Here is a 141,201-nt window from a genome sequence, read left to right as displayed (position 1 = left end):
TGTACTTTTGCCCTAGCCTAGGCCCAACAAGGGCAAATATCTCCAAAATATGGGGACCACACAGGGGATCATGAGTCAAATGTTGAAACAGACCTGAGAAACCTCTCACCAAACAGCCTCACATGGGACCAGGGCTATCCTCATCCCTGCTGCCTTTTGGTGCAGAAGCCTTAAAGATCTTCCTCTGCTCCCAAAGCCGAGGAAGCTCTACCTTGCCTACAACAGCCAGCAAGATCTCACCACGGATCATGCAGTTAGGAAGCCAGACTGAGCAGTGATAACATTTATTTGCCTGCAAAAGATACAGCCCTTTTTTAAGCCTATCCCAGCATATTCTGCAGGAAGGAGACCTCCATGAGGGTGCATGGAGCAACCACCTAACAAGACTTGCAGCAGCCCAGCAATAGGCAAACAAGCATTGTTACCAGAAGGTGGCTCTCCACACAGATCATGACCGTCCCAGGATCCAAACATCCTGTACATGTATTTCATAAGAGAGTGTTTCCATAATGCAGCTCAACACACCCAAATGCAGGCTGCCACCAAAATGGTAGGTTAGCATCAACTCTTCCTGCCCAGTGACCTAATCCTGCCGCTTCTCTTGAGCGAGATGAATCAGTTCAGCAGGCTGACCCACAGAAACCAATTTACCTCGATCACCCTCAGGCTTAGTCTTCCACTGGATCAACCAGATGAACCAGCTAACACTGTGGCAACACTCAACAGATGCAGGATGAGACAGCAAGGGGACAACTGGACTTTCCATTAGACCAGCGTAGCTGTAATTCAAAAACACTCCTTCAGTAAGCTTGGTAAAGGATCAAACATAACAGTTACCCACTTCTGTCATCAGGAGCCTTTTATCAGTGTGACAGGTTTCATCCTGCTTAACCTTCAGTTTATCCAGCTCCTAGAACAGTACAGCAAGATATTTCTGAGAGTATTTGCAAGCATAAAGGCAGGGACAGGGCCGTGGCCATAAGTAGTTACTGCAAACGCCATCCCATGCTTAGAGGCTTTTTCGTGTGCTGTGTGGGTGCATTTTTCCCCCCATGATTTATTAATGCCTTGCTTCAGTGAGAGTTTGCGGAGGGCTGAATCACTGAGGTGTGAATGAAGAACAGCATGAATGATGTGAGTCAGAGACTTTCCCTCAGAACCAACTTTATTATGCCTTTTTTTTTTTTTTTTTAACAAGGGCAACCAAAGAAGTGTTTTCAAGAGGCACATAAGATGACTCACAAGAAGGTAGGGATCATCTTGCCTTGGCTTTCCCAGTTGAAAAGAGCTATACTGGCTGGACAGGGAGTGGGTTTTCAGGCCTTCTCTTCAGCCTTTCCCAAAGAAGAGTTTTCACAAAGATACCATCCATTCTGCAAACAGCCCTCCTTCGCTGGACGAGTCCGGCTTCAACTGCTTTGCCTTGATCAGGCTGCGGTATCAACTCTCCCCTCCTCAGTGCTTCAGTCTGAGCCTCTTGCAAACTTCCTCAGCACATCCATCTTGGAGCAACAAGCTTGGCTGCACATCTCAGACTGTCAGGATTTTCCATCCCTGCAGTACCAGTCACTTGCCCCATTCTCTGCTTTGCCATGCTGAATTAGCCACTACAATGGGAAAAAAAAACAAACAAACAGGCAGGCAGGCAGATATCAAGAGCAACGTCTCAACTGAAAGCATGCTGGGACAGAGGCTTGTGCCCACCCAATCTCCCTGGGGGATCTAGAAATGGTGGGACAGTAGAAAGTTAAGTTACTGCTTCCTCTCCTCTTCCATGTGGAAATAAAGTTCAAAAAGTTCTCACATGCATGGGGACTAGAGCAGGAATAGCAATAGTAAACAAGAGCCTTGCAAACTCTCATCTCCTCAATGCAAATGAGGAGCAGACAGCTGAGCAGGAGCAAGTACTGTCCTCAAACACAGGGCAGAGTGTCTTCCCACAGCCTAGCAGTGTCGGTAGTGACTCCTTGTGCCTCTCCAAGTCTCCCTGCACCAGCTAGAGCACTGGTGTTAGGAAAGGTCAGAACTTCAGGCAGGGGAACAAGATTCAAGGACTGGGTTCACTGCCATCCCTTCTACATTTCCTAAGGTGCTGCTGGCCCCTGGTGGCAGGCAGGCTGGCTAGGCCATGCCATTACCCCACAGCTCTCCTGTCTGGCCTGCAGAAAGGGCTGCTTCTCTTCAGTGACAGTGTCTGGAAAGAGAGCGCCAGGGCTCCAAGCTAGGCACTGCGGGAGAGCACAAGTGGGTGACCATGCTGGCCAAGGGGACAGCTCAGTAGTCAGGGGCACTGCCACCAAGAGGGGCAACTTGCACAACCAACAAGGGCTGCTGAGCAAGCACCCAGAGGGCAAAGTTCCAGGAGGGAGAAAAGATAGCAGCTGGAAGAGGGCAGGGACCTAGCTGCGTACACACCTCATTCACAGAGGATTAAAACTATATTTTAAAAACACTATTTGTGTCAGAGTCTGAAACAGCCTAAAGATCTCTGCTCCCTCCCCCACATGGCACAACACAGATGATAAAAGAATGCATACCTGTCATCCCTGGAGTCCTCTTCCTGCCCAGCTTGACTACTGTCTGCACCTTCATAGCTGTTTCCAGTGACAGCCCAAGCAGATCCCGAGATCTCAGATCTCTAGTACATCCCTGTCCTGTTCACCATCTTCCAGGCAGTTCAGAACCGCCGTCTTCCTTGTGTTCCCATCACATAGCTGCGTGCAGCCTCCATGCAGGCTGCCCAGAAGAGCGAGGGGGAGGAAGGTTCAGTCCAGCTCTTTATAGACCACACGCTGTTTTCCACCCTGCACCCTCACTAGCCTCAGCCCAGCTTTAACCAGGCCAGCCCCCAGGCCCGCTGGTCCCGAGCGGCCACCTGCTAGGCACTTGTTCAGACACCAAGACCCAGCACGTTCCCAGCAGGGCTGACACAGAGCTGTTGCACAGCTGCCTGAGACTCCATTGGAAACACAGAGCCTGAGTGAGCATCATGAGCCACACACACTACAGGGCAGCATGGCCCTCCAGCTGGGAAGCTTGTGGGATGCAACTCGTAGGCCACATCCATGAGGAGCACTGTTGTTAGAAGATCCTTCTGCAGACCAGTAAGGGCCAGTCAGTCCAAAGAGCCTTAGGGAGACATGCCTTGTACAAACGAAGCTAATACAAATAAAGAAACACTGCAGCATACAAAGAGTCCTGGAGAGGTCAGTGCTTCACCACCACCTCTCAGCTTCCACCTTGCACAGGGGAGAGAGAAGCACAAGACAGGCTGGATCTCAGACCTTGTCCAGGAATAACAGCTACTGTCATCTGCTCCCAACAGAGAATAATGGCCCCTCTCCCCCCAAAAAAGCACACACATAGGCACCCCTTCCTTGAGTGGTGGCTGCAAAACATTCCTCCTCCCCTGTGGCGCCACTGCCACCTCTCTGCCTTGAGTAAGTAACACTTACTTGCCATGCTGCCTCACTCGGCTACTGGGGGCTCCCACCTACCTGCAGGGAAGAAAACAGGAGAGTCACTGAGAGCTCAGATTTCAGCCCAGCAGTCCCTGAAGCCCAAGCCCTCCAACACCCAGGGTCAGATCCATGCAGAAAGCAGGGTGCTATCTGGTGGACCCATGACTGGTCTCAATTAAGCACTCCTTTTTGAGAGCCAAGACTCAGTCAGCCTCCCCATCCAACACAGGGCTGGAGAGCCCAAAGCTGCCCAGGGTACCCTCAGCTCTCAGGGAACTGCCCACATCATGGTTCTCTGAAAGATACAGCAATTTCCCATCTCCCAGCAGGAAGCTGTGTGGACATGGTCCACCCATGCTGAATTTCAAGGGCCCACAGCAGGAGGAGGACAGAAGTATCCCAAGAAACCCCTCAGTAAGGGACATGTTTGTAACATGAGTACCCACGCAAAGCACAGGAGAGTGGTGTGGAAGACAAGAGACTCAACGTGTTTTACAATTACTGGCTTTTGTGGTTCATGTTCCAAACTGCTTCCAAAAATCCAATGTCCTCAGATTAACAACTAGATCATTGCCTGGCCAGAAGACACCTACTCCTCACTCTCTACCTGCAGCCCTACTAGGATGGTAAGGCAGAAGGAAAAAACATTAAGCCTAACCTTGCAACTTATCAAGCCCTTTGCTTTTGAGTCCACAGAAATCAAGGATGCTCAGAGTCAGCTTCTCTAAGAGAAAGACTTCAACATAATCAGCATGGGACAAAGAGCAAGAGGGAGAGACTTCCCTTCACTTGCTTCAGACACCCTGAAAACGGTCAGCATGACATCTCCACTCAACAAAGAGATGCACATGAAGAGCAATTAGGGATGCTCTGGTGAGTGTAGAAAGTGCATCTGGCACCATATTCTTCCTCTGCCTGGCCTGCCAGCTGTCATCAGCTGCTTGGGGCAGGTCTCTGCCATACTTGTACAGCACCTAGCCCAGTGAGGGCCAGGTCCCTGCCCAAGAAGCCCAGATTGCTGAGAAACATCCCAACTAGAAAGGGAAGAACTGAGATCAGGGAGAAGCTGAGTATCTCATTAGAAGATCCAGCATGTGTGTCAGAAGCTGCTGGGAACAGTCTGCTACTCTTCCCTCCCAAAAGAGATCGATGGATACAGGTAAAGCATTCATCTTGTTTTAGATCAGCTTCACAGTCATACCAATTCTCACTTCTGCAACTCCTACCCACAATCTGCAATAAACATGGCTGTACAGTTTCCTCCACTGCTATAAAGCATACAACACATTACCTAGCAGGAGAGGAAAGGATACATACCTCTTCTAAAAGCCATTTGGCCAAGCTAAGAGCAGCAGCAGCAATGCAGGAGCTGCCTGCACACCCCGGAAGGCAGTTTTCCTGCTGGAACTGCATCTTTTGCACTTCAAAAACAAAACTAAACTAAGACCCACAGGAGTGAAAATGTATTTCTGCAAAAGCAGATTATATCCTTCTCTGCTCATAGAAGGAATTTTTTTACGCATCTTCCATGGTGTCTTTCTATCATGCTCTAACACTGAACTAAATGGACTTCCTCTCCGCTCCCACATACTACCCACAGATCAGACTGGCCAAACTCAGCTTCCATCACCTTCAAAGGGGCACCTGTGACAAAAATCACAACTCCGTCAAGAAACGCAGGTGACATGACCAAAATCCTACAGGATTTTATACTGAATGAAGGAGCAAAGGCAGTTTGTAACAGCAGGAATTAAAAGACATCCTGACCTAAGATCTAGGATTTTGGATATTCAGTCTTGACCGAAAAGCACTTTAATTAGCTCAGATGAAGTGAGGTCAGTGACAGAGGCCATTCACTGGGTCAGCAACGTTAGAAACAAAATTCTTAAAAGGCAAGAATCCAGACACACAGAAGGGTTGAAGCATCGCCACCAACACGTGCAGTATCCGTCCTCACCAACAGCCCACTTCTGAGTAAAACTAGCATTTCTCCCTGCCAAAACAAGGTTTCATGTGGCTTCTGAGGTTCCTGCACCAGGAGTGGCAAGAGGCCAAGCAAGCCTGGAGCTGTGTGGCAAGCTTCCAGAGCCAGAAACCAGACTCTTTAAAACAGTTTGTGAAACTCAGATTGCAAAACTCAGGCTGGAATTCAAGCAGAAACAGAGAAAATCAGCAGAACAGAATTATACAAATCAGATCTGCCATCTCCTATACCTCGCAGTCCAAACTAAAAGGCTGTTCGCTTTTCCTTCCATGAGGAATTGTGTACTGATCTTGCTTCTCTGAAGTCATTTTTATGGATCCCTGAGAACAGTTTCATGGGCCTCCAGGATCTGTGCATCTCAGGTTGACAATCACTCCCTCGCAGGCTGTGTCATCTATAAGCAGAGACTACCTGACCTGCTTTTTCTGTGATAGTTTTTATTAAGAAAGCCAAGTCCACAAGATAAAATACACTGTATGGAAAACTCGCCATAGTTTCCTTAACACAAAAACTTTGTACCACAGGTTATTACAGGCAAGAAGCACCACATTCCCCCTCCCCCCAATTTGACAGGCAGCAGTACTGAGTCACAGAAATAACGCTGGACATTCCAGACCAGATTTGTCAGTGCCCCAGGCTCCCCAACTCATGTGGTACACCAGGCAACATGTTTCAGGTGTAAGAGCATAGCGATGATCAGTCTGGGAAGATTTTTTCTTTAACTTTATTCCAAAGAGGAGTGCGGATGCACAGCATATCAGAGCTCAGAGATTGTTTATTCCAGTGTAACAATAAACCAGGTTTGCACAAACCTAAAAGCATGACAAATGCCAACTTCTGTGCGTGTGTGAGAAACGAGGACATCCCAGATATTCATTTCTATTTTCACATGCAAATTCCTAACCACCTTCACCAGCTCCAGCCCCTCAGGTGAACAGGAAAGCTGGACCACCGCACACTCTGACAACACACGAGTAACATCCATTCTGCCTCCGCTCAACCAAACACGCTGAAAGAAGCATGAAGCTGGAGGCTGACCTCAGCAGATGCCCACCCAACCCAGGTCCTCCTCCCCCCGCCAGTTTCCCGACACGCGAGCGGCATTTGCCTCCTCTATAAATACCCCATCGATAGGAGGTTGCTAGGGTAACCGTGAGGAGGCGCGAGGGACACAGCGATGAGAGCGAGGATGCTGCAGCCACACATTTGTGTCTCCCTCGGGCTCCCCCCATCTCCGCCTCCGCTCTCGTCACTGTTACCAAAGGAAGAAATCGTGCTGGTAAAACATGGTGCGTGCGCAGCGCCAGCCCCCAGCAGACTTTGAGTAGGCACGGGGGGAAGAAGGAGGTAGACTAGGAAGCAGCATCTCCTTGCCAGGTTTGGGGGCACTGGTATAGGGGGAGGAGAGGTCAAGAGTGGACCACGGCACCCTGTAAATGCCAGTGACACACCACAGCATGCAGGGAGGCTGCCAGATATCTTGGCATCACACAGTCACGGCTGCCGACAGCCCAGCAAGATTATAACAATATTTGGGGTTTCCCGTGCCAAGATCCACACTGAGGAGAAGAGGCTGCACTGGTTCCACTTGCCAGAGACAGTGGGGTCCCTGTAGGGTGGCAGGAAGCTTCAACCTCTCAGAAGAACCCTCAGTGCCAATCCCTTGTGGCCTGCCCTCATGCTGCCCCCCAGCCAGCCTCCACCCTGACACATAGGGCCCCCAAGGCAGCCCCCGTCCTCTCCTCCCTCCCCAACGCTTCCTTCCTCTGCTCCTCTCCATGTCAACCTCCTCTCCGCAACATCCCCAACATTGTCCCTGCCTAGCCTCAGTGCCCAAGCCCAAGCCCAAGCCCTTTCCTTCATCCCCAGTTTCTTGTGTCATCCCATATTAGGGTCTCCCACTTATCTTCCCTGCAACTGCTTACCAGTCCAAATACGCTCCTAATACATTCCTCCTACTTCCAAATGAACCTCATCTTCATATCCTCTCCCCATATCCATGGTTCTTCTCTTCCCCAAGTGCCAACAACTCCTTCCTATTCCAGCTCCATGTCTCTTGATTCTCATCTACAAACCAACGCTCTCTTCTCTCCCTAGCCACATCACCTTTCCTCCTCTCCCTACAGCTTTTGCCCCATCACCCCATAAGTCTTTCCACACCTGTATCTTACAGCTCTTGCCCTAAACACCTCATAACCCTTCACATCACCTCAACAGTTCTTAAACCTCCATCGCCTCATAACCTGCCCCTCACCTACAGCTCCTGCCACATCCCCATAACCCCACCATCACTCCATCCAGCAAGCCCTGCCCCATCACACCATGGCCCTTTCTGTAACACCAGATCTCCCACTCTCATCATTCCATAATCATCCCTGTCATCCCACCTCAAAACTCCTAACTCCCTCATCCTATAACCCCCACAATGCCATAATTCCTGCCCCCTTCATCCCATAATCCTTCACCCCACCCCACAGTTTCTGCTCCCGGCAGCTCTTCCTACCACCTCACCTCGGAGATCCTGCTGTCATCACCCTCCTTGTCACTCCAGGCTACAGCTCCTATCCTGGGCACCCCATAGCCTTCCTCTTCACCCCACAGCCCCCTGTCACCCCACAGCTCCTGACCCCTCACCCCACAGCCCCCTGCTGCCCCACAGCTCCTAACCTCTCACCCCACAGCCCACCACCCCACAGCTCCTGACCCCCCATCTCTCTGCCACCCCACAGCTCCTGACCCCTCACCCCTCTGCCACCCCACAGCTCCTGGCCCCTCACCCCTCTGCCCCCCTGCCCCCCCACAGCTCCTAGCCCCTCACTCCACAGCCCCCTGCCACCCCACAGCTCCCTGCCGCCCTACAACTCCTGACCTCTCACCCCACAGCCCACCACCCCACAGCTCCTGACCCCCCATCTCTCTGCCACCCCACAGCTCCTGACCCCTCACCCCTCTGCCACCCCACAACTCCTGGCCCCTCACCCCTCTGCCCCCCTGCCCCCCCCACAGCTCCTAGCCCCTCACTCCACAGCCCCCTGCCACCCCACAGCTCCCTGCCGCCCTACAACTCCTGACCTCTCACCCCACAGCCCACCACCCCACAGCTCCTGGCCCCTCGCCCCACAGCCCCCCGCCGCCCCTCAGCCCAGGCCCGTACCTCATGGCGGCTCCGCCGGCCCCTCGCCGCGCCGCGCCGCGCCCGCCGCCGCTGCGGCTCCCGCCCGCCGTCGGCGCAGGGCAGGCGAGGCGGGACCGCGCTGCCGTCTCTCCCCGCCCAAGCGCCGCCTCTCGGCCAATCGAGCCGCTCGCCGCCGGCGCGCACCGCCCGCTCATCCCGCCTGCCCAATGGGAGCGCGAAGCGGCAGCGGGCGGGCCCACCACGCCCACCCCCCAATCCAGGAGAGAGTAGCCGGGCTTGCACCCAATGGGAGCGCGCCGTGGCGGGGCGGGGTCTCGCCGCGAGCGGTGTCGGGAGTCGCAGTTCCGGCCCCTCCCACCTGCCCCGGCGGCGGGGCGCTGCGCGGGGCGGCGGCGCCCGGGGCGGGCGCGGCCCGCGGCGGGCGCTGCTCTGCTCAGCCTCGCGCCGCCGCCGTCCCGCCGAGCCCCGCGCCCCTGCCCGCTGCCGGCAGCCTGGCGTCGCGTCCCCGCCCGCGCCGCCCGCAGGGCCGCCCGCCCCTCCTCAGCCCGGGCGAGGGGGCTCCCGCCTGCCCCGCCGCGGGGAGCGTCTGCGCCGCCCGCGCCCCGCACAGCCGCCCTCACGCCGGGTGGGCCGCGCTGGCTGCCCGCCGCGGCCCGCCTGCCTCGCGGGAGCGCGCGGCCTCCTCGGCCTTGGCTTCCTCCTCCTCTTCTTCCTCCTCTTCTTCCTCCTCCTCCTCGCTGTCCGAGTCGTCATAGAGGCTGAGGGTGGCCTGCACGGGGAAGTTCTCAAGCAGCTTCTCCCCAACACTGTACAGATAGTCGAAGGACTTGGACTTGGGCCAGAGGAGCCTGCGTGGGGAGAGCCCGCCTGAGAACCCCTGCCCGCGGGGGAGCCCTGGCCCAGGCGCCAGGCACGGCCGGGGGCACGGCGCAGAGCTGTGCTGGCTGCTGCCGTGGCGGCACTGGGCAGCAGACGACCTACTTGACCGGGTGGTGGAAGAGTGCCAGCGCTTTGTCCTCCATCGCGACTGCAGGTCCACCGTCCCCTGTCACACCATGGGGCCGAGCCTGCGGAGACACAGCCTGTGGTGGGCACCTGCCCCAGAGTCCCGCTGCCCCCTCCTCTTGGCAGGGCATGCAGAGACCAGCTTGGGTCAGGACCAGGGGGCTTCAGGAGGATGGGCGGCAGCAGGGTTGGGGACCTTTCCCAGCCACCAGGATGGCTGCCCCAGGCCACACAGCCTCTGTGCAGTGTCCTTGGAGGCTCAGCCTCTGCTGGACCTGCTGTTCCCCCCACCTGTGTTGCATAGCTGGTGGTCCCTGCAACCCCCCCCCAGGGTGCTGGCATCCAGACCTCACCAGTGGGCTTCGTGCCAGGGTAATCTCCCCGGCGCGCTCCAAAGCTCCTGCCCAGACGCCTGCTAACCCCCTGAGGAATGCCCGCCGGCCAGGGAGCGGGCAGCCCCTTCCAGCCCCCACCGGGCCCTCCGCGTTCGCCGCGCCGCCCTGGGGAGCCCCGGCCCTGGGGCACGTGGGGCCGCAGGCTGCTCTGCCAAGGACTCCTCCGCTCACTGGCCCCTTCTCTGGCAGCTCCTGGTGGAGCCCCACCACCCTCCCCAAAGCCAGCGGGCTCAGGTTGACCCCGGCTTGGGGCCAGAGGGATGTTAGTATGTAGAGATCCTCCGGAGCCCCGGGGCACTTGCAATGGGTGAAGGCATCTGGGGCTAGAGGGTGGTTTTCAGGAGCATAAGACTCACGGTGTTCGTCTGCTGGCCGGACGGCTCCTCGACCCGGGGCAGCCACGGTCTCCAGAGAGGCAGGGATCTAGGGGGGAGCAGGCTCAGCGCCGTGGCAGCCCTGGCCTGCCCCCCGCAGCCTCCCCGCGCCCGTGGCCACGAGGGCTCCCGCGCGCCCTGGCCGCAGCGCCCGCGGTACCTGCCCCCTCGCTGGAGCCGCCGGGCCGGGGCGGCCGCGGGCAGCCGGGGCCAGGCGGGTGGCGAGCGGCGGGCAGCAGCTTCCATGGTGGCAGGCAGAGGCAGCAGCAATGTCCCCTCCGAGGTGAGGCCGCAGGCCCAGTGCGAGGACCTTTATAGCCCTGCCCAGACTGGTGACTCACCAGTTCTTCAGGGCTGGGGGTGCAGGGGGCAGCGGTCCCCCAGGTGTGAAATTTGTCCCAGTTGTGTAAACAGAGGGTCGGGGGAGGCTGGGAGCGGGGTGCTGTGATCTCTGGTGGAAAAGCAAAACACAGAAGGGAAAAGTTAGACACCATTTGTGAGAAAATCCCCAGGGGGGTCAGGGGGAACCAGGGGAGGGCAGAGGCGATTAATGAGGATGATTAAGTGCTCTTAGCAGCCATTTGCATAAGACAGGGGGGTGTGGGGAGGGATGGGGCACGCAGGGGCAGAACGATGGGCACAGTGCGATGGGCATGCAATGGTGGCAAGCGCAGTGCAACTGGGAGGTGGCTGCAGGGATGTACAAGAGAGAAGAGGGAGGGAAGACAGACCTGCAGGAGATAGATCCCAGCTGTAAAGCAGGGCAATAGCCATGCTCAGAGGTTCACCAACCCTGTTGGGCTCACCCCAAGGAGATGCCAGGCACTGCCAGAGCAGCAGGAGGGCAAGGGCTTATCCTCTCTCTGGGGCCAGGAGCAGGGCTAGCCCCAGTGCCAGCCACATGAGGGTGTAGGGTGGCCGTTAGAGATGCAGAACAGGACAGAAGAAGCAAGCAAAGCCCTGGGGACCGGGCTCTCCCCTGTGGCTCCCTGCTCTGGGTGCTTGCAGCTGTGTCAGAGGTTGCTCCAGGAACAGCCTCCTGGGACCAGCCTGCCTCCTCTCTGGCAGGAGAGGCTTCAGCCTCCGCAGCTCAGGGCAGTGCTGGGGCACAGCAGTTCCAGTTTGGGGCTGCAGCAAAGGAACAGTGGGATTTTCTCTGCTGAATCATGCAAAAACCCCACCAGAGGTGGCTTGGCCATTACCCCCATTACGGAGTGTCACCTTGCCTGAGGCTGCAGGAGCTGGAGCCTCCAGGCACATTGCATCCTCCTGTGCTGGATCCAGACCGGCGTCGCCCCAGACAGTCCCACGCGCTGCTGAGCCATGGCACGGCACGCGCTCGCCGCCCTGCAGCCTGCCGTATCGTTCCCTCTTTGATCCTTTGCTGGGTTCACCAGTGCCAACGTGTCTGCGCAGCCCTTCACGCCCCGTGGCAGGCCAGCAGCCCCGCCAGCCCACGGGGGTGGGGGCAGCAGGCACGCCAGGTGCTCAGCGCCAGCACAGTCCGTCCCTGCCTTGGAGCATGGTGGAGCTCACCCGTGGGTGTCCCTAAATGTCCTGCACCCCGCTGCTGGCTCAGACAGCTCGGGAAGTGCGCAGTGTGCCTGCCCTTGCCCTGGCGAGCAGAGCCATGCTCTGCCCCCCCCCCCCCCCCCCGGCGTCTCCTGGCGGGGGGAGGGGGCCCGCATGGGGGCTCTCCCACTACGGGCTTTTTTCACCCCAAAATGTCCCTGCCCAAACTTTGCAAGGCAGCGTTCACACTGCAGTCAAGAGGTGAGGGTTTCCGCCTGGGACTGCGGCGGCAGAGAGCGGGCGCGCAGCGAGCCCTGCTCGCGGCTGGCGCGGCAGGGGGGACCCCCGCCGAGGCGGTGCAGAAAGGGCTCCCCGTTATTTTTTGAGGCAGGGACGGGAAAATTCGCCACAGCCAGGCCCTGAGCGGCGGGCCGAGACCCCGGCTGCGGGCACCTCTCCGCTCTCGCCCCCATGAACGGCTGCGACAGGGAGAGAAAATAGCAAATGGTCCCTGCCGAAGCCGTCAGCGCCCCAGCGCCCCTGTCCAAATGCAGGCCGGGCCGGCCTGGCTCCGAGCGCAATTTGTTGGCGGGGGCCCTGCCTGCCCCTCTCCATCTGCGGCAGCCGCGGCGCTGGAGGGGGCCCGGCGCGAGCCCGACCCTCATTACCGTCCCCATTTGCTCCTCATTTGGGCCGAGAGTCTTACAACAACAAACCCCGCGGCGGACGGGGGCGAGCGGGGCCGGGAGGCGGGCGCCGGAGCCCGGGCACGGGGAGGGGGCTCGACCGCGGCGCTTCCCCGCCGCGCGCCGGCAGCCCCCCCCCTCCAGCCCCCGGAGCCGGGCTGCGCCGCCAGGCGGGGGGGGGCCCCAGCGCCGGGGCTGCGGGGCGCCGAGCGGAGGCGGTGCGCCCCGTCCGGTCCCCGGCGCCACCCGCCGAGCCGGGGCGAAGGGCGCCGGGCGCCGCGGGCCGCGGCATGCCCGCTTCGCCCGCCGCGGGGAGGAACGCGGCTTCGCCCCCGCAGCCTGCAGCGCGCTCCCGCCCTCGGCTCGGCTCTGCCGCGCTCCACCCCGTCTTGTCTGCCCGGCTTTGCCCCCAGCCTCTGCCCCGGCCACGCGAGCGCACACCTACCCGGGTAACTAACGCGAAACAAGGCGTCGCGGCTCCCCGATCCTTCCCGACCCCGAAAGGGTTTCATTCAGCTCCGCGATAAGCCTCTGATCCAGGCTAAGATTTGTGCATGGATTTTGCAAAGCTGCAGCCAACAGTTTGCAGCCGTTTATCCCCGCGGGCTGGGCCCCCTCGCCACCGGCGCTGCCCCGCAGCCCCCTCGCCCCGGTCCCGGACGGCCCCCGCGCCCCTTGGCCGCCCCCAGCCCCGCTCCGCGTCGCCAGCCGCCGCCGTAAGTACAGCAAAGCCCGGGCGCTCCCCGCGCGTGCGCCCCGAGGAGCGTGCGAGGTTCGCACCCCGCTGGAAGCACCCGCGGGACGGGGCAGAAGGGACCGGGCCGCGGACAGAGTTTGGGGAAGGAGCCGGGGAGCGGGGCGGCACGCGCGCGAGGCGCCGCAGCAGGGCAGGGGGACGGGGCGCGCGGTGCCCGCTCGCCGGGCGCCTTCCCAGGCCGCGGCGCCAGCAGCCGGGCTGTGGCCGCGTGAACACGGTCCGCTTCGCACGACACCCCAGGATGGGAAATTCTGCAAGAAGGTGAAGGGAAAAGCGAACCCCTGCGCTCGGCAGCGCGTGTGCGCCGAGGGCGGCCGCCCGCGCCCGGGCACGGGCCGCAAGCGAGGGGGCAGCAGGGCCCGAGGGCGCTGGGGCGAGCCGCGGCGGGGCGGCCGCCAGCCGTGCCCCCCAGCCGTGCCCCCTGCCCCGGCGTCGCCCCGCGGGCCGGCCCCCGCGCGCCCGGCCCTGACGTAACGCTGCCCCCCGCGGACCTTCGGGCTTTCCCGGGGACGCAGCCGTCGCTGTCACGTGCCATCCCTCCCAGTGCCGTCCCTCCCGGTGCCGTCCCCAGCGGCGCAGGCAGGGTCACGGCCGCGTTTCTGCCTCGGGCCGGCGCTCCCCGTTGCACGGGCCCAGCCGGACGCCTGCAGCTTGTGGGGGAGGCTGGACGGCGACACACCGCCCCAGGCGAGCCCCGTGCAGAGACGGGCACGGGGGGCAGTGCGCCTCCTCCAGCTCTGCAGGGAAGCTTTGGGGCTGCTGCCCAAAATCACCTGCAGCAGGTCCCGCGCGAGCAATGCACAGCAGTAACCGGCTTTCTTGCCGGAGGGCGTAGCGGAAAACGCAAGGTTAGCTGCAGTCTCAAAAGCTGATGCATTGACAGCGGCAGAGGAGCATTTCCATGAACCGCAGCGCTACAACACACGGGTGCCGCTGACAGCCGGCCGCCAGCCCCGCGGGCAGTGGTGCCCCGCGGGTCCCCACCTGCCAGGACAGCCGGCTGCCTGGGAGAGGCAGCGGGCCCCTCCACGCGCGGCGGCCGCCGGCGCGTCGCTAGCGGGGCCTGCTCGCCCCCTTCCCGCACCCGGCAGCGGCCCAGCACCGAGGAGGGCTTTGGCGGTCTGGCGCCCTTCCCGGGCAGCGCTGCTCTGCCTCTGAAGCTCAGCCGGGAAGATAGCAGAGGTGAAAGGGCGCTTGGCGTTTCTCCAGAGCTTCGGGTCAATCGTTAATCGGGGAGGGATTGCTTTTCACTCTTCCAGGTAACCTCTCCTCCCCCCTGCTCCCACCCACACGCCGCTGCCTGCACAAAACCGGCGTCCCCGGGAGCGAGGTGGAGAGGAGCCACCAGCCGGGCCATGGGGAGGTAGGCACACGCGGGAGAGCTGCCAGCAAGCTGGGTGAGAGGCAGCGGCACAGCGAGCCCCAGGGAGGTAACGTGCACGCGCCAACATGGTCTCCGTGGGGCTCCAGCTGGTGGGCTACACCGTGGCCTTCCTGGGCTACATCGGCACGCTGATAACCACGCTGCTGCCCAGCTGGAAGATCAGCTCCTACATCGGGTCCAGCATCGTGACAGCCGTGGGCTTCACCAAGGGGCTATGGATGGAGTGTGCCACATACAGCACGGGCATCACCCAGTGCGACATCTACAGCTCCCTGCTCAACCTACCCACCGATGTCCAGGCAGCCCAGGCCCTGATGGTGAGCTCCAGCGCCGTCTCCTCCCTCGCCTGCCTCATCGCCATCATGGGCATGAGGTGCACCATCTTCATGCAGGGCTCGCCGGCCAAGGACAGGGTGGCAGTGATGGGTGGTGTGGTCTTTGTGCTTGGAGGGCTGCTCTGCTTCATCCCTGTGGTCTGGAACATCCACGTGGTGCTGCAGGATTTCTACAACCCACTACTCCCTGACAGCACCAAGTATGAGATCGGTGAGGCGCTCTACCTGGGCATCATTTCTTCCCTGTTCTCCCTCATCGGTGGCTTCATCCTCTGTGCCTCCTGCCCTCCCCGGGACTCACCAGACACCTACCACGGCACCTACCAGCCGCGGCTGCTGGTGGGCAAGAGCCCCCGGCCCTCCATGAGCCAGACGCAGAAGACCAAGAGCGAGTTCGGCTCCTACAAACTGACGGGATACGTGTAGAGGGTCCCCAGAGCTGCCCCGATGGCAAGGTGGGAACCTGGCCACCACCTGCCCAGCTTTGCGAAACTTCTGGGCTGGTGCAAAGGGCGGTCGGTAAGAGGAGAGTCTGCAGCACCGTCTCTCGTGCTCAGCTCTCTCACTCGCACACGTGTGCTCAGGGGGTTTCAGTCTGCTCTCCCCGCCGCTCCCCAAGAGCCTTGCTACTGTTTTAGAGATCCCAGCTGGTTACCTAAGTTGGTGAAAGACCCCAGATTCGACTGCTGTTACCTGCTTGGCGTGGCGCTGTCGGCTTGCGGGGAGCGCCGCTCACGAGCCTTGGCGGGTGGAAGAGCGGCGACGCCGCGGCCGCGCCGCGGGCAGACCCCAGCCGCGCGGGCACGGCAGCCCCAGCAAGTGTGCCGGCCCCCGGGCGCCTCCGCGGGGTGCCCCGAGGGTTCGCCTGCCGGGCCACCGCACGTGCCGCACCGCGGGGCCGAGCGGAGGCGTCGCGGGGGCCGCCGGGCGTCCGCGGGGGCCGCCGCGGGTCGGAGCCGCCATCGCAGGGTCGAGTGCTGATTTCAAACCAGCATTGCAATAAATCCGCCTTTCTAGCTGGGCTGCGTTTGAGCTTTCCTCCAGCACCGTGGGCCCGGGAGCCTCCCCACGTGGCCGGGGAGCCCGGTGGGGGATGTTGCAGAGGGACGGGGTGACCGTGTGCCCGCGGACCGGCTGACGCCACCATGGCCACCGCCGCCGCTCCGCCACGGCACGGAGACGGGAAGGGAGCGGACCGGGGCGGCCGGCAGCGGCGCCGGTTGGATTTTGGCCCTGCCTACGCACTGGGCGGGCGAAGCGGGGGGCAGCGAGGCGGTCCTGCCCACGGGGTACGTGGCCATGGTCCGGGGCCGCCTGCCCCCCGCAGCACTTCTCACCCGGGGTCCTGGAGACACGCAGCAGCAGGACTCACGGCGAGGGTCAGGTGGGGCTGTCAGGGCCGCGCAGGGAGCCCCTTGCTTTGCCCCGTCCCCCTCTCCTTGCCCGGGCACGCGCTGGCGGGGGCGGTCCCTGCCCCGCTTGTGCTGGGAGGCTGCCGAGCGTGGCTCTCCTGGGTGCTGGCGGCAGCGTGACGGTCCCCTCGTGCCTGCTCGCTCCCAAAGCACCTGCAAGGATCAGGTGAGCTCAGCATCACCCCACTCCCAGACTTGCCCTGGGAGGCTTCATCCTCGCCAAACCCATCATCTCCCCCCATCCCACGCTCGAATCCGCTGGCCATGTGCAGGTGCCGCAAGGCACGTGGCAGGGGACCTGTCGCCCCCAGGTCTCTGTGCTGCACATCGAGGCACCACACCGGGGTGCCCAGGCCTCCCCCGAGGGGCTGCGTGGAAAGGCAGGACACCACTGCCCCTACTCGCTTTTACTGGAAACATCACAAAATGAGAGAGAGAGAAAAAGAAAGAAAAAAGAAACATGATCAAGGGGGCAGCGGTAGCTAGGGGTCCTGGTTGCAAAGGGCTCCTGGCCATGGGGTAATGGGACACGGGACCAACGCAACCATCTCCCCTCACCCCATCGCAGCCCTGGGCCACCGCAGCGAGTGCGGTGGGAGGACGCCGCGGGCAGCGCCCGCCGCGCGCCCCATCCCGGCCAGGCGGCCAGCACCGGAGGGGGCCGGCGGCGGAGGCGGCAAGGACCCCTCTTCCCCCGGCCCCGGGAGCAGTCGGCCCTCGGCCGCCCACCGGTCCCTCGTAAAGCAATTTAGATTAGGTGCAGGGAAGGAGGGCATCGGGTTCCCCGCTCAGGCGTCACTGTTTCCATCGTTAACCTTGCACGAGTGAAATCACGTTCGCCCGCTGCGCTAACGCTCCTGATAATCGCGTGAGTCACGCTTCCCCCCGCTTTGCTGCGGGAGAGGCCGCCCCGCGGCAAGGGAGACGCTCCCGGCAGGCGAAGACCCGCCACCGAGCCCGCGCGGCGAAGCGCGAGAGCCCGGCCCGGGGCGCGAGGAGCCGGGGCACGGCCGCGGCCCGGGAGGCCGCTCGAGTCCTCCGGCCGCGAATGCTTTGCTTCTTGGCAGAGGACGCAGAGAGGAGGCTTGAAAACATTTGGCAACAGCAGCACTGCCTCCGCGCGCCAGGAATGCCGGCCCGGCCCGGCCCGGCCCGGCCCGCGCGTCCTGCCCGGCGGGCGCGGAGCTCCCGGCCGGGGCGTCGCGGCCGCGGCCGCCAGTAATGCTTTGATTCAAGCACCAGAGAGAAAAATCCCCGTTTTAAAGAGCTGGCACGTATCGCCCGCGGGGGCGAGAGGCTGCGGCGGGGTGAGGGCGGGGGTCAGCGGAGCAGTGAGCTCCCCGAGGAGCAGCGCGCGGGGCGGCGGGCGCGGGGCCCGGGCGGCGCGGGCGCCTTGCGGGGGGCTCGGGGCCTCGCTCCGCCTTCGAGCCGAGCCCTTGGCAAGGGCGGACGTGCCCGACCTTGGCAGGCGCCACGGGGCTGGGGAGGCTGCGCCTGCACCGCTCTTGCAAAACCGTGAAACCGGAGCTGGGGTGAAGGCAGGGAGGAAAGCCCCCGGCAGCGGCGGGTGCTGCGGCGACCTGGGTGCCGCCGGCACTTCTTGCTTGAAGGCAGGCTGCGGGCCAGGGAAAGGCACCGAGTGCACGAAGGCAGGTTGTCCCCGCCTCTCGCCATCGCCCTGTTTCCTGTTACTGAGATAAACCGGGTCCTTGAGGACAGGTTGGAGGTGGCCCAGCCCCGGGCTGGATCAGGCCGAAAGCCCAGGTTGACCCAAGAGCCTCTTCCCTCTCGCCGGGCTCCAGCGCCCCGCTGCAGGTTGAACATCAGAGCCCGGTGCCAGGGTGGACGTACGGGGCCTGGCCGGAGCGATGGAGCCAGGCCCACCAGGCGGTACCAGCTGTGGTCCCGTGCTGCAGGGACACCCCATCACCCGCCACGCTCCTCGCTGGCATCGCAAGGCGGGCTGGCAGCTCTCGGCCCCGCACTTTCCCAGGGCCAGCTGGGCGCTCAGCAAACGGGTGCCCGGCCCTTTCTCGGCAGGAGAGCCGTGGTGGAGGGGGGCCCCGGAGCGGGACGTGAGGGATGCAGTGGGAAGCGGAGCGGAGCCACCACCTTGCAGGGCAGCATCCTTGGAGCCAGGGAGTCTTGACCCTGCTCAGGAGGGCTGGGGCCTCCTTCCAATGACTAATTCCCTATCGTGGGGAGCGAGTCCTTCCCTGTGCACCTCCTTGTGCCAAATGGTGTCGCAGATGAAAAGAGGGGGCAATAAAATATTAACATGCCCTTATCTTCAAAAGCAATAGAGGAACTATAAACTTGCCCAGCACGCAGAAACCTGCAGCCGCACCTGGGCCAGGGGCTGCGACCTCACTGAACGTTGGTGAGAGCCTTGTTTCTGTCACGTCACCCTGCTGGCACCTATGCCCCAGGCTAAAACAGGTGAGAGCCTTGTTTCAGTCACGTCACCCTGCTGGCACCTATGCCCCAGGCTAAAACATCGTATGCTGGTCTCCAAGCCTTTCGCAGCCAGGCCCATCCCCTACTGCTGCCCCCAGACCTCCCCAGCTCCTTGCCACCTCCCCTGTCCGAACTGTGGTAGCTTCCTGCTCCCCTGCCCTGCCTCAGGCAAGGGGGCACACAACACCCATCTCTCCCCCGGGAACATCCCACGGGAGAGGGCAGAAGCTTGTCCCCATCCCCAGCCAGAGCTTGCGCCTCCCAGCAAACCACACCAGCTCGCAGAGCTCAGCTCTTTCAGCACCGCAGAGCTCAGCCTCCCTTCTCCGTCCGGGACCAGCAGGGACGGCTGAGAGCGCTCTCGGAGGAGCAGCAGGTGAGCTGCTGCCAGGCACTGTCTCTGCCCACAGTCCTCAGGGCAGCCTGGGGGAGGTACTTGGACGTGCAAGGCAGGAGGGGAAAGAAAATTCAGGCCAAGTTCCTCGTGGACCAAGGCACTTAGAAACAGCCTCCGCATTCCTCCACCCTCTGCCTTTCTCCCAGCCACGGCCCACGGCAAGCTCCCAGCTCCCTCCCTCGCGGCACTTGGGAGCTTCCCAGCCCCTTGGCGAACCAGGGCTGCCCTTGCAGAGGGCAAGTAAGAAGGCAGCATCAGAAGGAGCTACTTGAGTACCTTGGGGGTAAGGGCCTGTCCCCTTCCCTGGACACAAACCAAAGCCAAAGATACAACCTCACATCCTCCTCTCTAGCTGCTCTGAAACACCGTTGGCTTGTCAATAACTAGCGCCAGCTGGAGAGGCTGGGGAAGGACAACTTCCTCCTACCCCAGAGGGCTTCTAAAGCAGCTGTTTTGGGAGCAGAGGACACTCAGCAGGTCACATCACAGACAGGCAGCTCTCAAAACTCTTCAAATTGTAACTTCCAGGCTGCAGTAGGCAATAGTCCAAGTCATGTCCTGTGCTGGTGGGAAACTGAGTTGTATTCTCAACCCTAACCATGCCCCAAACCCCAGTCTAACAGCAGCACTGGGGGCCAGAAAACAGGAGCCACATGGTTTCATCTCAGGGTGTCTGTGTATGCTGCTCGGCTGGGAATTACATTTATCTTCCAAAACTTTCACGCCTTTGCAAAAAAACTGGGGACAATTTGTCTCAAGTCACACAGCTGGGACACTGAGGCAAGACTGTCAGTGACCAACCGTTCTGGTTTTAATGGGAGACTTTGCAAAGAAGGTGAGGTAGTGAGAAAACAGCAAAAGGGTCCAGGGGTTGGGATCTGAAAAGAAATCACTGTCCTCTCCTACAAGTGGAAGGAGGCGAGGAGCCGTGGGAGGACGCTGAGACAGGCTGGGGGACCTGGCAGATCAGGAATACAAAGGCAAAAGACCGTGCTGCCAAGACCACGGTAACCACAGTCACTGTGCAACCAGAGCATCGTGGAGCTGGGGAAAGCAAGTTGTGGGTATGAAGACTTTTAAGAAGCAAACAAGAACAGCAGCAGCAAAATTCACCTAGTATCAGCAAAATTGACCTGGTATTAGGGAGCGCTGGGAATCCCACAGGACATCACACTGAATTACCAGTCCTCTGTCCCCTGTCAGGTATGAGAAGAAACAGCCACAGCACCTTCATCCAAGGGACCACTCGGAGCAGGGCTGCAGGAAAGAAAAAGCAGCAGCAGCTCAAGAACACAGAAAACAAGGAAGAGGAAGATCTTTAGAGAAAAATATGAGGGAAATTAACTGCACAGCACAGCAGGGAAAATGGGCCTTTGGGTACAACAGAGGAGACTGCCAGAAAGTGCCTTCCCAGCTGGGCTGGGACAACAGCTCAGAAAGCTATCAGGAGAATTATGAAAACTATTTATCTTCAAAACCCACATGCTGTACCTGTGAGGAAGACAGGGAGGTTTGATCTTCAAGGCATTACATTAACTTCACAATCATATTTTCCTGTAGTATGAGTCTAATCTACACTAGAGAAGTTTCAGGTTAGCAATCTTGGCAAGCCTAGCACACATGCACTCTACAGCAGCAAGAGCAGGCTTTATCAGTAAAGCCAACACCAGTTCAGCAAGTAAAATAAGCTATATCAGCAAGAAACACTTCTATAGCAGTGTAAAATAAGCTATGCCATGGATTTTAGAAATATTCATAAAAGCAGACCATTCATTTCTAGTGAAAAATCTGTCCTGGAGAAGCAGGAAGAGGTGAGAGAATTGAGAATTAATTGCACCGCACCCTCAACAACTCCACCATCGACCTCTGGTTAAGCAGCAGTGCACCACAAGAAAGAGGTTAAGACCAGAGGATCCTAAAGACCAATCCATAAACAAAGTGAACCACAACCACATTAAACAGTTCACAGAGTCACTTCAAGCAATCCTGTTTACCTTCTCTTTCATCTCCATCCTCAGGGTAGATGGGGACACTTCAGAGCTACAGTCTAGGAGCACTAATATTTTGGGAACTGCTAACCTAAATTCACATCACAAAATATTTAGGCCCAAGATACAGCAAGGCCTCTCAGAAGACTTTGCCGTTGCATATCTAGAAACTGTCAGTCGATTTCTTGGAGCCTGTTTTGTTGAGCCAAATCTTTATAGAGACTGGAATACCCAGAGATGGCGCTACCTGGTGCCCCCACGCAGACCATGAGAGGAGCCCACAGAGGTGCTAGCATGGCTGGGTTTAGGAAGCAGCTTTGTTGCTCCATCTCTTTTCCCAAGTCCAAATCCCTCCCAGCAGGACTCATTGACGGGACCTGAGGACAGACATTAGGGTTTTGGCGGGGGGGGGGGGAGTGTCTGATGAAGGTTTTCTCACACAAAGGAATTCATCATTCCTTGAGGCAAATACCATTTTTCCACAAAAATTCATAGTATTGCAGACAGCATGATTGCACTGAATTTGCTTCTTCGGAAAAATCTATCTCTAGGTATCTCAGATCACCGGAGCAAAGTCCCAGTACTCATCATACCTGGTAGATGGCTCCTAAGATGGCTTTGACAGGTGTATTTTCCTCATCCAAACTTTTAGTCCTTTTTTTTTTCCTGGGGAGAGGGGAACAAGAAAGTATCTCAGCACTGGGGCCAAAAGCAGCTCCACACTTCAGTCAATTTTCCAAGCCGTACAAAAGCCCAGGGAGTTTGCAGGCATTACAGACCACATCAGACCTTTGCCATTGCTGGTGACCCTGATGCTCCCATGTGCTTTGAGCTATTCTGCAATTTTACAGGCCAGACAATGGTGCTCTTGGCCTTTGGATTTTCCCCCGGCCCTGGTGGAGGCCAGGCTCTAAATCTCGCAGAGCCCGAGTAGGAGACAGGTCAATTAAACTCTACTCAGTCCTATCTAAGATTGTAGGCTTCCTCACTGACATTCTTTGCTCCCCAACGAGTCTCATGTCAACAGGGTTTCCAGATGGCAATCCAGCAAGTCCATAGCTGCTGGCCTGTCCCATCTTCATGCAGTCAGAGGAGACACAGCAGGTAAGAGGTAGCAGTTGGAAAAAAAAAAAGGTTCCTTGTTCTTGAGGCAAGGAGAGTGAGCCCATCAGGACCGGAGGTGTTCCTCAATGAAGGGGAGGACCTCAGTGCCCCAAAGCAAAGCAAAAGAAGCAGCAAGTGACTCACAGCACAAAGTTCCTTATCTCAGTGCTAGGGGACAAGGCAAAGAACTACTGCTATTAACACAAATAAAGTCTCCCCAGGCAGAGCTGTCTACACGAGATCTTTGAGGGGCCACACAGTTAATGCCCAGGGCCTGGTCAGACTGAAGGATCTTGCTGTGAACTGTGGGCTGCTTCCTAAAACTGGAATATCCCATCTCCTAGGTGTGCTACAGCAGCTAGCATCACATATGTCCCAGGTGCTGATTCTGGCTCACATATTTTAAATTTACAACAAAAATAGGTCAGTGTGACTGCACAGACAAATCCAGCTAGTTCTCCCAAATTCAGTACTGCTACTCATTGAGGGAATACACATGGCCCACATGCTAAAGGCAGCTCAGTCTTGCAGAAAGACAAATTTATCCTCTGCTGTCCCTGAGCACAGCTACCTTCCCAGCAGAGGGCTGAGCTCCCACCTTTTCCTATGGGAACTCTCTGTAAAGTGGGAGGAGGTTGCTCACAAAACACCGTATTAAAACCTCCAGCTCACCTGTGGGATGGAAAACCCCATGCTGCTTGCGCTGTTCTCCTGGCTGAATTAGGCTCTCCCCCAGCTCCTTGCACTGCCTGTCTGTGCAGAGGCTGCAACGGGACACTTGCCTGCTTTGTGTACAACACTGAGGACTAAAGAGTTTAAACAGGTTTAAACACACACGTGCACACACCCCCAGGCCAGGTCTCCCGAGCCAGGGCTGCCTGCTGCAGCCCCAAGCCTTTACGAGAGGCACCGTGGTACTGACTGCGGAGAGGCCGAGATCTCCGGGAAGAAAAAGCTTTGACAAAGGGGGTTATCTTTGAGATCCTTTTCTGACTTCCTCACCTGTAGTAAGTATTTATCTTTGATATACAACTTAATCTGCCCAAACTACTATGGCACCAGCCTGCCTTGGCACAGGCACTAGTGAGTGAGCTTTGCAAGGCGTAGCTTATCTAAGGAAAATAAATAAATGTACTGTTTGCCAAGCTACATTCATTCAGGAAATGCTCCATCACACAACTGTTTCTGTTTTCTTTACACTGCCATTTCTTAAGCCGATTTACTTTTCTCAATGACCCTGTATTAGTGCAGAGAGTGGATATTTTTCCATGTTGGTAATGCAAGACACAGAGGTGAGTATGAAATCTGCCAACTGCTCGCAAGCTGTTAAACACTTCTAAAGGCTCCCAGATCCTCCCCTATCAATGCCTGCATCGAAGCTGCACTTTGCTCGCCACCTCCTCACTCAGCGCAGCTCATTCCTATCACTTACACTTGCACAGTTGTTTGCTGTACATCAGGCAAATGTGTCATCCTTTTCCCAGGGTGCGGGAATAAAAAAGGAGGAGCTTCGAGCTGCACAGCCCCTGCAGATGGTCCCCACTGCAGCAGCCGGGGTGCTGGTGAGGGTATGCCCTAGGGACGCTGCCGAGACAGACCAGATTCCTGCCAGCTCCACTGCTATCAGGTTTAGAAGTGCTGCTTGCTGCATTTTGGCTTCTGTGCCTTAAGAGGATCATAAATCCCCCCAATTACCTCTGGTTCCTCTTCTCCAGCAAGCCCCCTACCTGCCACCAAAGACCCCAGAGAAATGGTGATGTTCTGAAGGGTCCTGTGCAGAGGCAGATGTGCTGCTGCCCATGAGCACTCTCCTGTGTCTCCACCCAGGAAAACTGCAAATATCCAGCAGGGCTGTGACACAAACACCTTTGCAGACAGGAACCAAAGAGGAACAACTCCTTGGACACAAAGTCTAGTCCAAAAGAAATTAGTTACCTGGATGATACAGAGAAGCTGACAGAGGTCTCTGAGACCATGACAGTCAGCCTGGCAAAGTATCAGAAGAGCAGTTTTTAGTTTCCATTTATAAAACAAAGCACAGGCTGCCAAGATCAGTTACCAACACTATTTAACTTTAACAACCTTTGCTAATTTTTTTAGCAATGACTCAAGAGTGTCAGGGCTGTGATGAAAAACATGCAGAGTGTGAAAAAATGAGGAACATTGGAGGTGTCTGGAAATAATCTTTCAAAAAATAAGGTCAAGAAGTATTAGGGATAAACTTCAGACCTCAGAGCTATAATGGGACGGAATAAACAAGATGCAAAGAGCAGCAACAGTTGAGGTAACTAGTTTAACTTACATGTGCTGAGAAGAGCATTGAGATCAAGCCTGAAGGAGGTGTGCATATTTCCTGCTTTAGCAACAGCTTTAGAGAAGAAAATAACATTCTGCCTCTTCCTTTACCAAAGGTAGATGATTCAAAGGAGGACTAGCATATGGGATAAAAATCCTCAGCACAGTCAGAATGGTGACAGCTCCCCACAATAACTAGCTAGTTTCTACCTTGGAAACTGTATTTCATGCAACTGTAAAATGAGTGTAGAAGTGTCCCAACCATTGTGAAAAGGAACTTTGACTAATCAGCATTTTCCTGATGAAGATTCAATCTCCTCAACAGCTCTATTGAAAATTAAATGCCATGAGGGCACAGTATAAACAGCCCCACAGTGTGAGGACCAGCTGGTGAGCTGTCAAGAGAAAAGAATTAAAAAAAAAAAAAAAAAAAAAAAAGCACGAATGGAGATAGGAAATGTTATCTTCAAACCATGAAGGGAGATAAGGGAGCTAACTTTCAAACTCAAATATTACCATGTGGTATTTTCCTGAAAAAACAGCAAACAGCAGTCTGAAAACAGAGGCCACAGAAGCAGCTGAGAAGGAAAACATGAATTGAAAACAGAATAGGACTCAACTAGAGAAAGGGGAGAATGGAAGTCTCAACTGGTAGACAGAGGCAGCATCTACAGAATGCAAAAAAAGCCACTGTTGTCGCTCAGCTCCTCTAAGAAAGCTCATTTAATTTAAAAAGCTTCCAAGCTGGAAATAAGTAAAGGCTTAAATGATATTGAGGATATATAATACTCACTTGTCCTGGTTCTTTAACTTCTTCCCATGAACCATGCCAGAGGCAGGACATGGAGCTACAGCCCCCTTGGTCTGAGTGTGGCCATCCCAAGTCATATCTGGCTACTCTTGAGACCCTCATCTGTACCCAAACACCCCACTTTCCTCTACGTTCCCCTTCCCGAAAGGGCAGCCGTGCTGCTGGCTGTAAAGAAGCTAAGAAAATAAGCCTAACAGGAAAGTTGAATGGGAGAAGCTCCCACACAGGACAGCACCTGCTTAGCCATGTTAGCCAGCTAGCTCTGCTGTCGTCACTGTATCACTAACGGTTCCCATAGCTACTCGGGAAGACAAAATTAGCTCAAAGAACCTTCTATCGCTCCATTATTTAACAAACACACAAAGATGCACTTAGGAGAAAAATGCAGGCAGGGACCCAGTTTAGCTGCTGCCTGGGCTAATCAGACCTGTAACTGAAGATGGCCACCTGGAGAGCCAGGGTCCAGCTTCTGAGCCCCACCACCATGCTGCTGTAACAGGAAGAGAGCCAGCCAGCCATGTTAGTCACAAGAGAACTCCTGCCCAGTGGTGCAGTGTGTCCAGCCTGTGCTCCCAAGAGTTACTACTCATACCAGGTACTGGGCAGCAACTGCCAGGTTTCCCTGCCTCTCCGCTACTCAATCCAGAGTGCTGAGGAGCAGAGAGGAGGTCAGCAGTGCCTGCTTGCCAGGCAGGACACAGGCCAGCTGCGCAGAGTCGTGCCTGCACTGCAGTCCCCACTCCTCCCATCACCACTGGGTTTCCATCGCCTGGGGGAAGTGAAGTGCCATGCCAGTCCTGCAGACTGAGGCAGGGCAAGGGAAAACCCTTGCCCCACCAGAATGATGGCCTAGAGCACACGTAAAGAAACCAAGGTTTATTAACGATACTGTACAAAAGGCACAGCGGCAGGAGAGAACAGACTACTCCAACATGCGGTTTGTCTCCAGTACAGTCTGCAAGATCTCATCCACCTGATCTGACTCAAAGTTAATCTCCTGAAGCTCCAAGTGGGGGAGGACCAACGAGAGAAGCCAGCTCACATTCATACGCAGGTTCTTAAGTTTCTCCATAACGCTGTGGGAAAGAGGAGAAAAGTGGAGTCAGTGGCATAAGTCCAGATTCGATACTGCCTGTCACATACTCAACTGCTGTCCTCTTTCCTACCAGGAGTACTATGTACTCCAGGGGGTTCCTTGCTCCACTCCACTCTTACTTCCACTACAGATCTGACACTGTGCCAAGTGATTCAGCAACAACATGTCACAGTGTAGGACAGAGCAGAATACACAGAGCACCTTTTCACATGGCATTTTTGAAGCCTGATCAATTATTTGGATTCATCTGTTGATTCCACCCTCTCAAAACAGCAGGATCTTCAGTTATAATCCAGTCATCAGGGTAGCAGTGTCCTATGGAAATGGCAGCCCACAATTACTCCTGCCCACTCCCTCACTTTAGGGTCAACAGGTACAGCCAACCCAAGTTCTGACCTCTTTATATCTGCTCTCTCTGGGCCCCTGCAGGAAACTTGTGCCTCCCTGAGCACCTCTAAGTGCATCTCTGTCTCCTTGAGTCTCTGCATCAGCTCAGCCTTCTCTTCTGTGGATCTCTCCAGCTTCGCTTTCAGCTCCTGCACCTCAGCTTGGCGGTAACCCATATGTTTCTTGCTCCAGTATAAGCCTTCAGTCTCCTGAGCTCTGAGTACTGCCAGTTCCTGCTGGCTTTTCAAGAATTCTGTTTTCAGGTAGCACTTCTCATGCTCTATTTCCTCCACCTGAAATAGGAGAGGAAGGTACATGCATAGGAATGACACCAATCAGCAAAATGAAAAGAGCTTTGCCAGGCCTGAAGGAGAAATGAAGAGTCAGCAAATAAAGGAAGAAGCCTACTACCTTCTTCACAGGAACATCTCTCCTGCTCAACCCACTTTGACCAGCCCTCTCCAGCACTGTCCTAACCCAGTGGGATGCACAGCCACAAATTAGTTACCTTGCACCGGAGGAAATCTCGCTCTGCTGAAATATTCTTCAGTTCCACAGAGATATTCTCCATTGCTCTTCTCATGTCCTCCTGCTCAGTTATATCCTCCTTCTCCCCTGTGTTCAAAACCTGCAATTCTCTTCCTCCTTTGTCTCCAGTCATAAGGCATGGGGCCTTCTCTGCCTTTGGTCTATCAAGTCTCTCCTTCCACCCAAAAGGAAAGAGTTGAATGGGAGCTTCACCACCTGCAGCAGCCTTCGAAACACCCACAACTGCCACAAAGGGTCTCCTGTCCATGTCCTTTGTGTTCACACAAATGCCCAAGTCTGCAGCCTGTCTTTCTGCTATTAAGTTTGGCATTTGATCTTCCAGCTCTTCTCGGATCATGGCAGTATCTTTCTGATTTCCTGCTGAGCTACTGGGTGATGCTGGAGTCTCTGCTCTGCGGCAGCATCCATCCCAGTGCAATGCACTGTTAGCATGACTGGTGCTGCTGAGGGTGCCTGGCAGCCCTTTGAACAGATAGGTGTGCAAGCTGCCACCTACATTTGTCTCCCGTTTTATGCACCCAAGGTCTTCTCTGTCTTGGTAAGGTACTGCAAAATTCTTCTGAAGAGGGAAAGGAGGAAGGCTGGGACAAGTCAGATCTGGAAGTGAAACTTCCATCTGTTCCTCAGGCTTTTCCAGTAGCTCTTCTTTTATGGTCAAGTTGGGCTTGCTATAAAAGGAGAGAGAGAAAGGGGGTGAGCAGGCAAGAGTGCTCCCAATCCACAGCACAGCTGACCTCAATCACCAGACAATTTCTGTTCACTACCTGGTGGGGGAGAGACCAACCAGCAATCTCCTAGGACCACAGGGATGACAGTGGGACCACAGCCCACTGTGTGTGTGTGTGGGGGGGGGGGACAGCCTCATGCCAAGGCTGCCATCATAGTGGAGAGAAGAAAGTCTGACAGTATTGGCACTGACAGAGAAAGGACACTGGTTGAGTTGAAACTGGGAGTACTTAAAAATACCAGCTTGTCAAGGGTTTTTGTTTCCCCCTTTATCCCACCCTGCTCCACTTCCTTGTCCAGATGTGAAAAGGTGAAGGAGCATTTGAGTCCCACAAACCCCTCCCAGACAGAAGGGATGGAGAAAAGGACCAAAGACAGATCCACTGGCTTTGGTCAGTGCTCCTTCCACAAAACTGCATCTCACCAAGCCTTTCCACATAGGCCTTGGTATAGACAAAAACAAGGGGACAGAGGATAATAAAGGTGCAGAGCAGGAGCCCACAACCTGCCACCTACCCTGCTGTCACGGAGGTGTTTGGTTCCCAAGGTTCTGTTCCAGCCTGGCTTGCAGTGATCTTTTTGAGAGGAGGGGCAGAGGCAGCAGTCCCATCAGCAACCTTTTCCTCAGGCTCCAGCTTCACAGCGCAGGTGAAACTGCTGGTACGAGCAGGCCAGGGCACTGATGCAGGGGACGACACCTGGGGAAGAAACATTTAAAAAAGGTAAGACAACAGCCCACATTATACCAGCTGCACCATGGGAAACCAAGCCTTAGCCAAGAGGAAAGAGGCACGAGAAGACAGCTGAACCCCTTTTGAGCAGGTTCCGTCAGCCAGGTATTAAATCAAGATGCCCTAACCAATAACCATCCTTGGGAGGCAACCAGTAGAGATCAGTTCCCAGTTTCTCAGATTGTGCCCTCTAGCACCTGTTTTACCAGCAGGGACTGGCCTCAGTCTCAGCAGCCACAGTCCAGGGAGCTCAGTCACTTGCAAGCCCCACACAGTCTTCCTTGCGATTAACCAGCTCACATCATATGTTCACTGATGCTGTCCCTAGAACAAACAGTGCTCCCTTCACACCCCACTATCTTATATCACAGGTGGCACAGTTCTTGTTTCAGGCTGCAAGTGTGTCTCCTTGATTTGGGGGATGGTGCTTTAGTTCCTCCGTGCTTCGACGAGGCACTTGTTGTGCAGCGAGAGCTTTCATGCTTGTTATAGATAAAAATGCAACAGACAAACCAACTCTCTTTCTACATACATGCACCTGTGATAACATGAGATGACCAAGTCATGGAGGAAAAAATGAGCAATGAAGAGGAGAGAAGAGGCATTGATGCTACTACATCACAGAAGAGATGACAAACATGAGTAAGGACAGAGTTACTCCCAGAGAGTCTCCAAGGCAGAAGCCAGAGCAGATTCTCTGTGACAGCTATCAAACCCTCATTTACTTACGTGCACTGTAATAGGCAGGTATATTAAAGATGGCTTACAAGAGAAAAAAGGTGTGTGTGGAGGGGTAAGAAACCCCCTGTCCTTACCAGGTTTCAACGCACTGAGAAAAAGATTAGTCTAGCATGCAACATGAAGGTATCTTTGGGAAGAGAGCATGCAGAGAGACTAGGCTGGGGCTGGAGGGCCATGGGAAGACATCTGAACACCATGGTGAGTGTTGGGAGGGAACTGTCCCTAATGGACGGCCAACCTGATCACATGCTGCAGTGTCCATAGCTGCCCGGAGAACCCATCCTGGGCAGCCGTGTCCGAAAGAGAGCTCTCCTGAAAATTCAAAACATCAGAGTCTTTATGCAACTGGTTAACCTGAAAAAGGGGAAGGAGGCCACACAGAATCAGCCCTGCAAGCCCAAAAGAGGAAACAGGGAGCTCGCCACATCCTCTTCCAACCAGGTGAGACAGTAAGTAACTCACTAGGACCAGGCAGGACAGGGTCAGGATGGGCACAGGGGCTGGGACTGCCCCGATCCTCAAGCTGTGAATAAGAATTGTAGTCTCACATTATATGATGCTTCATCATCATTACATGTTGGCTTCTCTCTCATCAGGAGGAAAGGAGAACAACAGTGAGGCAAGGATGAGAACCATGCTGGCTCACGCAGCTGTCTCCCATCTGTCTCACCTGCTGTTCCATGCTCTCCCCTGATGATGATGATGATGACCTCCTCCTCTTCCTCTCTGCACTCAGCTCCCTAGACCATGGAAGGGAAAAATGGAGGAAGTGTGCTGTCATACTGAGAGGCAAGATGTTCTCTCTGCCATGAGATGGAGCCTGGGATGCAGGAGAAAAGCAGCAGATATCTTCTGTACCAGCAGTGACCATGCAAGAGATGCCACTGCTGGGCAAGGAGACACCCGACTTCCCTCTTGCCTCCTAGCTCCAGGTAGCTGAGCAGCAAGGTGGAACTGGACATCCTCACCCCTTCCTGCATTTCTGGTTGTAGCTGGGGCTCTTCTCCTCATCGCTGGCTTCCTGCTCCTCAGGTGCTGAGCAGTTTCTGCAACAAGAGCAGTCCACCACACCTCAATATGTAAAAGAACAGTTTGGCTCCCCCTCCCACCAAGAATCTCCATGGTTTGGGCATCTGTCCAATGTCTCTACTCTTTTAGGATTTCAAAAAAGGTAAGGCCATAGAAATATCTGAAGAGTCGAACAGTGCATTTAAGGGCAGAGCAAGAAAAAGAGCCACTCGACTCTCAAAATAACACAGATAGAAAGTAATGAAGTACAAACCATAAGACCAAGAGTTCAGCACAGAAAGCAGGAACCCACACATTTGACATAAACCATTTGTATTTCAAGGATGTGAGATGGCAGTGAGAAAAATCACCCAGGACTCTATCTGTGAGTCCCTACCTGTATTTGGGAAGAGGATGAAGACAGCAAGACCAGTTTTCTGGTAACGATGTGGGATCAACCTGGTCAGGGAGTTTCCTCCACTTCAGACACTCCTCACACTGCACCCATGTCTGATCTGGTCTTTCTCTGCAAAAACCAACATACAGTTTAAGTATCTCAAGCATGGAGCAAATGCTAGGAAAGGCTGGTCAGTGCAAGTGCTGCCGCCCGACCCCAAGTCAGTCCCAGCCCATTTGGCACAGCATGGAGGGCAGTCTGAGGCACTGATGCCTGTCTGCTCTCCCAGGAGCACCCTGCCCATTGTGTGACATCCTTCCCACTGGCCACAGGGCCAAACTCCTCAGGTTCAAACCCTGGCTCCCAAAATGACCCTCCTGGTTGCACATCCCCACCCCTCCTTGGCCAAGGGAAACCCCCAGGCTGTTAGGGTTGACAAAGATCAGAGCTAGCTCTCACGCTATTATACAGGCTGCATCCACACTTCCCAAATTCATCTGGGCGACCTTCGCCTTCCAGTAGGCATTGAGTTTCTGCCCTAGCACAGTGACTGTCCGTCTGGAAGTGAAAACACAGCAAGAAACCAGTGTCCCAAACAGCACAAGAGGCAGCATGAAGAACAGCCAGGGCAAATGCAAACCTCTCCCTGGAAAGCTCAACTCAGACTTGCAATTGTAGGTTTTAGATTGGCACCTAAGCAGCCCCAGTGCAGCACCCAGCCCACACCAGCAGAAAACATGCCAATATCATCATAAAGCATTCAGACTTTCTCCTCCGCTCTCCAAGGGCGGCTCTGTTGCCTCAAACACTCCCTCACCTCACCTCACCTGGAGTGGCACTGCTTGGACATTCAGTGTTGTATACACCTCCCTTCCAAACCAGGGCAAATGCAAGGCCTCATGGGGGACCTGAGGGCCAGGCAGCACATGGGAAGCCACTCATCTTGGCCACAAATGCACGTGTAGCACGAAAACATGCCAGACTGCATCAAAAGGCCATGCAGACCCAGATCAAACCTTCACGGCTAACGAGGTCTGACTAGCCCTACCTCAATTAGTTCTGTAGACTCAGGCTCACCTCACGCTTCAGAAAGGGGCTATCATCTCCTTGGGTATTCTGTTACTGAACACTTATTATGGCACTAGGTCAAACCAATGAGAGCCAGGGGAGCAGAGATCTCTCAGCTGCGGCTCTGCATTCAGGGAGATCCTGGCCACCCTTAACACCAAAAGCACAACCCAGCCCTGGCAAGGCTCTTGCTGTGACTCAGTCTGAGGCAGAGCACAGGTAACTGGTGGCAGGACATTGGAGTTCTTCCCTTCATCAGTCCAGGGGCATTCCCTTGTTCATGCTTTTACTTATCAGCAAATTCCTGGGGTTGGGCTGAGAAAGACCCCTGCCAATCAGCAGCACAACCCTCCTAATATCTCAAAAAGATACAGATAACCATTGAACTCCAATGTTAGCAAAGTGCCAGGGGGAAGAAGCAGAGATGTCCACAAACATTGCACCTTACAGTCCTCACTTGTTGCTGAGGAAAAGGCCCTGCAAACTCGGTCACTAAAGCTCTGCGTTATTTACTCTAATTAAAGAACAGTTCTCTAGCAGCACAGCAAAAATAAATCACTTTGGTCTACTCTGTCCCAGTCTCACTTAATCCTGCCCAAGGTTTCAGTTTGCCAGAAGTCCCTTTCCCAAGCGCAGTCTCCCTTGATGTGTGGAACACAGCAGTCTGGGAACCAGGGGCTGGTGCCCACAGAGAGAGAGCGCTGCTTGCTTCTGCTGCGCTTCTTAGCTGGAGGTTCCCTGAGAGTATCTGACCTTCCCCGCTGGCTTTGAGGGACTGATCCCAGCTTGGGCAGCTCTGCTGAAGTGAACGCAGATGCAGACATCACTGTATTCTGGAGGGGTTTCCTTAGGGCTGGATTCTTGTGGGGGAACATGCCTGGATGCCAGGGCTAGATGAACACACAGATTGCGTCCACGCTTCAGCTCAGGGCTCTATGTATGCACCAGTCTTCCCAGGCATGCAATTCTCCTTGCTCTCTAAGGGCATCAGAGGCAGAAAAATAATGGCCTGGTCTGGAGCTACTTCAAAATAAACAGACCTAAGAACATGTGTAGCACCTCAGATAGAAGGCTGTAACACAGCAAAACCCTCCCCAAGCAGCAGCCTGGGGCACAGACCTCTCTTACCGGTATTCCTTGCTCTCTTCAAAGTCCTGTTTGTTCTGTGCTGGTTTCAAGAAGTTGCATTCAATTACCCCAATGACACCCATGCCTTCTCCCTGCATTGGGGGCCAGCAGCGAAGGGAAAGAGCTGTTTTAGCCAGTTCTGCTCACAACAGGAAAAAGAAAGCAGCCCTCTGGGGAGTGCTGACACCCTCCTTGCCCTCCAGTACAGATGCTGCAGGCAAACCCACGGCTCGTACCTTGCACACCAACGTATGAGCTGCATTTGGCTGGCAGCATTTGCAAGCCCTGCTGATAAAAATCCCTGCAAAGGCATCTGTGGTATGTACTGAAGCCTCTTCTTCCAGAACACAGAGCCTTGGCTGGCTTAAGTAACAGGCCAAAATTATCTGGGGCTGAAGGTGTGCCACAGCTCTGAGATACTCCCGCAAGATATCGGCTGGAAGCAACTGCTTCAGAGCCAGCTTCCCATCAAAGCCGAGGTCTTCCTGCCAGAGCAGATCCACCTGGATCACCCTGGGGAGAGGCTGGCTGCCTGTCCTCTCACAGCTCCTCTGACAACAGCAGCATTACAAACCAGCTGGACACCTCTAGTTCCTAGAAGCCGGATAGGCACCCACTGTGGAGATGCACACGTTGACTGGATCCTCGGGACATAGCCTCAGAAACACCAGGTCTCCAGGCTCAACTCTCATCACTGTGCAATAGGGAAGCAAAGACCTACAAAAAGGTTGCTTTCTGCAAAGCCCCATTCTCCCCTCTCCCAAGTAAAAGGGGAGATTGACCAGTCCAACCACTCACCTTCCTTTGGCAGCCGACTTTCTCATAGGACTTGATGAGACGGTTGTTGTGGTACATCATGATCCCATAGTGGCTTTTGTTCTTGCAGGTGAATCCAAAGGTGATCTTCACTCTTCTGTTCTGTGCGAAAACTAGTCAAGGGAGCAATAAACAAGGAGCTCTGGGAGAGGGAGGGGTGGGGGGATGCAGAGCCCAATATCTAGGGGGGGGCTGCAGCACCGAGCGGCCCCTGTTGCCCTCCTCATCAGAGGAACAGCGTGCAGCCTTGGCCCACTTCAAATGACAACCTCCTCCCTGTCAATAGTCACAGATAACGGCAAGCACAACCAACTGGAGGTGAGCTGGACACAGCCGTACTGAGCACCCAGCCTGCTACTGCCAAGTCAAAACATGTGTAGGTTAGAGCTCCCATAAAGGCTCTGATCCTCATTTATATTACACTGATAACAGAAGAGTCAAGATTTGGCCAAAGAAACAGCCTCAAAGCTATCACAAACAAGATAACTAATGACTAAGTTTTACACTTGTAATTAAAAGATACAATAGCTAATATTTACAAAACCAAAACATACACACACAGTCAAGACTGAAGAAACCTTAACAACTAGTAATAACACCAAGGTCCAGCACAGAATAAAGAGCTCACTTTCAGCACACTCCAGTTTCACAAATTCAGTTCTGGACAGACTGTTATTAAATAGGGAACTGTGGTTTTAGGATTAAAATATTTAATTAATCACTTATTGTTTAAAGATATTTTTAATGTGCTTATGTCTTAAAATCAGAGCTTGTGCATTCGCAATATTCATAGACATTGCATGCCTTCCTCTACATGCCATGTATATAACACATGTTATCCTCCAGATCTCAAGGAGCTACTATTTCAAGCATATTCACTATAAAAAGTCAAGGTATCTTTGACAGAAAATGGAAATCCACTGCCACTAGAGTTTTGTAATCACCAGTCTGCTGCACTTCTGGAAATCATCTCAAAAACAGTGTCTCAGCAGTTACCCTGAAGAGGGCAACTAGCATGCAAAATCTTAACTATTGTTAAGTTACAAAAGTGGGAGAGGACTTCCGTTTTCATTCTCCAATTTCTGATTGAGTAAATAGGGATGGAATTTAAGCAAACAACATTTTTTTTACATTGGATTCAGACACTGATATAAGCACAAAAACTTGGGACAGAAAATTACTTTTAAGTAGGTGAGAGGAGGGGGAAAAAGATGTTCAGATATAGTTCCAAAGAGCTTAAGCGAAGTTCTTTCTAGAAGCCATTTGAACCGATTTGATAGCCATACTGCTCTCTGCACTTGGCTTTGACCTGGAGACACTCCTCTCCAAAAGGATGTGCCAACAGGTAAGCCAGGTAATCTTATTCTCAAACATCCAGTAGGAGAGAAAGAAAAAATAAACATCAACATGCTCTAAGAACTCAAATTAGCAACTTTAGTCAGTCAGGAAAAATAAGCAAGTAACTGTTTAGGAATGGGACAGAAAGGCAGAATGGCTTTTCTGGTCTCTGTTCTCATTTTTGGTAAGTGTTTTTTTCCACTGAATTGAAATAACATTCACATTTAAAATACATTTCAGAAAGTATTTTCCTCAGCAAAACTGACAAGTCAGCAAAAGCCTCGTGTCCCTCCCTACCCCACCCTCCCTGGACACAGTACATCCACCTCAGTGTACGGGCGAGAACTGGCTCAAATTCAGCATGAGACATGGCCCACCCCTGCTCCAGCAGGAGCAGCCTTGAGGGATCTTTTCTACCTTCACATCAAGACTTGGCCTCTCGAAGTTGACCAGAAGACAGGAAGGAGAAGATAACTCAGCCTGTCTATTCATTTAAAATCCTGTATTTCTCTGTGCATCAAGAGCAGGCCTAAACCTAGCCACAGAGCTGATTTGGACCTTACAGAGTGCTGAGGCCGCTCTGGAAGCAAAGCGCTGAGAGGCTGGCAGAAAGGATACAGCAAATGTGGGCTTGTATACATCATATTCGGTGTGGGCCAAGCTCTTGGAGATCAACTGAGTGTTCACCTTCTTCTGTCGCAGGATGATCTGCATGCGAGGCTTCAGGTACAAGATACTGCAATACGCCTGTGAGAAAGGACAGCACAACAGAACAGGAGAGAGAAATTCCAGACATAGGGAAGATATCAGACACTCAAATCTGTCCCATATAGTCATTTTCAGGCAAACCCAAGATCTGCTTTGGATTCCACATCTTTCATCCCCTGCAAGGCATCAGAAGAGGGTGGCCCACCATAATGTGACACTGGAGGAACAGGTCACCCATACTGCCTGCCCGGGAAGCACAGAGCAGCCTAGGGAAGGGCTGCCTGGCTGCCTTTCAGCCCTCGATAACTCACCCGTAACGAGTACTGTGTCTCTGGGACTGGAAACTCTTGGACCATCTCCTGACAGGGCAGAACCCTTCTGCTAGGAACCTCCACGCCCTCTGCAAGGAAGTCTGCTAATCGAATATCATACTCATCTGTATCAAAGTCCAGCTCTGGCTTCCCATCTTTATTTCTGAAAAAGACCAGACACAAAAATAAAGACAGCCTCTCCCATTCATCCCACACCAGGGTCCAAAGCAGAACCAGCTTTAACACAATCATAAAAAGTCTTGCATCTGGAAGGACAACAACTTAGCAGGACTCCACTATAGGGAAATCAATGACTAAAATAGTCCCTTTGCTCTTAACCCTGGTGTCAGGAGACACAGCTTCCTTGATAAGTCTACTCTTCTGTATCAAGGTGCCAGGGAACAGCAGACAGAGTCTTTCACACAGCCCACATCTTTTTAGTAAATCATTTAATTACAGGGGATTCTATGCACAACACCAAAGCAGTAGAACATTTCACAGTTGTCTTGACAGACAGAAACATGGAAATTTTCCCTTGCATGGGGGGGTGGGAGGGGAAGGAAGTAAAAGGATAATTAGTTTGCTTAAAAAAAGAGAATGAGTTTGTAACATAGCAAGATCGATCTCTCTCAATTCCCAGGGCAGTATCTCAAGCATTCAGTCACACAGAGGAAGGGGAGGAAATGCCTGCATTCGTTCCTCCAGCACTTCCCAGGGAGGACTCAGCACACGCTGAAGGTGGCAGCATTACCCCTGGCCATACCATGAAGGCTCCTGCAAAGCAAGCAGTGCTCTGGTGGCTCCAGCCACAGAAGAGGAAAGAAGGAAAATGAGCCACACTCAACACAATGCCGAACCCCCCATCAGCGAAATCCCCTTGGCTCACGGCTACTCTCCACACACACTTTACAATAGAAGACGTCTCCTGATGGCCCAAAGCAACCAGGTCCTTGTGCAAACTCAGTGCCCACAACGCTAGTGCTGCCAGGAAAACCTCACATGCCGAAACACCTCAGCCCCCTTCCCACAAGCAGGCTTGCACTGCAGAGCTCAGGCAGTGAGCAGCAACGGCAAGCAGCCCAGTCCCAACCCGGTCTCCTTCGGAAAGCGGGGTAACGGCTTCACATAAGAAGCGGCTGCGCTGGATGAGAGTGGGCTTCAACCCCCACCCAGAACAGGAACTGTGCTGAACCTGCCTGTGCTACAACTCTCCTCGCCTCAGTCGGGGCACAGCTGCCTGCCTGGCCGCCCCTCCACTCCATACCTGCGGATGTTCCAGATGAGGATGCGCGTGCCCTTCTTGCCTGGGATAGCATCAAACTGTGCCAGCAGCTCCTCCCTGGTGTTGAAGAGGGTATGCTGCAGGATGGCCTCCAGGCTGGGCACAGAGTCTTCAGTAACAATTATTTTCTCTAGAAGCCAGTGAGTCAAGGAGAACAGGGTTGCCCAGTCTCCCCGCAAAAAAGGGCATAAAAAACTCCAACTACAAGGACCCAGTCCCAGGCATGACTCCCCGGAGAAGTGTGACCCACTACGGTCCATCCGGGGATAGCCTCAAGGAAAGACTGAACCAGGACAGGCAAAAAACAGTCTGTTTCGCAGAAAAATACTCCATGTACTAAGCTACATGGGATAAGTGAATGCAAAGCTGTAACATCGCGCCAGTTGATAACAAAAGGGGCTGTGTGAGCAGCATTGTGGAGATGCACACCCTCGGCTCCCTTGGCCTGACAGCAATACAGCCTGCGTGCATTCTAGCACACCAAGGCAACAGCTCAGGGCCACTCCTGGTGCAGAAAAGCAGCACAGAGTAGAGCTGCTGGGTGAGGAGGCGTACGTGGGCTTGCACAGGGGAAAAGGAACGGAAACACGTAGCACACAAGTCAGTGACACAACTGCAAAAGCTTTTCAGGAGCCAGACTGGCCTTGATGAGCAGCAGATACACCCACCAGAGGTACAAGTGACAGCAGCATTCTGAAAGCAGGGCCTGCTGCAGAGGTGCTCCAGGTGCAGCACCAATCACAGTTATTCCTACCCTCTCCGAGCACTGTGTGCGGGGGCCTAGGAGCAGGCGCAGACAGCTGTACCCTCAGCGCCCGTGGCGGGGCCCCCCAGGGCCCTACAGAGGGGGCAATCAGCTCAGCTGCTTGGCTGCAGAAGGATACTGTTTTGCTGGTTGAATGGCACCAGGGGGACAATCACTGCCTCTGCATGGACACGTTCCAGGTAGGTCTGGGAAAGCAGTCCCACGCTGAGGGCCCCGCCGTTCTTGGTGAAGACGATGGCATCCTTCCCCAGGCGCATGGAGCCAGACTTGAAGCCATTTCCATACACTCCAATGCATGGGTGGTTTCTCTTCACACCGTTGTCCATGAAACCAAAGCTGAAAGTAGGTGAAGCAGAAAGAGACTGGAAATAGGGAGAGCCTGCTGCGCTCCAAACCCAGGGTCCACATTCCTGCCCGAAGCACTTGGCAAGGGGAGCTCAACTGCTGTTTGATAGGCCGAGAAGCAAAGACTCAGGGTAGAAACAGGTTCCTCTGCTGCAATACCACCCACAGCATTGTAGCATATGTAAAGAAGTTAAATCTCCTACCTGGCAGTCTTACACTCCTTCCACCATGCACCGAAAACCACACCAAGGGTGGAGAAGTGCTGTCCACAGTATCCAAACCCTAACTAACACAAGGCACCTGTACAATGTTTTTACATGATCAGACAAGAAAATCAAGAGGCAGAAGAGCAAGCCAACCTGCAACTCTGCACACCCAGGCCGCCAGCTGGCTCGGGAGACCTCGCGTGCCTCTTCTCTCTAACCCAGCACCAAACTTCTTCTCTGGTCTCCTCCCCATATACCTGCACCAATGCAGGGACAGCCTGCTCCATCGCTGCACCCTAAGGCAGGAAGTGGCAACAGGGGCAAAAACGAGCATTGTTTTGTGGTTTTGCTACGCTTCACCCTAACCTGTTCTGAATTAGCCCCAGAGTAGCTTAGAATGCATTGAGTCCCTCCCCATAGTGTCTCCATCACCCTCTTCTTGCCCTCTCGCTCCACCAGAGGGGAAGGCTTTTGCAGTGCTACCACTGCAGCATTGCACCGGGGCTTCCCTGAGGTCGCGGTCTGTCTCTCTCCCACTTCAATCCACAAATGCGCCAGGGCCAGTGGGAGAACAAGTGCAAAGCCCAAGGCACCTCCTTCCTCCATCACAGCACAGGCAGCAAGGGGCCAGGCCTTCTGGTTTTCTCTTCCTGAACCACTCTCGTTTTTCTGAAGAGTTGTGGTTTTCCACTTGCTGCAATTAAAGACATCATAGTTTCTCTACTTTGCTCCTCCTCCTTTTCACTGCTATTTCAATCCCAGCCTGCAAATGCTGCTGTTTGCAACACTCAGCTAAAAAATGAGCAACTCATGAAGCAAAACCGAAGCCTGGACATTTTGCAGCAGCAGAAGTTCTGGGAGAGGAACAGCTGGGATCAAAGCAAGGAGCAGCCCCACTCAGGAGCCATCCCTGCCAACAGACACTGCTGGCAGGAACAGCAGCGCTGGCAGTAGCAAGAAGGGAGACCTCAAGGATGGGCTGCAAGCAGTCTAGCAGCTGCAAGCAACAGAGGGGTCTCTTAAAAGCAGGAAACAGCTTTCTGCTCTGTTCCATGCCTTCCCGAAAAAGTTATCAGTCACCTGACAGTGTTTCCTCACTGTAAGTGGCCCCTAACATCCTGAAATTTGTCATCAAATAATGCCACACTTCAAATCTCTACCATAAGCCTGTTTCATTCTCTCAGCACTACTAGAAAAGCCCTCCTTTCGTCACAGAGGAAGGTTAATGCAATATAAACACGGCCTCTAAAGCCACAACTCACTTCAGCATCCACAAGGGAAGGCAGGCAAGAGAGGAAACTCCTCTCTAACATGAGTCTGCAAAGGACTCTTGGTTTGACTTCAGGCACATACGTCCACTTTTAAACAGATCTTATCTGCACCCCTGACTGAAAGCACCTCTTCTGCTCACTACACGGTTTGCACAAAATGGCTCCAAATGGCTTACAGCAGGGTGTTTAACAAATAGAAAGCTGGCTACAAGTCCCTAGACTACCCATTACATGCTGGGGCAGACCACACAAGTGTAAGGTTAATTCTCTTAAACCTTTGCACGCTAGGAGAATGAGGAAGGAATAAGTAGAGAGAGATGTATGCATTAACACTGGATGCCTATGATCTAGGGGCCAAAAGCATCAACGCTTGCAGGCAGGCATGCAGCCCATACCTGAGCATGCGATGCAGTTTGTGAGGGGTCATTCCTGCCCCATTATCCGTAAAAGTTAAACACAGGTGGCCCTTGAGCTCCACAACGTCAATGCAGAGAAGCTTCGCTGTGACACCGGGCTCTGAAGCGTTGTCTGTAGGAGGAAAAAAACCAGGCAGTTAGAAATACATGACAATGACTCCCCAGCCCCTTCACCCCCAGCTCAATTCTGGGGAGCATAAGCAGCTTCTCCAAACTTGTTCTCCTCCAAACGCAAGGGTGCAGCTAGAAAAAGTACCACCGCACGTGCTGAGCCCACTGGTGACAAGAAAAGCCGTGCTGGTGGCTGGAGCAGTGCGCCAGGCCGCGCAGAGCCCCGCCGCGACGCCCCACCACACTGCCGCGACGCCCTGCCACGACACCCGGCCGTGCTGCCGTGACGCCCCGCCATGACGCCCTGCCACGCTGCTGCGACACCCGGCCGTGCTGCCGCGATGCCCCGCCACGATGCCGCGACACGACGCCCTGCCGTGCTGCCGCGACACCCTGCCACGACACCCGGCCACGCTGCCGCGATGCCCCAGCCACGCTGCTGCGACACGACGCCCTGCCGTGCTGCCGCGACACCCTGCCACGACACGCGGCCGTGCTGCCGCGACGCCCCGGCCACGCGGCCGTGCTGCCACGACGCCACGCCGCGCTGCCGCGACACCCCGCCACGATGCCGCGACACCCCGCCACGCTGCCGCGATGCCCCACCACGACGCCCCGCCACGCTGCCGCGACGCCCCCGGCCACGCGGGCCCGAGCGCTGCCTGCGCGTTAGAGGGGCTGCCCGGCCGGTCCCTCGGAGGCAAACGCCGAACGCGAGCCCCCGCCCGCGGGCGCCGCGCTTACCCAGCAGCTCGGCCACGGCGCTGAAGGGCCGCGTGTGGCTGGCGCTGTTGCTCTGCAGGTAGCAGGGGCTCATCTGCAGGGACAGAGACGGCGGCGGTCAGCGCGGCGCGACGGCGGTCTGCGCGGCCCGGCGCGGCGCGGCCCGGCCCGCACTTACGGTGCCGAGGCAGACGCCCTGCTCGGTGCCGGGCCGGTGGGACATAGCGGCGCCCTCCGCTGCCCGCCGCCTGCCACAAGATGGCAGCCCCCGCGCGGCGGCGGGGCCGCCGCCGTACGGCACGATGGCGGCTCCCACGCGGCCGCTCGGCCTCACGCAAGGCGGCTTCAAGCGCTAACGCCCCTCCTTGCGGCGCGACATGGCGGCGCCCGGCGCCGTACAACATGGCGGCGCCCCGCCGCGGCCTCCGCGGGAGGCGCCCTTTTGGCGGCCCTGCTCGCCCTCCAACGCTCCCCTCCCGCCCGCGCCCCCCAGGCGGGGGTGAAGTGTGTGTGGGGGGGGTCCATCGTACCACCCTTCCTCCTTCTCCAAATCCATCACTGACCCTCGTGGGCAATCCCCAGCTTCCCGCCCTGTTTGCGAGGGGCCCCTGAGGTACCGGGCGACAAGGGCCCGGCCAAGCTCCCAGCCGGAGCCGGGAGGCACGGCCGCGGCCTCTCCGCAGGCCGCGAGCTCCCCGAAAACCGGACGCTGGTGCTCGAGGCCGGTGCTCTCCCTCCGGAGGAGGCAGGGTGGCTTTCTGGGGGGAAGGAGAGGAAGGAGCCCTTGGGACCTACCTGCGGCACGCCCTCCTGCACGGCCATGGCGGAAGGCTGTGCCGCAGGCTCGCGCTGCGGACACAGGGCGGCAGAACGCTCCCCACGGAGACGCACAATGGCTCCGCGGTGACGCCGGCTCCTCCGGACACAGCAGCCCCCAGCCCCTGTCCCAAACGGTCTCCAGGCATTTTGCATGCCACGTGTCCCTCAGGCCTCCCAGCTTTGAAAGGACAAAGTGTACCAGTACCAGGGCAAAGACGGTTTGCTCAGTGCCTGTGAGGGCTGGGCAAAGCCAAAGCCTTTCTTCTATTTTGATTTTTCAGTTTGCCCCAAACCTGAAAGCTTTCCTCCCCAGTAGATCAAGTCTGTACGCAGTGCAGCCCTGGCCAGCATCCAGGTCCATATCTGTGCTTTTTGTAATCTGTGCATTTACAAGAAGGACAACTGCAAAAAGAGTCAAGCAGATTGGAAGGGGATACGGTGTCAGGGAGAAACAGGGCTTTTCTTGGGAATGGTCACCTCTTCTCTGCATGGCTATATTTAAGACTGCAGAGGAAATCTGCAACTCAGTTCTGTTGGGAAAGCCTTGGTTCCCTCAATCAGCATCAACAAGAACTTGAACGCAGCTCTCCCGGAAATGGCAGAAAAATGTGGGAAGCATATGACATCAGCTTGCCCTGTTCACAAAGAGAGGTAGAACAGGTTATCAGATCAACCATGGCCTCTGCTGCAGTGGTTCCTTGTGAGAGCCACCATCCTCCAAGCTACAGGGCTTTTAAGAGATCAAAATTGACAAATCAAGAAAAGGGGCAGCATTTCTCCCTTCTCTCAAAGCACTGTATCTGCTGTCAGAGACTAAACAGCAGCCTCACCAATCACTGCAACAGTAGGGAACTCCAGCTCCCAACACAGAGGCCAGGAACTGAACTCTACTGACACAATCCTGCATCATGAACGTGTAGCGCACTTGGCTCTAGAAGAACTTGCACCGGACAAAGGCGAATAAACACATACTAAGAAAATACCATTTAAGTGCATTTATTCATACAGTTTCCTCTCTCCTCCTTTCCCACAAAGGGCTGAGAAGGCAGATACAGAAGTGTAGACCAGGAGGAAAAAGCCTGTATATGCTAACAGTGCAAAGACAACGCTGGAACTGTACACAGATGGGCACACACAGCCCAGATTTCACACAACACTTAAAGATCCTCAGGTGCCCTCAAACCAGAGGCAAGCCATGCTCTACACTGGCAGAGGCCATATTCACCTCACTGTGAGCTTCCCCTCTGCCTCAGGCTAGGAAGGAGCTCTCTTCTCCCACATCACTCAAAGAGCCTTGTCCCCCACTCTCTCCCTTCCCTATTTGCAGATTTATAGACCTATGTGTTAGCTTCCAACAGTCCTTTACTGAACCAGTTCTGAGTTCCCAAGCCAAGGAGTTCCCATGGCCCATGCAAATCCACAAGGTCCCCAGATTATCCATCCTCTACTTGTCAGGGGGGCTCTCTCCAGTACAGAGGGAGGGGGTGTCAGGCTCTGACAAGTGCCCCTTGCTTTTTCCAAATTCGATAACCAGTGGCTTCCCCTGCAGTTTGTACCCATTCACCAGCTGCATTGCATTCTGTGCTGACTGAGTATCTGCAACAAGAAAGCAAAATGGGCTCAGATTACATACAGGTCACGAGCCTCAACACAAACCTAGCAAGTTTTGGCACGGACACACATGATGTTGGCGTATACATTCCTGGCTCACGGACCCTTGATCATCATCTTGATCGAGCACAGGGATGCGACTGCACAGCCAGAGTGACAGTGAATACAACCCATAACAGATTGCATCTCCTGTGTCTTGACGGGCCTCTCAGTCCAGGGGAAAGATTGCAGGCATGATGCAAAGGCAATGGACTGAATTCACCTCTTGCTCCATGGAATATTGGCCATAGAGCATTGGAGCAGTGCCCTGTGGAGCAGAGGTGGCACCTTCACGTGTCAGAGAAGACCTGTAAGGCACGAAGAAACAACTCACCGGGGAAGGTAATGAAAGCCTGACCCCTCATCCGACCACTCAGCAGGCGAAACTGGACTGGTGGGCTGTTCTCCTTCTGGAACCGAGCAAACAAGGACACTAGGTCCTTCATTGTCACTCGAGGGCCCAAGTTCTTCAAATACAGCACCTATTCCCAAGAGAGAGGGTCAGCTGGCCTGCACCATGCAAACGGATTGATTCTCAACTTAGTCCCAACCTATGCACCTCACACTGATGAATTAGTTCAACCCCTCTGTCACCCCAGAGTCTGTCCTTCCCCTCGACACTGACAGTGGAGTTAGAAAGACAGAGGCGGGTGCAGAGAGAGGCAACACTGGACTTGAGGCATCATTGTGCTGTCTCTGTGCAAGTTGCTGACAGCACCAGTTACTTATAAAGCGTCACAAGCTCCAGGTACCAGTTAAACACAGTTTGAACAAAGCCACGGCTGGTCTCATATCTAGAGATTCCCTAGAGCCAGGAAGGACTGAAGTCTGAAGTGCAGCTATTTGCCAGACAAGGTGACTTCCTGCTGTGGTCAAAGGGCCCCTTCTCTTCCACAGCAGAGGCTGCTCCCTTTTGGCAGGGAGGATCAAGCAGGCACTCTCCAGACAACAGCCATTCAATAGCACAGAGGAAAAACTTTCGCAGAAAGGGCTTTAGGACATTTTAGCTAGGAAGATGAATACACCCTGGTTACAACTCAACATACCTTGCTGGGCTCCCCAGGATGGTAGGAGGCAAACCTGGGGATACTCCGGAGCTCTTCCTCTGAGAGCCGGTTCTTACAGATCTCTTCTTCCAGGACAAACTCCACAGGCTCTTTTATAGTCACAGGCCTTGGTGGGGACTGCTGGGGCTTTGCTGCAGGAAGGCTGGTACTTGTTTCCTGCTCTGCCTGCTCTCCCTGCTCTGGGAGCAATGTTTCCTCGAACACAGGCCCCTTTGGGGCCACAGAAGGGGGCAAGCATGGATCATTCTTTGTAGGCTGGAGCTCCTCAGGCAACTGCTTGCTCAGTAGCTCTTGATAAACAGTCTCCAGGTGAACCATGGGGTCCTTTTCATTTGCTATCCTCTTCTGAGTGTCATCTAACCCACCATGGAGAAACATCATAAAGTTACTACCACCAACAACCTGGAAAATGAAGACTTCAGGAGGAAACTGACAGGACCCCAAAACAAGAGAAGCCCCTTTCTAGGCAAACCTCCAGACACCTGCCATCTAGGACTTCCAGATTACTTAAAACAGGAAGAACAATTCCAACAGCCAGCAAGTATCAGTATACTAACTCAGGACAGACCTGCAGAGAGGAGCAGCTCCACTAGTGCTTTGTAGAGAGCTCATTTTTCTGCAGATGATCTCATTAGCTTATCTGCAACCACATTTCAGCACAGTCTAGTAATTCCTTCCTCCTGTTCCTGCATGACCAGGATATACCATGCTGATTTAACTTGGTATTTTGCTTCCAGGAACATCATCAAATTAAACTAATGGATATAAAGAAGGTCAATATCAGGGATGTACCAATGACATTCCTTTACTGCATTTAATAGAAGCGAGGACAGAAATGAAACGGGCTTCTACCAGCCTCAACTTTGCTGCCTCTTGATTTTCCTAATTGCAGCAACACTGCTGTAACACCATAAGGGGGAGCAGGGACCAGAGGATGCTGGAGTCAGCTGTATGTTAAAGCTGGAACAGCATTAACCCAAATCAAAGCAGTGTTCTTCCTCAACTTATTATCTATTTAACCCTGTCTTACACACAAAACCAGACAGGAGCTTCACTTTTGCATGTTCTCCAGCTAAAGCAAAGAGAGCAGTTTGCAACATTTCTGGGCAATGCTAGATTCTCTATTCAAAAAGTCACATTAAACCTCAGGCTAGGGGAGAGCACTGCTGGGGTGAGAGGTAGTATTATCCCATGGACAGTGCTGTCATCTGGGAATCAGCAATTAGGCTCTATTTCCACCTCTTGCTACTGATTTACTGAGGGGCCTTTAACAAGACACTTCTATTTGCTCTATGCCTTTGCTTCCCTCCCACTGCGAGACTTCTGTTAAGTTACGGAAGAACAGTATCTAGTCCTTCACAGCCCCCTTGTTTCACTCAGTGCAGCTCTGTCCTCAGTGAGAACCTCCAGGCTCTACAACACCAAAACATCAGCTGTTATTTCAGGTACTGCACTGGGCTGTGCAGTACTCACAGCACATCAATAAGATGCACAGCACAGCTCTCCAACCATAGGGATGGCTATATTAAAGTGGAAAGGAGTGTCTGAAGGGTTTATTTGCTCACACAAGAGAGGAAAAAAATCTCCTCCCACACAGTGCTAAAACAGAATGATGTCAACAGGGGCAGAAGTGCAGACAGAAATGTGTTGGACTCCCACACACCTCAGTTCTCCCATCTGGAGCAAAGGCAGGAACAGCCTCAGGCCCAGATACCTTGGTGGTAGAGCGCCCGGAGGAAGGAATGACGGTCTGTTCCCTGAAAGAGTGCATTTTCAATCTCCATCTCCCGCCGGCTCAGCTGCTTGCTGCCAGCAAACCTCTGGGGTAGAGAGAGTATGCGCTGACGCTCTTCCATCTTCTCCTGGATGGCATGGAGTCGGTCCTGCGTGGCCTCAGGGGCCGCTCCCAGTCCTGAGCCCTGGAAGACATGCACAGCTCTGCTCAGATGCAGCACATGCCTCTCTTCAGAGGCTTGGCTCACAGTCAAACTTCACATCCTCCAACTCTGGAGTGGGTACAGCCAGGAAGCATCCGAAGGGCATTTTTATTTTTCCCCATCAATCTTTTTCAGAATTCAGAGAACCCATTGTTGTCTGGGGCTGTAGGTGGATTTTATTTTCTCAAATTCCATTCTTTCATAATTACTGTGGCAGATCCCTCTGCCTCAGGCAAGAAATCAGGCTTTCTCCTGCCCCAGATCACAGTCTAACAGACATTTTCCCAAGGGTGTCTCTCCCTTCCCTCCTGACTGCATTGGCCTATATCTGCCCTGCTTTTATTCACCATTTCACAGCTTCCCTGGAGCACAAAAGGCTGTTTATATGGAAAAGCAATTCTAGGAAACCATTTGTAGCACCCTTGTTTTCAAAAGAGCTACAATTCAACAGCTGAAAATAAGAAAAGCCTGCACTGATGGCTTGCTGAGAGCTCCACAGGCAATCCAGAGTCCTCTTTGTCTCAGCTGATTCCTCTTTGATAGAATTTGTCACTTGGGGCCCTCCACATACAAAGTTGCACATCTCTGCTAGGCTGGAGCTTTTCTCTAAATATTATTCTACTTCCATGAGCTGCAGAAAATATATCCTAATGTCACTGACTCTTTCTATCAGAATAGTGTTTGCCATTGTATTTTTTTATCTCTAAATTTCCCTAGACTGATTTTGTACCAAATCTAACAGATTGTGCTGTTGGCATTAATTTTCACCTTAAAGCAACACCACCCCCTTTCCTTAACCCAACCTGAATACAGGCTACACCAGAGCTGGGTTTGCATTCAAACACTGAGGTGATGACTTCAGTTGGAGAGACAAACCCATGATTACCACTGACTTACTGCTTCCTTCCACACAAAGCTACTGCTCAGCAAGAGGAGGTAGAGTTGGAGGGAAGCCAAGAGTCAGCTCAAGTCCTGTTCGAGCCTTCTGCTTTACCATATTGAGAGAAGGACACTCCAGAGCACTTAACACAAACTGACTACAACAGCCCTTAGTCTCTGAAAAGTGAAAGAAATGGGTAAAGGAAGGGAAAGGAAGAAGCTGCTTCCCTGGCCTGCTTTAGCACTGCTTTGCTGCAAACTACGCTCTTAAATGAGTATGTCACTCCAGTAACATACTTGGTCAAACAGCTCTGCACTGCTACCTATTGTTCCCTGACAAATCTGCAAGCCTTTGAGGAGCACATGCAAAATCTTCCTTACAAACAGCTATCCTAAGCCCGCCATGTAATCCAGGGAAAGGAGGTTTTGGTGCTTTGAAATGTTTCCTCCTTCCCCTCCTCCAGATTTTAATATCTTATTTCAGTGATATAAAAAGGCAAAATGATTTGCTAAAAATCATCAAGATGCTCCGTAACAGAGGCAGGAATACAAGCAGGTCTTGCTGTGCTCCCAAGGACCACCTTTCTGGCTGGTGGCACAGACTCTTTAACCAAAGAAAACAGGCTAAAAGAAATGTCTGACTCTAATGGTCTGAAGGCAAGAGATCACATGGAGTGGCTACCCTTACTCAAGGGATTATACAAGGCTTGAATTTTCCACAAAGGTGCCACAGGCTATGAGGCTGAAGAGACTCGTATGCATACAGGGGCCTCTCACCTTCTCTGTTGAAGCCCGGTTCTTCCAGAGCAGGATCTCCGAGTCCGAGAGCCCCAGTTCCCGGAGAGATGCAGTTTCTTTGTCGCTCTCCTGCAGGGCCTGGAACTGTGACAAGGTCAAAGCCCCCGCGGCCTCTTCCCCAAAAGGCTTGTAAAAAGCTGCAGGGGCAAAGCATCTCCGCTTTGATTTACACCTGTAACCCAAAGCAACAGAACAGTAGAAACTCCTTCATACTGAGAAACAGTGGGGAGTGGGAAGGAGTTGGCTTCTCCCACTGACCCTTTGTCCTGCCCCATCTAGGCAGAGACTGGGTTTCTGAAACACAGCCCAACCACGCTCCCCAGATCCCTGCATAAGCCCTTACCTCAGCCTGCTTTTCTCCCAGGCAAGAGGCCTACTAAGTCAAAATAAATTGCTGCTGGCATTTGTCCCAGAAGATCAAGCGTGCTTATCTCCTACTGGAAACATCCAGGTAATAGATACTACAAAGGAAGGAGGATTTGTGCAGCTGTTTTTGCTTACGTGGCTCACTGCACAAAACACAGCTTTCTAGTTAGGATACCCTAGCACCCTAGGCTCTGCTGGCCAGATCAGGACTTACTGTTCAATAGAGACACTGGTATCAAGCTGGTGGTGAAGGAGGCTCTTCAGCTGCCTCTCTCCTTCTGTCTCCAAGTCTTCCAGGAGGAGGTCATCGCTGGACAGGCTGGTGTTGACTCTGGGGAAACACAAAAGCAACACAGTGGTGGTCAGTAAGGCAACAGGAAAAGAACACTCTCAACCCACTACCATTAGAGTCTCTCCACCTCCTTGACACTTTCTGGGGGGATTTAAAGAGGACAAGAAACCAGAACCAGATTGACCCAAAAAACTCCCACTAATGTTAACTAAAAAGCAAGCAGATTTACAGCTATTTTTAAGAACATTAGAAATACCTCAGAGAGTATTTTTATTATTGTTGTTTAACTACACATACAATCTTGTCATTTTTATTCATGCAGGGTTGTTTTCTGTTATCTAAATAAGCATTGCCTAGTTTCAAGTAACTCTACCCCCCCCCCAAAAAAAAAAAGAAAATAAATAAATCTACGTAAGAGAAGAAAGAAACCGGGAATTTTAGCAGCATCCGCTCCTAGGCTAAGCCTGCCCTTCCTGGGCAGGCCCAGCTCCACGCACAGACGCCGCCTCCCGCTCGCCGCCCAGGACGAAACAAGCGCTGGCAGGAGCGTCTCCGCGTCTCACCGCCGGGCCGGGGGGAGCCGCTGCTTGCCCTCCCGGCGACCACCCTCCCCCGCACGGCGCGGAGCCGCGCCGTCGGCCTCAGAGCGGCAGGCGAAACCGCAGCCCCTCCGGGTGGCTGTTACGAGCCGCCGGCCCGGGCCAAGCAGCTGCGCTACCGCGGAGGCCTCGCAGCCGCCCCGGCTCCCCCCGCAACGCGCGGCTCGGGGCCTCCCCGCTGACAGGATCCGGCCGTTTAACCCGAGCTGGGCGTGGAGGCCCCGCGGCGCCCGCGCGCCCACCCCACGGCAGCGCCGCCGCCCCCGCGCGCCCCTCACCTGCGCATGGCCGCGGCCCCCGCTGCGCCTCCAACTCCCAGCAGCGCCCGCGAGCGGCGCTCCGCCCGGCGGCGGGGGCGGCCGCCGCGGGGGCTGCCGGGACGCGTAGTGCGGGCGGGCGCCGCGCGACGGGCGGGCCCACTGCGCCATCCGCTCCCGCCTCAGCCCTTCGCGTCCCCTACGCGCCGAGGGGCAACGGCCGGAACACGGACGGAGCCGGTCCTCCTTTCCTCAGAGCGAGGAGAAGGGTCGCACCCCGGAGGAAGGGAGGTAAAGAACACGCAAGGAAGTTCACGCCATTAAAAACCAGCGAAGTACTGTAGTAACCAGGCCCTCTCCCCCTTTTCCAGGGGAGAAGACATAGGGCGAATCGGAGCAAGGATAAACAAATAATAGGACATTCGCATCCTTTCACAGCATTCAGAATCAAGTACTAGCACAGTTCTGCTAAAAAAGGGTTATTTTCCTGTATTAGTAAAAAGATACGGGAATGTGCATTAAAATAACATTTTAATTAAAAAATGACATTACTGTATCCTTTAAAGTCTTCAGAGACTGTTCACTGCATTCTTTCTCATACCTTGTGGAAAAAACAAGCTCCACAACCCACCACAACATATGTACCATTTTTCTACTTGCACATCTAATATTTTTCAACTCACAAATTCTGCTTACGTGCAGGTGCTTTGGAAACACTGGAAGGTACAAGCACAGAAAAGGTTTATTGACAAAAAAGCAGGAAAAAGCCCCACTTCCAGAACTGGAAGCATACGCAGTTTAAACACATTTATGCCAGCATGCAGATACTGAGCATCTGCAGTTGTCAGACTTCTACACCCCTTGGCAGGACACCTGTTCAAACCTTCTCATAAGAACCTGAATATAAGCTTAAATATTTTCAATCAGAACCTTAAATCCCTTACAGGCATGCATTTATAAAGATTAAAGGACAAAAGCACATACTTTCAGCACAAATTTTATGCAGTCGCTCAGACTGGACTCACTAAATTCCAGTATGACACTGCAAAGACTAGCCAAAAAAAAAAAAAAAAAGCAAACTTTATTGAAATAAAAAACAAAAACACAAATCCAGATCATAATTTTAAATCCAGGTCTGCAAACTGTTTTCTATGTAGATGGGACTTCAGGTTAGAATATTAACACCACTGAGTCTTTTAGTCAAATGCGATTCTAAAACTGCGCTCTTGCTCCTTGCGGCGGCTCTCACAAACCTTTGTCACCTCTTCTACCTTTCTCTGCAACAGGGCTGGGGGAAGGAAAGAAAAAAGTGACCCATTAGCCTAGAATACAACCTTGCACAGTTTAGCCTGCAGAAGGAAAACGTATTTTTGATTCTGAAATTAGTTCAGTTTTGACACTGCATAGGGAAAGTAGAAAACTCCACAAAAAACAGTTAGATCTCCAAGAAATAGAAGATTGTTCTAAGTGTTATGTGGCACTCAGGGACTAGCAAGCAGATTCAGAAGAGCCCTGGAACATGCCATGACACTGCCAAGCTGGTTTCAGGCTATTGTAATTTCAGCACACAGCTTAAGGTAACAAAGCAAACCCTTCCTCAACAGTAACTGTAGCTGGCCTTCGACTTCAGAAAAATTGCTATGTTGAAGTTCTTCCTACTGACCTCATGCTAAACTAGTTTAAAATTTTGCAAGTTACCAGTTAACTACAACCTATTAGAAGTCTGCATTCTTTCTTGCAGAACATCACCATTATAACAACCTTTTAACTGTCAATATATAAAAGTGCAATCACAACAAAAAGCTGATCACTTGCAGGCACATTATAGATCACATTACCTGCAGAGCGAGCACTGATTTGGCAATATATAGGTAAGTGGTTAACAACTTTAGTTAATGCCAAAAACTGTGTATTGCAAAGGTTATGGTAGTTAATTTAATTTCATGTAACCTTACTAGATGTTAATCAACATGTCTGCAACATTACAACAATCTGCAGCTTGGAGATATTCCAGTTTAAGTTTTATTCCATAGTATGCCAAACCCAGAACCTTCCAGTAACATATGAAATATACCTACCTACTTTTCATTTTGTCAGTTTTCAAAGATTCACCACACAAGTGATTGACATAAAATAAATCTGCTTTACTATCTCATATCTAATCCTGTTCAATTCATAACTTGGGTACAACTAAGAAAGTAACTGGTTGAGGCAAAACTTAAGGAGCCCTCATCCAAATGAACCCTTCACTGTGGCCATCTTATGAAAGGAGCAGTATCATGCATCTGTTCAGCAAAGCCATTTAATTGGTTTGGCACAAGAAAAGCTGAACAAAAATTAACAACTTGATTAAGGTGCTGAAGTTGCACAAAATTCTTAGAAGTCTGACAAATTAATAGTCAAATAGAGATGAATGCTTAGAAAAAGCTCATCTGCTTTTGTGAAACAGCCCTGGAGGTATCTCATAGGAAACAGTTTGTAACATTATGTACAGTGCAGATATATTTTAAGATCAGGTGTTAAAAATGCATCCGTCCCAGGCCTACTTGTTAAATTACAAATGGCAACAGCTATTTTGGTTACTTCAGAATCGCATGTTCTTTTGCGATGTACCATTTAAGTACATATAACAGGAATTCTTCTCCTTGATCTCCATAGATACAAGTCACATGAATCATTATTGTAAAAAGCTATGCAGTTTGAGATTTATTGCTTCTTTCTTATCTGAAGGGCTTCCTCTACCACACTGAAGCTGAACCATTTAAATACAGTTCCTAGCAAAGATAATAACTATTGACTTGCAAAAAAAAATTACTTCTAGCACAAAATGACTGGCAAAACTTCTCCCTTCCAGTAAGTTTTTAAAAGAGAGAAGTTAACCTGTAAAGATTGCCATCCTCAACTTCATTCTGTAAGTAAAGCCAGAATTCTGATGCCACAGGAAACATACCAACATCAATTTCAAGATGAAATGCATGCTTAGTATACATAAGTTAGCATAGATCTTCTAGAAAACACCAAATTCAATCCTGACATAAACCAGTATCATTAAAAATATATATATACACATATATATATATGGTGGAAGTGTGCCTACTTTCATCCAAGATAAGTTACTTTGACAGTACTGCAACCAGATGGCTGCAATTCAGCACTGTGAGAGCAGCACCACTATAGTCAACAGTGCTCCCTTGTGGCTGCTAACATCAGTTAAAAATAGAAAAACAATTTTTGAGTATCTGACAAAGGGAGAATTCCTATCAGAAAAGCAGAGGGAAGAGGGCCAGTTCACTGTTTTTAAAAATGTTGAGCTCTGGAAGCACCCAGGTATACTACTGAATCTAAGACAAGAAACAATAGTAACTACACTACCAATTTTCCACTATGAAACGCAGCTTCTGGTCTGCATTACCTTTTCAAGTTATTACTACTATAATACACTTTCACTCAATTACTGCACTTGCAGACATATGGTGTTCAGAATATTACCTGAGCTTGCCTTTCCTACAGTTTGCAGCAGATGGTTAACATTAACACCCCCCACAGCCAAAATCTAACTTTCATATTCCAAAGGGAAACACAGGAACATTTCAGAAGGTTACACATTTAACTGTATTTTGATAGAAGAAACAACAAGGTTCAAGTCCTCTGCTTTACACTGATGCATTTCAAATAGTGTTTCTTGTGAAATGTTAGTAGTGTACCAGGAATTACTTCTCAGCAGCACACCTATATAGGTCAGGAGATTTCAAGCAAGGAAGCAACAAGTATACTTTGAAGCAAGAGGGAAGAGATTCTTCAGTAATCTTCAGAATTCATTATGTTCAAGAAACATTTCCACATGAGCATGCAAACACAACATAGTTCATATTTTTAGGAATAAAAGGCTGCATGAAGACTCTCACCTGAGTTCTGGTCAATCCACTGCAATGAATCCATATGTGCATTCAAAATTTTACAGATCTGCTGAAGCTGAAGAGAAACAGAGGGTACAAGGTATTTGTTACAGTACATAAAACCCAAGAGTGGCAAAAACCAGCCTGTCCCTGCACCTTGAAACATGAAGCTGTCTGATTTCCTATATGTACAGCTTCACTAGCAGTTATTTTCCCAAAGTCTGTACAGCAGCCATGCTACATTGCAAGAAAGGAGATTTGTTTGGAGTATATCCCTGTGGCTTGGTCTGAGTCAAATTCAGACCTTAGATGCACACATTAATCATACTAGTCTCCAAATAGCAAGAATAAAACTGAATGAGAAAAAAAAAGTCTGCAATAATCTATTGAATAAAGGGATTTTTCCAGGGAAAAAGAAACATTTATCAGTTAAAAAAAAAAGGAATATAAGATCAATTTAATATGTAATAAAAATATGTAATAAAGAGCTCATAATTCAAATCTCATTTTCTTCAGCACAAATGCAAATGTACTAGTAGGAAATGTTTTGGAGGCACTTCAGAGTTTTGATCTTGCAGCCTTCTCTGCATCTTCCTTTTGGCAAGTTCTGTACAAAATGCAGTAGCTGTTGCTGGTTTTTTTTAAAAAAAAAATTTGCTATCTAGATAAGAAGTAAACAAGAAAAACAGCTGGAGTTCACACTAGAATGAGATATTCTTGAAATTAACATATATTCCAGAGTAATTTTATGACAGGCTGGCTTGTTTTGTGGTAGAATGACTTGCCAGAAGAGAACTGGCTTAAGGATACAACAAAATACTCTTCCAAGGTTGAAACCACAAGCAGGAAAGTATCCACAAATGGACAGGTGAAGGGTTAGAACTGTTAGTACCTTCTGTCTCTCTTTATCAACATGCAAATAGAGCTTGGACTTACTGGGTCACTAGTGTCTGCTGGGCCTCCTGATGTATTCAAGTGCTCAATGATGTCCTTGAGATCTTGTGCCATACGCTTTAACTGAGCATCTATGTTTTCAGCCAGTTTATATCTGCAAAATGCATAGGAACCAAGGTCAGAATATTCACTGTGCACCTCAGAAGACCTGCTGCTCCCAGTTGTAGTATCTTCAGGTAATACAAATTATCACCCATGCCTTTCAACCAAAACATGGCAGATACATGGGAACTGCACAATGACAGGCATTCTAGTACACAGATTAGATGACACCTAATGTCTTTGCTCTCGTGATAATCTATGGAGATAAATGTGCAATATTACTGAGGGCTTTCTGGAAGGTTAATGCCAGAATTAAACAAGATTCTTCAAGATTCATGCCTCTTGAACCAAACACTTCATCCTGCTAAGATTCAGTACTTTAACAGGCTTACAAGGATGCTTGAGCTGCAGAGGACTTTCTGCTCTCATCACTTCTGTAATTAATCACTTTTTAAAATAAATTATGCCAAAACTAGTAAACTTTTGGAAAAGAACTAGTTAGATCCACATTGAAAGAGCTTTTCATGCTGATTAAAGGAGCTTACAGTTGCCACTTCCCTCATTTCTAATGGGCAAAATGTAAACTGTAATGCATAAAACAGGATTACAGATGTGAAAGAGGCTTGGTTGATACTAATAGTTCAATATTTATTGTTCAGTATTGTCATGCATCCTAACTCTACTTCTGATTGAACACCACCCAGTCTGCTTATCACATGTTCACAGCAGATTTCTTACGTTCTTTCCCTTTCTTCATCTGCATGCTGCAAGTAGATAGTTCCACTCTGTTCCTTCACAGACTCCTCCAGAGGAGTCAACAAGTCTTCCAGCTCTTTCTGCTGTGACAGAATAAAATCTAGTTCCTGATCCAATCTGAAAAGAAAAGAAACGTTAGCACTGAACATAACTTAGATCAGGTTTAGATGTGGCATACATTCTAGGACTTCTACACAAAAAGATGCAAATAAAACCATCTCAAGGGCCATAGTTTACCTTTTTTGATCAAGCTTCACTTTTTCTACTTCTCTGTGCAATGAAGTAATCTAGAAACAAAATACACTTAATAATGATAAGGAAATTCAGAGATCATCTGGTAAAGGCATGGAAGAACTGAGGAAACAAGTACTATGCAAATATTTACTAGAAACAAGGAATAGATATGCTTGTAGACCAGAAAATATTTAATAAAACTTTGACTCAAAGCTGAACTCTGATAACTTGTTCATATAACTCAAAACAGATTTTAAAGCTTTGATGCCTAAAAATCAAGACAGACATATTGTTAGGTTTTTAAAGTATCCAAATATATTAGACAGTCTATCTTTAGAAAACAGAGATCCACTAGATGGCTTGCTGCATCTGTAACACTTTATCTTTTAAAAATTTAAGTTAAAAAAAATCAAGTTATACCAGACATCACCTTACCTTTTCTCCATTCTCTATCAATGTCCGATCCCAGGCATTAACTTGCGTAGCTTGATGAAGGAAGTGTTTCTCTTGATCTTCGAGTTCTAGACTCCACTTGTTTATCAAGCTCTCAAGCTGGGCATAAGTCATCACTGGAGGTGCGCTGAGAAGCAGCACAAGATAGTACAGAGCACAAAATCAAAAGTCAAAGTATAAATGCAACTAACAGCACCCATTTCCCCTTCCTCCAGACACTAGTATTAAGAGAGCTATTGCCCAGATCAAAAATAGTTACAGAAAACCCACTCACCTGGTTGTTGCTGTGGTTATTGTAGCTGTAGAAGTCACAGCTCCAATGGTACCAGTGGTAGTTAATGGCTTAAGATTCAAAGCAAAGCTTACGCCAGGAGCAGAGGAAGAGCCTGAAGGAAAAGACTAATATTAAACAACTAAAGAGGACATCTAACAGATCAAGAACAGATCCAATTTACAACTAACTTCAATGCTGTATTATGTCAAGTATGTCCCTTCTAACAAAAAGGGAACCCCATTTGAGATAAGCAGGGAATGAGGAACATCTTGACACCAATAGCAATGGACTATAAATACCTGCAAACAGGTATTTAAAAATGTGGGATTATCAGCCTGTATATGTCCTGGGCATTATTCAAACAAATACAGCCCCTAGTTATTTTAATACTAGACCTCATAGGTCTACCAGGAAACCCAGTTCCTGCCTGGCATGATTGCTGCTACAGTGCTTTTTGCAGAATAATTTCTAAGTTTTTTTGCAAAGGTAAAGAACATCTCAGTACTGTCAGCCAGTCATGCAGTACTTCTATCCATTGATCTCAAGTTCTTCACAGTCACTCCAGAAACAAGCCTTAAGAAGTTCCTGACAGCTGAGCAGCACCCATGTTACAACACTGAAAACATAAGTTCAGCGAGAAAAGGATGCTTAGTCCTGCTTCCCAACACTATTTAACAGCAGTTTGCTGTCAGTTTTCACATGAAGGTTGACATTTAAATACTACACTTCTCTGCATTTTTAGTGAAATCCTACACTCTAAGACTTACAATATCGAAGAAACAACAGAATGGAAACAGAGGGAAGAGACACAGCTCTGCCTAACACTCCCACAAGTCTTTGACCTCTCCCTTCCATCATAAAGGCATCTCTCCCTAACCTCTTAAATCAATTCTACAACTTCATAGGAGGGCTAGCGTAGTATCTAATCTGTTTTACTTTACTTACTCCAAACTAGAACAGAGCCCTAAAGGTCCTCACTCAAGGTCTTTTACTATGGACATAGACTTAAAAGTTGTAACTGAATTCAGGGGGTGAAAAAGATCAAAACCAAACAAATATTTTGCTGTTTTCAATTACTGGAGGGAATTAGAAGTTATCACTGCTGTGTTGCTACATCAGCATGGCCCTTTATTACTACAGAACACTGAATTCAGTGTTTATTTACAGCATGTAGTTCTTACTAGTCACAGTGCTTGTTGCTGCAGCTGTTGTCCCAGGAACTTTTAATCCAAATCCAAGAGTTCCAAGAGCGGCTGTACCAGTGGAAGTGGCACCCACTGTAAACAGAAAACAGGAGTTTGAGTACCCCATTACATAAGGGTTCCCTTTGAAAAGTTATGCTCTTCCCTGCCTGTCCATTCATCTCCCCCTGATCTTTGTTTGCGTTAGCAGTGATTGCTGTTTGGTGAGGGAACATCCCAGCACTACATGAAGAAAAAAAAAATAATGAAACTATAAAATAGCCAGAGTGCTCTGTGATCCTTTCAGGAAATTCTGTTAACTCAGGTGCCAAGCTACCACCATTTCTCTTCACTTATTTTGAAGCATCCAACATTTAACTGTTATCAACTGCTAAAATAAGCAGAAGATACTGGATGCTGGCAGATATTTGAAGGATGAACTTCTCAGATATGAACAAACATGTTAAGAGTGGCCTGCATGAGTCTATTTGTTAAAGTAATACAATTTAACATGCTATCAAAAGCATGCTGTCAATTCTTTATTGCCAGGAAGCAGTTTACCTATTATCATCTAAGCATAATGGTTCAAAAATCTTCACACACTGAGAATGCTTGAAGGCTTAAAAGCAGTCTTAAACATCTAACTTTTCAGAGTTGGGTGTAAGACAGTATTATGGTATGAAATAATTAGGTAACAGCTCTGGTAAAACTTTTTTTTTTTTTTTTTGCCATTTACTATAGCTAACCTCCAAAATCAAGCTAAAGTGTTTCATCTCATGAGCTTGGAAAAAGATAGAAACATCTCATTACAGGCTGGAAACAAGAGCTATTAGAACTCCAGTCAAGCCCTGTCTACTACCTAAAGTTATAAGATAAAGTATTTCCTGTCATGAAAATAAGCTTGCAAGGGGAAACATGCTTGTTACTGCCAGAAAACTTTCACATATACAGCTGTGTGAATATCTGGCTTTACCACATTGCATCTCCACTTCCACAGGCCACTCCATTCTTAAAGACAGACTGTGAACACTTAAGAGTCAACATTTGTTAATGCAGATGCAGCCAGACTCATAGCACCGCCTGGCACAAAGCTAATATACCACTAGAAAGCTCAGTTGTGGTGTTATTATCCTCAAAAGAAGGAGAAAAAAAATACAAAAAAATACAAAAAAAAAAACACAGCTACAATTGCCACTCTGCCTACCCACTCTGAAATTAAATATGCTTTGTTTTGGACAAAGCCTTCCATAATTCACTAAAGAAAGTTTGCTATGAAACAAGAGGAAAAGTGACAAACATCAAGGACAGCTGACTATTTTAATTGCCCTAAAAGAGCATCTGAAGCTTTATTAACAACAGATACCACGAAGTGTCCTCATCAATTATTCTTCCAGTGTATAAATTCTGTATATTATGACTTACGTGAGAGGCCTGTGGTGGTGGATGTCGTTGGTGCTGAGGAACTTGCTATAGATGCAAACAGTGTAGGCCCAGTTGAACCAAGAAGGGAAGTTGTGGTGGTAGCAGCAGTCGTAGAAGCTGTGGATGTTACTAGAAACAGAACAGTTAAGTCTCATATAAGCAGATCCTTGTCAAGCTCTAACACATTTCAGAAGAACCAAACTGAGACTTGCATCTCTTTTTTTTTTTTTTTTTTTTTTTTTTTGGCGTGCAAGAGAATTCTGCACTTTCTTGTATTCTTCCTCTAGTCTCTCTCTTTTCCTATGTACCATTTGCACTTTCTTGTGCTTCTGTTCCACAATGCCCTGCAAAAAAACTACAGAACACAATTCTGCACACAGAATAGTACAAGATCTAGTACATTAAATAGGACAGTTCAGTGAACTTTCACAGATTACTGATGCCACTGTAAATTCACACTAACAAACATATCCAGCCCCTTTTCCAAACTCCAGAAGACAGAACTAGAAATGAGAAGGACAGGAGGTTCTCTATACTTTGAATCATTATTTCCTAAATCATCTCATACCTCCCAGTTTGGCTCCAAAGGACAGAGTGGGTGCCTGGCTTGCACTATTGGTCAGCGTTCCTGTGGGTGCACTAGTGGCTGCTGTTGAAGTCAATGATCCAAAGTTTAGACCTGAAACAAGTAGCAGCATAAATAAAAAATTCAAGAAAAGATGAACCTGTTGCTATGGAGAAACTGATGACTGCATTATTCAAGTTGGAGATAAGAATATCTCTTAGGAAGATATTAATTTCAATTTAGCAAATATTTCTGCAGTTTCAAGAAAATTAACTAGAGCTAACAAGTTCCTTTGTTGTACAAAAATCTTTAAAGAACAATTCTAATACAGATTCACAGATTAAGAACAATTCTAACTTCAGCCCTCACACTGCAACAATACTTCCTGAGAACTGTACTATCACCAATACACATATTTGAAGGTTGGAGGCTGAGTTTTTGCTGGACTCTGAAGAAACAGACAGGTTTGTTGCCCGAGTGCAGCAGCAGCTCAGCATCCTGGGCAGAGCACTCCCCTTCCTCACCACTCCCAACCATGCCTCTATATCCCTCAAATCCACCAAAAGCTTTACTCAAGCACTTCAAATGCAACTCTGACACTTCTGTTCAGTGGCAGAATTATTTCAGCCTCAGACTCCAACCCCTTAAGTAATACTTTTAAACACCACTCAGCTTAGGAATCCCTATTTATAATGCTCAAGCTCCACCTCCAACAGCCTAAAAAGTACTGACAGCAAAGCCATTCAAAATTCTGCAAGGCACATTCAAACATCAGTATCCCACTTATCTCTGCAATTACTTTCCTTCTATACCATTTTACACTGTACTTGTCTTTTATGACCTTCACAGTTTCAACTTCACACATACACAGTCACAAAATAAAGACTGACCGTTCAGAATTTAAGGATTTACAGGTTACTTCATTTCAGTGTTAAGTTCAAATATCATAAGAAACAGCTAAACCAAAATGCTGTTCTGAGAAACTTCCCACATAAACAGATGCCTTGTTTCATCAGACTGACCTAGCCAGGTGGCAAACTCACTAATTCATTTAGACATGCATACAAACTCTACCAACTGTTGCAACATTAAAAAACAAATGGATACAGACATACTTGCTTGCCTAATGAGTGCACTTGTGTGCAGAACTGCACACACCAGCCCCAGGTGCCCTCCAGGTCAGCAGGCTTTCTGATTACAGCCCCCATTTCCAGCCCAGGTACTCACCTGAGGACTGTCCCCCAAGGCTGAAGGCAGTTGCTGGCTGTGTTGTTGCTCCTAGGGTGGCAGTAGTGGTGGAAGCAGCAGGTGCTGTTCCAAAGGTCAACCCCGCGGGTGCTGCTTGCGGGGTTGCATTGCTTACAGTGCTGATATTGAAGCTGGGTGTTCCTGTCTGAGTTGTACTACCACTGGAAAAATTAAACCCTCCAGTTGTCCCAGACTGAGTGGTAGTAGTGGTGGTGGTGGTGGTAGTGGTACCAGCAGAGCCAAATACAAAGCCAGATGGGGCTGCTATTTGACTTGAGGGCACACTAGCTGGTACAGAGCCACCAAATCCAAAGCCTCCTGTGATACCTGTAGCTTGAGTTGTGCTACTGCCTCCCAAATTTAATTTGGGTGCATTTCCCCTAGGGAAAAAAAAATAAAGTAATCCATTTGAGACATATCCAGTGAACTGCTAAGAATCAGCTTTCCTAGAGTATTTGCTGACAGCAAAAGACACTTAATTTCAAAGAGATGTGCACTTCAGGTTCATATTTCAAGCTAACTGCCATCTAGTTTTGGTACAGATTGTATTAGAATTCTTATCATATAGACCATCAAGTCCATTTTTACTGACTCCTCCTTAATTACCTCCTCCCATCAAGGCACTCCAAAACATTTATGGTGATGTGAATGGAACAGCTTCTTCTCTCAGATCTTGTCTGTGACAAGACTGTGACATTCTTGTCACCACCTCTGCTTCAGACTAACACAAGACTTTTTTCCAGCTACCTTCCCACTGCTAGTCTCCATCCAACTCCCTTTCCACTTCTCTTACATGGAGACTTTTTTTTTTTAATTTAACAAACAAACTACAATGATGACAAAAGGCCTTCCTGAGTAGCAGCAGCTGCATATTTGGCAGAATAAAAAAGCATAAGCTAGGAAAGAAACTGTATTTTTTGAAAGAGTTTCTTTTTCATTATTTGCCATTAATATAATTATCTCAAGTACCCTTCTTAAAAATGGCGCTATTCTAAAGTAAATTCTTATTCTATTCTTATACTAAAGTAAGAGATAAACCTGGAAAAAAAAGGCCAATAATCCAGTTATCTACCATTCTCTAGTCTCTTCCCTTTCCCAACCAAAAGGCAGATGACATTGTAAAATCACAGTTCACACCTACGCAACATCTCCTTTTCAATGCTATCAATAACATGTTGGCTCTTGGCAACCTTCGCTCTACTCCTATTAACATTACCACTGCTTGGGCAAAATCAGAGCAAGCAGAATCTCCCTGGGCTGTTTTAATCATACTTTTCTACTTCAAAAGGGAAAATGTGTGAAGGAACAAATGATTCTACAAATTCCCATTCCAAAGCTTATGGCCTCCTGAAAGGACTGAATAGTCCTGCTTAGGTAAAGGCAGATTTTGAACACCAAGTTTTGACCACAGCAGGAAAGACATGTAAGATCTCAAATTCTTTCTTCTTCCCCTTCATTCAGCCAGCACAGACTCCCGTTTCAGAAGCAGCAACATGAACATAAAGCTTTCAGCAACATAATAAATTACAGAATTGATTGTTCTTAATATCCCATGGAAAAGCGAATGGGGGGAAGAAGACGCCTCGTTAAATGCCTTTTTGAGTGTGCTGCACCGCAGCGTGGATTCACAGCAGCACAGCAGCGGGCTCGCTCGGTTCTGAGGTGCTTTCCAGAACGCTCCCGAAGCGCAGCACCCCCGCCCCGGGGCGGCGAGCGCGGGGCCGCGGCACTCACCCCAGCGAGAACACGGCGCCGGCCGGAGCCGCCGTGGCGGCAGGCTGCGCGCCGAAGCTGAAGGCGGCGGGCTGCGCGGTGGTGGCCGGCGTGCTGAGGGAGAAGAGCCCCGCCGGCTGGCTGCTGGCGGGCGCCTGCGCCGCCGTCCCGAAGCTGAAGCCCCCCGAGGCGGCAGAGGAGGTGGAGAAGGAGAAGCCGGTCGCGGCCGTGGTGGCGGCGGCGGCCGTCTTCGGTGTGCCGAAGGTGAAGCCGCCTCCCGCCGCGCCCGACCCGAAGCTGAACTGGTTCATGGCTGCCGGCGGCCTGCGAGAGAAAGGGCCGCGCCGCCCTCAGGCCTCGGAAGGCCGGCGGCGCCCCACGGCCCGGCCCCACGGCCCGAGCGACGTGCGCGGGCGGGGGGGCCAGACCCGCCTCGCCGCCCAGCGGACCGGACCGCGCGGCGGGGCTGCGGCACCGGCGGGGCGGGCGGGCGGCCGCCAGTGGGGGGCTGCGGGCCCGGGTACTCACCGCTCCGCGGCGACGCGCTCCCTCCCCGCGAGCTCCCGCGCGCCGCCCGCGCCCGCTGATGACGCTAGTTACGCAGCCTTCCGGCCGACAGCGCGTGACGCGCCGCTCCCTGCCCGCCCCTCGCCTCTGCCGCCCAATCGCCGACCAGCTTCTCAGGCCTTTAAAAACTACTGGCTCTTCTCGCCGCCGCTCATCGGCGGCCACGCCGTATTGGCTCGCGGGGCGAGGCGGGGTGGCGGGTTCTTCGTTACTGCGGCAACGGGGGACGCAGCAGATGCCGGCGGCGGTTGGAGGCGGCGGTACTGTCGGGTCCGCGTCCCGGTCGCGCGTGGGCCCGCTGAGGCGGCTGCCTGCGGCGCGGCGCGGCGCGGGTCTGCGGGGCGGCGCGGCGCGGCGCGCAGCTGGCCGCTCCGCCGCCCCTGCCGATGCAGAGCCGTCCAGCCCGCGAGCGCTTCCAGGAAGTCCCGAGGAGGCCGGAGGCTGCACGGGCTGGACGCTGCCGCGGGGCGTTCGACCCCGGCCTGCTAGCAGCTCCCCGCGGCGGGGGGCAGAGCTCTCCTTGCCTCGCTCCTCCTCCCTTTCTCTCCCGGCTCCGGGTTCCCCCTCCGGGCCCACCGCTGGGTTTTGTGTTTTGCAGCAGGTTATTTGGTGGCTTCAATGCTCTGTACAGTGGTGGTGATCAGATTTCCCAACCTCAGAGCTGTTTGGTCAGGATAAAAACGGTGTGCTTTAAAGACTTTAAGATGCTACATGAATGAGGCTGTACGGTTATATGTAAATTTGCTGAGTTAATTATTAAGTGCGATCTCTATTCCTGGGTAGAGAGAACTTGGGCAAAAGGAGGAAGAAAATTCTAGATAATACATATTACTGGTTACACACCGAAGCTGGTTTCTGTGGGAACAGTTTAGATCTGTCTGCACACCTCACATGCCTGTGCTTTAGCTTGTTGGAAGACGAGCCAGCTTGCCTGCGGCATTGCACAAAGTCCCAAATCAGCTTGGACCTAGAGCTGGGCCTCTCCTAAGCCTCCCTGGAACAACGAGGCCAGAGAACCTGGTGTGGAGACCTCTGCCTGGCTCCTCGGGGAGATATAGTCCAGAGTTCCAAAGCAAAACTCTAAACAAGAAATTCTGCTGCCCTCACTTGGCCATAGCAGCAGAAAATCCATATTTGCATGAGGCTGTTTCAGAGCTAATAAGCACTATTAGACTTGTACTGTCTCCACAACAAATGCTTATGGAGCAAGAGTCAATAACCTTGTTATGGGTAAGGGAAAATTGATTATATTCTGTACATGTGTTGGCATCTCATGTAAGTTTTTGGACAAATTTTATCCTTCTAGAATACTTTTTTTTTTTTTTTTTTTTTTTTTTTTTTTTTTTGCATTTAAGGAAGGACAATATAGAAAAGGGCTGTTCTTTCTTCATCTGTCCCTTGTTTTTTCCGCACAGGTAAGAAGTAGATATGGATATGGATATAGATAGTATTTCCTCAGTCTCTTCTCTGCAGTCCCTTGCCAAGCTACTTAGTGAGGCTCAAGAAGGTGGTGATGATGATGATGACGACTATGGGGTGAGTCTTCCGCAAGAAATGCTGCTTTTTCTATGTGTTGTACATAGTCTCACCTTATTAACTAAGAAGAAGCAAATTTGGCTTTTCCTAGTGTGAGTAAAGAAAGCCTTACAAAGTTTTGGACTGACTGAAACAGCTAGGTTTTTAAGATATTTTTAGGATAAGAAGATCCTGAGGGAGAAAATAAGGAAGATGCCCTAGGAATGGAAGGAGAGACTGTGACCACAGAATAGGAAGAAGACTTATTAAAGGAAATAACAACAGGTAGTTGAGTGTTAGATACTTAGATACTTCAGACTATTTCCCCTATTTTTCCCTGAAGTCTGCCAGGGATGAAGGCAAATTACAACTTGATACAAAGGACTTCAAATGAAGAAAAAAGTTGCTGCTTAACTTCTGAGTAAAGACTAAAATATCCAGAGGCAACTGAATGTATTAATTTTGCATGTCAGGCATTGAAGAACCATAGAGGTGATTGATCACTGAAGTACAATAGAGATGGTAAAATAGAGGAGGGTGAGTAATTATTCTAAGATGAACGATCTGAATGATTAATGAGAGAAATATCTTTCCATTCTTTTATATCAATTCATCTCAGGACTAGATGAAATTCACAGCATCTAGAAAATGTCCTTTGTTTCCACAATATACCACTACTGATTTTATCTAGGAATGCATGTGTGCTGGGGAGAAATATCTGTGTCTATTATGCTCATGAGGACCACAGGTGCCAACAATCACAGTGTACAAGGCTTCAAGGAATGTTTAAAACTCTTGAAAAGTCTTTGAGGATTTGAAGGAGTCCTTTTATGACCTGGATAACAAAAAGAGCACATATGTCAGTTATCCTCCCTAACATCACTCCTCAAAAGAAGAGCCAGCTGGCTCAACCAGCAGATGTGCCCTAATAGTAGCAGTAGTAATAAAAGCTTGGGACAAAGAGGGTGCATTTCCCTTGAGATTTCCTTTCAGTAGATGTGGTCCTTCATATTCTAGCTACCCTTCAGCTCTTTCATATTTGCTTTTAAAGCTAGTATTATTGACGTACATCTTTGCAGTAAACATCCCAATCTTAAAAGAACTTGTTTACATGTTGTTAATAAAATGAATAACACTTCAGAGACAGAAATGAAAAATTGCCACAAGTGATGTCAATTAAGTCTGAGTCAATCTTCTGGGTAATTTGAAATCTTCATTTTGATTTAATTGAATGTTCTGTGCATATGACACATTTTTATCAAGCCAAGGAATCTTTATATATATAGAAATGCCTCACATCAGCCTATTAGCACTAAATTGATTCACAATTAGAGGAAAATGTTGTTGCCTCATATGATCTGTAGCATTAAAAGGAATCCAAATGCTGTGATGATATTTGCATGTAGCATCCCTGATTTGTTGCAATATTTTCATGGCAGGCAAAGCAAGACTGTTTTGTCAAAATACCTGGAAACTAATACTCAAAAAATGTTGCATCTGCTTATAAGATTGTACTTCTGAGTTCTGTTTAAACCCAGTGTGTCAAGATCACTCTGCTAAGTGAGAGTGAGGAAGAGAGCATGTTCAATGGTTCAGTCATGAAGCTGAGACTATTTCTGGATTCTGTCACTGATTTGATTGACCCTGGATGTTATTGTTATTGATCTGGGCTCTGTGACAATTAGAGTTTCATTTGGCTTTTTTTGCAGCCACACTGTTCTGCTAGCACCATGGCTCCTGGTAATATTGGACCGGTAAAGAAAGAGACCACTGGTAAGAAGGGTTGTTTGTATACAGTTTACCATTCAATCACACGTTAGCAAAATAAAACAGCTGTACTAAGAGTTACTACTGACACAGCTTGCTTTGAGAATTGAGTGGTCACTGGCCTTTGAGTTGAGAGGGAAATAGTACTACTGTTTTTACAATTACATTGTGAATTACTTCTTTTCCTGAAAACTGAAACACATATATGAAGGACAGCAAAAAGGGTAGCTTCAGAATGTAGAAATCTCAAGGGGAGAAGATAAACAAGGTGTGGAATATGGCCTGTTCATGGGCTGAGAGGAATCATAACTAAGCAAAGAAAAGCTCTGTTTAAGAACAGCCATTGACTTGTTAATGCTCCCTTAGAGCAGACAAGGAGATGGACTTTTAAATACTCATCTGAAAGGGTCTTTGCAGAATAAACTATATGAAACTGAGTCCATCCTTCTCAGGAGGATGAAAAGCTACAAAGTGCACCATGAAACAGACATACCATATTCTCTCCAAAAGTCTCACAAACATATTTATACAAAACACTGGAAGAAAAATAAGCTTTATTCAGCACTGCCTTCAACATGCTAAAATCTGACAGCCAAAGAAAAAAAGTCTATTTTAGTTTTCCTCCTTACTACACCTATTTCTTTGCCAGGAAATCCAGGGCAATTAAGGTGCTTTATCTGAATCCAGATGTCCTGGCAGCATATAGAAAGACAGACTTTCAAACAACAAGAACCAAAACCTTGAGGGTTCATAAATTTGTTTCAGCACCTTGGATTGTATTCAGGAAAGAAAGGAACCCAAGTACAGTCTTAGCAAAGTTGATATAATCTTCTTCCTGGAGCTAATACCATCACATATTGGGCAGTTTAGTTATGAGCCATAAGAAAGGTCAAAAAGAACCAGGATGGGTGTAACAAACTGTAGCAAATATAACAAAATATACTGTTCTTGCTTGGGAATCCAAAAATAATCAGAGATCTGACTATAAAATCCTTCAAGTTGAAGGCTCACCAAATGAATAAAAAATACATTTTTCCATGTAGACTATATTTTATGCCTGAAAGCAGGATTTACTTTACACAGAGTTTGAGTAAAGGAGATTTAAGGGAATAGAAGTGAAAATATCCTCTGTTTGCCAATTGTCATTCATATGGTATCCAGGCAAAGGAGATCACAATTGTTAGAAAATCTTTATATCAAAAAAATACATCATAGTAATAGCCTAGAAAAACATGTATTTTTAGCAAATCTAGAAAAAAAAAAAAAAACAGACATTCTAAAGTATGATAGTGCAATTTCTTTTTTATCACCAGTTACAGGTACTTTTCAAGTGAAATCTGAAAATAGTAAAACTATTTGGAGTACAGAGGAGGTCCCAGAAGGATCAGAATTTGATGATACCTGGGATCCTAGGGAACAGCCAGAGTAAGTGTAAGCAAGCTGAGACTGCCTACATTGGTTTTACACAGCTTTGATGGAAATGCATTAAATAGCATCTACAATTTTTTTGAGTAAAATACTGCCACCTGAAAAGCTTGTATCATGGAAGGACAAAGGAATGATTACTGATTATTGCCTTTAAAGAAGCAACAAGTGAAGGGGGATTTGGCATTCAGCTGTATCTCTGCATGCTGTTGTACATTTGTTCTTATTTGAAACTTATCACCTGTGAGGTACAGAACATGCTTTCTATTTGTGTCGTGGCCACAATGAATGTTTTTCTAATGCCGTTTTCCTTGACTCTTCTCCTCCCTGCTGGGGAAAGACTGGCATGCCTTAAGTGATCATGTACTGCATTACGCAGATGAGAAGAGTTCATCGGATTAATTCATTAATAATTGGAAGCCTAAAAGAAAAACAGATGGTTGAGAGGTGCAATCAGAGCTGTTGGACAGATTGCTCATTGGCTGAGAGGAATTGTTACATATGCACATGACCACTGGAGATGTGAAGAAGACTCTTGTCATCCACTTTTTCCAATAGTACAGAGAATGACCCCATTTATTTTGCTGAATTTACCAGAAGTAATGTATGTTCTAAATACAGTATTTAATTGTATTTTCTCATTCATTAAATCTCAAGAGCAAGAAAACATGATTCTAGATTTTGTAGCATTCAGATTAGACATTTGATTTGGAGGGGGAGAAAAATCAATGTTGGCTAAATGCAAAATAATTAAACAAGAAAACAGTGTTATTCTCATGCTCCAAAAGTATGATGAATGACACAACAGAATAGAGTCAGAGAGGTAATTATGTGGCAGTATCCTTTTCCCAAGATACTGTGTTGGTTGACTAGTTGATAAGTATCTTATTCACTGAGGATGCTTTCTCTGCTACCTGGTCCTGCAAAGGCTGGTTAGTGAGGTAGAGAAAGTGAAGTGAATACCTTCGAAGGTGATGTGAATGTTCTACATGTCTTCCAGTCAACTGTATCATTTGTGGCTCTGAAAAAAAAAATCTCATGCAGATGGATTGAAGGCTTGAAGGGAGACTGGCAAGGAGGAGAGAGACAGGCACACTGATACAAAGGTTTATAGTCTGTCCTTTGAGAAATACAGCCTCCTTTAGTCTCCTGTTCCTTCTGCAGTGTGGTGTGAGACAACTAATTTTCTCTCTCTCTGTCTCTCAGGTATGAGATTTTATTCAAACAGCGGGTGGGAACAGAGGACATCTTCTTAGGGATGAGCAGGAAAGACCCTTCCACAGCCTGCTGTGAAGACATGGTGGTATGCTGAGCCTGGATCTCCCATCCCTTCTCTCTCATCCCTTCTCTGTAGCCTTTCCTTGCAGCCTCCTTTTTTCAATCTTGCCCTCTCCTTAAGAAACAGAACATAAACATCAAGCTATATTGCAGCTTTTGGGCCCTATGGGATTTTCTTGTATTTTTCGCCACACTTGTAGATGATATTTACCCTTGCTAATCTAAGGAACTCATGTACCTCCTCAAGGACACTGTACTCAAAGTTTTGAGAAAGAATCAACGCAAATGTATACTACATACAGACACGAGGGAAATGAAAGTAGCTCCAACATGATGTCTCATCTTAGATACATTTTTTGGGGGGAAAGTAGGGGGCTAGGAAGGAAGAGACTGTTTCCCTCTGCCTGCACCTATTACAGAGTATGTGAGTTAGCAGAGTACAACAGTACTGTGGCAGCCTTTAAAGGTAACAGATCCAGTCCAATGTATTATATGATCAGGGACTTCGCTGCTTTCTGAAGTTCAGGAGATATACCTGCTGTATGATTTTTCTAGCTGAAGCAAGTTGTCCTTAGAATAAACCCAGGGGCTTTTGGTGGATGTAGAATACTTGTCGAGTATATTATCAGCTCAAGATTTTGTAGAAAACAAGCTATCAATATGTAACAGAGCAATGATTATCACTTTCTCATATTTTCTCTAATTTAGATTGCCTGTGCAGAATGTTGCTCTGACACCATCAAAATGATCATGAAGATAAGAGATCTTTCATGGTTTATAGAGTTGCACAATCACAGTTTTACCTCTGCTTGTTATTTCAGATTAAAATCAAACTGCCAGAGACAAAGTTCTCAGACATCACTTTAGATATCCAGGACAAGGTTCTTGACCTTCGAACTCCCCAAAAGTAAGAGAATAAGAATTGATAGAGGTACAGTTAATATCGTGTTTCAGTAGGAGTTTAGCCAAGCCTTCAATAAAATACCATGTGGAAAGCAAAGGTAAAGATGCAGCGGGAATTATTAGTTGCATAGGAGAAATAAATAAAGACAAAAAAGTATTATAGTCCATTTTTAGGCTTGTAGTGTGCTAAGGTTAAAACCTCTGTTACTGGTCTAGCAAGAATAGCCTTAAAACGGTTTTCAGCTACTGAAGCAGCAAGCCTTTAAGGGCCCAAAATGTTTGTGACAATTTGACTGCAGTGTTGAAGGACTACCTGAGAATTTGGTTTATAAATGCTAATTATACATGTGCAGAAATGAAGATAAACAAAAATGTGCAGGTACAGTTTTGGAAATTGAGTGTGGAATTGCATCCATGCCTGGTTATATACAGAGGGAATGGAGTTATTACAAGGTTGTCCTAAAGAGATTTCCCTTGAGTTCTTGCTTTTTGTATGGCTGCTTCATAAATACAACAAAGACAGCTAAAAACTGACTGACATACTCTAAAACTTCCTGGGATTCTCACAATCTTCATTCATATTTCTCACAGTGTGGAATAGCTAATAATCACTTGCAGAACCCACAGTTAGCAAAAGACAGCTTGATGCAGTACTGCAGATGTAGGAAAACCTCAACATCCCTTTTCTTTTGCAATCCTACATTGCGGTGACTCAGCTCTGCCGTTATTGTCTTAGTATCTAGCTGCCTCAAGTCACAAGCCTAGCAAATAAAATGTTTGCTGTAAAACTAATAGATGATTGGGTACAGCCTGAGCCAGTACTGATTTCAGAAATGTAAGTGCAAATACTGTCAGTATAAAAGAATAAGATTTCAAGTTCTGTGTACCAAAAAACACTGTGCTCTCCCAGCTATGTAAGAGGGGCTCAAAGGAACTGTTTCCAAATCTGTGGTCCTGCGGCTGATTCTAAGCCAGTCTAATTTTGAGGACTTCCAAATTATGCCAGTTGGCTCCTTTCAGAATGCACGGTAGAAAGGTGCTATGATTGTACCCCTTCCTTTCAGCCATAGTTCCTATGACACAGAGCAGAAAAGATCTATGAAAAAGAATCAGCATGACTTTAAACCCAATTTAAAATCACCCCCATCTATGCTGCTGTGCTGTCTTGCAGGGCTTTATAGTGTTTGGCTGGGTAGGTCTTGAATCTCAAGTCTTCTTGGTTTTATTTGCACTGTCAATAGAGTACAGGTCCCAGACTGGCCCATGGTTCATTTTGTTAACATAAAAGCTCTGGGATAAGAGAGAAAAGAGGCCAGACTTTTTGCATGAGCAAGTGAACTTGAGCTCTCATTAATTATCAGGTTGATCCAGAAGGCTTACCAGCCATTCCATGAAGAGCTTTCTGCTTACAGTAGCAAGGGACAGCGGGGTATCTCCTGAGTCCAAGCTCCAGCCTTCCTCTGTAGGTTGGATGCCTCAGCTACAAGTAGGAGATCACTGAATTGATCTCCAGTGTAGGTTAAAAAAAAAGCACAGGGACTTTATAATCCTAAGTCCACTCTCATATGTACACTTTACTTTGTAGTGTAGACATGCTTTTTGGCTAACTGGACTGGATAAAAGCTCTAATTAGGCTGTACCAGTTACTTCTTTTTACTAGGGAAGACAAGCTCCTAAAGACGTGTTCAGGCCTTAGGCTTTTTAGGCTTTTTTTTTTTTTTTTTTTTTTTTTTTTTTTTTTTTAACCACCAATATAGCATTATGAATGCAGCTCCTCCTTTCTCTGTATTTACAATGCAGCACTATGCAGAAGCAAAAACTGTGGAGAGAACCCACAATCCATCACTGGAAATTGTTGGCATAGCCACAGCCAAGAGAAAGAAAAGAGTAGTGTTGGAAATATTTCAGGGCCGGTATTAGTGAGCAGTGGGTATTGCCGGTGCCCCACAATCTGTCATAACTAAGAGATTATGCTAAATTAATGTTCCTTGATATACTCTGATAGTTGAACTGCTGGAGTAAGTTGCAGTCCCGTCTCAGTTACTCACCCAGTCTGAGGCATCTAAATCCACTGTGTCCTGTTTTATAGGAAGCTGTTGCTGCACCTCCCCCACCCTGTGAACAGCAAGAATGGAAAAGCTCATTTCCTCTCCGAAGAGGAGATCTTGGAAGTCACCTTGAGGATGACAAGGGAGTTTGACTTCATCAATTTTGCCTGATGGATAAAGAAGTGGGGAAAATTTTCAAAAAGTGATCCCTGCACATTTGAAGTCTTCTCAAGAACTAACTGGTCATCAAGTAATAGATTGTTCCCCTTGAACAGTCCAAGGGAAAAGTCCTCGGAAAAATTAAATGAGTTAGGCGGAACAAAATAAGATGGAAAAGATGTATTTAAAATACTCATAGAATCTGTAAGCTGGAGCTGTGCAGCGCTTGCAGTGCTCTGGTTAACATTCTGCTTCCTTCACTCTGATACAGGCCCAGGAATTAAGCAATCTGAGATCACAAATTCTGTAAGCCAGGAGAAGTCTTTCTGTGGTTGTGGCTGATAAGTAGCACAATGAGGCTCTGGCCCATGACTCTCTTTCTTAGTTACTATTGCCAGATTGCAAATGATAATATTCCTGCTTGGCCTCCTATTAGAGAAGCTGAGAAGAAGGCCAGTTCAGAACTCACTTTTAGCTATTCCTAGGTGAGGAACTCTAAGCTTTTCAGAGGTCCAATTCCACATCTGAGGCTTCTTTACGCTAGCAGATGAAGATACCGTGCTATAGTTAGACTGTTGAACAGCTCGGCTCTTTTGAACAATTTTTGCCAATGTTTAGTTCAGTGTCATCTGTTCACCTACTATCCCTCCAGCTATTCTTTTGATCTTTTTTAATTAATAAAAGTGTGTGTTCTGATGAACTGTTCCAGTTAGCTTCAACTCTGCCTTCTCTGCATTATGTTCTGAGAGACTTTCTAGAAGTGAGATAAGAGAAACTTGGAATAACAAAGCATCATTTTCTTAAAGGACTGAAGCATGGCAGAAGCTTTTCTATGGCCTTCAGGTCTAATCTACACAGTGGGTAAGGACAATGTTCCTCTTTTAACCAGCTGCTGGGCTAATACAGTTATTTAACATTTTGTCAATCATACAGGAAGCAAATAGATATCTGCCCAATGATCAAAGTAGGAAGGACAAGCAGGGTTTGTGCTTTGATGGATTAAGTACGCTTATCCAAAATCTTGAGGCCTTTTGATAAAATCTGTCAGTGCCAATAAAAATGAAGACAGAAAAAGACCAGGTGCTTTTGCAGACAGCTTGAGCCAGGCCTAGAGTTAAGTCAGGCCTAAAGTGAAGCAGGAAGGGACCAGATGTCTTTGCAGATCTTGTCTACAAAGTAGTTTTATTTTTACTTTGAAGATTTTTCTGATACATGTACCAAAGACTAGATCATTCTTATTTTAAACACTGCAGACTAGGCCAAATTCCTTTACACACAAAAATCCCAGGAGGAGAGAGAGAACACAAACACACAGAAGAGAGACTTGCTGTGGCCTCAGCCTGAGCTGTACATCATATCCTCCTCAAGTCTTCCAGGTCAAGCAGGATATATATATATTTTCAAAATGTAACTGAAACTTGAACAGTGGTCATTGCACCACTGTTCTTAACTCCTCAGGACACAAAACATATTTGTGCAGTAGGTTACCAGCAGCAGCACCTCTTGTCCAATTGTGCCCTTCATTCCCACAGGGCACTGAAGATAGAACAAGAAAAGAGGGTTCAAGGAGGTTCTTTACCATTCCTAAGCAGTATTTGGTATCATGACTACAGACTGAGTATTGCCTGTTTCCAGAACAATTCCATGGTCACCTTAAACCAGTTTTTCTCCTAGTTGCAAAAATCCCTTTGACTGAGGCCGGCATTTATGGAAGTTCTTCAAATCTTCTTTTTCATTGGCATTGGCTCCTCTCCTTTTTATTGATCTCAGCAGGAGTCCTCGGATGACTGCAGACAATATTATCCATTATCCCTTCTTTTTGATTCTATTTCTTTTACAGACACTTACTGTAGAAACACAATGGTCAGGCAGAAAAGAATACAGGAGCTGAAAGGCTCAGTATCACATTGCAAGTCCCTGGACACTTCATTTAATTTCTGGCAATGTTTTCTTCAGGTTTGAGTATATCTAGAAAGTTTTGTTTACCTAACATATACACATACTTGTTCTCTAGTGGTTTAGCAAAAAACTAAATATTGAGACTCTTTAGATATTGTTCAGAAAATTCTTTTTAGTTATTACTTCTACACAGCACCTAACCCAAAAAAAAAAAAAAAAAAAAAAAAAAAAAAGTTTAAGCACAGCTGATTCAGTTGTTTTAAAGTACTGGTTTCTGTGAAGAGAAATATCAAATTAACCTTGGAGGCATAGCTATCTTAGGATCATTTTGACACTATTTCTACTACAGCATTTTTTCCCCAAAGTAAACTAAACAAAAAGGAAAATGTTACACATAAGTCTCCCCAGTAGACCTGGCCAGCAGGGCTGAATTAATCAAGGCAGGAGAGTTGCAATCTCCAATGTCAGAAGCCCAGAAAAAAACCCCAGAAGGAAGACCAAAAGTTGAGTAAAAGTGAGCTTTGAATAATAGGCAGGCTCTTTCAGATACTGCTCCAACATACAGTAATCAAAACCCAGTCTGCAAATTGTTTCACAACATCACCTCAACAGTTAAACCTCTGTCCAAGGGGTCATTCACATGACGGAAACTCCTGTGCAAGTTTCAGGAAAACATCCTCTTGCTATAAGAGAAATGTTTGCCTATTAATTTTCAGTGCCCAACAAATCCAAAAGATTCAGAATATTCAATGTATAAGTATTTGTCTGAGTGTTTCATCTCCTTTACTTCCTTTCTCTTTTACCCTGTTCCCCTAAACAACACACAAACATTTCACTGTGAAATCGGCAGATGAAATGAGTTCACAGACAAAGCTCTCCTGATACTTTAACATGATAAAATTGCACTGGATTTGAATCGCCCCTTGCCCCTCCCCCTCAATTTACTAACCTCATAAGTTACAGGAGAATAATAATAAAAATCACAAAAATAGTTTGATTTCAATGGATGATCTTACCAAAACTTGAAAGCAATGCCAGATCTGAAAATACTATTAAGGACACAGAACTCCAGTCATATTAGACCTTCTTCTCTTTGTACCTCTACAGGTGCACATGCATATGTGTGCACACAAATACACATGCGCACTTACTACTGTAAGCTACAATTTTCATGCATAAATAAAAGAGCAGAGTTAAGATGGAGCATTCAGTCTAATCTCAATGTCCTGATTTCCAAACATCTCATTCCTGAGTTTAAACATTAAGTATTTAATTTAATTAAAAATCGTTGCACATTCTAATATATAAAAAATGTGAGAACGTTTTTAAGGCAATTATTTTTTTCAATTCTGTATTGTGAATTCTTTGCCACCAGGTGGCAGTTCAGCAACACAGCTCATCACAGTTCGGATTTTCTTTTCCCCAAAACATCCAGTTTCAGAGCACCTCCAAATCTGTTACTAAATACTTCATGTCAGCTATATATCCTTTATTTGGAAATTACTTTTCAGTTTGTCTCAATTCAATTTCTTCAACCTTCCCTTCTAAATCCTATCCATCTAACCATGCAAGTGCATTTAGAGAATAAATCTTGAGTATGTAACATGATAATAATACTGATTTCTATGAAGATTTCTTCTGTGCAAGGAAATGATTGCTTCCATATGCCTATTCAATGATACCAAAATCTCTTGTCATATTTCACTGATTCCAGTGCTGGTTTCCAGCCTCATTGGCTTTATTACTAATAAGATATGTACATAGTTTAAAAGAGAAGAGCGCTCCTTCTCGCACAGGGGCGATGCCAGCCCACGCCATGGGGTCCGCAGCGTCGATGTGCGAGCGTGTGAGAGCCGAGGGGCTCTGTGCCCCGGGGGCTGCGGGCGGCAGGGATCACCCGCCAAGAGCTGCTCTCAGGAAACAGCACTCGGGCGCCGCGTGAGCTCGGCCTCCACTTGATCTTTATTGCCCAGTTGCCTCCTGGTGCAGGCGGCCGAGGGTGGCGATGGCGCCGGCCAGGACGGTGCAGGGCAGCGTGGCAGGCGGGCGGAGGGACGGCACGGTCCATGCCCTGGTGTCGGGGCTGCGCGGGCGCGCGCGGGAGCAGGCGCTGGGGCTGGGCAGTGGCAGCAGACTCTTGGTGTCGGGCAGCGGAGTCGCGGGCGTGGGAGTAGGTGGGTCTGTGGGCAAACGGGCCGGGGCTCTGCTGGGCTCTGGCTGACGTGCTTTGGAGCGTCAGTGTCACTCTTGTACCTCAGCAGCCCCGATGCCCATTTCCCACCACGCGCCCCCGTCTCACCCAGCGTCGGGGTGCCCAGCCCGGCCGGCCGCCCGCTCAGGCCTCGTCGCTGATCTCTGCTCCAGCTCCGTCCATGCCAGGTGCACCTGCGTTTGCAGTGTTCTCCTCCTGCATTGCGGCACTGAAATGGAAGCAGTGGTGATGTGCAGTAGCTTTCCGAAGGGCCTATTGGCCAGCCCCAGAGGAAAGGGAGCAGGAGAATATGTCTCTAAGCCCCCAAAGAAGCCCCCAAAGCTACGCTGCCCTTGAAAGGGGTGCAGTATAGCCTGACAAAGTGTCTTCTGCCTTTGTGGTGGTGGTTACCTGTCAACAGAAGAGCTTCTGCTGAACTCATCTGTGGGCAGTGGAGGAGGCAGGGATGAAAGAATAACGCTGCTGTAGAGGTTTTCATCCTTGTCATCCCCGATGCTCCCGATCTCTATGCTCGCTGCGCTTGGAGAAGCGCACCTGGAGCAGGAACACTGCACAGTCCTGTGGAGCTGGGAATCACACACCAGCGGATGAGCTTTCTGCTGGTGCGAGTTTGAAGAGGGGGAGGTTTGAAGGGACTTGCTTGGATGGAGCTTTTAGTCCTGGAGGCAGGACAGGACTCACCCCTCCGCAATGGCAAAGGTTCTGGCGAGCAAGTGTCTCGGCATCATCCTCTGGAGACCTAGGAATTGTACAGAGAGGTTTTACTTGTCGTTTTGAAAGGCAGAATCATAATGTGTTAACTTTAGGGAGGTGCTGGGGACCTGCCCACACTGGGAGCTGCTTTCTAACTTATCCCTTTGTAAGGGATGTGAATTTTAAACATTACATTTCTTTGCTGTCTTTGAGTTGGAAGCAAATCCAAATGCAGAATCTGAAGACGACCACAACAGCAATGAGCATCAAGGTGTTTGTTATAATGATGAGTGGACCACGACTCAGAATGCCAGGGTCGTCGTCTTCAAAACCATTCAGAAAGATTGCTGCAGAAAAAGGAACAGAGAGAGTTTATATTAAAGGTGCATGCTGCAGTAGATCAAAGGGAGGAGGAGGAGGAAGGCTGAAGCATGAAGAGCCAAGCACAGCATCACACGTATCACGGCTGTGGGGACGCGGTGTCCCAGCACGTGCGGGGTGCTGTGTGGTGTACGAGTTCAGTGCTGTGCGTTGAGAAAGCATGCCCGTTCTTCCCTTCCACCCTCTGTTTTTCTTGGTGGAGTCGCTCCTCCTCTCCTGCCCCCTCCTTCCTGTACCGGGATGAAGGGAAGCAGGAGCCAGTGGAAGCTGCCTTCCCCCTGGAAATTCACCCCTAGAAAATTTTAGTCTTGGAGAGGAGGTGTTACATTGGCGTAGGTACCTTCAGGCGATGCTGAAGCCTCTCTTCCTTCAGGTATGGGGAACCCGTGTGCAAGAGCACACAGGAGAAGGCACACGAAGGCAGAGCAGCCAGCCATGTCTGCTGGTGCTCCCGAAGCTGTGTGCACAAATGAGGCCGCCCGGCAACGGGGGCCTTGGCCGCCCTCGCGGCGCTGTGACATCGCTGGCGGGCGCGCAGACCTCCTGGAGGTGTCGTGAGCTGCTCACAACAGGCGGCCGAGCGCGCGCGCGGCCTGCGGGCGCCTTCGGGGCCGCCCTGGGCCAGGGTGGTCTCGGAGCCCCCCGCTGCTCGCTCTAGCGTGCGCTTCTCCTGCGCGCCCCTCGGTGGGGAGCAGGTCTCTCTCGGAGCCGGGCGGGCCGTGCAGACGAGCCTCCGCAGGGCCCGACCCAAACCGGGGCGGACGCGCGGAGCCCGGCTAGCAGACTGTTTGGCTCCGCGCGTTTCCCCGCAGTAAAACAACCACCGCAGTAAAAAACCAGCCCGCGTCAGGGAGCGTTTGGATGGGAACGCCTCCTCTTTACCCCGTGGCAGGCGAATGTTTTCCTTTCTGCAAAGGAATGGAGGCAGTGGTGACCCTCCCCTTGCTTCTCGAGCTGACACCATGGTCAGCATGGCAGCAAAACCCCCGTTCCAAAATTCATTTTCAGGTTCCCATGATCCCTGCTATCAACTATATTAGTATTATCCTTGTACTCCAACTGGAAATAGCATATGGGTTGTGGTCCCATATGCTGCTATACCAGCCACGTAGCAGTTGCCAATCCTGACGAGGAGCAGCTGATCTAGAAAAAGCAATAGTGAATCTCTGTAACCTTGGAAGTGATAGAAAACAGAACTGCCGATGCCTTAACACTTTTAAAATCAACATGTCCATAATATTGGCAAAATTGCTATACAAAATCATTTCACATTTGATTATTTGCTAGCCTCTCAAGGAGGAGTGTGTGCTTTATTTAATGAAAGTTGCTGCTTTTATGTTAATCATTTCCAACAAATTACTACTGATGTATACCATATAGCCGACCTCACTAAAGTTTTGCATGCCCTTTGGGGAGGACCAACCTCTTATCTTCCCAGATGTTGTCTCAGGATTTCTCAATGCATGGAACTGGCAGACATCCTGGATACCAAATTTTCATCAATGGACTAAATAAATCTTTTTGCTGCTAGGATTAGGATTCTTAATTTTAACAGTTGTTTACATGTTACTATAAATAAGCATGCTTTGCTTTCAGCATGTTGACAGCAGTGGGCATTCCTCAATACAACGTGCTGACCAAGCAGCTGCCACTGCACACCAAGCAGAAATTACTAGCTTCTGAAAATAAAAACGGGTCTGACAGCATCAAGGTGGGTGGAGTGATTAGCACCACAAAGGTAAGTGTGGGACTCAGGATGGTGCAGCCTACAGGAGAAGGGTTTGCTCTGCAGTGCTCCCCGAGAGTTAAGAAACCCCAGGTGCACCATGGCTGCAGTCACCACACTTTGGAGTTGCTGTAGCACTCCAGTAACCCCTGAGTGCTGAGCAAATGTAGACAGCAAGTGACACTGCAGACTTGCACTGTAAGCATCTAGGTAGTGCGGAACTTTGCTCTGGGTTATCTGTTGAACAAGCATACTGCTATCTGTTGACCATCTGGTTGGTATCCATTACTGGCTGAGGCTGTTCTGTAACCAGAGTCTGGCATTGTTTGAATGGATAGTGAACTAAGCCCAGGAAGGACAAAAGAAAGCCACATACCTCTGTGTGGACTCAGACTCACCATCAGTTGGCCTGTAGACCGGACAACCCACCCATCAGTGGGGATGCCCTTGAGGGCAATTGCCAGGGAGAACCTGAGTCATCCCAGCACAGCTTGAGCATGGCGACAACAATCTGGTGGAAACTACACCAGAGCGATGGTGTCCCTGTAAGGACAAGGAAAGGGTGAGAATGGTCATTGCACTGTGCATCTATGGCTTAACCATAGAGCTCTGATGTGTGTATTCTAATTTTAGTTCTTTAGTATACTTTTCAACTTTGTTATACTTGTAGACGGTCTGGTGTTAACTGGTTAGTGTCGTCTAGCATCTGTCACGTGTAAAATTCCTTAGCTCTAATAAATTCTCACACTTGACAAATGATGATACCAAATTCAGTGCAACTAACCAAAACTAATCCAAAAGAATCCTGGGTGCCTCGCTATTGGTGTGTCCCAGTGAACAAAACCACCATGAATAAAACAGTGAGTAGGCTACACCCTGCTTATGGAATATAGTCCTTGTCTCAAATAGGCCATCAGGAATCCATCCCACAAGTTCCACCTGTCTTCTCTGGTTTGACCAGACATGCTTCACACCGTATTTTTTGAAAGTATTTTTCTCTCACCAGTCCTGGCCTTGAAATCCTGTTACAACTCTTCTCCTCACTCCTTGTTCGGACAGCGCGTTTCCACACTGCCAGCACTTAAAACGAGCTGCAGTATTGATTACATTTGCGCAGTCAGTAAGCAAGTCATTCTTAGCACTAACTATTTCTGCCAGACTTCCATCACTTGGTCAAACCAGTCAGTTTGAATTCAAGCTGAAGCTATGGGTAATGGTCTTTAGCTCTTGAGCATTTTCAAGCTATTAAGTGCTGAGAAATAGGCTTAGAGAGCTGACATTTATCTTAAAACTACCTAAGTGTTAGTCTGAGCTGTTAGTGTTGTATATTAATGGCTTTGATTATTCCTAAATTCATTTTTAGAAAGGGAAAAAAAAATCAAAGTGTCTTAGGGACACGATGCAAGTTCTGTACATAATTCTGAAAAGCCTCTCCATAAACTAAAAGTGAACTAACCTAAAATACTCTTAACTCCTCACAAGAATCAGTAGATCTCCTACAGCATTTACCTTCCACCCTACCAAAGACAGGCATGGCTTTATTACTTTTCAGAACAGTGGTTACAACTACAGTCAAGCATGAAGCAGCTTTTGATTGCCAGCAGTCCCCCACCATTTTAAGTTTTGTTACTACCATAATATTATTACCTGCTTTTAAATATTAAGTAATTGGCAAATAATTTTATTTTTGACAGAAATTCGTATTGACTAGTTATATAATGAAAAGTGAAGATAGTCAACACACCTATTCTGAAACCTAGCCCTGACATTAACTTAGCTCCTGCATACTTGTAACAACGGAAATAACGTGCTCTTCTCTTCTTCACTGCCACAACACCTGTGCCAGAATTCTATTATTTAGAAAAAAAAATTATATAATTCTGATTCCAGCAGTTCCCTACACAATGGAGATTTGTAAATGGAAGCCTCTTCTATCACAAAAATGCAGAATGATTTAATGGCTATATCTTAAAATAACGGTTTCTAACACATCCCTCTTCATCTTCAAAACACAGACCTAAGCCTACAAAATTTCTACCAATCTTAACGACTAAATGGGATTCCAGGAATACAGGCTCTGGTTTTATGTACATTAATTTTTACAAGACTTAATAAATACAGAAACTGAGAACTACATATAGAAAAAGGAGTTAGTTAACCTTTATTTCATTTCTCCATAGTCCCAAGCTTGACAAGACGTAGAAAAATATTCTGAAAGTCTAGTAGACAAATTTACCAATACTAAATAGCCCTTTACTCTGACCATTTGGGCCATTCTAGATACATTTGTACAAGCATTACCTCAGGTTTTTTAATGAAGGTTTTGCCAAACCATAAACAATAAGCTACAGAGAAAAATCTTGACCCACCGAAGCATGCACATGAAGAATTCTTCCAAAACTTTAAAATAATAATAAAAAAACCCTAAGACAAAACCACCCTGACACACATGTAGAGGAGGAAACAGTTTACAATAATTTTAGGGAAAAATAATTAACTAAGGGCAAGTCAAAGCAAATTTTGTAAACTAACTGTGGATAATTTAAAAGATCTATGGCACAAATTTTCACAAAAAATTAAGGCAAAGACCAACATTTCATATAAAAATAGCTGGGCAGGCTTCTAAAGAAGGAAATAAGCATTGCTCATGATGACTCCGTTAATACGTTATAAATATCCTTATATATACAGACATAAATCAATACAAATGTATGGAATATTTCACTAGGCATCCATCTTTCAAATCAGCCAAGACTGTATGTCCTGGACTACACTGGAGGTACTTCAAGAGTTCAAGATTTATAGTAGTTTCCTTGCTACACATATTGATACAAATAATAGAAATGCAATATAAATATTGACTTTCACAGAGAAATTCAGTAATACACTCTGTTTACAAAGCTTACCAAGTTGGCCCAGCAAGAAATCATACTACTTTTAAGACAGATTATCTCATGTTTTGTAGGTTAATGAAAACATCCAATTTATACAATAATGTTTAAACTTCCAAAAAAATGATTTTTTAAATCAAACTGAAACCCTCAGTATAACTAAAATCAAGGCTGAAGATTCATTATCTCTTCATAAATACAGCAGTTTATATGCAAACATTACTTAGAAATACATTATGGGCATTTTGATGTATTTTCAAGTCTAAAGCTCAACAGTTTTGCAGTTATTCTATAATCAATATTTATATTGATGTATTTAATTTCAAAACTACATAATCAAATTGTAAGACTTATAAAAATAAGAGAAAATCATATTTTAGAGGAATTACATTAAGTGAAAATACTTTTGTAGATGCTAAGATGAAGATCAAGTTTAGTTTATCTGTGCACATAAATATACATATGGATGTTCATACATTCTCAGTAATTCTTAGAAATAACCATAGAAGTTATATGATTTCTATTAGAGAGTACAATTTAACCCCAACACAGTTCAGTGGATTTGCCATGACTTTATAAACTTTACTTCACAAAATCTGAAAATAAAATGGAAGTTGCTGTCTTCTAAGGTGAAGAAATTTTTCATTTTACTTTCACATCTTTGGATACTCCCTCCACTCCCAAATCTTCATTCGTTCTCAACTGAAATGCCTGTTTATACCTAGGTCCCTTCCCTATCCGTTTGAACAGATCTGTACAGTCTACAAATCCTCCCAACACACACATTTTATAGCAATAGATGTAATGGCAGAAAATTATAGGGATTTTCCTCTTTGACATGAAATTTACTACAAAACAGGGTTTACATTTTCATTTAAACCTTAGTTTGCTATTGATTCATTTTAACTCAGTGCTTGCTTATAAGCAAATCAAGACCATTCCTATAAAGTCTCTACATATATTACACAAAAACAAAAGCTGAAACAAAAATGCGAGGACAAATTTATGAAACACTAATTCTTTGAAAATGTGAAATCCTATCCCTTCTTGCTACCTTGCTGAGACTCATTATTTAACTGTCCTCTCTCATAGAAATTAATGAGTTATACTGAGAAATGTTATGACAATCCTTTAGTACCAGAGTATTTCTCATATCTATTATGGCAATAGTTGAACCAAAATAGGACAGCTAGCCTACCACTTCATCGTTGAGCCTAGTAATATTTATTTCCCTTAACATATTACTTTTTTCTTCCCAATATCACATCTTTATTATTTCCATGTCAATGGTTTGTGTTTTTAAGACAAATACATAAAATAGTACTAAAATAAAAAAACAAACTGAATTTATCACAATCTTAACTAAAAAAAAAAAGCACAAAATTGAAGAATGTGTATTGGAAATAATTTATTGCCTATTAAAAAGTTAAAAAATCTTAAAGTTCACATTTTTGCGTAGTTTTAAAGGTGATGTTATGTTTCAGAGGTAGTGTGTGTGTGTACAGTTTAATACAGAATTTGAAAAGGATTATTTACTTAGTTCGGTAATACAATATAATGCTCATTATAGCCAAACCAATGACCTCAAACCATTTTCTTTACAGGAAAATTCTTAAGAATCTCTTTCTTGAAGATGATGGCTTATTTATGTAAAACAACCACCACCACATGCCAAAGTTTCTTCTCCTTTTGTGTCTGGTGTGTTCTGAGCAAAATGCCAGCCACTGGCTTACAGAGAAAAATACTTCTTAGATTAAAACCCTATTCTGCCACAGAAAGAACCAATTTTACAATATGACTTTTTTTTCCCTCCTAACTTAAGATTTAACATTTGACTAATGTATTCAAATATGAATTGGGTAGACAAGTCAAAAACCATGACACAACTTCCCCACCCCTCCACCCCTAAAAAAAAAAAAAAATAGCCAGAGTTTTCTCACAAACCATCGTCTGTTTTGATCAGGCAACCCACAACTGATCAACTTATTAGCCGTTACTAACATTTGGGCAGAAAAAGCAGTCATGAAATGAAAGGTGAATATTGGAGAGCTGCCAATCCCTATAACATGTAAAGCAGCCTCATGCTTCACTGGCTGACCTAAAGGATCTGGGCAGTAGTACTAGAGGTAGCAAATTAAACTTTTGGTTGTAACATTACAAGGTATTAATTCTTCATGCTTCAGGTATTCTGCTTAATATTCCATTTTTGTATGTTATTTTGTTTCCTTACTTTATCAGTATCCTGAGATCAAGTCAGCTATGACTAGTACTTACAGAAAAGTTAGTGCTGTCCAATTTTTTTCTTTTTAATGTTATTAATACAGTAGTGCAACACAGATCAAAAATTAGATAGTTGATCATTTTTAAGCAGTGATTTTCACAACAAAGATGTTCATGACACTGTTGACTTGTTCTGTCATTCATTCCAACTGTATAACCACAACAGTATATATCACAGTCTCCACTTGGTGAATAGACTTGATGAGCTGCTTCCCAAATTAAGATGATAAAAATATAAGCTAATATATTCTTTTTTTACTCAGAGGACTGCAAGTCCATGATCTGCTTGTCACTTTGAGAATTTATTGCCTTAGTGGAAAACATATGCTTGGAAAGATTAAAGTGCAGTGCTGCTCTGAGAACCAAGTACTCAAGAAAATTGACACTTGTACAGCACATCTGTTCTTCATGTACTTCTAAAAATCAGATCTGCCAAAAATTTGCCTATTAGAATATTTACTATTACTCATTCTGTTAGACCTACGGGCTTGACACAATTATCATCTGCAGGGAAATGAAAAGAGGCATAGGAAACAGCTTTCTCAAGTATCTGCAAGCTTGCTAACATCAAAAAGTTTCATTGCTCCCAAAGAAGAGGGAACAGCCTGTTTCTCTTTTAAAGTGTCTGTTCTGAACTACCTTTTTCGACTCAGGTTTCTTCATAAAGGTATATATAATCATTCATGTTCCAACAGATGCACTAGGAATAAACAGCACCTGAGAAGTCATCCTTCATGGACAAAGCAAATCAGAGTCTTAGCAGAAATATGATTAAAATATCAATACATGTCACTTCTGCTGTAGCAGTTATTCAAATTACTAATCTAAAACAGTGAAATAGCAACAAACCTTATTTCTTTCATGGTAATACAGCACAGTATTAACCTTATCTGTCATGGAAAGTCTATGCAAATGATGAATTAACATTTGGTGTGTGTTTTTTTTTTTTTTAATCCCCTGTGAACAGAAGAAACAACCAAAACCCTAAGTATATCCAATACCAAGACAGCCATCACTATCACCTTCCATCATCTAGAGAACTTTCAGATTTTTATCTGGAAATTAGTATCCTGGTGACCCTTATTAGAATTTAGTGAACGTTGGTACAGTTACTGTGACGAAGTTTTAAAGAAATATGGATGGCAACAAGACCAAATGATCTCATTGTCCTAAAGTCCAGTTGAACCGACACAAGTTGCATGGACTTGGATGTAACCTTCAAACCTGACTAGCACATTTAGTTATCTGTTAGGGCAACAAACACCAAAAAAGCCTTAAATTACAAAGCCATGAGCTATGTGCGTGGTGCTTGTCTGAAGTGCAATGTTTAGATACGTATTTTCACAACTTTACGGTTGTTAACTACTGTTATGATACAGAATTTATAAGCAAGTGTGCTGCTTTTCAGCACTGTACTGCAAAACTGTTGTTGTCTACAACATTTTAAATAGCCAGCAACAGTAATGAATCATCATTTTTTTTGTTTTACCTATGACAGGAAATATGTTCTAAAATTAAGAAAAAAACACATAATGACTGTATACTATTACCTGAAACAGCATGCTGTTATATAGAATTTATACTCTTTCTTCCTGAATATTCTGTAATATTGTCAAATATTTCAGGGTATGCAAAGATGACTACTTTACTACATGTTTTGTCTTGTAGCTCTGCCATGAGAAAAGGACTAAAGAACATGCTCAAGCTGTGATTCATAGAGGATTCCAGCTTCCTTGAGCAAAGAGAATCTTATGTAATTGTTTAAATCTCATGGTAGTTCATTGAAAATGAATGAATTCAATTTTTTGGTATGTGAAATAAAAGCAAGACAGAACAAAGAATGGATAGTTATCAACAATGACAATTCTCTTGTAAAAAGAGAAACTTTTTGCAAAAACTTAACTGACAATGAAATCAAGAACTCTTATTAAGAGTATCCAGCCTTTTGTCACAGAAATAGACATCAGGAGTGGAAACAGCAGGAAAACAGGATCCAAATAATGGCAAATCACAGCACTATTTTTTTTTAATTTCAGGAAAGCTCACAGAAAACAAGATGTTTCATTGTCACTGGCACAGATTTCCTATCTTGAGAAAAAAAATAGAAAGCCTTCTTAACTCAGTATAGAAAACCATTTATAAACGATTTTTTTTTTAGGAGATGGTGCAGAATTGCAATTGAACTCTAGTTTGTATTTGAGGGATAGTACTGTGATCTTTGCTCACAAACCGTAAGTAATTTTAGATAGGCAGTTATTTCAACAAAAATGTAAAGTACTGCTCCCTCCCTGAATAAACATCTAAGGATGTGTCTGCCAGCCAGAATGTGACATTTCAGTTAAGGTATCAAGGGATGAGGAACCTACCACTTACATCATGTGACAACTAAGTGCCTTTTCTATCTCTTCAGATTCTATTTTCAGTTCTAATGCCCAGCCTCGTAACACAGCCACAACAGTTTGCTTTCTGTAGGATTATTCTGTAGAATACATGAGAAGATCTTTTGTGGCCTACGAATTAACTGAATTGTGCAGTAATCAGAACTGTAAAAAAAAATTTTTTTTAATGCAGCTTTCAAAATTACTACTATCCTTTGTGTAGCTGGCATTTAACAATATTGTTAAAAGCTCCCCATGTCCAAGAACAACGCAGAAACAGACGAAAAAATTGAGAACAAAGCTCATTGTAAATCATAAAAAGAAAAAACTGCATAAGTGATTAGGGAGGAATAAAACAAGTGAAATAAAATCATTTGTGATCATTAGACCACTATTAAAGTTGTTTTTTTTCTTTTTTTTCTTCTTCAACAATACACTGAAATTTCTCAGCTACACCTTGCACCTCTTTTTTTTTTTATTTATTTATTATTATTAGGATTCTTTCGTTCAGATAGAACCCGACTCTAAATAGTCCCACTGAAATTAACGGGATTACTTACTGTGCTCCATGAATAAAGATTAACCATAGTAAATTACTACTGAAAGATCAGGCTTAGTAAAAGATTCCAAGAGTATCTATTTCAAAAATGCTTGTGGATGAATATTCAGATTAGAAGTTATAAAGCATTAATAATATGGGCCTGCACCTAAATGCCCTACTAAGTTTATCTGAATGTGTCTGCACATCTGTTTATTCAGATGAATAAGGTGATTCCATGTGATGGGAAAGAATTCCACTGCTGGGAAAGAATAAATTCATTTCAGCCATTGCCTGCAATTAAGCTCACAGTTCAGAAATGACAACTGTATTATGTTTCTTTCAAAAAAAAAAAAAAAAAAAAAAAAAAGGTCAGATGGAGCTACTTCTAAAACAGGTCACATTTAGAAGATTTTGCAAAGTTCAGTTTGAAACACTCAAAAACCTTCTGGGAAACAATGACAGCTGTGGCTTTATGACATTGTCTTGATAAAACTGCAGAGAAGTTTATGGAAAAATACGTAACTGATACTTAAAACTTAGTGAACAGAACTTTAGTATTCAGACTTCAACAAATAAAAACTATAACTACATTCATAAAACTTTAAAGAGTACTGTAAACATATGTAATTCCATTGCCATAGGGAGAATATTAGAAAATCATGTTCTGTAGCTATCAAGTTTACAGTATGAATCTAATTTGTTACAAAACTTACTGACTGTTTCTGTATATTAATAATTTATTGATGATAATTTAAATTATTTGGTTAGCGTTTCAAAGTTTTTTCAGTTATTTTGGTCAGAAAACAGAAGATTCAACAATTTGCAGTTACATAATGAAAAGTACTTCAGTTTAATTTCAGATTTCCAAAGAGGTTCAAGGACAATTCTTATAAAGCCAATTTTTCTGTCTAGATTCCCAATTTTTAGTCCACCTACCTGAGTAAGAACTGGGGAGGGGGAATCTACAATGAACAGGACTAAAAAGTTTAATATAGCAAGTGACTCAGAAAAATTACCTGGGTTTATAACAGGACATGTGTTTTCCATTCTTGGACCCCTGCTCAAAACGACTTTGCTGGTGAGCAAGAGTTGTTCTGGAAAGTCAGAAGTTATTCTACTAAAAATGAAAACCCTTCCCTTACACAGTTTTTTCATTTACCCAAAACAACATTTTAAATTTTTTTGTCATTGCAAACTGCAACCATTACATACTATGGTCATCCTTCAGCAAGGTCTACTTCACTTTTTTTTGATTGAAGAACATTGGTTAACAAAAAGGTGTTCTCAAACCTACATGTTAAGCAGTCTTTTCTTTCTTGTCAATAAAAAAAGAAAGTCACAAACTGTCTGAGGCATTTTTCTCAGATAATGATGACAAACTGAATGAGGTATCATCAGGTTCTGGGGATGCATGATTGAAATCCATTTCTTCTAACTCAGGAGGTAAGTCTGACAGCAGTGCCTATAATTAAAAATATTAAAACACAGTACTTAGCTATATGTTTTATGTAAACGTTCAAATGTCTTCAAATAGCGAATGAACTTTAAGCTTTTTAGTCAGTGCTGAGACAGGATGGCTAAAAAGAGAAGAGGTCAATACTGATAGGTACTGATAAGGATAAACATACCGTCTAATATGAAGTATCTTAAAGCAATCTCCAGAGTTACTTAAGTTACTTTGGAAATGGTTCAAAACATTTTTTTCCCTGCAAACTGGACAGAATCAATGTTCTGTATTCATTTATTTCACTAAAGTATTTTTCACATGCAAAAGCTTTAATATATCTATAATCATACTACACTGAGTGTGCAGGAGATAGGACCAGATTCTGCACACAGGGTTAGTCATAAGCTGTTTTAATTTTTACCTCGAAGGCCTCAAGTTTCCTCCTTTATATTCAGTTCATGTGGTTTTATGAAAAAAAAACTTTAAGTCAAATACAGGCTGAATGTAAAGTGTTTTAAGTTTCTTTATTGCAGGTTATTGTTCCTATTTTTACACGTGGCAAACTGCAGACTGTGAACGGGAAAGGGGTGAGGGGGAGAAGCAACAAAACCCCTTCCCAAATAAAGCAAAAAATTATGCATACAAGACATAATCCAACCAAGTATAAAACAAATGCTAACAACTTATACTGTACTAAAATTGAGGAAACCTGGCTTTTATTCCTAGATCCATCTTAGGCCATACAACAGACAAGTCAAACTCCTTTAGTGTACATTGGTGCGTTGGTTCCCTTCTTTGTAAAGGTAACACTTTTTCTGTGTTGTTTGTTTTGACTGGAAGATCTTTTGTTTAAAGTTCAACTTTTCCTGTGTTGGTAAGACATTCAGCACAATGCTGCTGATCGTAATTTGAGCCTCTGGATATTATGGAAGAGAAACAAGAAAATGAGAGAACACTGACATTATTAAAGCCTACTTCAAGACTTACCTGCTGCTGTTCTTTATCATCTGATTTAATAGCAAGTATCAAACTGCGAGTAAATGACTGTAGTTCAAAATACTTCTGTTTGTGATTCTCCAACTCATTTTCAATGAATCTGACTTCTTCATTCTGTGGGTGAAAATTACATAAAATTCTGGAAATAATAAATAGTACTGAATCATTTTAATTATATTTAAAGATACTTACATTAAAACTAAATATTTTTACTTAAAAGGAATAATGAATTTAGTATGATTTATAATAAAAACAGTATTAAATAAAGCCCCAAATTCTAGAACTAGAGATAATCACATTAAATAATCACATTAAATCTACAGTGCCTAAAAAAAAAAAAAAAAAAAGTATATGCCAGTTCACTTTTCACTGTCCTGTGTGAGACATATGTAATAGCAGATCATTTTACACACAGACACGGCATTTCAGAATTACCGTGCACTGTTAAAGCATTAGTGACTTGTGCCAATGCTTACATGAACATTGAAAGCACTGATTTTTATTCTATAAGGATGACCTCTAATTCCATTTTAAGATAAGGAAAAACAAAAGGTACGTTTCCTCCTAAGAGAAAAAGTAATCTTGAAAAGGCAGGCTGACTATAAGAAAAGGCAGCAACTAAATTTGTTTATTACAGCAAGAGGCCTGACATTTAGACCTGGGAAAAACTTAATTCCCCAAGGCCACCAAACCGAAATATATCATCCTCTAGTGCAACTGAGTTTGACGTGTATTCTGAAGTCAGCTCACCAACCTCCCCACGATACCTGAGGTTACAAAAAGAATGGGAATATATTTATAAAATAGGGATATACTTGTGGTAGAAAATAATCAGGTCACACGGGAAATTTGGAAGGATGATGTTTCAGATTTACTCCCTAAATTCAGTGATGTATTGATAAAATATTTACCATTCTGATTCTTAGCAAACAAACCCTACATGGAAATAATAAAATAGTATGAACCCTAATCAGTTATTTATGTCACCTGGGATGCAAGCACCTGCCTGCCCCACTTCCATGTTTCCACTGGGGCTTGGATGGTTATCAGGTGCCCCTATCACTTCAACGCACAAATGCTGCGGGGAGGTGCTTCGTACAGGCAGATGTAAAGCCAGCAGGACTCAGAGGTTTCCTCTCACAGGATACCATTTTTTTTGTGGATGTTATCAAACAGTATTCTGTTTGTGTATGTAAAATGACCAGTATTTTTCTTGAGAATTTTATGTACATATTAGAAGGAAGTCTATGACCTCACTCTCATGATACTACCATTAACAGAGGAAATCTTTACTATCCCAGACTAATTCAGGAAAGAAATGCCCATTTGCCTCACAAACCAGGGCAGATCTGCTCTGCGACCAAGCCACCCACTCATCACTAGGAATCCGCCACTGCCAACCCAATCCCGAATCCCTCTGCTGCCGCTGCTGCGCAGGCCGAAGCGCACGTCTACGTACGGTACCACCTGCTCCCAGGGCTGAAATCTCAGCTAAGACACAGAGGTCTTCAGCTTATGACTGATACCACAACACACGAAAGAGCTGGTGTTTTTTCACACCCCCTGGCAACACTTTCAGTTTCCAATTCCCTACAGATTTATACCAAAGCAGGGCCAATAAATAACTTTACTGCCTCTCCCTCAGCTATCACTGGATCTTGTACCTTTCCCTGGCTTCGGCAACAGAAGCAACACATTAACATTTCAAAAAAAAAAAAAAAAAAAAAAAAAAAACACAGTTCCTTTATATAAGATTTCTATTGTCAGGGAAATATGAACAGTGTGTATACTGTGGACAAAAAGGCATATTTCCAACCTTCCTATAAATACATGCCACTGTTCTTGCAAATGAGTTCCTTGATATGGAGATAAACTTCTTGATTAAAAACTCAGATCTGGTATTTCAATTTATTCCAAGTATCTCCTCTTCTTCAAATTTATCAACTGACTGATGTATAAGATTGACTGACAGACAGATTTAGCATTTTTAAAGCAATTTTTTTTAATTCATCTTCGCAAAGATCATGTAAGCTAAATATACAATTTGCTTTTCAAGACCAAAAATCACCATGCATTTTTGCAAAAAGTATCTATATAATGGCACCGAATGCACATCCTTCATAAGACAATGGAAACATGCATATAAAGAAGTTGTTAGGGATACACTAAGACATCATCACAGAAAGTAAGCATTTAGGCTCACAGCTACTTCATGATCAAGTGTTCCATTTGCTCAGCTCAGATATCCCCTGGTAAATTCAAGGAAGCTTAATTAAAAATAATCAATACAGAGTAAACTCTAAGCTAATTTTTATGTTTATGGCCTAACTTATCCTATGGTAGATTGTATGCCCACATACTCCATACTCCGTTGCATAAGACCTTGCCTATACCCAGTGTAGTCCACATGTATACCTGAAACCCTGTCATAGAAGACAGAACTAGAAGAATGAAAGGATAAAAGGGAAAGGGTAAAAATATCCTGTGAATGTTTTCAGGAATGCCTGTAAAATTGCATTACAGAAATCTAGAATCTAGATTTGAGATTCTGATTTGTATAGGTTTCTTTTCCTGTTGAATACATCACAGTATTCTGACAGAAGACTAGATATTTTATCGCTACTTCCCCATCCATATTGTATGAAAATGAGAATTAAAAATATATTTTTAAAAAAATCTCTATAAGTTGGGTTTGATGGCATAAGCATATGATTAATTAGGTTGGCAGTGAAAAATATAAAACATTCCCTGATGGCTGGTTGCAGTAGTGGCAAATAACTGCAGAAGCAAATTTCAAAAGCAAACTTACCAAGTGGCATTTCATTTCAGTAATGATGAAAATATTTTTACAATACAGAATTGTGCTCTGACATTCATGTTCACACTTGCTACTGTCTAAAATTCAAATTTAGTTGCCATGAAAAGATGACACTATGCGATGAATCAGAAGATTTTTTAACAAGCCTATAAACATCTACTTTTTTAATCCAAAAAAATGACATTCCTTTAATAAATAAATCACCATAGTGTTTCAGATTATAACAGCTCTGAGAATAAGAGAGAAATTTGGGCTGTGACTTCAAGGCTTGCTGAAAAGCTGGTCTTCACATATTTCATGAAAGGAGGCATTTTCATAAAAAAAGCTTAATGGATTTATTATAAACTTACAAGTTGCCTACTTAGCAAGGGCCTTTGTCCAGTAGAAGAAATGCAGAAAACACACAGCCACAAAAACCAATCTCTTATGTCAAACAACAAAACAACAAACAAGGTCCTGCAGGGCAAGCTGTCACACCAAACCTTTTAGTTTTGTGACAGGTGACATTAAGAAAAGGTCGTTCTCTTATCCATATTCATTCTGCACTGCCCTTACCAGGAAAACACTGTTTGAGGGATTAATTTTTGTTCTGAAAAAGATAATCTGTTTATTATTTCGGTAACTGATTATCATTAGTAGAATATGCCTGTTTGTAAGCAAGAAAGTCAGCCGCATACATTAAAAACATGCTCAAAAATGCAATACAGAACTTGGCAACTCTTCTGAGACCAATAGCATGCATATAACCTTTACCATTTGGCAGAAGACAGCAGCTGTCAGGCGTCTAACTGCTTTTCTTCCCTCCCACGACTACTGTTTACAACCAGTCCTGCAGGCTACAATGCTTATGTTCTGCACTACAATATTAGAGCTACTACTTTCTCAGTATCCTCTATTTTGTTGGAGGATTCCAGCTGCTATTATTACCTTCCAGAGCTGGCAGCATCACATTGTGTTTTAAAAGCATTCCATAACACTCCAGAGAACAACTCTGCCACAGAGCGAAAGCTTCATTTTAGACACTAAATAAATTGTTTTGGTTCGGGACACTTAGTGGGAGCTGCAGATGGCTACACTTACAGTAATGTAGCTGCTTGGTAGAAATTGGACTTTTCCTGCCTCCCTCTGTGTTGAAACACAGATAAACCAACTGCAGATGGTATGAGACTGCTTGGCACATGACTGAAGGGGAAATGTGCTGCACCATGGCTACCTGATGAGAGCAGAAGCGTTCCAGGCTCCCGCACTCCTGTGTTCAATTCCTTGCAGATAAACCTGTCCAAATTCTTTGTGAAGGGCTACCTCGCTTACTATTTCACGGCTTAAATTACCTACCTTGTAATCCAAGAGAGAACTCATTTGATCCACTTCAGAATTGCTTATCATATCACTCTCTTCATCATCTATAATTTCTATTTTCTGTAACAGAAGTAGATAATTCATTCCAAATATTTTAATTTATAGATTAGCGCAACAAACGACAATGCTTATCTCAAACTAACATTTTAAGAAGAAGGTAATAGGGTTATTTTTGCCTGCTCATGAGCAGTTTTGAGTTCTGGAGCCCCCATTAGATGGCAATCAAGCACCTCAGCCATAAGAGCTCTAGGAAGACTCCAAACTGGAACTGTGTATATGCAGACTTGGGACAGTCGCTGCATGGTGACTCAGGCTGTTTGCAGAGGAGGAACTACATGTCACCAAGCTTTTGGCAATTAAATTGCATACTGTATCTTGTTATAGCCTGCAGAAGCCTGCATTTATTACACAAGCCTTTTGCTGAAGACACCCTAGAGGGCCAAGTAGAGTAAGAAAGTTTTTTTCCTCTGGAATTAGACAGAAAAAATAAGTAAATGAAGTCAACATTACGGCAAATGACTGGCAAATCCTAACCAACCTACCCCTTGCCTTAAAAAAGTCTCTCCTTTGGTCTACTTCTGTCACAGCACAAGTCAAATGCCCTGAAGAATAGAGGACATTGATACGACTGACAGTTTCAAACATGTGTGCGTGATATCCATATGTGTGTGTGTGCACACATATATGGATATATACATATATATGCATGTACATATGTATGTATATACATGTGCATACATATATATGGATATTTTCACTTAATTCACAAAACTTCTTAGGAACTTTATTGGGTTTCTACAGTTATCTAAAATACAATCTTAAAGGCCAACCTAAATGCTGTTTAAAATTTGGAAATCCATTATAATCATATCTCAACTTCTAAAACATTCCCTAAAACATTGAACTAGTTAGCACTTACGTGTGTGTGACCCAACCTCCAACAAATAACCTTGGTATGAGAGAATTATGTTAATACATACTTTGACAAGAAAACCCATAAAATTTACACATCTTTAGAGCATCTATGAGTGTTTTTTTTATTCACATCTAAATGAAATTGCAAACAGAGGGAAAGAATTTGAGTAAGATAGTGATAGGAGACTGGCTTTTTTTAAAAAAAAAAAAAAAAACAAGAACTCAGAAGGATTAAACTACAAATTTCATTACATTTTTGAGAAAGAAGCAACAGTAGTGTAAGAAGGGGGTTTTATATTACCTTTCACTATTCTAGCACTTGGAAACGTTTATGAGACTGTATAATAGGTTAAAGCAATTTTAGTATACTTTTTAATGCAACTTAGGCAAGGGTCAACAGTGACAGAAGTTCACTTTAATGGTTAGTTCCTGAGGTATTACTTAATAGGAAGTTACTTCCCTGCAACATAATATATTCTGTCTGTTTGCAGACCAGCCATCAGAAATTTCCTCCCAACAACTAAAGAAAAAGAATCTTAAGAGACATGTTAACACTCTCTCAGTAGTAGAGCCCACTACGCTAATGAACAGCTGTTGAAGGTAAGGAATATAAAGTGCATTTTCTGTGCTTCTGTGTCTGCCAACACAGCTGAAGTGGTAACATTTCAAAGGCTTAATGTCAAAGATCTTTTGTTGATGCACTGCGATTTAAATAAATTTTTGATTTTAGATTCAGCTTTAGAAAAAGAGTCTCTAAATAAATGCCAAGCATTCAACCCTGCCTTCCTTACAATTCTATATTTTGAGATAGCAGAGGATAAATAGATTAGAATTTCAAATAAACTGTATCTGTTATCCAAGTCCAATGTATCTTAGTCTCATTTTAACAGTATAATTTTTAAAATTTTGTTATGGTGTTTTCGGAACTTGATACGAAAAAAATGCTTTTTTGTGCTCCCCCCCTCCGCCATTATATGCAGTTATGTAACACTGGTTTAAGTAAACTGGAGATCCAATTCATTGTTAGGCATCATCTTCACAGATCTTTTCACATCACATTCTGCATCTCCATGGTAAACACATCACCCTGAAATTCAGAAGTTACTACTTCTAAGGTCACAGCAGGCCATTAGGTTAAAGAGAATGGAAAAGGGCGGCCGTTCTTTTCAGGCTAACCAGAAGAAATACAGCCCTGGAATTTTAGTTTACCTAAAAGGTGATCGTGTATTGAAAAAAGAATAGAAAAAAAACCAAACAGAAAACGCACAAAACATTCTCTCTTTTATACATTAAGGGGAAGTAAATTTGCTGGTCACCTTCCCATTTCAGATTATAGGTGATCAATATAAAACAGATGTTCTAGTCATATTCTGAGCTACCGTAGTTTAACCTCTAAGTTAGAAGAGTCTAACTGGGAACTGGAACCATCACCTGTTTATCCTCCAGATAACTTTTTAACATAAAAATTACCCTACCACTTGGGGTCTTCTCTCCTCTTCCTCCTCTCTTTTCTTCTAATTTGAGAGAAGACAGGCTAAACAAAGGGGACACATTACATTATTTGCCATGACTCCTCCCTCCATCTTTCCTTCCTTGTTCTTATCATAGTCAATTAAAAAAAGCAAGAACTGTGTTTGACTCCAAGTGAATGCATATGAGAAAATAAACATCTAAATTATGCCCTTTCAAGAGTATGGGAATGAAGACTATGTATCCAGTCCTGGTTTGAGCCCACAGATCCAAGGTTAGCTATAGAGGAAAAAACACTAGTGGCACCTGAATTTCTCAAAGCTGCTGAAAGTTATTGATTATTATTCTGTTATTTATTCTTACTATTTTATTAAAATATGTACTTACAGAGTGGTACCCAAGCACCTTGTTCTGCACTTAAGAACAACAATATTGAGTTGTTATAAAATAGAAAAATCCGCATTATTCAATTTCTATTAAATGTGCACAGTTCCACCACAACCAGTTTGTTGTAGCACTCAAGCAGTAAGGAAGGACCCAGTATACTCAACTGAAGCTTTCATCTAGTGAAAGACACCAGCACTGGACAATAACATCAAAAAGGTCATATAACTAGAACAGGAAAAGTATACATACCACATTATCAGTACATGCTGGATTCTGGTCGTCTTCTTTGTGACCGATTTCTTCATTTTGAAGAGTGTCATTTGTCTCTTCTGCAGAAATAAATTAGTTTCAGATTTCATTCAAATTTCACGCTTGAGCACCATTACTAGTCTTTTCCACTAAATATGTCACATCTGCTATATACAAAAGCAAAGTCATACTATCAGTGTCTATTCATAAAAAATACTGCTTATCTTAATAAACAAGATATCACATCATGAGTATTTCAGGCCAAACTTGAGACAATCATAACTTGGAAAGACAGAAAAAGAATAGTCTATCATTTACTCTCATGCAACCTGCACTAAGAGTCTTCTATCATTTAGGTTCAGGTTGGAATATTCAAAAGGAAATGAAGAGTTTCACACTAGACCTACCTAGAACTTTTCTGATTAACCACACTCACATCCAAAATCTCTATTGTCTTAGTTTAAAGCCATATTTTACCTCATTTAACTGGAAAGAAGGATTTTTTTTTTCCAGGAAATTACATGAAAAATCCAGCTTGCCCTGTACTTACAGGCTATGTACCAGAATCCCACCTCCTCCTTGTAGGCACTACTTTTGAACAGAAAACTGATCAATAAGGTAATTATTTTATTCTCATATGGCAAAATGTTTCCGTCTAGTGAATCTAATCTTCCCCCTGACACATATCAGCAAAGCACACACTTGAAAACACAACAGATCTTATTCTTTAAGTCTCAACCGTAACTGCTAGACAATTCCATTACCCGTGAACTACGGTCAACACGAAAAATGAGAAAGGTATGCACATTGATTCCTGTGATTAAATATATTTCCAAGATTTACTTTAATTCTCTGCATTCAGAATACTGTCAAGAAAGCAGTTGATAAAAATAGCAAAACAAGAAAAACCAAAACACAAAGGCAAGACAATTGTGATTAATATTTCAATGGTTTTAATAACAGCTAGGCTATTAATTAGAAACACTCTACTTTCTACAGAGTATTCTGAAAAGGGTAGAGCTTGCATAAAAAGGGACAAGCAATCAAGATGCCATACCTAAAGAGGAAGGGAGGTACAGTGAATGGGCAATAACTGTTCAGGTAGGTTACTAAAGGAGAGGGTAGATAATGGTGCAGGTGAGTGCCTCTTCCAAACAAACACAGACGTAAAAGGATTTAACCAGAGTTATCTAATATCTGCAAAGCACGGATAATATTTGGGTCACACTAGCTATACAGAAACTTATCATTTTAAATAACTTTTATGTTTATTAAATGCCTCTAACTGAGCAAACTTTATCTGAAGTAGTTTCAAATAAATTTTATCTGCACTGGCTGCAACTTCAGAAGAAAATTTCTGCTAGTACCAAAAGCAAATGGGTCCAACAGGGAGAACTGTAATAACAGGCAGCAATATAAAACCACATCATTCCACTCAAAGAGGAATGAAAGTCATCTAAGAAGCACACTCAAGTGAAACTAAAACAGCACCTATACCATCAATTGCTCTGTAACCTTGACAGTCACCATTTCATTCATTTGACTATTGAATCCAACTCCCTACAGCACTTCAAACTCTTAAAATACTCATCCTATGCTAATATAAACTGGCACAGCTATAATGGTCTCCATAGAGCTGTATCCATTTACACAAACTATGGATTCAATTAACATAACTTTAAAAAAGGCAAGTTAATATTACTAGAGAAACTTAATGCTGGACTTTGCAATAGACTACAGATTAAATTTATGCGCTGCTTTTAAAAAAAGCAGCTGCATCAATACTTTCTCTCTAGTTAGGTGACCAAGAATATCCTTTTTTAACTTTGAGAGTTTGGTGGGTTCTTTTGTTAGGACTAACAGTTACAAGTTCTCAAAGATTACAAACAGTCACAGTTCTATGACTGAACAGTAAATATGATTGTTGGTGGAAGTGTTTCTAGGAAGTTCAAAAATCAACTGAGCTGTAGTAATAAAACCTACTATACTGGACTGTGGAAGTTGATAGAAATAATTCTAGTGTTAGAATAAAGAATGAAAGAAGGATTCTTGGACACTAAGGAAAACCTACAGTCTTTTTGCACTTGCTTAAATTTTGATTATGGTCATCTACTCATAGTTTTACAGCTCTAGTCTATTTTAAGAAAATCTAGTTCAATAAATGTGGTGCTGTTCTTCACTTTAGCTGTACAGAATTCAGATTCTTCCCCCAGCATCATTTTGTTTTCTATAGATCTTATTAAATCAGTTCCTTCCACACCTCAGGCAAATCGGAGAGACTCAGATTCTGCATCTCACTTGGCTTTCAATTACTGGACCCATTTTTTTTTAATCATTTTTCCCTTTAGAGTAGAATCTGACAAAGCTATCATAAATTCATTCCCAGTAATTCTCCATTTTTTTAGTTCATTCCTTTAAGTTGTTCAAACAAAATGACAAGATCAAGGCTGGCATGCTAAGTTTAAATAGCATGCACTAGGTCAGATTTTCTTTTAGTTTAAAGAGCAGAGGCTTTATTGATCTCTTCTAATCATACGCACTGAGAGCAATCAGTGAAATGTGCACAGAGGCAGTTCATCTGCCTTAGGCCCAGAGTACTAATGTAAAGAGAGAGAAAGAGAGGGAGGATGCGAGGGAGGGAGAGAATGATTTAATTTGGCCATGCAGTTCTGCGAGGTGGAGAACAAGGGAATTAAGTTCAAGACACTTGTCACTCAAGATCATGAACTGTATTGAGAGCACACATGCACCCAGCGTGTGCAGTTCTGAGGCTTCCTGAGCAGTCCACTGCTACCGACTTTGACCTTTTCCTACCGATTTGTATTTGCTTGTTGAAGACCCCACACACATCTCAAACAGCTTAATGGCAGTAAGTTCTACTGGGTTCTGACACATGATGAAGCTGTTATACTGTGATATCAGGTTCAAGCCAGCATCTTCTGAACATGTCTGATCAGCATGGGTTTAGTATCACGAAAACTGCAACTATGCAGCTCTGGTCAACCCAAAGCAAGCAGGTTCTGTCACATTAGTGCTTATTTAGTCAAAAATTTTGATACGATTAGGCTAATGAAAATAGATATTTAAGCTCAGTACAACTGGCAAGTAAACTAAGAGCATGTTTGAAATCTGTTTTCCTAGGGAAATGAGATTTACACATTTTTACTTCCTGTCCATTTGTCTGTTGTACCAACAAATTGTGAACTTGTCAACCAGCTTCTGATGAATCTAGCAGAAACAGAAGTCTTACAACGCAAAGTTTCTGCAAGCTTTCTGATAACAAACCAACGTATTTCATATAGAAAGAGGTAGAAGAAAGAGACTAAATTGTACCTTCAGCACAGCCAAGATAGATAATTTGCAACTGTTAGATACATTTTCAGACATTGTTGAATGTGTACAACAGAGAATCCAAAGCATGCAAACTGCAAAAAAGTAAAAATATAGGCACAGTAGTAACTGCATTTTCAAATACCTTGTGAGCTTCCTTCAGATAAGCAGATTGATACTTCATCATTCCTATCATTATCATCCCCCACTTCAGTAGCAGTTTCCTCTCCCGGATTAAGTGCTGATTTAGAAACAAATTCAGATTGATCAGAGAAATCAGCAGGACCTCCTCTAGGGGGTGGGACCTCAATCCCCATTAAACGATATTTCCGTCTTCGATTCCCAATCCACGTCTTGTAAGAGAAATAAACATGAATGATATCAGAAACTATAACAAAAGCAACAGGCCCACAACCAAGTGAAATTAGCATATCTAGACTATAGGAACAGGAGTAGTCAGCAGTTCAAGGCAGGTGATTATTCCTCTGTATTCGACATTCATGAGGCTGCTTCCTGGAATACCATGTCCAGTTTCAGTCCTCCAATACAGGGGAAAAGGGAAGGTTAAGAGGCTATAGAGCAAAAGGAAAAGAAGTGACAGTCACAAGTTGCAGCAAGGTAAATTCTGACTGGAAATAAGGGGAGGGAAGAAAAGGCACACTTCACAGTGAGGGGAGTTAAGCATTAGAACAGTTTGTCCACAAAAGTTGTGGAATCTCCAACTCTGGAGATACGCATAATTTTACTGAACAATGTCCTGAGCAATCTAGCCTAGCTCTGCTCAAGAGTTGGATTAGATGACCTTGCGAGGTCCCTCCCAGGCTATTCTATGGATTTAATGTAAAATCTTTAATCCAGGTTATCCCCCTGCAATGACTTCCACTAGGCTACTAAGGTATCCAGTAACCCACACATTCAACCTGTTCTAGGATTTCTTAAAGCACAAATTACCGAGATGCTAACTTTACATCACTCTACTTTACAGAGGAAACTTAACTTGGAACAAATAAGCAAGTTCAGAGCATTATCATCTTTGTCTTCTCTGGATAGAAGATGAGTCTTTAAGAAGTACTGCTTGCAGAAAGGTGTAAGAGCATACTATAAACAGTGGTGGGAGATGGAACAGGTCCAGGATCAAGGAATTTGGAAAAATCATTGATAGTCAGACAGGTTTTGACACTTTAAGTTCATTTTACGTAATAACTGACACTCTTTGCAAAGAAAAAAGAAAATTAAAAATTCTCCAAGTTGTGTGGTTGTGGAGCTGTGTAACTGGCAATTGACCTCCTTTCTTTGAGGAATTATAAAGAAAAACCTATGCTAAGGGTTAGCAGCTGAAAAAATAGAGTTTAGCATAAAGGACTAAGAGTTGTCTGCAACTCTTTACCTCTTAACTCTCTCTTCCTGTGCATTACTCAGTCTTGTAACCTCTTGTCCAATTTACATTCTACTTAACAGCTCTTGTCCCCATTTTTTTCCTTCAAGGTCTGTTCTTCACTGGCATCCAAAAAAAATCTTTCTCAGAGCCAGGAATCAACTTCTTTGCCCTCTCTTAATTTCCAGTTTTCTTGATCCAGCTCTCCACCCCCTTCCATGACATCAAAAACGCCAGTAAGAGCATCACCAAAAGTACAAGCGGGACCTTTCTCCTTGTTCAAAGACCTCACTCCATACTGACCCAGGAATGATAATTATGCAGTTTGCCCAGATAAGTTATAACCATATACCGCATACTTGATTACTATGATGATTACAGACATGATTACTGCATGTACAGCATGGTCATTTAAGTGCTAGAATTTGTGGAACACTAAAAATCAAAGGTATCTCTAGAAAGTATGGCCAACTGCTGTTTTTGAAACCATATGATCAGGATATGGTAAAATGCATACCTCTATCATAAGGTCTCCAGTCCAACAGAGTTCATCAAACACACTAAAATATTCCAGGAGATTTTTCTTTAGAAATGTACAAGGCAACACTACTTTTGGCCTTACTTCAGAAATACCTGCAATTCTCCTCCTCCCCATTCCACTTCCTCTAAATACAGTTCTGATAGATGAATAGCATGGGAAATGTTAGTATAAAACATTAAGAAATTTTGTTTATATCTTGATTATGAAATAGAAATTTTAAAAAATATTAACAGCAGTCCTAACTATTAAAGATAGTTTAATGCAGTGCCAACCTTGAAAAAGAAGAAAAAAAAGTTTAGGCCAAACAAACTGGCTTTTTTGCCAGTTAAAAGGGAACATGCTTAATACTAATTTTGGCAAAAATCTTCTTGTTGCATGGTATTTGATTTTCCAGCTCTCTAATTTGTCCCAAGAGCAAAGTAGGGATTTTTGAACATTTTGTACTTTTGAGGTAGAGGGTACCACATAAGTAGCCTCTTCCAGACCTATGTTCTTTTTTTTTTTCTTTTTTTACAACAGTATAATGCTATTTGTTAGATTTTCTCAATTTTATAGTGACACTAAAGTGCTAAGAACTCTAAGAGAGAATCTGCTTCATTTTTAATAAATGAAATTAAGCAAAAAAAAATGAGGAACCTAAACAAGGTAGGCCTTACTTGTATTTTTACATATCCTTTAAAGCAGATAGTAAGTCTATCATTCGACGTACTGAATGTGTCATATAAAATCCACGAATTTATTTTTTATAATGTTCTGAACTAAAATGAAAAAGAAAAGTCTTAAGCTTCCATATAATATACCCCACACTTTATACTGAATATTCTGGTCTAGTACAATGATAGATGTAAGAGCAAGTAAACAGACAAATTAATATTTCTCTGTAGAAAAACTTAATAATTCTAATGATATTCCTAGAGTTTTACCTCCTCAGAAATATCAAGCAACATCCATAACATACACGCGATCAGACTCATGAAACCTACTTAGATCAGCTGGTAATGAACTCGGCAGCAATTTCCCCAGCTTCAACTAAACAGATGACCAGCAACAGTTAGGGATGAAAGGCTGGAGTCCAGGCAGAAGGAATCAGCTGATGACTGTCCTGAGGCAGCTTGTAAATATGTGGATTGGCAAGGAGCCACTTAAAAAGTATGATTACAGCTCTCCAGATAGGGTGTCAACTTGCAACATGCAGGAAAGATTCCAGGTTGCAACCTTCAGAAATGCTGCTTTAAAAATCAAGTATCTTTAGTCATTTTTTCCAATGTCTCGCTCCATCGTAACTTGCACCTAGACTAGGCCCAGAGCTCCCAACAACAAGAGTCATTAATCAGCTGTGAAAAATGAGTTACCATTCTGCTGCAACTGATTGATTTGTTAATGAATTCAGACTTAAGCACTACCTTAAATATTCCAACTTTTATCTGATGCGCTGCAGGGAAGGAGGAAGATAGGTCTCTAGCCTGTGGACAGGGTAGTTAGGAGTAGCACTACATCTCTTTTGTATAAAAGCTTTATACCCTAGGGGAAAAAAAAAACTCAAATATTTCTGAGGAGCTTGATAGTTGTCAACCTGTCCCCAAACATCAAATATCTCACTGAAGGTTATTCCACCTTTCAGACACTCTATTGGTATGAACAAATTAAATTAGTCAAGAGAACAAAAATAAGTTCAGGCAACTACAAACAAAGCCCAGAAAAAAGCCCAGAAAACATAACTAGAAATCAATAATTATAATGCAAATATAAGAAATATTGCAAGTTTAATGAAATACTGGCAGGAGCTCACATATTTAAAAGTGACAATTTCTCTCTTTTTTCTTCCCTCTTTTTCTGTCTCAGGAACATATGAAAGACACCTGGGGGTGGAAATGTGCACGATATGCAACCAGCAGTCACTCTGCAAATCCAGTCTCCAAGTACCAAAGCCATGGAACAAAATGCCCTGTTCAACCTTAAAAGAACAAATCCAGTGGAACTGCTCATGGTAGTGAACATCCTTCTTTGAGACAGGAAAACAGATTTGATATCTCCTTTGTACTAGAGACCTTTCATGGAAGTGTGAGATCATAAAGATAAGTCTTTGTACTTTCAGAAAAGCATCACTTGTCTGACATGACAAATGACAGGACAAATCAAGAATTTTCATTAAAAAGCTATGACAAGAGAAGAATTGGGAAGTATACTGAATTGAATTTAAAATAAGTGATTTAATATGTGTTTATATCTATGTAAAATAGTTTTATATTTTGTTACCTCACAAATGGAGAAACAGTTGCTAGTCCTACACTATCTGCAATTCAAAGTACAGTAAAATACACATAAAGGCAACACATATTGGAAGTGGAAAAATTCTTCCTCCAAGTGTCCTTTTGGTCCAACTCTTTTTGGCTAAGCATACAGTATAGGGCAGAGATGTTCTGTGGTTCCCTAAGGCCTCACTGCTGACTGCATCACAGCCTTGCTCTGACTCCTTTTTAGAAAGAGACTGTATCACAGACTAATACCCAGACATAATGGTTTCCTTCCAAAGGATATCCAGGTTGTTGGGTAAGGAGGAAAGCACAATACGGCATGCCTATCTAGATCTCAAGATTAATTTAGGACAGTGTGAAGTATGTTATCGAAAATATCCCACAGCTAGGACACACACAACATGTCTTAGAGACAAGTCAACAGGAAGCACTGAAGAATACATGTGCAGCGTAATATAAATTCAGCCTTTGCACAGATAAAGATAGCATAGCATGGTGCAGGACCAACCTCCAACCTAGTTCTCTCTATGTTTTCCAAGTCTGTCATATAGAGGACTCAGAAGCAGAAGTAGGACAGATACTAACACCACCACCTGTTACTAAGAAAAAACATGCCTGCATGTGAATTCTGTTAGAGATCATGCCATGAAGTCTTAGGTAGTTCATGTGAGTTTAATGCAAACTGGTTATCTGCCCTGAAGGAAAAAAAAAGCATTTCAAGCAGGTACTTGAAAGGTCTTAGTGTACTGTTATCCTGTATGTGCCAGTAAGGATGTCCTTAAAGGAACAAATTAAGGGAAGCCAAGCACTGGTGTCAGTCTTACTGTCCTGTGAATAAAGTATTGTATAAAAGTGAAAACAGCTTCACCCTTCAGAAAACAGGTGAAGAGCTTGGAAAATATGGAGAAACTTTGTCACCTACATGGAAAAGAATTTCTTTTCAGCCTCTAGAAAAGTGCATTTTTTTTTTTTTTGGTAATTCACATCTGCTTAGGAAAACAAACAAGTAGCCAAATTAGTGTTTAACAGTGAAATTAACTTTGGTGCCATTTTAATATACCATCTCCCCTAAAAGATCTCCACAAAAGGAATCTTTAAAATAAGGGCTCCAAGTTCCACTTTCACAGCAATGTCAAAAGAAAGAGGTGGAAAAAAGAGGACAAAGGTTGAAAGGACTAGTCACAACTGTCACTTTCATTATGGTGAGAAAGTAAGACTAATAAAGCCTTTCAGAAACACAGATTATTCTGATTGCAAAGACAATCCAAATACTTGCTGAGGAATGGAAGCACTCTGAACGAATGAGATGCCTATCATTTTAGAGAGACAGTATATGCCTGGTAATTGTGCATGAAGTGGCTACAACAGACACTGTACCAAACTTCCCAACCTCTGGAACAGATGATGTGAAACGGTTCTAAGGAATCACATTATCTACATCAGTCCTGTATCACCCTAATGGAATCCTTCATCACCACCACTTATATGGACTATCAAGTTCCAGTGACCAGGATCCTTTCACAATATCTTTTGTCCTTTATCACATCCCTACTTCACTTCAAGATATTTTCCTATTTTGGAACATTCTTTAACATGTTTACAATTATTTTTGACATATAAGCATTAACGAAATATACCTGTATCTTTAGAAGGGCTTTTTATCTTGATCAGCCTTCTAGGATACCTCTAAAAAATTTAACTGTTATTTAAAATCTTATTCTAGTCTAAAGAGAATGTCAGACAGCTTGTAGAGCTACTCTGGTTGCTGATCAGTAAGACTCTTACCTGAGGGCTTTTTTCTATATATAGACTGCAGAAAGAGCAAGACAGCACTTCCCAACACGGTCATTCATTATGTAATGTGTGAAATCTATTTCAAGCTTCCTCATGAAATTTTTAAAGGCTTTCATCTGTCCTATTTTTGCTTCTGCGACTAGATAGGGGAAGACACCAGATTTCTTACCCGCACTATTTCACAGTCAACATTTAATTCTGCAGCAACAGCTTCAATTTTCTCTCTGCAGACTGAGCCCAGGCTGGTCATGCCATTGTCCCAGTATTTCTTTAGGGTAGCCAAGTCTCGGTCACTAAACTGTGTGCGGTCCTGTAACTGTGAGATTAAAAGAAAAAAAAAATTACCATTAGATTAAAAAATTTTCAGCTAATACAGACCATTTCATTTCCAGAGATCTTCCACACAGTAAGACATACATTATACTGTCTCCTTGGCTTTTCTTCTAACTCTCCCTTAAGATTTTTTTCTTTTAAGTTTGTTTTTTATCCAGGTCAGTAAGAATTCTCTGGGATTTGCTTTAAAGGCAATAGTAGTGCTAAAGTAAGTGTAAAGCACTTCAGCTTTGTTTCAGCTCCACCTGATTTTTTAATTTGTTTTATCTCACTCTATACAGCTTACTGAAAATAACTTTTTTCCTTTTGCGCTGTTTACTCTCTCCACTCAATTTATGAATATTATTCCTTAAGGCTTTTCAAGTTTCTCACCCTCCCTGCCTGAAGTTCTTTAATCTTACTGCAAACTACAATACATGCATAATTCAAAGGATTCTGAGTTCCTAAAGGGAATGCTTTAATGTTTATTTGGTAAGCTTCAGAGTTTAAATTGGTTCCACTCTTTATTTGTGAGTTCCCCAACTCCACGTGCATATTTATCAAGATATGGTAGTAGATTACAGATATTAACAGTAACACTGACAAACAGTCACCTAGACTTCCTACCACCTCTTGCACTGGTATGAGTACATAGTACAACATTTTGCAAGTTTATCATCCTCCCAATGGAACTTACAAGCTCAGTAGCTTTCAGCTCAGTGATCTTAATTAAGCTTCCTATTTCTTTGTGAAAACCCGTATTTGTCATCTCTCCTGCTGTTAGAAGTCCATAAATGCAGAAAAGTTAAATTTGCATTAGTAAGGAGTAACAACATTTTGTTGCTGTGAGCCAATTTTGTTATTATTTCAGCTGCTAACATTTTATAAAAACTAACCATGATTTTAGTATCTAAAAATCTAGGTTTGCTCATTTAAAAACTGTTAAGTTAAAAGGAAGCTACTTTAACAGTGGACTACAAATTTCACAGAACTAAAATCATTTGACAATCTTATATGGTTATCAATGCTAATCTTCAGGATATGGCAATCCGCAGTTTTCTTTTTAAAAATCACTGTTTCTCAAAGCATTAGAAGCATTTAAGCCTCTGATATACTAATATTAAACAGAAGTGTAGCTATAGTTAGAGGGGTGGCTATAGTTACATTCAAATATAGAATTATAGCAGCTTTCTCCACAGTCCCCATCCAGAAGCTATCATCTTATGCAGGCAGTGCAGCACACCAGGGGCTAATCTGCAGCGTAAAACAGTGGGTGCTGAGACCAGTGCCCACCCCGTACACATTACTTCAGGCTTGCTCTTGTCTAGTCTTACAGACTAAGCACGTATTAGCAGTTGCAGCTCATCAGATGCACTCCCAGATAAGATGGTGCCATTTAATATCATTTAAAAGGAATTCAGTTAATATATCCCAAGGCTGATCTATGACAACTGCACAGAGAAGGCAAGGACAGCAAGGTGTAACCACGAACCAAAGAAGCGGAGGGCAGAAAGGAATATGACAACAGAACTCAAAATACAAGGACAAACAAGTCATTCTGGCCTTTCCAGCCTCCCTGAATGGACAGGGAGCTCATGACAACTTTACCTTCTAAAATATACTGAGCTTTTAAATAAACAAACATTTAACATTTCCTGTTGGTTCTGGAGTTTTCATAGATAGCACTGCTGCAAAAATCTGTCACTCAGTTTAGCATGATTATTATTTTTCTGGAAAATAAAACAAAAAATTTCTACATATTTAATAGGCCTTGCTGGAACATGCCATGTAGATTATCCCAATTATTCCATTATTCAATGGTTTTCAGCTCACAACTGCTATATAATGTTGCTGGAAGTACAGGCTTGTAGTCAGTCTCAATCAGTTCAGATCAAAGCAGACATCTTAAAGTTATGGCAAATATTCTGTAGCTACATCCCAAAAGAAAGCTTGTGTAGCCACTTATCGCAGAAATGGAGAAAAAACTTAAAACTTTTGTTTTACTTCCTTGTCAAAAATAATCCCTGGTGTTTCAAATGACAATAGGCATTTTGCTTTTTTGTTGCAGTTACTGTCACATCCTTTCACTTGTTCTTGAAGGGCTTGTGCAGCAGTACATTAATCATGCTGATACTGATTGTAGGTCAGAGAAGGAACAAGAAGAACAAGTTTTCTCAGACAGCCGATATGAAAAAAAAAACGTCTATACATGCAGAAACAAAACTGACGAGGGAAACAACTGCATGTAAATATAAGATGGTGTTATTAGGAAACATCTGAGACAGGAAACAAAATTAAAAGCTATAATGAAAAGAAATACTTCCCTTAAGCACTGAAGAGAACAGCCTTACTATGATGCCTGCTGAATTCACACCAGCAAACTCAGCATATTCCCAGTTATTATTTCACATCCCTTTTTAATTATTATACTTTTGAGTCATATCTTATTCCTGCCACTTTTCTCACCAAGATTAGCACACAATAACCTACTAATCACAGACAAGTAGGCAGGAATTGAGTTTCCTTTGGAAAACCAAAAACATTGTCTACAGATAGGTATCTTCTGGCTGCATAGGTAATGACTTTAATACAGATAGTCAGTCTTTGTAGCAATGAAAAGAAGAATGTATCAGTTTATTTAACCTGAAATTTTACTATTTCACAAAAACAAAGCTTCTAGACATTCAAGGGCTCAGATTAACTCAAGTTGCTAAGAGGATTACTATGCATTAAATGAATCACAGTAGCTGCCTCCCTGCACACTGGCTCACAGTAGCTATAAGTTGCACTACCTTATCTCACAGAAGCAAGGGAAGAGGGTTAAGCTACACTGCTCTCACTTGCTACACCATCAGAGCATGATCAGTCTCAACTCCTATGCTCACTAAATGTAAAGAACACTTCAGATTGTCCAGAATTTAGATCCAGACCAACTACCCTCATATATGCCCTTTCATAAATTTCTTGGAGAAATTACAAATTCCGTCCAGTAACATTTATATACAATCTTGGTCAAAGGGATGATAAATTTGACTCCTCTATTATAAGCTGCTGCTCCAAAAAAATCATCTATTGCTCTGCAACTGGTCTTTTGTGAGGCACTAAAGGGTAAAATTTCTACATGAACATAAAACTTGCTTTCTACCAATTTAGTTAATAAATCTCCCCTTGTTTGGGATCAAAGGAATTGAGGGGGGAAAAAGAAAAAGTCTTATAACATTGATGGTTAATGCTTCATATAGAATGGGGGAAAAGATAAGATAATACTAAAAAGCTTTATATTTATGACAATGCTTTTCACAGCTCAAGACAAGCCGGTATTTCAGTTCTTATTTTTACTTCATTATAACAAATAAAGTCTATGAATACAAATCTCATTCCCTCTTTTCAGATCCACTACACACTGAATTGAGGCTTGGCGTTAGCCTCTGGAGTATTAACTGTTTGCTGAATACTTTACATTTATCAGTTCTGTTGACCATATTCTGAAAAACAGAAGCTTCTTTCAGCAGAAAATAGTCTATCAAAGCACAATGAAAAGCAATCCTTGTGAGCAAATTGAATCAGCAGTTCTGCCAAGCTCAGAGTTAAACCCTGCTTATCCCCTGACCTCTCAAGTGTAATAACAACATTCTTGTAAGAGATGACCCAGTTTATTACAGACATCGCCAGCGCTTTGCCAAGCACCACATAATACCCACTGTGCATGCAGTATTTGTGGTGCAAATCTAGTGTCTATAATTGCTATGAGTAATTACATTTCAGTGGAGTGTTCTTATCCTGTCTTTTATTACAGTCTCCTTTTTTAGATCATTTTTAATGCATCAATAGAAAAGGCTGCAGTCCACACACTCAAAAAATAGTCAGAATTTTCAGATTAATAATGAAGTAACTACAGCTTCAGTACAAATGACTACTGCATTTATGCTGTGGTAATCTGGGCACTATGCTGTGACGTATGGGAAGTTGTGTCTGCTTAAAATGCGCTGAAATCATATATTAAATGAATCAACTGACTAGGTTCACTTCTGAAGCTGTAGTGAACCATACATAAGTCAGAAGTATCCTTGAAAGAACCATACTTTCTGCAGATAGGTACTTCCACCCTATAAATCCACAGAGGATCCCATCTCTCTAATCATTAGAAAGAAAACGTAATTGCCGCAGCATTCTGTGACGAGCCTCGGAAGACGACGACGGGCTTGCTGGCCTTTCAACAGTACGAGTATGGAATTAAATAACTATTCTACACTGGAACTGACCCCGGGTGGAGTGACAACTAGATTATTTACCTTTTAGCCAGCCAGAGAAAGCAGACAAGCACAGATTCTCTAGCTGCGTCCTCCATCAAGTCTCCAGCAATTCATTGGAATAGACCATGTTTAACCAGCAGTATGACATAACATCAAAATGCAAATGTTTAGGACAGAAAGCCTCTACTTATTTCATCCCCCCTCCCTGCCAACATATACATGTTGAACAGAGGCTAGAGAACCCACGTTGAAGCTCTATGCAGATTCAACTGCAATGGTGTACCATAAATACTAATCACTCTGCCTAAGACATCAGATAGGTGACTTAAGCACAGTTAGTACACTCAAGATTTCTGAGGGCAAAAATGAAGATTTTCATCCTTTTAAATCTTTTTAGTCAGTCTGCTCATCACCATTTCTGAAACCTTGCTATCCTTCCACCATCTTACAAAAGACCAAAAACCAACGCATCCATGAAGGGTAAAGCATTTTACATGCACCATGACAGAACACAAAATTCCATAATTTCCAAGTACATTCTTGTGAAGAACTGGAAGGGTGACACTTTTAGGCTAACACTTATTAATAGTCAGGATATATCGTCTTACAGTATTGCTGAGCAGACCAGTAAGGAGTTCTAAAGAATTGCACAGCTTTTAGTTGTCTCCTGATGCAGTTGAAGGACAGGGCAAGGAAAACAAAACATCAAGGCAAAAAGATTAAAAATTCAGAGCATCTAAAAACCAATCTTCCCCATTTCAAACAAAGTACAGATTAGTCTTTTTGCTGTTTGAATGGCAGTAATTGCCAAAAATCACAGTTCTACAACTGCATTCATTCAATTTCTGTTCTTTCATGTTCATTCTTCTAACAGATTTGAAACTGAAGGATTTAAGAGAGGGTTTTTTTTTTTTTTTTTTTTTTTTTTTTTTTTTTTTTAATACTCATGTGTATATACTCGTTTTTGGCTGCCCAAGGGCATCAGACTTTCTGGTTTTCTCCTAACAAAAAGGGAGGTCAAAAAGTGCATCATATATAGTTAAATATGTAACCATACTCATATCTTGTCTGAATGCATCAGGATTCAAATTTGGATGCAAAGGCCTACAAGCTTATTTGCTGATTCTGACCTCTAAATTTTGCCTAAGTGTTAGCCTCCTACGTCACAGGAGCAGTTCGTGCTATTATAAGCAAGCACACCTTTAGATGCATTTTGTTTCAACTGCCCCATCCAACTCCTGTTATGTTTAAGGTTCTTAAATGTTATTTCAAGTACTTCTAGAAACTATTATATTCCTCATACAACACTATGGGCACAGTCTGACAAACTGGGATTTTCTGGCAGCAATGCCAGTTGAAACTGTCTGTAACCACCTCTACTCATTCCTGCTTTTGCATCACTATCTAAGCCTCCCCCCACACATACTACAACTGTTCATATGGCTGCATGACAAGCCATATGGTTCACTCCTGAGTTAACCCAGCAAGATGTTCCCCATTTTAAGAACTATTTTCAGCTTGGGTCATTTTTCCAATTTGGCCTCTTTCCTGATCATCTATACTAGCACAGATGATGTGACAATGCTGAAACAGGAGCTTCTCAAATGTTTTTCTTAGTGGCACCATTGGCTATCAAATTCTAGCCTAAAGTAGCAACACAAACATTACACACCTTAATAGTTTCTTTATGGAAACTTTCTATTGGAACAGCAGTATTAACTAGAGAACAGGTATGAACTACCCTAATATTGCATTGAAGTATTACTTAAAATCAAGTTTGAGATTAAAGCTAGTTGTTCCACAAGGTGGTGTGGTTGGAACTCAAGTGATGCTGAGATTCATTATAGCAACCAGTAACGTTTTGATCAGCTGGTTCTGAGTCTTGAAGTACATCATGTTTGCACAATAACTTCGTATCTCAACGCAGTGTTTATTTGAAACTGCAAAAAAGACAACAGATTTGTTGAATCATATCCAAATTACCAGACATTAGACATCCTACCAAAAAAGCCAAGATATGTTGACAAAAATACTAAGTTGAAAAATATTCTACATATGAAAAGAGATACTGTCAAATTGAACTGTATTCACAAATGGTTTTTATGAGTTCTGTTGTTTAAAAAAAGAAAAGACATGGGAGTGAAGGACTAAGGGAAAAAAAAATCCTTAAATTAATTGCCATTTCTGGTTACACAAATGAACAAGCATTCTCATATCCTTCACGATTTTAACTTATCCTAAAAATTCCTTCTATGCTTTGCATGAGGTACCTAACATGTCAATCAGTCCTGTACAGCCTATCCAGTGCTGCAAAATGTAGGACAGTATCATGTTACTCTGCAAGTGAGGAAGTCATTTACTAAAAAGCGCATGTGCTTTTCCAGAAAGCTCTCTCTCACTATGTTCACCTGGCATATGAAGTCATTTGAGACCAGAACTACACCAAAAGACAAACATGGGTCTCAACTGAGCCACATGTTTGGCTGCAGTGTTCTTCTCTTCATTCTTTTAACTGCTCCTGGACTCCAGCTTAGCAACTTAGATTCATGCTAACTCAGCATGCAGACTACATAGGGCTTACTCAATTGAAGCAAATACAGAAAGTTTAAAGATATTAGCTGTCACTGATGACCCAATTTAGTATTTAAAAGCATGAAGGGTAATGGTTCCAAACACATTTCCTGAGTTTTAAATGCCATGCAAGTCTCCCTCTTATCCATGGACAAACTACCTGCTCTCACATCCCATCTTCCTATTAACATTTCTCTGGCCACCTCTGAAAACTTACTCCTCCCAGCACCAATCCACTATAAACCACAAAACACTCAGTTCCTTGATTACACTGTAGTTATAAACTCCAAGCACAGTCTTGCTTACCCTCAACACAGACGCAACTACACAGAAGTCAGAAATACAAATGTAAGCGTCAGAAAAGGGTAAATATAATCCTCAGAACTAATTTATCTGAGTTCCTGAGATAGTGTCCTTTTTGTTCTACACAGCTATCTACACAGACATCCATCATTTGTGATTCACATTGTGCCATGAGGACAGCTGCCTCAAAACACTATCCATTGCCCATAGTGTAACCTTCACATCCGTAACAAAATCCCTACAGAAGCTTCTGCAATTGTTTACATCAGCATTTCCCAGCTGAGTGCATTCTCACATACTGATATAAAAAGTAATCAGTAGAGCAAAAATAGAAAGGGGAAAGGAAACAGCTGCATTCTAACTTCCTAAACATAAAATTGTCTGGTGCTGCATCCAGGTTGGTAGAGGAAAAGGAGAAGTAAAAAGGGAAAGAGATGAATGGTAGAATTCACTCATGCAGGGACTTCATGGCAAAACAGCTTGAAAAGCAGCAGTTTACACTAAAAATAGGTGATTAAGTTATGGTTTAGGGAGAGAGGCAATGCTAATTCAGCTACTGATGTTAATGGAAAAGCCTTCCATTAATTTCAATGTTCTGAACATCTGAAAATCAAGCTAGGGAAGTATGAAGTTGTAATGCTTACCCTCAAAATAAGGGTGGGTGTACAGTGTGCAGTGGGAAAAAGAGCTGTATTTGAAATGCCAGAAGAAAGTGGAACCACCAACCATCCCCCAGGAGACTACTCCTGCAGAGATTTCACTTGTAAACAGTGAGCAGACTGGCAAAGTAACTTCCCCTACTACAGAAGATATCAGTCAGCTGAATCTGTAGCTCAACAGGAGATGAAATGTCTTTTCTTGCTGAGAATTGAGGCATCAGCTGCAGTGAAGAGGTGCCCCTGTGCCTTCACAAACTTCAAAGAATCCCATCCCCACAGACTGTCTTTCATCTCTTCTTGATCATAAACACACTTCAGTACTGTTCAGGCCCAAGTGACCTAATGACTTGAAGTCTATGCAAATGTTTGGTGACTCATTAGTTGGCATACAGAGAAAAGTAAAAATTGATTGGAAAAGTGTAATAGTCAATCATTTTTCAACACTGAAAATTACTTAATTCTGTCCAAGAGGAACAAAAAGCATCACAAAGTCTGAATGACAGCAAAAGAACTTAAAAACTCTGTTTGGAGTAATCTGTCATCAGTTTATATACTGTTAAAAGATGTCCTGCCTAAACACTGTACATTGATAACAAGAACTGGAGAGAAGACAGAAGATTTGGGCACTTAGTATCTTGCAGTTGAGGGCTCCGGGCTAGACCAGGACAGGATCTATTGCACCTGGCTGCAGAGCCTCAGCAAGAACTCCGCTTTTATCCACCAGCCTGTACGAATGCTGGGCAGAAGTGGAAGGCACCTAGGGCATATAGGGACATTTTGAGACTACAGCTTCCCAGCAAAGATTAACAATTTAACAACTCGCAGCTTCTTCTTCTTGTCCCACTTTCTTCATTGCTCCCAGTCACGCACTCCTACTGCTTACTTTGAGCTGTCTCTGGCACTCATCTAATCCCTATTAAGTACATTCAACTGATTGAAAAGACAAACTCAGCATAACAGATGTATATCCGACAGCTCAGATTCTTGCCCTGAATTACCTTGCAATCAGACACTAGTACCAGTGCTCTGGATGGGGTGGCAGCGCACCAACAGGAACAGGGGAAAAACCTTCCCCTTTCAGCACTGATCTGCTATTAGATCAGCTCAGCCAAATAGTGAAACTGTACTCTGAGACACTAACAAACTGCTTGATGTTTTAAAGAGTCATCAAATGGGGGGAGGGGAGGGAAGGTGATTTCAAGAGGAAAAAGGCTGCATTTAAATAAGCCTACGCAGGAAAACTAAGACTTAGAAAAAAAATGACAGAATGAACAACAGTAAGATTTATATAGAAGTAATGCTTCCTTTGGAGGACACTATTGTGAAGAGATACTACAGAAGTCTGAGGATAGTAGACATGTACTGTAGTTGGAACCTCTCAAAAGTTTGAGAAAAAATGGAATTAATGTAATGTTCCACAGACTCCTACTTACACAGGAAATGTGATAAACTAGGCAGATTTTTTTTTGAACAGTAAATAGAAGCATCTAAAAAAAAAGAAAGAAAATTAAAAGGTACAGCAGAGAGGAGAAGGCCAGGACAAGTTCTTCCATCATCTAGTTATCATTGCTGAAGTAGCACACATGACACTGACAGTCCAATGGTTTGTAGATTATGATGGGATAAGTTTGATTATCACGATAGCCATCTCTCTAGTTATTACTTTTGATATAATCAGACTAATAAGGAACAGCTTCTTGAAAACATTACAGAAGCTCAGTTGTATCATCAAACCTGCAACTTTAGAGTATATTTTCATGGTAAGCAAGCAAAATCTACATGCTCTTCAAACAGAAGCTATCAGAATATTACTCAATTGAAATACTGGACATAAATTGAATAGAAGAGTTGGAAAGTGGTATCTTCCTGCATAAATTGTTTCATACCTTGTATTATGCTTTGGAGTCATTTGTGAATTGAGGACACCAACCTGGCTGATTCTGCCTGATGCAAGATAACATATGTGGATACAGTTAGATTTGAAAAGTTACAGACAGTATGGACTAATTCTGTGCATGCACACAGAATAACTAAAAAGAGCAGCTATTCTCTTAAGCATTCAGTTCTCTCTCAATTAACAACCAGTTCATTCGCAATATAAGGAGTACACTTTGGGCTCCAAACTGTTAGTCCTTATTATTCAGATGTTATACTTCATCTAATTTCACAATTTATATACCTGAACAGCACATAACTTGATGCAAGATTATGATCTTGACCTGCTTTTAAAGCTACAGGTCAACCTTATGACAACTGAAGCATTTTATTTGTAGATTATACTTTGTCTAATATGAACATTAAAAGTAAAAACAAATCCACGTAACATAAATATACCTGACATTTTCAAAAATGTATATAAATAAATTTCATTCATTCACTTAACCCATTAGCTACTTAAATGGAAATATACTTACTGCTCTTTTTCTGGAACAACCTGTAATCCAAGGCACAGTAAGGTTTCCTGAAATCTGTAAGGGTGAAAGGGGAAAAACAGAACAAAAAAACAACAGCAGCTTAGGTCACTATGAAAGCTAGTAATACTGAGCAGCTTTTACAAGACTTCAATATCGTGCATTCAATTCTGCTATGTGTTTAAGTCTGCAGTTCAGATTTAAAAGCAAAATAAAGTCACATTTAGTCTTACTGTTGCAAAGAAACTCCAAGCAAGACTAGAGGTAACACCACCATCTCAGATATTTCTGTATTTTTGCTATTTTGAAAAAGTGTTTCAAAATACAAGCTTTCATCTTAAGTCTGTCACAAGGCAGGTAAGATGAAGCAAACCAGAGTTAGACAGGGCCACAGGTTTGACAGAAATGCCCTAAAATATTTTCTGATTATGTCAATTACACTGTAAAAAAAGTACTAGAATGTTAGTAACTGAATTATTCAAGGTCAAATACTAAAGATTTGTACATTAGAGGAGAAAAGGTGGGCAGTGGGTCCAAAGAAGGAAGGGGGAGCAGGGTACAAAGGTGAAAGCTATCTCCTTTGATTCTCATTTTTTTGTCATTGTTTCCAGATATTAGACTTCTTTGAATAAGCAGTATTATCTTCCCTGGAGAGCTGGAATGTTTCATAGTGTGGAATATTTAGTTTGTTTAGGATTCCATGTTTAGCTTCTGTTACAGACAAGCAATGCTTGAGAGACTAAACATAGCTCTTGAGAGATTAATCAATCTCACATCATTACACACGCTATACATGTGAGGAAGAAAAAAGTCCACCCTCTTTCTGCTGATTATACAAATACAAAAACCATTAGTGTAGTTTGATAAGTGCTCTAATAATTAATCTACCCAAATACAGAATACCTGGTACAGTTTATCTATTGTACAAGTGCAAAAGATACTTTTATCCTTCAAACTTTTAACTTAAAATGCTTGAAGGTTACCTAATTTGGCAGACACTTTCTCATGTAAGTTCAAGAAGGGTTGAGAGGGAGGGGAAGAAACACTCTCCCCTCAAAAAAAAAAATCATTTTTTTTCTATTCTATTAATTTCTTGGTTGCATGCAGGCATTTTAGAGATATTATGGAGAAACAAGTAATATCTATTGCAATTATATATTCCAAACAGCTTTACATGACAGAATCCGTTACAAATGTATTCTCAGTATCTACACAGTTTGCTTTCTGCGGTTTTCTGTTTGGTTAAGTGTTTTTGGGGGGAGGAATCTTTTTTTTTTAATGAATCAGAAACTACAGGGAATTATATTCTTACTCCTCAAGAAGCCAACAGATTTAAAGTGGGGCTATAAGAACACTATGTTATTCTGTGTGAACAAATGAATCAAGTCTAGTAAGGCATCAACAGTTACTTGGAAGACAAATGTATGTAAACTGACAGATACAATGCCAAATACGATGAATTTCATCTCAATATAACTATCTGAAGGACAACATACATGGAGATATTCTGACTCCACACACACACCAAAAAAAAAAAAAAAGAAAAAAAAAATTGAGTCAGATTGATGGTTTTCCTGCAAAAAACGGAGTTACCAAGACACACCTGCAGGTTTAACATTAGTCCTAGTCCAGGTGGGAAATCTGCAGTGAGCTGCAAAAATGACAGCCTAAAATCCTTGTCCCCGAAAGGGTATCGGTTCTTTGTTTTCAGGGAAACAGAGACAAAAGAGAAACTCCTGCAGATGCCGCGGAACGCTCAAAGGCGCCGCGAACGCTCTGCATTACCAACACCGGATCTTAAGCGAAGCGGTTAGACAGCACGAGGTCCTTACATAACCTTCTCCCCGATTCTTGTGCGGATTCACTACCCCAAACCCAACATGCTGCAACAACTCATACAGCCCATGCTTGTCCTTCTTCCTGGAACTATTTGAGGCCACGCACAGTGCTGCTGCAGCCTGCTGAGGGCTGCCTCCTTCCCCAGGAGCCCCCCAACTCTCCCAGTTCGTGTGACTGGAAGTACGTCACCACAGAAAGAGTACGAGTGACTCTGATGAGGTAAAGGCAGTTTTGCTTCCATCCCACGAGGGACTGGCAGGGCACACTTTGCATGAGCCCCTTCAGAGAAAACCATTTTGCTTGCCCTGGGAAAAAGCCTTGCCCCCCACAGTGAGCAACAGCAACAAAATCCTCTTGACTTCAAAGTTCTCCAAGGAAGTACGCAAATCACTTTAATATGTCCCATTTCCTTAAAAAAAAAAAAAAAAAAAAAAACACCCTCACAAAACTCACTGACATAAGCTAGGATACTTGCAGTTAATCTTTAGAAAAAAAATTATCCTATTCTTCTGCTGCACTGTCAACAAGGCCTAGTTTTTTCCCTAGAAGATAACAAGGCCAAATTGGCAACTCCATGCTTCAGTGTGCATAACAAAATAAAACAAAACATACACACAATTGCAACAGTATTTTTGCTCCATAAAGCTGGGAAGAAAGGAAATAATGTATCACTGCTCAACCTTGAGGACATGTAACTAGTAAGAACAGACTCTCTAGTTAGATACACTTTAACTAAGCTTAACAAAAAAATAGGTTGAGCAACTTGTTTACTGGAACTGCTATGGCATTAAAATTGATAATTTTATTAAATTTTTCTTCGGTTACATTAACATGAGTTTGATTAATTGAACCATTAAGAGAGCTATAACTAATTGCTAATTAGATACCCCAGTGTACAACAGTAATTACTTCATCAAAACACAAATCACACATTCACAACTTCAGTTAAACATCCAAGCAGATGCTTTTATTCTAACAATAAAGTAACTCGGGTTTAATCTATGTTTAAATGTAGGAGACTTCTCTAAGCTTAAGGATTTTCATTACTAGGTTGATGACTAAATTAGTTAAATACAGGCAATGAAATTAACAGGAACTGACTGCATACAAGAGTAGTGTCATCTTGCCCAAGTCTAAAAGAATTTAAACAGTACCTGAAAAAAAGCTTTCTCAAGAAGAAAAAAGATGCTACAAAATACACACCTCCAAGTGGGATGTGTGCATGAGACACCACTCATGCTGGATTTTTTTTTCTTTTTTTAATATACGTCCATGAAATTCTGGGAATCAAATACTTTAGACACTCTTCAGGCCCTGACCTGTGGGTCACAGAGTCAAAATACAACGAAGGCCTGCATCAGGCACCTGCACCATAGGCAGGGAGCTGCAGGAGAGGGAGGCAGGAGTAGTCGTTCTCTTCCCTTTTTCCTCTTCAGAGTATCTGAGCTGAGCTGTGACTGCTGAAGTCTGCAAACCAAACTAATCGCACTTGCAAAAAGGCAACCAATTCCTGCAAACTCCAGCTTTCAGCACAGAATGGGAGCTACTGCTCCACACACAACTAGAAGGTGCCACCCCACAGTGGAGCCATGATCCCACTCGGGAACATACATGCGTTTGTGCCAGCAGGGAAGAAAGCAGAAAGCATCCAGCTGCTTAAGGAGGGCAAACCTAACAGATTTAAGCACTCAGGGTGGGCAAAGTTTTCAGTCACCCTAAACCAATGCAGGGCACAGATGGAGGCTAGAAGAAAGCCTGACTACCCTTAAAGGGAGGACTTGGTGGTGTGGGGGTGGTTACAGTGCAGCATTCATGATTTTTGATAAAACATATTTCCAGTTTACTGGAGTCATTTTTTTTGCAATGATTCTGAAGGCAGTTGGTGAACTTCTCTTGTAAGAGTGCTACAAGTGTTTGGAAGTGAATCACTGCCATACAAAAACATGTCTTATGACATGTAACTTACTTCCAAATTGTTCTGGAGCACTCTAGAAACTCTCATCAAGGAATGCCATGATTTGAAGAAATCAACACTCCATCATATCATCAAGATACTGCAGGATCTGTTCAGGCCCTGGGACACTCGTCCTCTGCAGTTACAATCTCTTTAGTATTAGAGTACTGTACTCTAAAACTGAAGAGTGCTAGCTCAGAGCTTCACAGCATGGATCCTTACAGCAACATGTGAATTAACAGCAACTCTCACATTTTTTTTTCCCCAAGGTTTAAAACTGGGGAAGGGCAAGGGGTACCATGGAAAACAGCTGTTCCCTCGATCCAAGGTGCATTCCAAAACTCACAGAACATTTGAGAGAGACAGGCATGGAAGTCAAAAGGAGTACAGAAAAAAATCTGCCTTTCAAAAAGTAGATACACTGTTTTAACAGCGGGGAGGGGAGAAGAATTATATGGATCTGCTTACTCTGATCTATATCATGCCACATGGACAGAAAAAAAAAAAATCGCATACCACGAACCATTCTAGCCTATTTAAAAAGACTCAATCCCCATTCTTCCCAAAAAATCTAAGATGGGAGTTACTTCAAATTTCATTAAAAATTCAAAAAAGTAGTAAGAAATATATCTCACTGGTGCTTTGGCAAGAGCGAAGCAACATACCAAGAGCACCCATCTGAAAGTATCAATAATACATATCACTGTGTGAAACAGAGTAAACAATAATAAAAACATATATGCACTTCTGCTGCTTTACTAGCCTATTATTGATCAGATGTACACAATTACAGTTTTTCTTCACTTATGAAACTGGAATGTCAAAAGTAAACAGCGTTTAATGAATTTTATAACTCAAAAACAGTTTATAGCAAACCCTGACAGACTATTCCAGAGAGAGAAGAAAGGAAGACAACAGCTTGCCCAAAGTACTCAGATAGCTTGGGAAAGGCTATTAAAAAGAATTGCAGATGTCCTATAAACCAAAAGCAAACAAAAACAAAATACTAATATGGGGTCTTCAGACTACAAGTTTGAAAAGAAGTCATGATTCTGGTGATTTCTGGTAAAAATGCCTTTTATTTGTGCTCAAAAACTTTGTTTCAAAAGCTCATGAGACAGGAAAAAAAACATAAAAGCACCTCATTAAGTACTATCCCTTATACTCATGAACAGTGTACAGAAAAAGGAGATGTTGCTGGAATAGTTCACTTTTAGGTTAACCTTCCCCTCAAAAAACAAGTAACAGGTAAAAACACTAAAGGTAACACAGGTAACACTGGACTGTACCATTCTTCAGACTTATCTCAGTGTCCCTGGACTACGTCACGACAGAAGGCATAAAAATCCATGAAAAGATCAATTTGGATGTTTCCTGCACAATCTCCTCTCTTCTAGTTTAAAAATCAAACAAATTTGTAAAGTGTCTCAATGCTCTAGTCCCCCCTGAACATCTGCAGTTATCTGCCTTTCATTTTCCCCTCTCAGCATCACTGACGAGATTCTGTTACAGGATGAGGAAATAACAGGACTGAATTTAAGACCAATACTTGAGTCATAAGCTGTAGGAGAGGAAGAATATTTGTGCCTGCCAGCATCTATTTGTTTCACAGGAGATATTAATCCCTGGCAGAAGAACAGGACCCAGAGACTGGATGGAGACTGTGTAAAGGGTATGCGCAGTACTGCTGAAGAACTAATCCAAGCTGAAATTAGTAAGGGCTAGCAACAGAAAGGGACATAAAAATTATTACATGATCCCATGTTCTGCCCTGTGCCACATGCAAAGTATGTCCACAGAGGAACAACCAAGGGTATGAAACTGTGACATACATTGGCAAGGCAGGTCAGCACAACAAAAACTTCAGCATGCATCAGTAGTTATAGATACGACCCTCCTGTAAGTCTATCTATCACATCCATAAAGCCCATGCTGATCTTCAATGTATGGCTACCTGTGGTAGCTGCAGGCTTAGCTACACAGATAAGGAGTACTATTAAAGTGAAGTACAGCTGTAGTGTAAGTGAAATATGACTTACATACCTTTAAGTAAGACTTACATACCTTTAGACTTAATATACCTTTAAGAAGATATTCTCTCTACTGGCAGATGTAAACAGAAGACAGCCTGCAGAAATATGAATCTATCGCTTATTAGTTTCTAACTTTCAAAGAAAACAGTACTTATCCACAACCTCATCTTCGAGATTTGAAGACAGAAATAAACTGACAGATTACCTGGTAATTATTTTGGTTTTGAGACAGCCTCAGTTGACTTGAAGATGTAAAATGAGGAGAAAAAGTACTTCTTGATGTATTAGCACTGTTATATAACGTATTGGATGCTGTATGTAATGAGGTCCGTGCAGGCAAATGGTAGTCTCTGTTATGATACAATATATTGTCAGGCACATCCCTGGCATTCACCATCTGCGAACTACAGCTCACATTTCTTCCCGGCCCAGAGAGCGCTGCACTTTGGTTCTCTATGCGAACAGAGCTGTTACTTTCACAATATCTTGAATAGCTTTGTATTTGTGCTCCCATGGATGCTAGTTCTTCTTCTCTAGCATATTCATCATCAACATCTCCAGTTTCCATTGCAATGGAGAGACAGCTGCCTTCCACTGAACAATGCTTCTGTGCTGTACTTCCTCCCACAGTTCTCTGAGGTTGATCTGTCACTGCCAGTGAAAACACCTCACGAATTTCCAGGTTTTGGGTGCTACAAGAAGGGTCCCTAGTATTAGCCCTTTGTCCAAGGGGCATATGCGATGCAAGAGTTGCATGTTCTGATTTTTGTAACCTTTGACATCCCACGGATTCAGCTTTACATGGTCTGTGGCATATCACTGGCTTCTGAGGTAATACCAACTCTGCAGTCTGGACTGATGAACCACCATAACTTTTCTTAGTGTGACTATATATGGAGTTCGCAGAATTCAACACACTTGTTTGCCTAGATAAAATAATAGTCTTTTCCCCTACTAATAGGGAAGCATTTTTACAATGTGGTACTTGTCGTCCTATAGGGATGTGCTGCTGCTGAAATTCTGTATCACTTTTTCCTGATAGTCTCGGAATAGAGTTTTTATGTATCTCTGCTACTGATGCATTTGTCTGTTTGGTGGATCCTTGCCTACTAGATGAACTAGCAGGACTGTATATACCAGTAACTATTACATCATTATTAGAAGAGGTCCAAGAAGACTGCTGACTTTGGGATCGAGTAATATTTACCACGTTTCTAACTGCTGCTTCTGGAGGTACTGAGGGTGTAGCAGGGACAGTCCCCGGGGGAGTGCCTCCTGACTCTACAGCATTCTTGCTGCTCATCTTTCTTCTTTTATTGCCAACCCACGTCTGCAAACAACAAACAACAACAAAAACACAAAACAAAGAATTAAATATGCAGAAAAAATATATATATTTCACTTTTAAGCAGATTTGATGAAACCTTAGGTGTTCAAGTTGAGATAAAATTTTATCAGAACCATTTACCGATTATACAGAGTCAGTACAATACAGAGTAGAAATCCATGGTTCATACTCTTTGGGATTCGTATAGTAGTACGGATGAGAATCCCAATCTCAAATCCAAAACTCCACCTTCTCAAGAACTCTGAGATTTCATCATGCCTCCTATACCAAAGTTAGAATCCATTCTATTAGCCCTTCTTTGTCTAATTCCCCTCAAATTTCAGTTTTAAACATTTAGCACCCTGCAATGCAGAATCATCACTGAGACACAGCTAAACTTTTGTAATCAAGTAGCTGATAGATATGACCTTCAAAATTGCCTTGATCAGAAACAGGCAACTCCTGGGTGCATTTGGGAAGAATGAAGAAAAGAAGAACAGGAACATCTTTCTGCTGGAAAATCTGAAACTGGTTTTGTTAAGTGTTTAAAGCTATGGACAAGTTCCTCCTCTGCCACCTGCCCAGATAAGCATCATGTGCTTTTGAAAGATACTGATAGACAAGATTAGGACTAGCAGGGTTAGGGTCAAACACAAGTTTGCCATTATGGACATTTCTGAAAGTGACAAAGAAAATAAGGATGTGTAAAAGACAGTACTTGCATTTTTCAAATATGTATTTTTCTACTATGACAGATATGCACAAGATAAAATTTACTGCTGTTTTAAACAAAGTCTGTCCTGCAAGTAATGAATTAAGATAAAGGACTTTAGCAAAAAACAACAATTTCATTTTCTTTTTTTTAGATGAAGAGCTATTAATTCATTGCAAACACTAGCTCTAATATCGGAAGCATAAGCAGCACCTAGACTTTTCCTGGGAACTTTCATAATCACAAGACAGGACTTGCTCAATTCCTTTACTGCAGTATGTCCGTATAGAATGTGAGGGCATAAGTGAGCAAGACATGAGTGCCAAAGACCTAAAATAAGCATTTGCATCTGTTTATGCTGGTTACTGAAAAGAATCAGACATACATGACTGCATATACAGATAGGATGAAACTGTTTTCTGTACCACTCTGGATACTGTGTGCTGCACACCTATAAACAAACCAAAGCAAGACCTCAACATTCAGCAAACCAAAAAAAATCTCCCCCAACCCCAAACAAGCAAACTGTACTGAGTAACTACCTTGGATTTTCATCACATCACATGAAAGAAGTCAAACTTTCTTTCTTCACATATTGATATCTGTTTAAGATTTAAATGCATTTTCTACAGCAAAACCCTCTTGTCTACCATACAGGACTATGTTGAAGTCCCCAGCCCATTCTATTTACTTTTGTTGTCAATTTTTATAAAATGCCTAATTTAAGGCATGATTTATTGCATGCAATAATATTTCAGGTACTTGTAATAAAATCTATTTTTCTTCTCAAAGGAAGGTTAGATACAAAAGTTTTAACACACATAGTTAGCCACAGATCTTATTTTTCCTTTACTGTATACAAAAACTCAGAATAAAGTTTTCTTCCTTATTCTTCTCAGTAAGCTTTCAAGTTAGAAATGATAATTAAATAAGTGCACTGCGAATTTTAAGCCAGCAGAGACTTCCCCCTCCCCAACCTCTCCACAGCTTCCCCACAGTGTAAAACTAAAAGCTAAGGCTTTTCTCCTGGTTTTCCTGAAAAGCAAAGCATTCAAAGAAATGCAAATAACTTAACAGCACTGCTGCTCACTTCGGATTAAAACAGAGTTTCAAGAGACAACTCGAGTCAGACCTGTCATTACAGAAAAAGTCCCATTCCCCTACCTCCTCAGCTTTTTGTTCCCACCTCTTCATCAAAAGCAGGTAAGACATCCGCTTGATTGATCAGTGAGTACAACTCACTAGAATGGGATAAAATTGAATTGGATTAAAAAAAAAGTTTGGATCAGGTTAGGAAATTGAATTGGGTTAGTCTGAAATTAAATGACTGCAAGAGATGTTCAGTACAAGAAAGAAAGGGAAAGAATTGCACAGCTGGGAGAAGGGAAAAAGTACAAAACTTCTTGCTTTTAGCATGGTAAGACATTAAGACAGAAGAATTACGTAAAACTATACCCTTAGACTGAAAGGGAAGCTTCACATTGTTAACAACCTGACAGGGCATTAGTTTGGGATGTGACTAAGCAGTCATTAAGTACAAAATATACCTTAGAGAAGGGACACAGCTTTTCGTTTCAAGCACGTGCTAAACTAATACATTTTGGAAGCAGTCTCTCTTCAGTAAGAGAAATGAACGCTGAAAGTGTCACTGAAATTCTTAAACTGTTATTTGCAAAAGGAAGAAACTCCCAAGAAGGACAACAAATCAAAAAATTCATTTGTTAAGAAAATCACCTGGGATTTAGGAGATGTTGGTTTTATGTTCCTTGCTTGAATCAGGCAGACAAGGAACTTCAGACTCTCCCACAATCTAGATACATGCCCATAGTGGTTTTCAGTGGTTCTTGGCCATTAATTTTGGCCAGAAGTTCCATCCTAAATCTGAATATAAGATCTCCTCGGGAAATCTTTCAAGAGATGTGAAAGAGTAATGAGGCTGAAAACATTCTGACAACTATTGCTGTTGCAGGGCAGGGATCCTCACAACACCTCTTGATCAACTCTTCTCAACACTCAGTAACTATGAAATCAGACTTGCACAACTCTAAGCTTTATCAAGATTGCTCACATTTCATGTGAAGACAAAAAGAAAAGCAGAATTATGCTGATATGAATGAATAAAGATAGGCTGTTCAAGTCCTACATAGTTTAAATTCATCTGTCTTAAACTTGAAGAGGTTTAGGTATTTTTCCCAAAAGTAACTTCTGTGCCTCCCAATTTTGGAAGGGACTTTTTCCATTTTGTATCACAGCAATGAAATCTGTACAGATTTTACATCAATTCATAAATAAGACTTTCCTTTATTCCAACCTAACTCAAGATTGGAAAGATTATACATAATTTTATCTATAGGATAAGGCTCTAGAAATACTGATTCAGAGAAAGAATAAATTTGTTTCCGCTGCTGTCAGTATCTGCAACTGCCACCTGCAATCCAGGTATCATTTTGGTAGACATTGTGCAAAATTAGTACTAGTCCTTGCTCAAGAGTTTAACAGCAAAAAGCAAAAAATGGGGGAAGAGAGGGAAACAGGAGAGACAGAAAGAAGGGTTGTGAGGAAGAAAAAGGTAAGGTCATAAAAATATGACAAACACAGGCCAAATGCTGGCACTGCTCTCATGACACTTCACATGTATTAAGAAAGTTTAAGTTTTGCAAAGAAGGAAGTAAGAAAGGAAGGAAAGGAAGAAAACTAAAGAAAAAAGTATATTATGTATCACTGCAAGGAAATAAGGAAAAAGATATACGGAGAGTAAATGAGGACTGCAAGTAGAGGACAGACTGGCTGCCTACTCTAATTTCTTCAATCAGTATACAAATAAAAAAAGAATAGTTTCTGACAGCATCACCAGTATCAGGATCACAACTGTTTGCCTCTTTCAGAGCCTCTGAATTTCTGGCTGGCTTTCAGAGCTTCCTACCATCCTGAGCTGAGAAAGTAAGTGCTTAATATTTCTAGAATATGACAAGGGAAGGGAATTCAGATAAAAATTAGGGAGCAAGAGGAGTTCTTTCCTTTATTCGTGCATCAATAGCATAGTGAAAATAACCAGACAGGTTTTACTTCTTCCTCTTCACTGTCGAGCGTTGCAGTAAAACTCCCGCTAGCTTCACTACCATTGTTATTCTTTCAGCTAATGCTTCGTGATTTCTATTTCTGTGCTGAGACAGCAGCCATTTTGTTGTCTAGTGTTTCACAAAGGGATTATTATTTCCATTCTCATGGAATTCATAGACTTTGGAAGAGGTCCTGTTAGCAATAGGGCATTCTTCATCTATAAGAAAAGAAATGTACTCACTGTAAATAACCATGAGAGACCACAGTATTTATGTTTTCAACAAGGAACACAAATATGACATACTTCTGTGTCAGAAGAAGCACCTTCCTTTGATACAATACACTGCACAACTTTTGCATAGGACAATCCTATTTACAATTTAATTTTATAAACAAACAATCAAAAAAGTCACTCCTTGTGCAATACCCAGGCCCCTGCTAAATGCAGCAATTACATGAAGACATAAATGAAAACAAACTATAAACAGGTTCACTAGATAAAAATGGACATGTCATACAGCATACTGAAGTCTGTTTTTAAAGACAAGTATGAAGTTAGAAACTCCAGCCCTCCACAGATATTTTATGTAAAGAAATGAATTTGTATAACTTTAACATATAAATTTGGAAGGCCTTAGTACTTACCCTGACTACACTGAAGTCCAGTTTAGTTTCTTGTGCACACTGTAATATGAGCTGAAAGCAATTTTTACTTTGATTTGTCATTCCATTTTCATAATAACGCTGTAATATCCTTTGTTGTTCTACAGTAAATACAGAACGCAGATTCATCTAAAAATAAAAGAAGATACTCTGAAAGTTGGAATAAAAACTGTAATACTTGTAGAATGTACAGGCTGTCATTTATGCTTGCTGTGATAATGCTAAGTGTTGACTTTTTTTTAAAAAAAAAGGGAATCCTATACCAATACTTTTACTTACTTTTCAAAAAACTGTTACAGACAGCATTAACGATTCCTTTGTGCTGGATTCAAGTTGAATAAGTGAACTACATGTTCGGAACAACACTGCCAGCCTTTCACAAGTATTATATTGTATTGCTAAGTCCAAGAACCTCTAGTTTCAAAGAAAAAAAGTTTCTCCCTTAAGAAAGAACATTAGGCAAAACAGAGTAACACTAGATGCTGCAAAAACATTGGAAGGTTTTGTTTATCCTCTCCCACAAGAAAATATAAAATCTGAAAAAAAAAAAAAAACCACAAGGTGACAGTTTGAAACAAGTGAAGCCTCCACCGCCTCTGACTTCAGCAAACCCTACTTTCCATTACTGGCTGCTCATTCCTATTCCTTCTGCTGTGTCAGCACTGGTACTTTGCATCTATAAAGTCATAAACACCAAGGACCAACACTGAGAGCCACTGAAGGCGGATTCAGCCAGCTCTGGTCCTTCCCACTGCAATGCTAATACATTAACACAAAGGAGATGGGATAGGATAAACCACTCAAATCACAGCCTGTGGTTAGAAAGGTTAAAATTACTGGGAAGTTATACCCTAAGGCTATACGTTAGGTCTGTTAAGAACACTACGGTTATTTTATAGCACTGTAAGCCAACGCTGGCTACCGAACCCAGACCCTAGCACCAGCCCTCAGGAAAGTGTTCTTGGCCTCCTTCTTTCATCTGGAACTGCAATGAGCTTTTTCGGCACATTAAACCAGAATCAAAAGACCCACACTTCCCCCATTGCTAACAGCAGCTCAGCAGGGTGAAGTTTTCTGTTTCAGCATGCTGAAACAGCTCATCAAAAGGTTCCCCCTTGAGACAGCCTTGCTGAGGAGGAAGGAACCAGGGCTGGAGCCAGGGCCGGGAGCAGCAGGGCCATTACCCCACAGCAGCGCAGGGCACTGCTGCTCACCCAGCCGCCTGGCAGCTGCACCGGTGCCCACACAGCTGCTGCTGCACACTACTGGCAAACCACGCCAGGACACAGAGAGACCCGTCACCTCCGACGCAGCGAGGTGCCCAGGCGGCCGGTGTCCCAGCTGGGCTCAGCGCACGACTATGCCAGGCCTGCGGCAAAGCAGTGCTCGAGGTGGACATGGCGAAGGCAGCCTCTTTCAGCAGGGGTTTGGTGAACAAGTTAAAGCAGCTACAGCTTCATTAGCCATGAAAATCATGCCCAAGATTGGAAAGGGTAGGCAGCTGAACATTACTAAGTATGAATAAAATAGTAAGTACAAACAAACTACTACAGGAGAGACTCCCTGATGGCAAACTTAAATGTTAAAGTCTTGATATACACTCCACACAGGAAAATTACATGTAATTCTCTAGTTTTATCATTAGCAATTAATGCTACTGAAACCAGTAAGTCCTGTGGTGATGGGGCATTTCTTACAAAATGGGGCCTTTATCTTGTCTTAAACAGGAGGCTGCTAGCTGGGACAAAATGAGCTACTGTCCAGTAGCAATTTGCATCTGACTTTGTGCTTCAGAAAGAAAACAAAAACACAGCCATAAGTTATTGTTAATGCTTTCAGTATAAGCATCAAAATAATGCATAACAAACTAAAGAATTAAGAAATCCTCTCATCATCTTGCACAAAAATAAAGGGAATGTGGGAACCCTTTGTAGCCAAACTTCTACCTATGATTTCTGGGAATTTGGAATGGAAAAGTAGAGTAGAAATACCCACTAATGTTGAACATATCTAGAATTCACAATAAAACTTCTGCAGGCCAGAGCTTTCATTCCAGAGTTTGCTTTCCTCCATGGATCAGTAAATAGTAGAAAATAACTAAATACTAACTTGCAGAAATTACTGTTTTCAATAATAGTTAAAACAAAAGAGAATTTTTCAATCACGTTTTTACCTGTCTTCCCAATTCTTACTTCACACACTCAGTTTAGTCCACTTTTAAAGACCACCAGATTTATTACAAGCGAGGTTTTGCCTGTGATTTACACACCCCACAATCTGCACTGTGCCACAGGCTGAGAGCTGGGCAAAGGAGACTTTCTCAATACTCTGCTGTTTAAAAGAATTTATAACAAGCTACGGAGGACACAACTATTAACTCATTAACAAATCAAGGCTCATAAAAATCTAATTTATGAAGTTAGGAACAGTCTTCAGATCTCTTCTACGGATAAGTGGATGCAGTCATCCACTGATTTATGTCTGTACCTACTACTCCTTCAGTAGCAGAGTCCTGTTTCAGTCACTTGAGATCAGAACGAACAAATGACCTGGTGCAATATTCATCAGAAATATCTATATACCTATCTTTCCAGATGCAGAAAATAAAGCCTGTCATCCCATAGCTACTTTATTACCATACATAGGCTAATTTAAAAGAAGTCTGTTCTCCAAATAATTTAATAACCAACCAACTGCGAGACAACACAGACTCCTCCAATTGCAGGACAGTATTTTGGGATCTGGTCTGATGACCTGCAAATGAAGTGTGTCCTTTCCTTGGCACTATTTTTAATTACGCCATAGAGATTCGGATTTCTATATCCAAATTCACTTCTGTATTAAAATATTTTTATTCTTGTATTTGAAATCTTTTGTTTAGATATGGACAGGGTAAAGCACTAAGGCTTATTTGAAGATCAATAGATTTATTTCATCTGTCTGCATTGCATGACAGACCTCAAGAGAGGTCATAGCCTGGTTCAAAAGACATTTCATTTTTCCAAGTGATTAAGAGAAACTGCAAACTACATCCACCAGTCAAAATACCTGTAAGATTCCTTAGCTCCTTTTACTTTCAAGTGTAACCAAGTACAGCTCAAGAGAGTTATCCGTGCAGAGGCCATCAGAGATGGGCTGAAATAAATACACTGTAGGACCCTACCGCTGCAGAGTTACTGAAATTGAGCCATAATTTTAGATTTTGAATTACAAACTGAACTTTCAATTTTACTTTATTAATGCTTTTTCTACTTTATATATACTGAATCTTAAGTCAGTATACAGCTCTGTACCATTTCCTACTGTCTCACTTACCTGCACACATTTACCAAAATTACAGAAGGAACATTAAACTGATGTTCTTATTTACAGTCCTAACTGGCAATAAAAATAATTAGCTAACTCATTCTGCAATCAATTTTATCCATACTGCTCTGTCAATTAATTCATTCAAAATTTTTAAAACCATCTTTTACTAGAGGCAAGAGAAATTTAAGCTTAAATTGCAGAATAAATCAAATCAAGACCATAAGGTTCAGCAGGGCTAGCCAGGCAGTTATAATAACTCAACAGAAAATTCAATTCAAATTCTATTTAAAATATTAACCCCAGAAAAAACTAGTAGTTGGGTACCAAGCAGACTGTTACAGCAAACTTTCTGTTGCATCCTGAAATAGTTTGAACTGCTGTTAGTTGGCATAACATGTTACTAAAAAGTAGAAGTTAAGCTCTAGATTGAGCACAAAGATAACATCCAGCACTAATATCTGGAATAAAGTACCCTTGCCCACCTCACACAAAGAAGCTGCAGATTATTTTTTGCTATCTGGATTGCAGATGTAGCAAAATCTCACAAGATTTGCTCTATTCATAGGTGGGCAGGAAATGACTTCTCATGGAGATCTCAGATTATACAGAACAAGAAAGGAAATTTGGAATCACCTTAATTTCAGCTCATACATTTGTTTTTTTTCTGTTTCGTTGTTTGCTTTGGGGTTGAGGGATTTTTTTGGCAATTGTCTACTTAGTAATTTATGACTAGGAATAAAAGACCAGAAGATTATTACTAATATTTCTAATATTAGTAATAATCTCCGAGTATTCAATCTTAATACCACAGGACAAAACATTAATTGGCATACTGATTTCACAACAGTACACAGGAGGTCCTTTGTCTTACAGGTGAAATAAATACTGATAGTACAACATCCGTGAAGTCTAGATAGAAATCAGTTTGCTATCAGATTCACTTGTGTTAAGATTTTTGCAATACTACAAAGCATAGCAGTGTTCTGAAGTGTTTATTTAGGATATTTAGAATAGTTCCTTGTGTTAGATAAATCCATTACTAAATGTTTGGAAATATCATTGAAGTCACAAAAACTCCAAAACTATCATATCAATTCACAAAGCATTGCCTGAACACATCCCACATTTACAGACAACAAATTTCACTTATTCTTTCACACCTGTCAGACCTAGCAATTTATCTACATTAAGTGTAATAAGCACTCAAGCATCTACAAAAGCAAAATTTTAACTATCTTTGAGACTACAATCATACCGGGTATGCTTGCAGAAGTATTACATTGATTTTTTTTTTCAAGAAATGTTATTTAGCAACAATTTCCATAATTAAAATGAACAAGATTTTAACATTCTCTTTAATATGTGAGATTCTCAGTCAGTTTAATTCTACATAAATTAGAGCCAAAGTGATGATATTACTATATAGTAATGTAGCCACACTAGTATCAAGAGAATCAATAGTTAATGCACCTTCATAATGAACTCAGTATTATTCAAAAATCTCAGTAACTTCAGAGGAAATCAATTCTTCTTCCTAATTTGTGTACCCTTGAAGCAATCTAGTTTCTTCAGGATTTCTCACCTTTATCTTGAACCTCAGACTCAAGGTTAGAAAGCCACCTGGATTTTTGTCATAATTTAATTTTAACCTTGTCTCGACAGGCTTAGAAAGCATGTATTTGAACATGATTTTGAGAAACCAGATGACCAGCTGGTGGGCAACACACTGGAACTGGAAAGAGAGTTTGTTAAAGAAAGAATTTTAGGTTTATTAAATTCAGGCAAATGGGTGTGCACACTGAAACTCCACTAAAAACAGAAGTCATTTTTCGTTTTAATAAGGGAAAGATGACAAGAGTAATACTTTTAAAGATTCAACATTTTTCTGCTACCATATAATAAAACACGGTAGCTTTGACCACGTAGGTTGCTGGCTAAGTAATAGTGCCGAGAACCTACCAAAAACACAAAAGCATGTTTCCTGCAAATATTTCCTCCACATTTGCTACACCTTCTAAGCCAATTAATCTCATTCAGTTTTCCACTTTCATGGTCTCCTATTCCTCACCCCTGTATACACCTATCAAGAAAGGCATTATTCCTCATTCCCTCTCTTAACAGAATACTAATTTAAAAAAAGATATAGTAGTACCAAAAAGAACTCCTTCTCTATATGCTGTGATTAGGGAGATGAAAATTCAGTCCAAGCCGTAGAGTCAGGCACCAACCACGTGACTCCTCTACAATGACTGACAATGAAGACTGAAATTCAATGCCTTTCCAGTTTATCCAGGACTGTTAGGACTATTCTACTAATACATTTAAATCTGCCACACCGGCAGGCATACCATGGCAGAACTTTTTTTTTTTTTTTTTTAACAGTGTTTGAGCAAATTTTTACATAGTACCCACCCTCTTTCCTTTTTCATGTCACAAATGGAGAAGGGAGAACACAGAACAATTGAAGAGGAGTTTGCTTTTGAAGTAGATTGCACGTTCACTTTATGAAACAGGTAATTAATGTTACATTTATCACACACAATTTGCCAGAAATGCAGGGTTCTTCTTTTGTAGCTAACTTTAATCAGCATCCAGGAAAAAAAAGAATCTCTCTAGGAGACTGGGTGAAGCTCAGAGATGTTTGGTGACAAGGAATACCACAAAAGAAAGAACAATGAGAAAATCGGAATTTTCCTGTGTTCATGATTTCTCCTTAAGAAATGTGTATACAGCAGTTAGGTAACTGTTCTGTAATGATTACTTCAAAGATCTGAAAAAATTTTATATTGCCTACCATCTCACTATAATTTATAGCATATATTATGCTGTTTATTATATTATAGACTTAATGTTGATTAGTCTAAACATTAAGCCCATTGGAACTACCTAAAAAAAATGTTAGGTCTCTGTAGACTTGTACACTGAAAACACTAATTTGACAGACAAGTGTCTGTTAAAATAAAAAGCCATCTTACACAAGTCCAAAAGCCTATTATTTCAGTCTGTCTAGTCAAAACATGAACAAAACAATAAGAAAATCAGCATTCCCCTCTTTATTCTTATTACTTTATACTCTTATTTAGTTTTTCCCCTCCGTAAATTTGCAGCAGCAGGGAAGAAGTGAAGAGTAGGGAAAAGAAAAAAAAAAAAGCACCAATATAAACTGAAATAGAATTGCAACAATTATAATAAGAAATCTATTATACATATAAATGAAAAACTGCAGCAGTGAGTAGTGACTCTACGAACGACACTCTTAGAAACCTAACCTGTAATTACATTCATTCAATACACCTTCCACGTCTACTAACACCTTAGGGGGTTGTTTTGGGGCTTTTTTTTTTTCACATTCCAAGGGAAATACATGAAGACACCAGACACACATTAAGCAATAATCCGTACTTGTACATAAATGTCTCTTTCTTACACAGGCCAAAGTAACCACAGCTAAAAACCTGTATGTGTAGAATACTATGCTAGCAGGGAGTAAAATATTCTATCTAATAAAGCTACTTCTTTTAAATACCCATGACTAGCAGGACAATTGCATCCTTCTTCACCAGCTAGAACATTTGTAATACTATATCACAGTTCTACTTTTAAGTTTAAGCCCTTTGTTAGTGACAAATTAGGCAGTTCTCAGTAACTTAGTAGTAGTATAACCTACGACCATAACTCTGCAGATTAATGCATCCCATTAATTTTTTTCATGCGAATGAGCCTTCTGACTTCAACTGGATTAGCCACATGCTTTAAGTTAAGTAGGTACACAAATATTTGTAAGACCTACATTATACCGCAGGAAAAAAAAAATACTAAAATCTAGTTTTACTCTGGAGATGTGTGCTGCTTTAAGATGCCAGTTCGGATGATTTAGTACTACTTTCAGCTAGCACTTCACTGAAGTAAGGCCTGGTGCTTTCTGAATAAATACCAGTGGGATTTTTCTTTAAAAAAGGTACAACAACAGAAGCAGTAAAGACGTCCTTGCCACAGTATCCTGTGTAACCATGTTAAAACCAGAAAGCTCTAAACAGATGTTTTGTTCCAAATCTGGAGAACTACAGACCAAATATAGACAATGAAGACATCTTTACCCTGTAAACACTTATTCCAATCGTACCTTAAAGACAGCCTACCGTACCCAACTGGAATAAATATGTAATACAGCAGATGGTTAGGACCATGACATCTCAGTTGGTCTGCTCATGAATTTTTATTGCTTAAAGTTAATGCCTGTCTTTATCCACAAAGCACAGGCACCTGTTGTAATTTAACTAAAAGCAGTTTTTTAAAAAGGGTAAATGAGACATTACAGGCACTCTGAATGTCTTACTGCTTTAAAAATAGTATGCACCATAAAATACGGCATTATTTTAAACCACGTGCAAAACAAATAGAGCCTGATACTTAATGAAGTTAACAAGTTTAATTTAGAGAATGGAAAAACACCAACTATTTAATCCACTAGCACGGTATTTCTTCGTATTTGCCGAACATGACGTACTCTGTAGTAAAGCTCAACACAGGCACACAATTCCAGGTGTGTGGGTACATCAATTAAGAAATATTATTCCACACCTAGACAAACTGGAAGAATACACGAACTTAAATCAAACGCCCAGAGCTCCAGGCTAAATGAATGTTGGGCGACAACCTTGAGGTTTGCTTTTATCCCTACAAGTGGGGGCAGACCAGCCTTGGCGCCATCCTCCTCCTCAATCCTTGAGGAATAAAATCCTACGGCAAGCGCACACCCTGGCCAACCGCCCCCACGGCAGGCTTTGCCTGACGCCGGGGCAGGGCGAACCACAGCCTTGAGGAGAGGAGAGTCCCAAGGGGAAAGGGGCTACGAGCCGCTCCGCGACAGCCTCGCTGCCCCGGCCTCACACGCCGCGAGCAGCCGACAGGCCTCCCCCACCCAGCCCCAGGCCCAGCTCCGGGGGCGGAGGGCGAAGACGCGGGGAGAACCGGCGACGCGCGGCCGCACTCCCGGCGCCGGGCTGCCCCACGGGGGTGCGCATGCGCGCCGCGGCCGCAGGGAGGCGCCAGGCCGCGGCGCGCATGCGCGTCATACCCTCCACGAGCGACTTGCGCGCGCGGCGGCCGCTGAGCCGCGGCCGGGATGGGGGGGCCCGGCGGCTGCGCAGCCGGCCCCCCTGCCTGTGCGGCGGGCGGCCGCGCGCCTGCGCCGTGCCCTGGCGGCGGCGGAGCGCGACAGCGCCTGCCGCCGCGGCAGCGCCGAGGGAAGCGCAGTGCGCGTGCGCGGCCGAGTTCGGCCCGCGAGCGCTAGCCCGAGCGAGCGCCCTCCCCCACAGCCAGGCCTCCCGCCACGGGGCGGCCTCCCCGGCCTCGGCCCCGCGCGGGCCGGCGCGCTCCCGCTACCGGCGGGGAGCCGCCGTCCCCCCTGCCCCTGCGCGGGGGCGCGCGCACGCCGCCCCCCGCCGCTGCGCCGCGCCGCGCCAGGCTTACCGTGCTCCGCGGGGCTGCGCTGGGGGGCTCGGGGCTCCGGATTCAGCCGGTTTCGGCTGGGTCGGTCCCGGCGTCACACAATGAAATCAGCGCCTCCGATCATTAATTCTCATCATGATCGTGACGTCAGCGCAGACAGCGGCCAATGGGAGCGTAAGATCAGCGCCGGCCGGGACAGAGCTTGCCCCCGCCCCTCCCGCCCGGGGGGGCGCGCGGTGCAGGGAACAGCAGGGCTGCGGGGGGTCGCTGCGGGGAACAGCCCCGCGGCGGGGAGGGGTCGCGCCGCCCGCGCGCCCCGCGCCGGCCTCGCCGCGCGCCGGGGGCCGCGCCGCGCCCGCCCCGCCCGGCGGGGGCGCCCTCCGCCCGCCCCGCGTGCGCGGCGCCGCCGCGACGGGTCCCCGCGGGGCGGGGGCGCGCGCAGAGCGGGGCGCGCGGCGGAGGCGGCGGCGGCGACGTGCGAGCTGCCGCGCGGCACCTCCGGAGCGCCGCCGCGGAGCAGCTCCCCGACCCGGGAGCGTCCCGCCAGGCGCGGAATAAACTTTGTTGGCGTGGGGTGAATAAATGCGGCCCGGCAGAGAGCAGAGGCCGGTCTCGAGGCGTGGGCAGCCCCGCTCCCACCGCCTCGCGGCGGGGACACCTTCCCTTTGTCCTTGCCGGTTGCTGTGCGGGCACCACCGCGAAAACCAGCACGCCAGCAGGGCCGGCCATCCGCACCGTCATCGACCCCAGCCCTCCGTCTTTCAGGCTGCCCATCCGAAAGGAAGTCAAATTAAGAAACAAGGACGAAGCCAGTACTGCTCATCAGTTGCCAGGATCTCAAGATAGAATAAGTGTTGAAAATCATAGAAAGCCACTAAAGGCTGTACTGTCCTAGCACTCGAAAGTCCGCCTCAGGTGTGAGGCCTGGTTGTGTTAGTAATAACAAAACCTCTATATATGTAGTGTCCCTATCCTGAAGGGGGATTGTTTTTGTGCCATGACACTAATTGGGACTGTTGTCAAACAATTTTGTAGGATTGAAACAGAAAAGTAAAGGCTAGTGGTAGGCAGAGGGGAGAAAAGCATTGAATCTATGCATTTATTTTGAAATTATTAATATTTTAATACTTTTTTTACAAAATTTTAATACTGATTTTTGACATACCTGTTTCTGCCCACCTAAAATTTTCCATAGAGGCAAAATGTATTGCATGTTTGCTCAAACACAAATAAAATACGCCCTTAGAGAGAGATGCACATACTTAAACACAATTTTTTAAACAAAAGTCCGCTTTTATAGTTGTACATTAGTTCATGTTCTGTCTAGATTGCAGTTACAGTTCCTTCAAGTCTTAAGACACATCATTCTGTAAAAGCTATGGAAAATCAATTAATAAAGCTTAAGCTGTGCTAAAGGTTTTCTATTACTTGTTTTGTTTTCAGTTAAGTGCCAGTCTACTGCCCTACTTTACAACTGTACTGCTTGGTGTAGCACAAGGCAGACCAAGGCAGCTGTAGATTAGCATCAGGGAATTTCCTCTGCTTACACTCTGGTGTAGCTTCTGGTGTAGCTGAGGCTGATAGCTCTACTGCTTCCTGAACAGGAACCACAAGAACTACAACCGTTAGTTTGGAGAGGGGAAGCAGGCACAGTAAGAGAGCAAAGGGGCAAGTCACCCCTGCCACCTCTGTCCCAACACCAAAAGGATATAGATGATCTACCAGTGCCTACTTACAACCCTGACAGTTGGTGTGAGGTAGCTTGAAGGCAAGCAGAGGTGTGGCACTAAGTAAGCACTTTGCATCACAGACCATGTTTTTCTAGTTGTTCACTTCGGGTAAATTAGGATCGTGTATGAGATATTGTGTGTGTCTCCTCACCCTCCCTTGCATCCTATCTGGTAATCGTGTGGTATAGAGGGAGCTGGGTGAGTGAGCAGGTCCAATGGAACTGATTGTTACTGCTGGATCAACTCATTGGCACAGCTTTTCAGCCACAGAAAACAGTGCAAGGAAGCGGCTGAGGATGGGGAAAGAGCGGGACTATTTGGGGAGCAGCCCACAGACCTGTTGGATTAGATGTGGCAATAAACACCCTGAATCTAGTTACAGAATCGTATGGATTGTCCATGTATTTTAAACCCTACATCTTTTATTATGCTGCTTCTTCCACTAGATATATTCCCTTTTTCTATGCACCATCAACACTTGCCTGGCAAAATTTAAATAAAGCAATCATAAAAATCCTTCTCCGCTTTTACAGAAGATACTGTTTTGCAATTCATTATGGCACGGGTCAAGAGAAATTTCTAGGCTTTCTTCTCACATTACCTGGGGTTTGGAAAACAAAAAAAGGTGAGACAATTTCTCTAAAATTCAGTGAAAAAGATACAATGATATCTGATAAAATACAGCTTATTAAACTCCTTTTAAATTTTGAGTAATAGAAGGTACCACTTCAAAGGCTCTTGCCTGACTAACAAAGGGCTCACAGGTGCTCCTTCTACAATTTATATCAAAAAGTCATAGAATCATTCTTAAAGGAGACATCAGCTCTCTATTTAAGTTATCAGAGATTCTAATACACAGATTTGTGGCCACATAAAAGATTTATAGATCACAGTAACAGAAGTTTGTCTCAGTATAAAAGGTAACACGGGAGCTTAAGCAGAAGTCCATATTCAGTAAGCAGAATAGGAAAGAAAAAAGAGATTAAGGACATTTGAAAAAATATAGACCCTTAGATTTCGGATAAAACTGTGGTATAGTAGTTGCCTACTACTACTAGAAGAAGCGGAGTAGAAGAGGTGTACCCAACAGTACACAGACATTCTTTTAAAATACAGAAAAATAAACAACATATATGTTGCAAAACTTAGGAGAAAAGAAAACAGAGTAGAAGGGCTACCTGTTAGAAAATACTGTGATAGACTTGAAGCCAGAAGCTGTATGTCAGAGTGATTTCTGTTAAGAAACTCAAGTCAATGCTTTGACCAGAAAGCATTTAAAAATGCAGTGCTTGAGGTGAATGTTTACAGTAGCTGAGTGACAAGCTCCAGAAAGAACTTTATGCTACTTACTTATTCCCCTGGTATTCCATCTCCATAAGACAAACCTTCAGGGATAAAACTATCACAGGACGAAATAAACCAAATATTCTTCTACTTCAACCAAAACCATATGCTTGCTGATTCATTAGTAACAGATTTAAATTAACAGGGGCTGGCAAATTGGTCCAGTGGTTTAAACAGGAGCCTAGGACATAAAAGGACTCCTTACATGAGGGAATTAGCATCAAAGTGAGACCCTCTCGTGTAGCTACTTTGTATTAGCTCATTAAACTAATTAACTCAGCTTACTGATAGTTACTCAGCTCAACATGAGTTACTATTTCTACATGGTAGAGAAAGAATTTCTCAGAAGTCTGCGCACTGGATCGAGTTTCTAAACTTTATGAATAGATATTTCCTGTTTTAAAGACAACCTTTGGGTTTGTCTGTGACACTGTTCCCCCATTTGATACAGAATAGGTCAAAAGACCTATTTTGAATTCCACAGTCAGAAATCAAACTATAGAATCAAACAATTCTTGTCTTCCTCAGTTCCATGATCTCTCCCTCTTTTCTACCAGATAACACCATTCTCACATGTTTATTAGCTCATACACATAAGATAGGTCTCTATAATGGTGCCCAAGTTGGTTCCCAGTTTTTAGGCAATTTGCTT

At 44.7% G+C, this 141,201-nt stretch overlaps 8 protein-coding genes across 20 annotated transcripts in view; 2 read left to right on the top strand and 6 right to left on the bottom strand.

The window, feature by feature from the left end:
- Window positions 1–8,674, bottom strand: part of PRRG3 (proline rich and Gla domain 3) — a 14,027-nt gene extending 5,353 nt beyond the window's left edge. For 2 of the 4 annotated variants that reach the window (XR_009959541.1, XM_062584371.1), the window contains exons 1-2: window positions 8,600–8,674; window positions 3,456–3,497 (exon numbers count right to left, since the gene is read on the bottom strand). Coding sequence is in view for 1 of the 4 variants with exons in the window: in XM_062584371.1 (XP_062440355.1) it covers window positions 3,456–3,462 (7 nt within the window). In the remaining 3 variants the exon portion in view is untranslated. Of the gene's footprint in view, window positions 1–1,157; window positions 1,608–2,537; window positions 2,737–3,455; window positions 3,498–8,599 lie in introns of those variants that run through there. The other 2 variants (XR_009959542.1, XR_009959543.1) reach the window with 2 other exon arrangements.
- Window positions 8,675–9,197: 523 nt separating this feature from the next.
- On the bottom strand, window positions 9,198–10,359 carry RIPPLY1 (ripply transcriptional repressor 1). Its single transcript, XM_062585039.1, has 3 exons — window positions 10,338–10,359; window positions 9,563–9,648; window positions 9,198–9,429 (listed from the first exon to the last, which is right to left on the bottom strand). The coding sequence occupies exons 2-3, from the start codon at window positions 9,601–9,603 to the stop codon at window positions 9,198–9,200; spliced, it is 273 nt and encodes a 90-aa protein (XP_062441023.1). The 5' UTR covers window positions 9,604–9,648; window positions 10,338–10,359.
- Window positions 10,360–14,672: 4,313 nt separating this feature from the next.
- On the top strand, window positions 14,673–15,848 carry CLDN2 (claudin 2). Its single transcript, XM_062584746.1, has one exon. It carries the CDS (start codon window positions 14,760–14,762, stop codon window positions 15,453–15,455), a length of 696 nt encoding a protein of 231 aa, XP_062440730.1. The 5' UTR covers window positions 14,673–14,759; the 3' UTR covers window positions 15,456–15,848.
- Window positions 15,849–26,354: 10,506 nt separating this feature from the next.
- Window positions 26,355–41,877, bottom strand: MORC4 (MORC family CW-type zinc finger 4). Of its 2 annotated transcripts, none has more exons than XM_062584681.1 (17): window positions 41,796–41,877; window positions 41,639–41,711; window positions 40,763–40,895; window positions 38,664–38,881; window positions 37,762–37,909; window positions 36,498–36,660; window positions 36,097–36,225; window positions 34,123–34,242; window positions 33,325–33,416; window positions 31,588–31,686; window positions 31,129–31,257; window positions 30,692–30,769; window positions 30,394–30,463; window positions 28,768–28,949; window positions 27,485–28,193; window positions 26,986–27,269; window positions 26,355–26,569 (listed from the first exon to the last, which is right to left on the bottom strand). In XM_062584681.1, exons 1-17 carry the CDS (start codon window positions 41,838–41,840, stop codon window positions 26,416–26,418), a joined length of 2,826 nt encoding a protein of 941 aa, XP_062440665.1. In that variant the 5' UTR covers window positions 41,841–41,877; the 3' UTR covers window positions 26,355–26,415. The 2 variants fall into 2 exon arrangements, with proteins under 2 accessions (XP_062440665.1, XP_062440666.1); XM_062584682.1 differs by having other exon boundaries at window positions 26,457–26,569; window positions 27,042–27,269.
- A 1,539-nt stretch (window positions 41,878–43,416) lies between these two features.
- RBM41 (RNA binding motif protein 41) lies at window positions 43,417–50,328 on the bottom strand. The gene is made up of 7 exons (XM_062584469.1): window positions 50,303–50,328; window positions 49,348–49,464; window positions 48,747–48,939; window positions 46,868–47,072; window positions 45,133–45,509; window positions 44,421–44,568; window positions 43,417–44,032 (listed from the first exon to the last, which is right to left on the bottom strand). The coding sequence occupies exons 1-7, from the start codon at window positions 50,308–50,310 to the stop codon at window positions 43,881–43,883; spliced, it is 1,200 nt and encodes a 399-aa protein (XP_062440453.1). The 5' UTR covers window positions 50,311–50,328; the 3' UTR covers window positions 43,417–43,880.
- A 467-nt stretch (window positions 50,329–50,795) lies between these two features.
- On the bottom strand, window positions 50,796–63,600 carry LOC134145438 (nuclear pore glycoprotein p62-like). The gene is made up of 13 exons (XM_062584924.1): window positions 63,548–63,600; window positions 63,041–63,343; window positions 61,286–61,686; window positions 60,062–60,172; window positions 59,494–59,622; window positions 58,072–58,167; window positions 56,891–57,002; window positions 56,599–56,743; window positions 56,167–56,216; window positions 55,912–56,046; window positions 55,114–55,225; window positions 54,187–54,253; window positions 50,796–51,569 (listed from the first exon to the last, which is right to left on the bottom strand). Exons 2-13 carry the CDS (start codon window positions 63,328–63,330, stop codon window positions 51,478–51,480), a joined length of 1,740 nt encoding a protein of 579 aa, XP_062440908.1. The 5' UTR covers window positions 63,331–63,343; window positions 63,548–63,600; the 3' UTR covers window positions 50,796–51,477.
- A 157-nt stretch (window positions 63,601–63,757) lies between these two features.
- Window positions 63,758–73,328, top strand: DNAAF6 (dynein axonemal assembly factor 6). Of its 2 annotated transcripts, none has more exons than XM_062584721.1 (7): window positions 63,758–63,846; window positions 65,002–65,122; window positions 66,811–66,874; window positions 68,182–68,293; window positions 69,500–69,596; window positions 70,393–70,478; window positions 72,564–73,328. In XM_062584721.1, the coding sequence occupies exons 2-7, from the start codon at window positions 65,015–65,017 to the stop codon at window positions 72,691–72,693; spliced, it is 597 nt and encodes a 198-aa protein (XP_062440705.1). In that variant the 5' UTR covers window positions 63,758–63,846; window positions 65,002–65,014; the 3' UTR covers window positions 72,694–73,328. The 2 variants fall into 2 exon arrangements, with proteins under 2 accessions (XP_062440705.1, XP_062440706.1); XM_062584722.1 differs by having other exon boundaries at window positions 63,758–63,856.
- A 1,491-nt stretch (window positions 73,329–74,819) lies between these two features.
- HDX (highly divergent homeobox) lies at window positions 74,820–137,731 on the bottom strand. Of its 8 annotated transcripts, XR_009959561.1 has the most exons (15): window positions 137,497–137,731; window positions 128,698–128,844; window positions 123,159–124,283; window positions 117,131–117,184; window positions 106,788–106,934; window positions 100,799–101,006; window positions 97,324–97,403; window positions 94,279–94,362; window positions 90,117–90,239; window positions 88,977–89,144; window positions 79,969–80,135; window positions 77,679–77,832; window positions 77,474–77,531; window positions 77,183–77,358; window positions 74,820–77,000 (listed from the first exon to the last, which is right to left on the bottom strand). XR_009959561.1 is itself a non-coding variant. In XM_062584521.1 (11 exons), the coding sequence occupies exons 2-10, from the start codon at window positions 128,842–128,844 to the stop codon at window positions 89,019–89,021; spliced, it is 2,094 nt and encodes a 697-aa protein (XP_062440505.1). In that variant the 5' UTR covers window positions 137,497–137,731; the 3' UTR covers window positions 78,428–80,135; window positions 88,977–89,018. The 8 variants fall into 8 exon arrangements, 3 of the variants coding, with proteins under 3 accessions (XP_062440505.1, XP_062440507.1, XP_062440506.1); XR_009959560.1 differs by having other exon boundaries at window positions 77,183–77,531; XR_009959563.1 differs by lacking the exon at window positions 94,279–94,362 and having other exon boundaries at window positions 77,183–77,531.
- Between the last annotated feature and the right edge of the window lie 3,470 nt (window positions 137,732–141,201).

The sequence above is a fragment of the Rhea pennata genome, chromosome 11, assembly GCF_028389875.1.
Source record: "Rhea pennata isolate bPtePen1 chromosome 11, bPtePen1.pri, whole genome shotgun sequence".
Classification (NCBI taxonomy): Eukaryota; Metazoa; Chordata; class Aves; order Rheiformes; family Rheidae; genus Rhea; species Rhea pennata.
This window is presented reverse-complemented; position numbering and strand designations above follow the sequence as displayed.

Bases quoted from the DNA above. Each gene is read 5' to 3' on its own strand.
- LOC134145438 (XM_062584924.1), bottom strand. From the start codon at position 63,330: ATGAACCAGTTCAGCTTCGGGTCGGGCGCGGCGGGAGGCGGCTTCACC. The intron at 60,173-61,285 runs GTGAGTACCTGG...TACTTGTTTCAG, and splicing joins CCTTGGGGGACAGTCCTCAG to GTCTAAACTTTGGATCATTG. The intron at 54,254-55,113 runs GTAAGTCCAAGC...GTTTCTCTTCAG, and splicing joins CAGCAGACACTAGTGACCCA to CTTCAGCAGATCTGTAAAAT.
- DNAAF6 (XM_062584721.1), top strand. From the start codon at position 65,015: ATGGATATGGATATAGATAGTATTTCCTCAGTCTCTTCTCTGCAGTCC. The intron at 66,875-68,181 runs GTAAGAAGGGTT...TTTTATCACCAG, and splicing joins GGTAAAGAAAGAGACCACTG to TTACAGGTACTTTTCAAGTG. The intron at 69,597-70,392 runs GTATGCTGAGCC...TTGTTATTTCAG, and splicing joins CCTGCTGTGAAGACATGGTG to ATTAAAATCAAACTGCCAGA.
- CLDN2 (XM_062584746.1), top strand. From the start codon at position 14,760: ATGGTCTCCGTGGGGCTCCAGCTGGTGGGCTACACCGTGGCCTTCCTG.
- MORC4 (XM_062584681.1), bottom strand. From the start codon at position 41,840: ATGTCCCACCGGCCCGGCACCGAGCAGGGCGTCTGCCTCGGCACC. The intron at 28,950-30,393 runs GTGAGACAGATG...TTTCTTCCCCAG, and splicing joins GGGAGAGCATGGAACAGCAG to GTGTCGTCCCCTGCATCAGT. The intron at 28,194-28,767 runs GTAGGTGGCAGG...CTCCTTTTATAG, and splicing joins AACACCTCCGTGACAGCAGG to CAAGCCCAACTTGACCATAA.
- RIPPLY1 (XM_062585039.1), bottom strand. From the start codon at position 9,603: ATGGAGGACAAAGCGCTGGCACTCTTCCACCACCCGGTCAA. The intron at 9,430-9,562 runs GTAGGTCGTCTG...CTCCCCACGCAG, and splicing joins CTCTTCCACCACCCGGTCAA to GCTCCTCTGGCCCAAGTCCA.
- HDX (XM_062584521.1), bottom strand. From the start codon at position 128,844: ATGAATCTGCGTTCTGTATTTACTGTAGAACAACAAAGGATATTACAG. The intron at 117,185-123,158 runs GTAATCTGTCAG...TCACCCTTACAG, and splicing joins AAAACCAAAATAATTACCAG to ATTTCAGGAAACCTTACTGT. The intron at 97,404-100,798 runs GTATTTGAAAAT...TTATTTCTGCAG, and splicing joins ATCTGAAGGAAGCTCACAAG to AAGAGACAAATGACACTCTT.
- RBM41 (XM_062584469.1), bottom strand. The intron at 47,073-48,746 runs GTGAGAGGCCCC...CATGTCTTCCAG, and splicing joins ACCGGGCTTCAACAGAGAAG to GGCTCAGGACTGGGAGCGGC. The intron at 44,569-45,132 runs GTATGTTGAGTT...TCTTGGGAATAG, and splicing joins ATCCTGGGGAGCCCAGCAAG to GTGCTGTATTTGAAGAACTT.